The sequence below is a fragment of the Leuresthes tenuis genome, unplaced genomic scaffold (assembly GCF_036924035.1).
Source record: "Leuresthes tenuis unplaced genomic scaffold, fLeuTen1.0.hap1 SCAF_10, whole genome shotgun sequence".
Taxonomy (NCBI): Eukaryota; Metazoa; Chordata; class Actinopteri; order Atheriniformes; family Atherinopsidae; genus Leuresthes; species Leuresthes tenuis.
In genome coordinates this window covers 26,015,844-26,159,343 of record NW_027325364.1, presented here as the reverse complement: position 1 = coordinate 26,159,343, position 143,500 = coordinate 26,015,844, and the positions used below count along the sequence as shown (strand labels likewise).

General features: G+C 42.5%; 29 non-coding genes across 29 annotated transcripts; 16 read left to right on the top strand and 13 right to left on the bottom strand.

Moving 5' to 3' along the window:
- The first annotated feature begins 5,688 nt into the window (after positions 1-5,688).
- LOC140317438 (U5 spliceosomal RNA) lies at positions 5,689-5,803 on the top strand. Its single transcript, XR_011917752.1, has one exon. It is a non-coding gene; the product is annotated as a U5 spliceosomal RNA (small nuclear RNA).
- Positions 5,804-9,068: 3,265 nt separating this feature from the next.
- On the bottom strand, positions 9,069-9,252 carry LOC140317153 (U2 spliceosomal RNA). The gene has a single exon (XR_011917495.1). It is a non-coding gene; the product is annotated as a U2 spliceosomal RNA (small nuclear RNA).
- Positions 9,253-9,560: 308 nt separating this feature from the next.
- Positions 9,561-9,674, bottom strand: LOC140317174 (U5 spliceosomal RNA). The gene has a single exon (XR_011917510.1). It is a non-coding gene; the product is annotated as a U5 spliceosomal RNA (small nuclear RNA).
- A 22,795-nt stretch (positions 9,675-32,469) lies between these two features.
- Positions 32,470-32,583, top strand: LOC140317378 (U5 spliceosomal RNA). The gene has a single exon (XR_011917698.1). It is a non-coding gene; the product is annotated as a U5 spliceosomal RNA (small nuclear RNA).
- Positions 32,584-35,846: 3,263 nt separating this feature from the next.
- LOC140317148 (U2 spliceosomal RNA) lies at positions 35,847-36,030 on the bottom strand. Its single transcript, XR_011917491.1, has one exon. It is a non-coding gene; the product is annotated as a U2 spliceosomal RNA (small nuclear RNA).
- A 308-nt stretch (positions 36,031-36,338) lies between these two features.
- LOC140317196 (U5 spliceosomal RNA) lies at positions 36,339-36,452 on the bottom strand. Its single transcript, XR_011917530.1, has one exon. It is a non-coding gene; the product is annotated as a U5 spliceosomal RNA (small nuclear RNA).
- A 19,459-nt stretch (positions 36,453-55,911) lies between these two features.
- Positions 55,912-56,025, top strand: LOC140317323 (U5 spliceosomal RNA). The gene has a single exon (XR_011917647.1). It is a non-coding gene; the product is annotated as a U5 spliceosomal RNA (small nuclear RNA).
- Positions 56,026-56,333: 308 nt separating this feature from the next.
- LOC140317044 (U2 spliceosomal RNA) lies at positions 56,334-56,517 on the top strand. Its single transcript, XR_011917395.1, has one exon. It is a non-coding gene; the product is annotated as a U2 spliceosomal RNA (small nuclear RNA).
- Positions 56,518-58,716: 2,199 nt separating this feature from the next.
- Positions 58,717-58,831, top strand: LOC140317278 (U5 spliceosomal RNA). The gene has a single exon (XR_011917606.1). It is a non-coding gene; the product is annotated as a U5 spliceosomal RNA (small nuclear RNA).
- Positions 58,832-59,138: 307 nt separating this feature from the next.
- LOC140317043 (U2 spliceosomal RNA) lies at positions 59,139-59,322 on the top strand. The gene has a single exon (XR_011917394.1). It is a non-coding gene; the product is annotated as a U2 spliceosomal RNA (small nuclear RNA).
- A 2,275-nt stretch (positions 59,323-61,597) lies between these two features.
- LOC140317395 (U5 spliceosomal RNA) lies at positions 61,598-61,711 on the top strand. Its single transcript, XR_011917713.1, has one exon. It is a non-coding gene; the product is annotated as a U5 spliceosomal RNA (small nuclear RNA).
- Positions 61,712-62,027: 316 nt separating this feature from the next.
- LOC140317322 (U2 spliceosomal RNA) lies at positions 62,028-62,218 on the top strand. The gene has a single exon (XR_011917646.1). It is a non-coding gene; the product is annotated as a U2 spliceosomal RNA (small nuclear RNA).
- Positions 62,219-62,645: 427 nt separating this feature from the next.
- On the bottom strand, positions 62,646-62,842 carry LOC140317161 (U2 spliceosomal RNA). The gene has a single exon (XR_011917502.1). It is a non-coding gene; the product is annotated as a U2 spliceosomal RNA (small nuclear RNA).
- Positions 62,843-63,158: 316 nt separating this feature from the next.
- On the bottom strand, positions 63,159-63,272 carry LOC140317190 (U5 spliceosomal RNA). Its single transcript, XR_011917525.1, has one exon. It is a non-coding gene; the product is annotated as a U5 spliceosomal RNA (small nuclear RNA).
- Positions 63,273-65,468: 2,196 nt separating this feature from the next.
- LOC140317086 (U2 spliceosomal RNA) lies at positions 65,469-65,652 on the bottom strand. The gene has a single exon (XR_011917433.1). It is a non-coding gene; the product is annotated as a U2 spliceosomal RNA (small nuclear RNA).
- Positions 65,653-65,960: 308 nt separating this feature from the next.
- Positions 65,961-66,074, bottom strand: LOC140317321 (U5 spliceosomal RNA). Its single transcript, XR_011917645.1, has one exon. It is a non-coding gene; the product is annotated as a U5 spliceosomal RNA (small nuclear RNA).
- Positions 66,075-82,299: 16,225 nt separating this feature from the next.
- Positions 82,300-82,413, top strand: LOC140317320 (U5 spliceosomal RNA). The gene has a single exon (XR_011917644.1). It is a non-coding gene; the product is annotated as a U5 spliceosomal RNA (small nuclear RNA).
- A 308-nt stretch (positions 82,414-82,721) lies between these two features.
- On the top strand, positions 82,722-82,905 carry LOC140317041 (U2 spliceosomal RNA). The gene has a single exon (XR_011917392.1). It is a non-coding gene; the product is annotated as a U2 spliceosomal RNA (small nuclear RNA).
- A 2,272-nt stretch (positions 82,906-85,177) lies between these two features.
- On the top strand, positions 85,178-85,291 carry LOC140317394 (U5 spliceosomal RNA). Its single transcript, XR_011917712.1, has one exon. It is a non-coding gene; the product is annotated as a U5 spliceosomal RNA (small nuclear RNA).
- A 316-nt stretch (positions 85,292-85,607) lies between these two features.
- LOC140317022 (U2 spliceosomal RNA) lies at positions 85,608-85,798 on the top strand. The gene has a single exon (XR_011917375.1). It is a non-coding gene; the product is annotated as a U2 spliceosomal RNA (small nuclear RNA).
- Positions 85,799-88,665: 2,867 nt separating this feature from the next.
- LOC140317085 (U2 spliceosomal RNA) lies at positions 88,666-88,849 on the bottom strand. The gene has a single exon (XR_011917432.1). It is a non-coding gene; the product is annotated as a U2 spliceosomal RNA (small nuclear RNA).
- Positions 88,850-89,157: 308 nt separating this feature from the next.
- LOC140317319 (U5 spliceosomal RNA) lies at positions 89,158-89,271 on the bottom strand. The gene has a single exon (XR_011917643.1). It is a non-coding gene; the product is annotated as a U5 spliceosomal RNA (small nuclear RNA).
- An 8,995-nt stretch (positions 89,272-98,266) lies between these two features.
- LOC140317194 (U5 spliceosomal RNA) lies at positions 98,267-98,382 on the top strand. The gene has a single exon (XR_011917528.1). It is a non-coding gene; the product is annotated as a U5 spliceosomal RNA (small nuclear RNA).
- Positions 98,383-98,688: 306 nt separating this feature from the next.
- LOC140317130 (U2 spliceosomal RNA) lies at positions 98,689-98,872 on the top strand. Its single transcript, XR_011917474.1, has one exon. It is a non-coding gene; the product is annotated as a U2 spliceosomal RNA (small nuclear RNA).
- Positions 98,873-109,180: 10,308 nt separating this feature from the next.
- Positions 109,181-109,296, top strand: LOC140317192 (U5 spliceosomal RNA). Its single transcript, XR_011917527.1, has one exon. It is a non-coding gene; the product is annotated as a U5 spliceosomal RNA (small nuclear RNA).
- Positions 109,297-109,602: 306 nt separating this feature from the next.
- Positions 109,603-109,786, top strand: LOC140317129 (U2 spliceosomal RNA). Its single transcript, XR_011917473.1, has one exon. It is a non-coding gene; the product is annotated as a U2 spliceosomal RNA (small nuclear RNA).
- Positions 109,787-113,036: 3,250 nt separating this feature from the next.
- LOC140317287 (U5 spliceosomal RNA) lies at positions 113,037-113,151 on the bottom strand. Its single transcript, XR_011917614.1, has one exon. It is a non-coding gene; the product is annotated as a U5 spliceosomal RNA (small nuclear RNA).
- Positions 113,152-131,631: 18,480 nt separating this feature from the next.
- Positions 131,632-131,815, bottom strand: LOC140317084 (U2 spliceosomal RNA). Its single transcript, XR_011917431.1, has one exon. It is a non-coding gene; the product is annotated as a U2 spliceosomal RNA (small nuclear RNA).
- Positions 131,816-132,123: 308 nt separating this feature from the next.
- LOC140317318 (U5 spliceosomal RNA) lies at positions 132,124-132,237 on the bottom strand. Its single transcript, XR_011917642.1, has one exon. It is a non-coding gene; the product is annotated as a U5 spliceosomal RNA (small nuclear RNA).
- Between the last annotated feature and the right edge of the window lie 11,263 nt (positions 132,238-143,500).

The window sequence follows — 143,500 nt, the reverse complement described above, 5'->3', positions numbered from 1 at the left end:
ACACCTCCGCTTCCGCTTTTGATGGTATATAGTCGGGCATTCGAGCCTTTTCTTACCCGCCTATTACTTACTATGGTTGGACATTCAAACCTTCTTGTAGCTGAACAACTCCACTCCTGCTTTTGATGATTTATGGTTGGACATTCGCATCTTTTCCTACCCATTTTTCAGTAATTATGGGTGGATATTCACATCTTCTTGCAGCTGAACACCTCCTCTCCCGCTAATGATCATGTATGGTTTGATATTCGAAAATTTTCTTTCATGTTTTAAAGCAATTATTAATGGACATTCACACCTACTTGCAGCCGAACACCACCTCTCCCGATTTTGATTATGTATGGACCGGCATTCTTACCTTTTCTAACACATTTTTCAGCAATTATGGTCGGAGATTCACACCTGCTCACAGCCGAACAACTCCGCTCCCGCATTTGATGGTGTATAGTTGGGCATTCTCACCCTTTCTCATCAGCTTTTTGCAAATTATGATCTGACATTCACACCTACTTGCAGTCGAACAGCTCTGCTCCCGCTTTTGATTATGTATGGTTGGATATTCGAACCTTTTCTTAACTGCTTTTTACAAACTTTGGTTGGACGTTCACACCTTCTTGTAGCCGAACACATGCACTCCTGCTTTTGATGATGTATGGTTGGGCATTCGCACCTTTTTTTTACCCATTTTTCAGGTATTATGGGTGGACATTCACACCTTCTTGCAGCTGAACACCTCCTCTCCCACTTATGATGGTGTATAGTCGGGCTTTCGAGCCTTTTCTTCCCCGGTTTTTACAAATTATGGTTGGACATTCAGACCTTCTTGCAGCCGAAAACCTCCACTCCCTCTTTTGATCATACATTGTCGGGCATTCGCACCTTTTCTTACCCGCTTTTTACAAACCATGGTCGGACTTTCACACCTTTTAGTAGCCGAACAACTCCGCTCCCGCTATTGATTGTGTACAGTCGGGTATTTTAACCTTTTCTTACCCGCTTTTTACCAACTATGGTTGGACATTCACACCTTCTTACAGCAGAACACCTCCGCTCCCTGTTTTGATTATGTATGGTTTGACATTCGCACCTTCTCTCACCCGCCTTTTACTATGGTCGGCCATTCACAGCTTCCTCTCCACCATACTTGTATGGTGGGATATTCACACCCACTTGCATCCGAAGACCTCCGCCCCCACTTTTGTTGATATTTAGTCGGTCATTCGCACCTTACCCGCTTTTGGCAAACTATGGCCTTCCTGCAGCCAAACACCTCTGATCTCGCTTTTGATGATGTAAGGTTGGGCATTCAGACCTTGCTTCACCTGCTTTTCACCAAATATAGTCGGACATTCACACCTTCTTGCAGCCGAACACTTCCGCTCCACCTTTTAGTGTTCTATCACACCTTTTTTTCACCGCATTTTATACATTATGGTTGGAAATTTTCAACCACTCTCATCCGAAGACCTCTCCTCCCGCTTTTGTTAATATATTTGAACTTTAGTCGGACATTCAAACCTTCTTGCAGCTGAACCACCTCCGCTCCCTGTTTTGATCATATATGGTCTGGCAATACTACCTTTTCTTACCCGTTTGTGAGTAATTATGGCTGGACATTCACACCTACTTGCAGCCGAACACAACCTCTCTCGCTTTTGATGATGTATGGACCGGCATTCTTACCTTTTCTAACACATTTTTCAGCAATTATGGTCGGAGATTCACACCTACTCACAGCCGAACAACTCCGCTCCCGCATTTGATGGTGTATAGTCGGGCAATTCTCACCCTTTCTCATCAGCTTTTTGCAAATTATGATCTGACATTCACACCTACTTGCAGTCGAACAGCTCTGCTCCAGCTTTTGATTATGTATGGTTGGATATTCTAACCTTTTCTTAACTGCTTTTTACACACTTTGGTTGGACGTTCACACCTTCTTGTAGCCGAACACATGCACTCCTGCTTTTGATGATGTATGGTTGGGCATTCGCACCTTTTTTTTACCCATTTTTCAGGTATTATGGGTGGACATTCACACCTTCTTGCAGCTGAACACCTCCTCTCCCACTTATGATCATGTGTGGTTTGATTTTCGAAAATTTTCTTTCATGTTTTCTAGCAATTATTGATGGACATTTAGACCTTCTTGCAGCTGAACACCACCTCTCCCGATTTTGATTATGTATGGACCGGCATTTTTACCTTTTCTAACACATTTTTCAGCAATTATTGTTGGAGATTCACACCTACTCACAGCCGAACAACTCCGCTACCGCATTTGATGGTGTATAGTCGGGCATTCTCACCCTTTCTCATCAGCTTTTTGCAAATTATGATCTGACATTCACAGCTACTTCCAGTCGAACAGCTCTGCTCCTGCTTTTGATTATGTTTGGTTAGATATTCTAACCTTTTCTTAACTGCTTTTTACAAACTTTGGTCGGACGTTCACAATATCTTGCAGCCGAACACCTCCGCTTCCGCTTTTGATGGTGTATATTCGGGCATACGAACCTTTTCTTACCCGCTTTTTACAAACCAAGGTCGGACTTTCACACCTTCTCTTAGCTGAACAACTCCGCTCCCTCTTTTGATTGTGTACAGTCGGGTAATTTAACCTTTTCTTACCCGCTTTATACCATCTATGGTCGGACATTCACACCGTCTTACAGCGGAACACCTCCGCTCCCTCTTTTGATGATGTATGGTTAGGCATTCGCACCTTTTCTTACCCATTTTTCAGTAATCATGGGTAGACATTCACACCTTCTTGCAGTTGAACACCTCCTCTCCCGCTTTTGATGGTGTATAGTCGGGCTTTCGAGCCTTTTCTTCCCCGGTTTTTACAAATTATGGTTGGACATTCAGACCTTCTTGCAGCCGAAAACCTCCACTCCCTCTTTTGATCATACATTGTCGGGCATTCGCACCTTTTCTTACCCGCTTTTTACAAACCATGGTCGGACTTTCACACCTTTTAGTAGCCGAACAACTCCGCTCCCGCTATTGATTGTGTACAGTCGGGTATTTTAACCTTTTCTTACCCGCTTTTTACCAACTATGGTTGGACATTCACACCTTCTTACAGCAGAACACCTCCGCTCCCTGTTTTGATTATGTATGGTTTGACATTCGCACCTTCTCTCACCCGCCTTTTACTATGGTCGGCCATTCACAGCTTCCTCTCCACCATACTTGTATGGTGGGATATTCACACCCACTTGCATCCGAAGACCTCCGCCCCCACATTTGTTGATATTTAGTCAGTCATTCGCACCTTACCCGCTTTTGGCAAACTATGGCCTTCTTGCAGCCAAACACCTCTGATCTCGCTTTTGATGATGTAAGGTTGGGCATTCAGACCTTGCTTCACCTGCTTTTCACCAAATATAGTCGGACATTCACACCTTCTTGCAGCCGAACACTTCCGCTCCACCTTTTAGTGTTCTATCACACCTTTTTTTCACCGCATTTTATACTTTATGGTCGGAAATTTTCAACCACTCTCATCCGAAGACCTCTCCTCCCGCTTTTGTTAATATATAGTCGTGCATTCGAACCTTTTCTTACCCGCTTTTTACAAATTATGGTCGAACATTCACACCTACTTGCAGCTGAATACTTCCGCTCCACCTTTTAGGTATGTATGGTTGGCATTTGCACCTCTTTTTATACTGATTGCTGAAGATTAAGTTGTTCTTTCTCAAACTACAAATTTTTTTTAATTGTTGAAACTTGATTTGAAGTGGATAAATAAGGAGGACAAACAGTTTTAAGTCAGGCTGATAGAAGGAATTAATTTTATAGCAAAATCTGTATTTCGTCATATGTCGAGAGATGCTTATTGCTGAAGAAGTTCTTTCTCATTCTACAAAGTACAACGTTGTTTATCGTTGAAACTTGATTAGCCATGAATAAATATGAAGGACAAAGCAGTCTTAACTTGGTTTGAGTTAATGAATTCGTTTTATAGGAGAATCCGAATTCGTGCATAACTCATAAAATAGAGCTTATTTTCGGATTCCTGAAGAATGAGTCTGGTTCTTTCTCATAATACAAAGTTTGTTGTTTATTGTTGAAACTTCATCAGAAGTGAAGAAATAAATTAATGCCTATCAACAAATGTGGGATCTAAACTCTAGTGCTTCCTCTAAAATAATTTCCTTTCTCAATTTAGAAATGTGTGTTTGTAAGTCACAACACCCGTGACACCAAAACGGCTTTCTTTTCTCTACACTCTGCACTATGAGCACACACACCAAATCAGAAAGGCTTTTTTCTCTCTTTTCTACATTATGGACTGTGGGGACACAAAACCGCTCTCTCTCTTTTTTTTTTTTTATCGTGTGCCAGGGCGTTGTCTCACGTATTAGATTATGCTTAAGATACGAATGGGTTTATCAGTCACATCAGAATCCATACATACTGATCCTCCCGTAATAAAATGGTCGGATCTTATCAAACACACTTTGTTTCTTGTGACAATCAAGTCAGCGAAACAGCGTACACACGTCAAGACACTGAATCAAGTTTGCCACAAGAACTCATAAGTTTGGCAGTATTGCTCTGCCGTCAGCAATCATACACCCATTTTATTTTCGTGAGACATGTGCAAGCACCTGTTCATCTACTGTTCTATCACTATGAATTAGTGATCTATTATCAATAAGGATACTTCTACAACTACTATCAAAGTATGTCCGGACTTCTTATGTTGTCAGTTGCTATATATGAATAAGTGGGTAGCTACTGACAAGCATTAAGCATGTCACACAGCCAAAACATATAACATTTCAGGACACACCACACAGTTAACAACCACAGTGAAGCGTGTCAAAGCCCAAACATGTAACATTCAACAGGACACTTACACAACACATTCAAATCAAACAGTCAGACAACATACAAGAACATATACCCCAGCCGGCATTGCTCCCTGCCTATTTCCGTACAGCACACTATGTGTGTGCACACCTTTATTCACAAACTCTTCAACTTATACTCTTTTACCGAAGTTGCTACAGCTCGATTGGCCGAATACCCTTTGATTCTATTTCGGTGAATTTGACATCTGCCTTACATATAACAGATTAGCGGTTTAGCAGTTTTAATTTAGTATGAGTGAAGGAATTCATTTTATAGCAAAATCCGAAATCGTGAAGAACTCATGAAAGTAAGCTTATTCTCGGATTCCTGAAACTTTAGATTTGCTCTTTCTTTTACTGCAAAGTACAACGTTGTTTTTTTTGTTTAAATCTTTCTAGACATGGTAAACATTAAGGACAAAGCAGTTTTCACATAGTTTGAGTGAAGGAATTCATTTTATAGATAAAATCCCAAGGGTCTGCTGAGAAAAGAGAGTGAATGCGAAGTAGACTTTAATACGGCTATGGGAGCGAGCCGAGTGTGGGCTAACCGGGAGAATTGCTTGAAAGAAACGCGACACCGAATGAGCGATCAGAACAAAGCCTCAATACGGGATTCTCGTGGTGTTTTTGTTGCTGCCTTGTCTTTTGCACAGAGTAAAAGACAAGGCAGCCATCGAATAGGGCCCGATTGTTCCTAGTTGGTCAGCCGAGGAGCAAGGGGGGGGGGGAGCAAGCGTCTCAACCAAGCAAAGCTCACCATGGGGAAGGTGGCTATGCCAACTAGCCTGATGCCCTGCTCCCGCAGTGACGGATAATCGTACTCTGGTTTCTCTTCATAACGTACAAAGTCTTTCGCCTTTTACTAAAGATTTCTGTGGAGAGCAGCACTAATGAGTTGTTTCTATTTTTGGCAGGCTTTACCTTTGCGGGTGAAGCCCTTTCTGTCTGTGCAAAAGAAATCTTCTTACTGTGCAGAGTGACTTCTCTGAGTAGAGTCGCCTTACTTGTTGCGACTGTGCCGATGTTCGAAGCTGGAGTGCAAAGTTGTTGCTTGAATGGTGCTTGCTGGAGCGTGCGGGAGTGCAAAGTTATACCATTTAAAAGGGCTGAAGAGTGCTCAGTGCAGCGGGTGGGCGACACTCTGGCCACCTTGAAAACCGAGGTTACATCCACTACCAGGGGCAGCCCAAGTTCTGCCGCAAGTGTGGTGAGCATGGGCACCTGGTTGAGGCTTGTACCAAGGTGTTATGTGGGAAGAGCAGAGAAATTTGGCAAACTTTTGGAGAGTGTCCAAATGGCAGGAAATGTAATCTCTGTGGAGAATTAAATCACCTCTTCAGAGATTGCCCTAAATCTTTTGCCAACAAATTAAAGACGGTAAAGCCACAGTCAAGCCAACAAAGAGAAGGACCAAAGGTGGCAGTTGGTGAACAAAGTGAAGAGGTTGACCCAATAAATTCAAACTTCCCGCCAAAAGCTTGGATTGGAAGTGAGGAGCAAAAAGGGGAGGGGCCTGTAGAGGCCTCACCACTCAGTGTTGAAGTCTGTGAGAATTCACAGGCAGAGGGTGGAGCTACGCTAAATGAGGAGGAAGAGCAGACAGGTGAGTCTAGTGAAGATACTCACCTCCCCGAAGGTCAACAGCCGAAGAGGACGGCATCTGAGCCTCTGATTCCCCAGTGGTATCAGAGAAGAGGGGAAGGGTTAGGTCCCTTTCAGACAGTTCTTCAGTGGAAGAACCTAGAGTCTTCCCCTCCGACTCACTAAATGAGGTCTCCTTTTTAACTTCAGCTCTGCAATCAACCCCCAGGGACTCAAAGTTAAATGCAACATTGCGTCAGAGGCCAACCCCCGAGAGTCCGAAAAGGAAATATAGATCACCCTACTCACTTTTCACCTAAAGAAATGAAGGAAGAGCTAGTTTCCCAAGAAATAACCTGTGTGTAATTTGTTTTGATAACTTAGAAAAACGAAAATTACGTACCTACTTTCCTTTATGCTTTTAATGGTTCTCACCTTCTCAACACTAAATGTGAGAAGTGTGAAATCAAAGACAAGAGCCCAGAGTATTTTATCCTTCTTAGACTCCATAAAATCAGATGTGTTTTTAATACAAGAATGTGGACTACCTTTTTTAAAAAACCATAGACAATGGGAGGAAATGTGGCCCCATTTATCGATATGGAGTGGCTCAAATCAAAATAAAAATGATGGTGTGGCCATTCTAATTAAAAATCCGCATGTTCTGGTTAAAGGTAGCACAGTGGTGAGAGACGGACGGGCACTTTTAGCACACTTGAATTTTATGGGGCAAGACTTTAACCTCTTAAATATTTATGGTTTCAATGGAAAAAATGAAAGGTATGACCTTTTAGAAGATATACAGCTTTACATGCTAGGGCAAGTACCTTTAGTTGTAGGAGGGGATTTTAACTGTATCTTGAGCAGGAAAGATAGAAAAAGAGCAGGGGTAGATTTTAAAGTGGATAAGACTTCGATTTTACTTCAGGGCATATGCAGGGATTTTAAGCTTACTGACTGTTTTAAAACCATGCATCCCAGAGAGGAGGGCTTCACCTGGTTTAGTCATGATGGCACCAGAGCCTCTCGCATTGATTATTTCTTTACTAGAGATTGCCCACCCACTGATGTTAGATTAACCCCTGTTTTCTTTTCAGACCACCTTATGCTCTCCTGCACCCTTTCACCCCCTTCTGGTGTGACGGTAGGAAGTGGTCTGTGGAAACTCAACTGTTCCCTGTTGGAGGATGAAATCATAGTCAGTCAGTACAGGGAATGTTATAAAGAGTGGCAGACCCTTCAAGACCTCTACGAAACACATGCACAATGGTGGGAAATGGTGAAGGAAACGACCCAGACTTTTTTTAAACAGCAAGGTAAACGTAAAAAAAGGAAAGAGAATAGATGTATGATGGGCCTACATAAACGCTTACAGCGCTACTTTAAACTAAATCAGTGTGGCATAGACTTTAAAGAAGAAATCAAAGATGTCAAAAAGGAAATGTCAGTTTTATCAGAAATAAAGAGTAAAGGAATTTTTGTAAGAAGCAGGGAGCAGGAAATTGAGGAAGGTGAAAAAGAAAGAAAGTTATAAATAAAAAGGAGTGTATTCAAAATCTAAAAAGAGAAGATGGGTTTTTAACAAAATCCACACAAGAGATGATTGAAACTGTACATACCTTTTATAGTAACATGTACAAAGAGAAACCAGTGCACTTGGAAACATCGGCAGAAATCTTAAAATTCGTTGACAAAACCGTAAAAGAGAATGCACACTTGACACAGAATTTTACTGCTTTAGAGTTAAAAAAATGCCTAACAGGTTTTAAGAGAAGTCGAGCTCCGGGTTTAGACGGGCTTCCTGCAGAATTCTATCTGACCTATTGGGACCTTTTATCATGAGACATTTTAGATGTTTTTAAAGATTTTGAAAAACTCGACCGACTGCCTGACAGTTTTAGAGTGGGAATAGTGACTCTACTTTATAAAAAAAATGATAAGACTGACCTAAAGAATTGGAGGCCCATCACACTTTTAAACTTTGACTGTAAACTTTTTAGCAAGGTTTTAGCGACACGGATGTCCTCTGTTTTAGAGGAGGTAATTCACCCAGACCAAGCTTGTGCCATCTCAGGGAGACAACTCACCGACAGCCTCGTACTGATTCGAGACATCATTGATTACGCTAGAGACAGAAACACCCGGCTTGTCATCTCAAATTTAGACTTTGAAAAAGCATTTGATCGGGTCTCGCATCAATATCTCTTTCAGGTGTTGCAGCCATCGAAAAGGGCCCGATTGTTCCTACTTGGTGAGCTTTGCTTGGTTGAGACGCTTGCCCCCCCCCCCCCCCCCCCCCCCCCCCCCCCTGCTCCTCGGCTGACCAAGTAGAAACAATCTATTCGATGGCTGCCTTGTCTTTTACTCTGTGCAAAAGACAAGGCAGCCACAAACACCACGGGAACACCGTATTGAGGCTTTGTTCTGACCACTCATTCGGTGTCGCGTTTCGTTCAAGCAATTCTCCTGGTTAGCCCGCACTCGGCTCGCTCCCAGAGCCGTGTTAAAGTCCACTTCGCATTCACTCTCTTTTCTCAGCAGATTAAAAGAAAGTTTCATCTTGGGCTCCCTGAAACTTCCATCCTGCACCGCTGTTTGCTTTTTCACAAGAGCAGAGGAGAGCGCACCGTTCCCAGCGGCACTGCAGTACCGGGTCGAGGCTTGGAGTGAAGGGAGCAAGCTTCTTTTTCAACTCCTATTCTTAAAAATCCATTTAATATGTTGTCCTCGTATAGAGGACATATTAAACTGATAAGAACGGATACTACACTTGATCTTAGCCAAAAGGCCGAGAAGCGATAACTGTCCACTGTTTCAGGTCCGAGGGCCCTTGCTGGCACAATGCGCACTTGTAGCAGTGTTCTTTTTATGGCCATAGGTGGCCAGAGTGTCACGTTGCACCTCCGCCCACCCGCTGCACTGAGCACTCTTCAGCCCTTTTAAATGGTATAACTTTGCACTCCCGCATGCTCCAGCAAGCACCATTCAAGCAACAACTTTGCACTCCAGCTTCGAATATCGGCACAGTCGCAACAAGTAAGGCGACTCTACTCAGAGAAGTCACTCTGCAAAGTAGCAAGATTGCTTTTGCACGGACAGAAAGGGCTTCACCCACAAAGGTAAAGCCTGCCAAAAATAGAAACAACTCATTAGTGCTGCTCTCCACGGAAGTCTTTAGTAAAAGGCGAAAGACTTGTATGTTATGAAGAGAAACCAGAGTACGATTATCCGTCACTGCGGGAGCAGGGCATCAGGCTAGTTGGTATAGCCACCTTCCCCATGGTGAGCTTTGCTTGGTTGAGACGCTTGCCCCCCCCCCCTTGCTCCTCGGCTGACCAAGTAGGAACAATCGGGCCCTATTCGATGGCTGCCTTGTCTTTTACTCTATGCAAAAGACAAGGCAGCAACAAAAACCCCACGAGAATCCCGTATTGAGGCTTTGTTCTGACCGCTCATTCGGGGTCGCGTTTCTTTCAAGCAATTCTCCCGGTTAGCCGACACTCGGCTCGCTCCCATAGCCGTGTTAAAGTCTACTTCGCATTCACTCTCTTTTCTCTGCAGACTCTTGGGATTTTATCTATAAAATGAATTCCTTCACTCAAACTATGTTAAAACTGCTTTGTCGTTCATATTTACCATGTCTAGAAAGATTTAAACAAAAAAAACAACGTTGTACTTTGCAGTAAAAGAAAGAGCAAATCTAAAGTTTCAGGAATCCGAGAATAAGCTTACTTTCATGAGTGCTTCACGATTTCGGATTTTGCTATAAAATGAATTCCTTCACTCAAACTAAATTAAAACTGCTAAACCGCTAATCTGTTACATGTAAGGCAGATGTCAAATTCACCGAAATAGGATCTAAGGGTATTCGGCCAATCGAGCTGTAGCAGCTTCGGTAAAAGAGTATAAGTTGAAGAGTTTGTGAATAAAGGTGTGCGCACACATAGTGAGCTGTAGGAAAATAGGCAGGGAGCAATGCCGGCTGGGGTATATGTTCTTGTATGTTTTCTGACTGTTTGATTTGAATGTGTTGTGTAAGTGTCCTGTTGAATGTTTGGGCTTTGACACTTCACTGTGGTTGTTAACTGTGTGGTGTGTCCTGAAATGTTATATGTTTGGGCTGTGTGACATGCTTAATGCTTGTCAGTAGCTACCCACTTATTCATATATAGCAACTGACAACATAAGAAGTCTGGACATACTTTGATAGTAGTTGTAGAAGTATCCTTATTGATAATAGATAAACTAATTCATAGTGATAGAACAGTAGATGAACAGGTGCCTGCACGTCTCACGAAAATAAAATGGGTGTATGATTGCTGACGGCAGAGCAATACTGCCAAACTTATGAGTTCTTGTGGCAAACTTGATTCAGTGTCTTGACGTGTATACGCTGTTTCGCTGACTTGATTGTCACAAGAAACAAAGTCTGTTTGATAAGATCCGACCATTTTATTACGGGAGGATCAATATGTATGGATTCTGATAAACCCATTCGTATCTTAAGCATAATCTAATACGTGAGACAACGCCCTGGCACACAATCAAAAAAAAAAAGAGAGAGCGGTTTTGTGTCCCCACAGTCCATAATGTAGAAAAGAGAGAAAAAAGCCTTTCTGATTTGGTGTGTGTGCTCATAGTGCAGAGTGTAGAGAAAAGAGAGAAAAGAAAGCCGTTTTGGTGTCACGGGTGTTGTGACTTACACACACACATTTCTGAATTGAGAAAAGAAATAATTTTAGAGGAAGCAGTAGAGTTTAGATCCCACATTTGTTGATAGGCATTCATTTATTTCTTCACTTCTGATGAAGTTTCAACAATAAACAACAAACTTTGTATTATGAGAAAGAACCAGACTCATTCTTCAGGAATCCGAAAATAAACACGAATTCGGATTCTCCTATAAAACGAATTAATTAACTCAAACCAAGTTAAGACTGCTTTGTCCTTCATATTTATTCATGTCTAATCAAGTTTCAACGATAAACAACGTTGTACTTTGTAGAATGAGAAAGAACTTCTTCAGCAATAAGCATCTCTCGACATATGACGAAATACAGATTTTGCTATAAAATTAATTTCTTCTATCAGCGTGACTTAAAACTGTTTGTCCTCCTTATTTATCCACTTCAAATCAAGTTTCAACAATTAAAAAAAATTGTAGTTTGAGAAAGAACAACTTAATCTTCAGCAATCAGTATAAAAAGAGGGTAACAAAAGGTGCAAATGCCAACCATACATCACTAAAAGGTGGAGCGGAAGTATTCAGCTGCAAGTAGGTGTGAATATTCGACCATAATTTGTAAAAAGTGGGTAAGAAAAGGTTCGAATGCCCGACTAAATATTAACAAAAGCGGGAGGAGAGGTCTTCGGATGAGAGTGGGTGAGAATTTCCTACCATACAAGTATGGTGGAGAGGAAGCTGTGATTGGCCGACAATAGTAAAAAGCAGGTGAGAAAAGGTGCGAATGTCAAAACATACATGATCAAAACAGGGAGCGGAGGTGTTTGGCTGCGACAAGGTGTGAATGTCCACCCATAATTAATGAAAAACGGGCAACAAGTAGGTTCGAATGCCCAACCATACATCATCAAAAGCAGGAGTGGATGTGTTCGGCTTCAAGAAGGTATGAATGTCCATCAATAATTGCTATAAAACATGAAAGAAAATTTTCGAATATCAAACCGCACATAATCATAAGCGGGAGAGGAGGTGTTCCGCTGCAAGAAGGTGTGAATATCCACCCATAATTACTGAAAAATGGGTAAGAAAAGGTGCGAATGCCCAACCATACATCATCAAAAGCAGGAGTGGATGTGTTCGGCTACAAGAAGGTTTGAATGTCCGACCATAGTTTGTAAAAAGCGGGTAAGAACAGGTTTGTATGCCCGACTGTACACAATCAAAAGAGGGAGCGGAGTTGTTCAGCTACAAGAAGGTGTGAAAGTCCGACCATGGTTTGTAAAAAGCGGGTAAGAACAGGTTCGTATTCCCCAATATACACCATCAAATGCGGGAGCGGAGGTGTTCGGCTGTGAGTAGGTGTGAATCTTGTTGAGGTGAACCTGTACCTCTTTCCGAGTCCGTTGATGCAGTGAAGGAGGAAGACAGAGGAGACGATATAAGAATCAACACAGTTTTATTTGCGCAGTTTGCAAAGTGTGGAGAACAGTTCAGTACACCACATGCGAACAGCACAAAGTACGGAAAAGCTCTGTCTTTGTCTAGGGGTGTGATGTTATATAGACTTGAGTTCAGTCTCCGCCTTATGAGATGTGTGTGCGTCAATATCTTGTCTCTTCCTCTATGTGTGTGCGTGTGTGTACTTGTATAAGGCGTTACTTTCAGAAGACCGTTGTGGGTGCGGTCCTAGTTTCACAACATGTCTTTCTCAGAGATATCTCCTTATAAAGCTGTTTTGCAACCACGGAAATGAGCAAGCCGGTTATACATGATATTTCCTTATAAGGCTATCCCCACTCACAATACCCCCTTTTGATCTCTTTTAAGAGATCACACAAATAGTTGAGTAACAATACATGACTAAAAAGAAATTGAAAAAACCTCACGCCCCCTTTTGATCACTACAAGGTGATCACACAATCTCTGACATTCTGATGATATCGTCTTCATCTATATCAGGATCGGGAGGGTTCAGCAGTGGCATTACCAAAGGGGAGGGAGCCTTCCCCTCTATAGTGGTAGTTATAAGTCTAATGGCAAGTGAACGGATACATGGGATACAGCAGCAACCACAAGTCACCAAAATAGCGACGAATATAGCAAGAGATACAAAAAGTGACATTATCAGAGTCTTCCATTTCCCAAACACCTTGGTCAGCCATTCATCCAGCGGATTGTCAATCCCAGAGTGTTCATGCATTATTTTAGAGAGCGTGCGCAAACCTTGTAGGGCTTTCGATACCGAACCATCTGGAGCCGTATTATTGGGGATAAATGTGCAACACATATCACCAAAAATGGCACAAACACCACCTTTTTCCGCTAACAACATGTCTAAGGCCATCCTATTTTGCACCGCCATGAGCGAGGTGGGAGCTGTCTGTTCTGCCAAACCTGCAACAGCATCCCTGGTCAAATTGGTCAGTCGCAACACGTTATAATGTACATAATTAATCCGATCCACATTTTTATTCGGAGTCACCGGAAAGAAGGCCGCTATAATAGGAATATTCTCGAATCCTGCCGCAACTTGATCAGCCAATTTAAATTCGTTAGGAACTCCACGTGGTACTCCTATAGCATCCATGTAGGTGGGGTTATCAACTGATAAATCAAAATTGTGTGTGCTGCGCCGTGTAAGAATATGGCGACGTCGTCGGCGAGTCAAAGCCGCACTTCTGTCCTTTTCACCATGTAAATGTCTTAACCTATCTCCTAACAGGATAAGAGGAGTACGTAATCTGACCATCGCGCAAACCCCCGTGCTGTGAGGTGGGACCCTGACATGTAATTTAGGTTGACCACAATAGAAATACAATCCTGCTCTCGCCCACCCTCCTAATTCATTACCTGGCCTCATCCCCCGACACCATGAGGGATCTATAGCGCCTAACTGAACATCGGGTGATGGCTTGGTATGATTAACCGTGCAGCGCGGGGATGTAATGTTAAAGCACACATAAGACCCATTACCCTTCTCTGGCGTAAATGGGCCAACTATAGTCTTGTTGCTAATTGGTGGGAAAAGACTGCCCAGAGTCTGGCAGCTTGTATCTCTGCCCCAAGTGAGATTCATCATACATTGATACCCTGATGTGTCATTAGTAATTAGAGGAGCTGGGACGGTAACCAGTTTAGGGCGCGCAGACGCACAGGCCACGCAATCTCCTTTACTATTTTCCTGAGCAGTTTGAGCTACCCAAGATAGCCATAAATTTTCCTCTGAGACGCCAGTGGCCATACGCACTACATCTGCGGGTTTCAGTTGAGAAAAGTCAATTACCTTAAACTTAGAATTGCTGTCTTGGATTACCGATTCGGCCATCTTATCCTGTCCAACTGGTGGGTTTACAGTTGTGTCTGGCGAAGGGGTGCTAGTTAAATTGACTGGTGGTGTGATGAAATTGACTTTTACAAAAGCCTGAGGGTCATTACCTGAGGTCTCCACCCCGAGAATGAAATACACTGTTTTGTCATGATTTTGCCCTTCCGGGTGAAATCCGCCTGTCATTTTATCAATTGATAACATGAGAGGGTTCAGACCTTGCTTATCATTAACCCATCCTTCTCTGGCTAAGGCGACTTTCGCAGCTTTGGTTGCATTCCCATACGTATAAGTGGGCGTCCATGGCCCTGTATAACCCACCGCCTGACCCCACGAGTGGCACAGACGCTTCCACCACGTGGAGCCACCTGGCGTGCGGCTCTTTGCGCAATCCTCACTTACAAAGGAGTCCGCACAGAGATATACATCATATCCTCTCCAAGCCTCCGCATTGCCTCCGCATTTAATGACTTCGCACAAATCGAATTGAAACGCTGTGGTGGAGCCTACTGTGTAATTCAACTCCAAGCCGCCATATTGGTTCAAACAAAAATCTTGTTTTTGAGTTTGTCGTTTGGGTCGTTTGTGTGCAGGACTGGGTTCACATAACCAGAAGATCAGGGGTACAATCACGCACGTGATGGCTGCACAACATGTGAGAATTTTCCAACTCCCAAACAATAACATTCTAATATGTTTCACTGTGTCTCAAGTATGATAAAAATAGCAAGCAAAACTTTCTTGGTAAGTCAGACCTTATCCGTCAGGGTGCTCTAGGCGGGGTTACCCCTAGAGGAGCTTAAAACCTTATAGTTTGTCAACATTACCCAACTCCTTAGCAAATAGCAAACATTATCATGATTATAATTTGGTATGACCTGTAAGAGCAAGTTTAAGCAAAGCCCCAGCAAACACGATTATGAGTATAACAAATCCAAAAATAAAAGAATTCAACTGCGATGACGTCATCTGGTCCCGTTCTTCTGAGAAGCACAACTCCGGGTGCTCTTTAAGGAAAGTCAGTCGCTGGTAATATGAAAAGGGTGAGGGCTGACGTTTCCAGATGAGGGTTGAGTTGGAGCCCGGGTCTAACACCCGTCCTGCTCGTCAATGATGTCGTTGCAAGGAGGCAGAAGTGTACTACTGCTGCCTGCACAATGCCACCAGGGGATTATTCTGCCCCTTGTTGGTTGGTGGTCTTTTCCTCTGTACCATCCGGTACAGTGTGCAAATCTTTCAGCGCCTGGTGAGTCGCTGCTAGGGAGCGTTGAGGTTCCTCGGCTGCCGCACACTGGCTCCAATGGAACCACGTATCACCTTTCCCTTTGACTCGGACTGCGTGGGAGGTCCTCTCGGTCACCTGATAGGGCCCTGTCCACCTTGGCTCCGACCACTTTCTTTTGATGACCCTCAGCAATACCCACTCAGCCTCTGGAGCCGGCGCTGGTTGGCCCTCTCCTCTGCTACTCGCCACCTGCTTTGAAAATTCTGCAACGAGACTTTGGAGTTCATGGAAATACATTTTGTGGGTTAGGTGTTGTTCAATATGTCCTGTTCCTGGCAACTTAGATTGAGGTCCAGGAAAAGCTCTCCCTGTCTGGAGCTCATGTGGTGTAAACCTTGTGGACTGATTAACAGAGCTCCTGATGGACATTAAGGCTAAGGGCAACGCATCTAGCCAATTCATTTTGGTCTGTGCACAGATTTTAGCCAATTTGCTCTTCACTGTCTGATTCATTCTCTCAACCTTACCCTGTGATTGTGGATGGTAGACAGTACCAAACTTGTGTTTTAGCCCTAGCATGGCCTCAACCTGTTGCAACTCTTGGTTTTTGAAGTGAGTGCCGTTGTCTGACCTGATCCTTTCTGGAAATCCATGCCTGGGGATATAATGGTTGATCAGAAATTTTATTACCGACTTACCATCCTCTTTCTTGGTAGGCCATGCTTCAGGCCACCCTGAATATGCGTCCACACACATCAGAATATACCTATACCCTTTCACCGGTGTGATCATGTCTGTGTAATCAATGATGATTTCTTTCCCGGGCTTTACCTCCAATGGATAACGTCCAGGGTGTGGTTTCACTGTCGGTCTGACATTGTACTTTAGACACTCCTCGCATGACCCCACAAAATGTTTGGCCATGTCCTTTAGGAATGGATGCCACCAGTGCTCTAGATTTCTCATCATTTGAGCTACCCCCACATGTCCCACTCCATGTGCCTCCGCCAACGCTGTCTGTCTGATCCCTGGAGGTAGTATAGGTCGTCCATCTGGGCCCCTCCAGAGGCCGTGTACTTCTGTCGCCCCTCTCGCTTTCCATAATGTCTTTTCTTGTGGAGAGGCCGCAGCTTGCTCAGCTATCAGTGCGGTCATGTCTGTGTCTTTCTCTGTCTCAGCGCACATGAGGATCGCCTTCACCACATATCCTGCCGCGGTTTTAGCTGCCATATCTGCTGCGTCGTTTCCCTTTTTTGTAGGTGAGTCATTTTTCTCATGGCCCTTACATTTGATAACAGCTACTTTGCTCGGGAGTAGTAGGGCCTCCGCTAGCTCTTTCATTTCTGCCTCATGTCTGATGGGTTTATTTGTTGCGGTTAGAAATCCAGCCCTCAACCACTGTTTCAGTTCCACATGTACTGCTCCTGCTGCATAGGCTGAATCTGTGTAAATGTTTACTTCCTGCCCTTCCCCTAGCCTCAGTGCTGCTATTACTGCCAGTACTTCTGCTCTTTGTGCTGACTGCTGTCCTTCCAGTCTCTCTGCTTGTCGTGTGATCAGTTCCCCTTGGACGTCCTCTACAACTGCATATGCTGCTTTCAGTCCTTCTCGTTCATCCCTGAAGCAACAGCCGTCTGTGTACAGTTCTCTGGCCCCTGGTATCGGTTCTGTTTGTAGGTCCAGTCGTACTTTCTCCTCTTTCTGCACTCTGTCCGTACACTCATGCGGCTCGCCTGTTCCTAGCTGGTCTGCCATGTTTATGCCTTCATGAGTGAAAGTCAGGTTTGGTGCCTCGAGAATTTTGCTCAGTCGTCTTTGTCTCAGAGCAGTCAGCGTAAAAGTCTGTGAGTTCACATAGGCCACAACGCTATGTGTGGTCAGAATGTGCAGTTGATGTCCCATGACAATGTGTGCAGTTTTTTGAATGAGCTTTGCTATCCCTGCTGCCTGTTGTGTACACATAGGATGGCGCTTTTCCATATTGTCTAGCATCACACTGATATACATTAGTACTACTCTCTCACCCCCTTTTCTCTGTAACAGGACGCCATTAGTGCAAAGTTCTGTTCCAGAGACATCCAAGTAGAATGGTAAGCTATAATCGGGTATAGCTAGGTCTGCTGCTGTGGAGAGGGCCTGTTTTAGTGCAATAAAGGCTTCCTCCGCCTCCTGAGTCCAATTCAGGGTCGCTGACAGGTTGCGCATGCCTTGTTCTTTCACTAGGGCCCGCAGAGGTCTAGTTAAGCCGGTGTAATTGGCTATGTAAGTCCTACTATAGCCCGTCAACCCTAAGAAAGACAACATGTCCTTTACCTTCACTGGCTTAGAGTGATGGAGAATAGTAGACCTGTGCTGAGGGGAGAGCCCTGCTCCTTTTTGGGAAATTTGCCTGCCCAAAAACGCTACCTGCCGCCGTGCAACCTGAAGTTTGGCTTTGCTGACCTTGAACCCTGTTCTTGCAAGATGTAAAAGGACATTTTTAGTTGCTTCCAAACACAGAGCCGCAGTGGGCGCTGCCAACAACAAATCATCTACATACTGAACGAGAGTCACCTGCTCTGGTAGTGGGCAATCACTCAGGATATCTTTTAGAACCTGGTTAAAAATCCCTGGGGACAAAGCGAACCCTTGCGGCAGCCTGGTGTACTGTAGCTGCTTGTGCTGATACGAAAACGAGAAAATGTGCCTGCAGTCTTCCGCCAAGGGAAGACAAAAGAATGCATTAGCCAAGTCAATGCAGGTAAACCACTCATGTTCAGGATCCAAATTGGTTAGAGCCACATATGGATTCGGAACAGGAACTGTAGGAGTGAGGAGAATATCGTTGATTGCCCGTAGGTCATGTGCCATGCGATATTTACCTGTCCCTTTCTTTTCAATAGGTAAAATGGGTGTGTTCCACTCTGAGGACGAGGGTTCTAACACCCCCTTTTGTAACAGGCCATCAATAGTGTCCCTAAGTCCTTCTTCCGCCTGAGGTTTATGAGGATACTGCCTTATCCAAATAGGGGAACCCACACGCACCTGGAATGTAATGGGCTTGTACTTAACTTGTCCAACATCTGTCGGACCCTGTGCCCATAGGTGTTCAGGGAGGCTGGCGAGTAGAGCTGCCGCCTCCACGTGATCTGTACGTTCACGGCCATGATGTTTAGAGATCTGTGCATGCTCTAATGTGACTGTATCTTCCCCTGAAACCTGAATGCGATATGTGCGAGCTTGCGCAGAATACTGAACTTGTGGAAGTTGTGTATTTACCCAATCGGATTGTAGGAGTGCCCGTTTAACAATACTCCCTAGCTCTTTTGCCTGATGCTGTGGGTGTAATGCCAATGATACATGTGGGGCCGCTTCTTCTGCCATCATATACCAGGGAAGTTGTGCAGAGGTCAGGGCAACACCTGCCGCCACGCCTTCAGGCGCCACATAAATATTATGTGTCTTAATTTGCCAATCTCGACCTTCAAGTTGGTCCTGAAAATTTTCCTGATACCAATCTGTCTGTAACCCATCATAAAATAGAGTAACATGGGGGGAATCGGGAGGTGAGACATAGGGTTCGAGTTGGGAAATCCAGGGTTTCCACTGGAGGTAAGCCGAGAGGATACCACGCCGCTCAGATGTTTCAGGCTGTAATAGACCCCAGTATATGTCCGCGTATTGTTCATTCACTGGCTGCACAAGATATTGACTAGTGGTGTTCTCCATCGGTCCAGAGCACGGCAAATGAGTTCCATCAGGCATGACAACAACCAGGCCATCGGCGCTGCAGAGTATCGTGGCCCCCAGTTTTATCAGGAGATCTCTTCCCAGCAAGTTCATCGGTACAGAAGGTGAATGTACAAATGGATGTGTCACAGTCTGTTTTCCCACCTGGGTGAGTAGCGGCTTAGTGAACGGCAGTGTCCTTTTCTCCCCAGAGAAGCCCATAAGCGTGATGGTACGTGATGACAGGGAACCAGATGGTACAGCTTTCAATGTGGAACATGTGGCTCCGGTGTCAACCAAGAAAGGCAGATCTTTTTTCTCAATCTGAACTGACAGCATCGGTTCTGCCGTAGTGATGCTGTCTGAGAGTCTCTGTGGGGTGTGTCAATATTGACCGGACTGGTCAGAGTTCTCCCCATTGTCCCACAATGGGAACTGACCAGCAGCAGCTGCTCCCCAAGGCTGCTGAGGATACATAGGAGCAGTAACAGGAGGTCCAGAGCCGCGACCCCTACCTCTCCCAGGAGGACCACTATCCATACCTTTCTCTGCTCTTGGATTCTGTGGGCAGCTTCTTATCCAATGATTAGGGTCTCCACAGAGATAACAACAACGAGTCTCCCCTGACTGTCCTCTTCCTGTACCGCCCCTTAGTCCCCGACCTCTTCCCCAAAGCCTCCACCCCGCATTGGTCCTCCCCCATGTCTTCTCCCGCCTGATGGGGGCTGCGGTACCCATGGTGGGACCGGAAATAAATCAGGAACCTGTGGTGGCTCGGCAGCTAACATGACCTTCGCAGCTTCCCCTTTTTGTTTTTTATTTTTATCATTACATTTCTGTCTAGCTTCCGTTAACTGTAATTTTAACAGCTGAACCTGCAATTCTTTTAAGTCATCCTGTTCCTTCTGCGTATTATCTTGAGCACGGGTGAGGTGGTGTATTAAGTGTTTCTCCCAGACATGGGATTCACTACCGAGCATGTCCGGTTTATTAACCATGGCTATTTTGACATTCTCCGGCACTCCATCCAGTATAGCCTGTCTAAACCACTCCCTCTGAGCTCCAGCTTTCCCTGGGTGGCATCCTGTGTGTTTCAACCATAAATCCTTGCTCTGATCCACATACTCCCTGGGATTTTGTTTGGGGTCCCATCTCATCTTTGGCATTACGGTGGCGTTAGGTAGTGGATATTTTTCTCTCATAGCTTTCCCTATTTCAGTGCTATGATGCGTGAAAGGTGTGTCATCTGTCACCCTGTCTGTATGAGCGATAGTCTCAATTTCTCTCATGTCCCCACCCGTCATGCATCGTCCTGCAATAGCTCTAAAGTCCCCCAATGCCAATTTCTGTCCTGCCGTCAGAGAATCCAATTTGCTGAGCCACAAATTTCCACCCTCGGCTACAGGTGGTAATTTCTCCACTATGGCCTGTATGTCCCCTATAGTAAATGGTCGGTACTGGTCACCTTGTCCTGGTACTGCTGTTAGTGGGTACATTGTGACCGGAAGGATTGTCCCACCACGTCGGCGCTGGCTAACTCTTCTGCCTATCGTATCTGTCAGTTCCTCTGCCACCTTCATTCCTTTCTCTACACTTCTCACCAGTCCGTCCCTTTTTTGACAGAGCTCTTCTATCTCTCTCCGACATAACTCATCTAGCTCTCTCTCTTTCCTGACGGCTGAATCTTCATCATCCTCCCTCCATGTTCCTGCCAAGCTAAAACTTACTGGTACTTCTTGTCTTTCACCTTCCCACTGTCCCTTTCCTTGAAAAGAAGCTGTCCCTGCTGCTTCTGCTTCCTCCTCACAATCTGAAATCTCACTTCCCCTCCTGACCTGCCTCCGTGGCTGTGGTGTGACTTCTCGTTTTACCGTGGGCTGTGGAGCCTGTTCCCTTGCCCGTCTCTGCGAGAATGGGTCTGGGGGCGCCGAGAGGTTATCACCTGTGAAGGGGTTATAAGAAGATTTGGACGTCGTCCCTGTCCTTACTGAAGTCTCAGAGATTGATGCTGTAGGAGTGGCTGCACCTGCTTCCGTCACACTGTCACTTACAAGTGTCTCTTCTGAGGCTCCAACCTGAAGTGTACCACTAGTCACATATAGTGTGGGATATAACCCTGGTGTCGGTGCAGCAGGCGGTGCATATGGAGGTGGGCATGTAGGAGTGTCAGGTGCAGTTACCATTTGTTTGCCTCCTGGTTTTCCTGCGTTCTCATGGAGATGTCTCACACTTTGCCAGAAGACCGCCAGCTCAGACCAGCCCCGTCGTTGCTCCTCCTGCTCTTTCGCCTCCTTTTTTAATTTCGAACGTTGCAGCACACCTGCCTTTTGTCCCTGCTCTGCCAGCTCTTCTTTCCTCACCTTACATTCTTTCTCCTTTTCCCACAACCAGGCCCCTAACGGACCGGGGTCTGACATTTTCTTGCCCTTATATCTCACCAATTGTTCCACTTGTCCCTTCATGTAGGCTAATTTCCTGTCCCTACCCTTTTTAGGTAACACTGCCCCTGCTGCTTTTAAAGTATTCTCTAACTGCAGCTCGAGGGGCCTCCAGGCACCCATACCTGGGCCCCATCCCCCATCATCTATTTCCCTGTCAAACTCTCCCTCCATTTTACTTCTCTTTTTCTAAATTCTGAGGCCAGCCGGTTTGTATGACGTACGTCCGAGCAACAAGCCTTGTAAGGTGATGGTTTATTAACGGCCAGTCAGTTTGTATGGCATAACACCCGAGCAACTGACCCTTTTGACAAACCAAGCCACTTGTGTTAACACCGCTAGGCTTCAATGGCTCAGACAGATTACGTTATCACCGTTAGGTTTCCTCTGTCTGATTGTCGAGTTTGTCAAGACACCGTTTTATGCACCATTCACCTTTAGACACCTCAGAATTTTGTTCTTCCCACAGCCCACTTCTCCTTCTCTCTCTCAAACAAATACAAAACACACAAAGCACGTTAAAATCTTCACAAACTTTTTCAAAATGCACTTATAGAAAAATACCTCAGGAACCCTGTTCCTGTACTCTAGTATAGGGGACTCTAGCCCCAAACAGACTTCAAGAATTTATGAGGAGTATAACCTCAAGGGACTCTAACCCAACTCCGTAGAGTATACTACTTTAGGGGACTCTAACCCCAGGGACTCAAACCCAGTAGAATTCGGGGTGTCTTCACCTCCCCGGGACTCTAACCCAGCAGCCTCTCAGGCTTCCGGTTCCTCGTCAGGCAACCGGTGGGGTCCGCCACGACCAAAGACAGTCTGTTTTATCCTCTTTTCTATTCACTTTTCTCTTATAATTTCACGCAGTTATCAACATTAACTCTTATCGTCTTTTGCTGATTCAATCACCAGTTTCAGGACAGGACACGTTGTTTTAAGATATTCAATGTGCAGAGTTTGATAAAACAGGTTCTGCTTACCTCTGTGTTAACGTGCCGGCTCGTGTCCCGTCTCTGTCACCGTGAAGGAATCTTTTAACCGAATGAGTTCCGTCCTCTCCTCACCACATCCCGGACGAGCCCCCAAAACTGTTGAGGTGAACCTGTACCTCTTTCCGAGTCCGTTGATGCAGTGAAGGAGGAAGACAGAGGAGACGATATAAGAATCAACACAGTTTTATTTGCGCAGTTTGCAAAGTGCGGAGAACAGTTCAGTACACCACATGCGAACAGCACAAAGTACGGAAAAGCTCTGTCTTTGTCTAGGGGTGTGATGTTATATAGACTTGAGTTCAGTCTCCGCCTTATGAGATGTGTGTGCTTCAATATCTTGTCTCTTCCTCTATGTGTGTGCGTGTGTGTACTTGTATAAGGCGTTACTTTCAGAAGACCGTTGTGGGTGCGGTCCTAGTTTCACAACATGTCTTTCTCAGAGATATCTCCTTATAAAGCTGTTTTGCAACCACGGAAATGAGCAAGCCGGTTATACATGATATTTCCTTATAAGGCTATCCCCACTCACAATCTCCAACCATAATTGCTGAAAAATGTGTTAGAAAAGGTAAGAATGCCGGTCCATACATCATCAAAAGCGGGAGAGGTGGTGTTCGGCTGCAAGTAGGTGTGAATGTCCAGCCATAATTACTCACAAATGGGTAAGAAAAGGTAGTATTGCCAGACCATACATGATCAAAAAAGGGAGCGGAGGTGGTTAAGCTGCAAGAAGGTGTTAATGTCCGACTAAAGTTTGTAAAAAGCGGGTAAGAAAAGGTTTGAATGCCCGACTATATATTAACAAAAGCAGGAGGAGAGGTCTTCGGATAAGAGTGGGTGAGAATTTCCAACCATAATCAATAAAATGCGGTGAAAAAAAAGGTGTGAATACCCCATAGAACACTAAAAGGTGGAGCAGAAGTGTTCGGCTGCAAGAAGGTGTGACTGTTCGACTATATTTGGTGAAAAGCAAGTGAAGCAAGGTCTGAATGCCCAACCTTACATCATCAAAAACGAGATCAGAGGTGTTTGGCTGCAAGAAGGCCATAGTTTTCCAAAAGCGGGTAAGCTGCGAATGACCGACTAAATATCAACAAAAGTGGGGGCGGAGGTCTTCGGATGCAAGTGGGTGTGAATATCCCACCATACAAGTATGGTGGAGAGGAAGCTGTGAATGGCCGACCATAGTAAAAAGCGGGTGAGAAAAGGTGCGAATGTCCAATCATACATGATCAAAACAGGGAGCGGAGGTGTTTGGCTGCGACAAGGTGTGTATGTCCACCCATAATTAATGAAAAGCGGGCAACAAGTAGGTTTGAATACCCATCATCAAAAGCAGGAGTGGATGTGTTCGGCTACAAGAAGGTTTGAATGTCTGACCATAGTTTGTAAAAAGCGGGTAAGAAAAGGTTCGAGTGCCCGAACATACACCATCAAAAGAGGGAGCGGAGGTGTTCCGCTGTAAGACGGTGTGAATGTCCAACAATAGTTGGTAAAAAGCAGTTAAGAAAAGGTTCGAATATCTAACCAAATATAAGAATGAGTCTTTTCCGCTGTAGAATGCCCGACTATAGACCATCAAATGCTGGAGCGGAGGTGTTCGGCTCTGAGTAGGTGTGAATGTCCGACCATAATTGCTGAAGAATGTGTTAGAAAAGGTAAGAATGCTGGACCATACATCATCAAAAGCGGGAGAGGTGGTGTTCGGCTGCAAAAAGGTGTGACTGTTCAACTAAAGTTTGTAAAAAGTGGGTAAGACAAGGTGCGAATGCCTGACAATGTATGATCAAAAGCGGGAGCGGAGGTGTTCAGCTGCAAGAAGGTCTACATGTCCATCAATAATTGCTAGAAAACATGAAAGAAACTTTTCGAAAATCAAACCGCACATGATCATAAGTGGGATAGGAGGTGTTCAGCTGCAAGGTGTGAATGTCCACCCATAATTCCTGAAAAATGGGCAAAAAAAAGGTGTGAATGCCCAACCATACATCATCAAAAGCAGGAGTGGAAGTGTTCGGCTACAAGAAGGTGTGAACGTCCAACCAAAATATGTAAAAAGAAGTTAAGAAAAGGTTCGAATATCCAACCAAACATAATCAAAAGCGGGAGCAGAGCTGTTCGACTGCAAGTAGGTGTGAATGTCAGATCATAATTTGCAAAAAGCTGATGAGAAAGGGTGAGAATGCCCGACTATACATCATCAAATGCGGGAGCGGAGTTGTTCGGCTGTGAGTAGGTGTGAATCTCCGACCATAATTGCTGAAAAATGTGTTAGAAAAGGTAAAAATGCCGGTCCATACATCATCAAAAGCGAGAGAGGTTGTGTTCGGCTGCAAGTAGGTGTGAATGTCCAGCCATAATTACTCACAAACGGTAAAGGTAGTATTGCCAGACCATATATGATCAAAACAGGGAGCGGAGGTGGTTCAGCTGCAAGAAGGTTTGAATGTCAAACTAAAGTTCAAATATATTAACAAAAGCGGGAGGAGAGGTCTTCGGATGAAAGTGGTTGAAAATTTCCAACCATAATGTATAAAATGCGGTGAAAAAAAAGGTGTGATAGAACACTAAAAGGTGGAGCGGAAGTGTTCGGCTGCAAGAAGGTGTGAATGTCCGACTATATTTGGTGAAAAGCAGGTGAAGCAAGGTCTGAATGCCCAACCTTACATCATCAAAAGCAACGACAATGGTTTGTAAAAAGCGGGTAAAAAAAGGTTCGAATGCCCGAATATACATCATCAAAAGCGGGAGCGGAGGTGTTCGGATGCAAGAAGTCCGACCAAAGTTTGTAAAAAGCAGTGAAAAGTGAGAAAAAGCATTTCGTGAGTTCTGCATGATTTGGGATTTTGCTTATAAAATGCATTACTTCACTCAAACTATGTTAAAACTGATTTGTCCTTCCATATTCATCAATGTCTAGATCGACTTCAACAAAGAAAAACATTGGACATTTTATAGTAGAAGAAGTTGAAATCCATCTACACATTGATAAATATGAAGGACAAAGCAGTTCCCACTTGCCCATAAGAAAATAAGCTTATTCTCGGATTCCTGATCCTTCAGTGTTGCTCTTTCTTCTACTGCAAAATACAATGTTGTTCTTTGTTGAAGTCGATCTAGACATTGATGAATATGAAGGAAAAAGCAGTTTTAACTTGGTTTGAGTGAATTAATTCATTTTATACATAAAATCCGAAATCGTGCAGAAATCATGAAAATAAGCTTATTCTCGGATTCCTAAAACTTTTGATTGGCTCTTTCTTTTACTGCAAAGTACAACGTTGTTTTTTTGTTTAAATCTATCGAGACATTGATAAATATGAAGGTAAAAGCAATTTTAACATAGTTTGAGTGAAGGAATTGATTTTATAGATAAAATCCCAAATCACGCAGAACTCCTCAAAAGGGGCGTATGGCTTAATCACAAGTGTGGTTCTTTCTCATTAAGGGTAGTATGAGGAAGTTTATGCTTGAAATATATTTAGAAATGAGTACATATGAAGGACAAAGCAGTGTTAACTTAGTTTGAGTGAAGGAATTCATTTTATACATAAAATCCCAAATCATGCAGAACGTATGAAAAGAAGCTTATTCTCGGATTCCTGATCCTTCAGTTTTGCTCTTTCTTCTACTGCAAAATACAATGTTGTTCTTTGTTGAAGTCGATCTAGACATTGATAAATATGAAGGAAAAAGCAGTTCTAACTTGGTTTGAGTGAATGAATTAGTTTTATACATAAAATCCGAAATCGTGCAGAACTCATGAAAATAAGCTTATTGTCGGATTCCTAAAACTTTTGATTTGCTCTTTCTTTTATTGCAAAGTACAACGTTGTTTTTTTGTTTAAATCTATCGAGACATTGATAAATATGAAGGTAAAAGCCGTTTTAACATAGTTTGAGTGAAGGAATTAATTTTATAGATAAAATCCCAAACCATGCAGAACTCCTCAAAAGGGGCGTATGACTTAATCACAAGTGTGGCTCTTTCTCATTCAGGGTAGTATGAGGAAGTTTATGCTTGAAATATATGTAGAAATGGGTACATATGAAGGACAAAGCAGTGTTAACTTAGTTTGCGTGAAGAAATTAATTTTATACATAAAATCCGAAATCGTGCAGAACTGAAAATAAGCTTATTCTCGGATTCCTAAAACTTTTGATTTGCACTTTCTTTTACTGCAAAGTACAACGTTGTTTTTTGTTGAAATCTATCTAGACATTGATAAATACCAGCCGAAACTCTGCTGCCGCTTTTGATAATTTATGGTTGGGCATTCTTACCTTTTCTTACCCGCTTTTTACAAATTATGATCTTACATTCACACCTACTTGCAGTCGAACACCTTCTCATCCACTTATGATCATGTGCGGTTGGGCTTTCGCACCTTTTCTTACCCATTTTTCAGTAATTATGGGTGGACATTCAGACCTTCTTTCAGCCGAAAACCTCCGCTCCTCTTTTGATCATACATTGTCGGGCATTCACACCTTGTCTTACCCGCTTTTTACAAACTTTAGTCGGACATTCAAACCTTCTTGCAGCTGAACCACCTCCGCTCCCTGTTTTGATCATATATGGTCTGGCAATAGTACCTTTTCTTACCCGTTTGTGAGTAATTATGGCTGGACATTCACACCTTCTTGCAGCCGAACACAACCTATCCCGCTTTTGATGATATATGGTCCAGCATTCTTACCTTTTCTAACACATTTTTCAGCAATTATGGTCGGACATTCACACCTACTCACAGACGAACACCTCCGCTCCCACATTTGATAGTGTATAGTCGGGCATTCTCACCCTTTCTCATCAGCTTTTTGCAAATTATGATCTGATATTCACACCTACTTGCAGTCGAACAGCTCTGCTCCCGCTTTTGATTATGTTTGGTTGGATATTCGAACATTTTCTTAATGCTTTTTACAAACTTTGGTCGGACGTTCACACCGTCTTGCAGCCGAACACCTCCGCTTCCGCTTTTGATGGTGTATAGTCGGGCATTCGAGCCTTTTCTTACCCACCTATTACTTACTATGGTTGGACATTCAAACCTTCTTGTAGCCGAACACATCCGCTCCTGCTTTTGATGATGTATGATTTGGCATTCGCACCTTTTCTTACCCATTTTTCAGTAATTATTGGTCGGACATTCAGACCTTCTTGCACCTGAACACCTCTGCTCCCGCTTTTGATGGTGTATAGTTGGGCTTTCGAGCCTTTTCTTCCCCGATTTTTACAAATTATGGTTGGACATTCAGACCTTGCAGCCGAAAACCTCCGCTCCCTCTTTTGATCATACATTGTCGGGCATTCGCCCCTTGTCTCACACGGTTTTTACAAACTTTAGTCAGACATTCACACCTTGCAGCTGAACCACCTCCATTCCCTGTTTTGATCATGTGTGGTCTGGAAATAGTATCTTTTCTTCCCCCGTTTGTGAGTAATTATGGCTGGACATTCACACCTACTTGCAGCCGAAAAACCACCTCTCCCGCTTTTGATGATGTATTGTCCGGCATTCTAGTCTTTTCTATCAAATTTTTCAGCAATTATGATCTGACATTCACACCTACTTGCAGTCGAACAGCTCTGCTCCCGCTTTTGATTATGTTCGGTTGGATATTCAAACCTTTTCTTAACTGCTTTTTACAAACTTTGGTCGGACGTTCACACCTTCTTGCAGCCGAACACCCCCGCTTCCGCTTTTGATGGTATATATTCGGGTATTCGAACCTTCTCTTACCCGCTTTTTACAAACCATGGTTGGACTTTCATACCTTCTTGTAGCTGAACAACTCCACTCCTGCTTTTGATGATTTATGGTTGGACATTCGCATCTTTTCCTACCCATTTTTCAGTAATTATGGGTGGATATTCACATCTTCTTGCAGCTGAACACCTCCTCTCCCGCTAATGATCATGTAAGGTTTGATATTCGAAAATTTTCTTTCATGTTTTAAAGCAATTATTAATGGACATTCAGACCTACTTGCAGCCGAACACCACCTCTCCCGATTTTGATTATGTATGGACCGGCATTCTTACCTTTTCTAACACATTTTTCAGCAATTATGGTCGGAGATTCACACCTGCTCACAGCCGAACAACTCCGCTCCCGCATTTGATGGTGTATAGTCGGGCATTCTCACCCTTTCTCATCAGCTTTTTGCAAATTATGATCTGACATTCACACCTACTTGCAGTCGAACAGCTCTGCTCCCGCTTTTGATTATGTTTGGTTAGATATTCGAACCTTTTCTTAACTGCTTTTTACAAACTTTGGTCGGACGTTCACAATATCTTGCAGCCGAACACCTCCGCTTCCGCTTTTGATGGTGTATATTCGGGCATACGAACCTTTTCTTACCCGCTTTTTACAAACCAAGGTCGGACTTTCACACCTTCTCTTAGCTGAACAACTCCGCTCCCTCTTTTGATTGTGTACAGTCGGGTAATTTAACCTTTTCTTACTCGCTTTTTACCATCTATGGTCGGACATTCACACCGTCTTACAGCGGAACACCTCCGCTCCCTCTTTTGATGATGTATGGTTAGGCATTCGCACCTTTTCTTACCCATTTTTCAGTAATTATGGGTAGACATTCACACCTTCTTGCAGCTGAACACCTCCTCTCCCGCTTATGATCATGTGCAGTTTGATATTCGAAAATTTTCTTTCATGTTTTCTAGCAATTATTGATGGACATTCAGACCGTCTTGCAGCTGAACACCTCCGCTCCCACTTTTGATGGTGTATAGTCAGGCTTTCGAGCCTTTTCTTCCCCGGTTTTTACAAATTATGGTTGGACATTCAGACCTTCTTGCAGCCGAAAACCTCCACTCCCTCTTTTGATCATACATTGTCGGGCATTCGCACCTTTTCTTACCCGCTTTTTACAAACCATGGTCGGACTTTCACACCTTTTAGTAGCCGAACAACTCCGCTCCCGCTATTGATTGTGTACAGTCGGGTATTTTAACCTTTTCTTACCCGCTTTTTACCAACTATGGTTGGACATTCACACCTTCTTACAGCAGAACACCTCCGCTCCCTGTTTTGATTATGTATGGTTTGACATTCGCACCTTCTCTCACCCGCCTTTTACTATGGTCGGCCATTCACAGCTTCCTCTCCACCATACTTGTATGGTGGGATATTCACACCCACTTGCATCCGAAGACCTCCGCCCCCACTTTTGTTGATATTTAGTCGGTCATTCGCACCTTACCCGCTTTTGGCAAACTATGGCCTTCTTGCAGCCAAACACCTCTGATCTCGCTTTTGATGATGTAAGGTTGGGCATTCAGACCTTGCTTCACCTGCTTTTCACCAAATATAGTCGGACATTCACACCTTCTTGCAGCCGAACACTTCCGCTTTTAGTGTTCTATGAGGCATTCACATATTTTTTTTCACCGTATTTTATAGATTATGGTTGGAAATTCTCACCCACTCTCATCCGAAGACCTCTCCTCCCGCTTTTGTTAATATATAGTCGGGCATTCGAACCTTTTCTTACCCGCTTTTTACAAATTATGGTCGAACATTCACACCTACTTGCAGCTGAATACTTCCGCTCCACCTTTTAGGTATGTATGGTTGGCATTTGCACCTCTTTTTATACTGATTGCTGAAGATTAAGTTGTTCTTTCTCAAACTACAATTTTTTTTTAATTGTTGAAACTTGATTTGAAGTGGATAAATAAGGAGGACAAACAGTTTTAGGTCAGGCTGATAGAAGGAATTAATTTTTTAGCAAAATCTGTATTTCGTCATATGTCGAGAGATGCTTATTGCTGAAGAAGTTCTTTCTCATTCTACAAAGTACAACGTTGTTTATCGTTGAAACTTGATTAGACATGAATAAATATGAAGGACAAGGCAGTCTTAACTTGGTTTGAGTTAATGAATTCGTTTTATAGGAGAATCCGAATTCGTGCATAATTCATAAAATAGAGCTTATTTTCGGATTCCTGAAGAATGAGTCTGGTTCTTTCTCATAATACAAAGTTTGTTGTTTATTGTTGAAACTCCATCAGAAGTGAAGAAATAAATGAATGCCTATCAACAAATGTGGGATCTAAACTCTAGTGCTTCCTCTAAAATAATTTCCTTTCTCAATTTAGAAATGTGTGTGTGTAAGTCACAACACCCGTGACACCAAAACGGCTTTCTTTTCTCTACACTCTGCACTTTGAGCACACACACCAAATCAGAAAGGCTTTTCTCTCTCTTTTCTACACTATGGACTGTGGGGACACAAAACCGCTCTCTCTCTTTTTTTTTTTTTTATCGTGTGCCAGGGCGTTGTCTCACGTATTAGATTATGCTTAAGATACGAATGGGTTTATCAGTCACATCAGAATCCATACATACTGATCCTCCCGTAATAAAATGGTCGGATCTTATCAAACACACTTTGTTTCTTGTGACAATCAAGTCAGCGAAACAGCGTATACACGTCAAGACACTGAATCAAGTTTGCCACAAGAACTCATAAGTTTGGCAGTATTGCTCTGCCGTCAGCAATCATACACCCATTTTATTTTCGTGAGACATGTGCAAGCACCTGTTCATCTACTGTTCTATCACTATGAATTAGTGATCTATTATCAATAAGGATACTTCTACAACTACTATCAAAGTATGTCCGGACTTCTTATGTTGTCAGTTGCTATATATGAATAAGTGGGTAGCTACTAACAAGCATTAAGCATGTCACACAGCCCAAACATATAACATTTCAGGACACACCACACAGTTAACAACCACAGTGAAGCGTGTCAAATCCCAAACATGTAACATTCAACAGGACACTTACACAACACATTCAAATCAAACAGTCAGACAACATACAAGAACATATACCCCAGCCGGCATTGCTCCCTGCCTATTTTCGTACAGCACACTATGTGTGCGCACACCTTTATTCACAAACTCTTCAACTTATACTCTTTTACCGAAGCTGCTACAGCTCGATTGGCCGAATACCCTTTGATCCTATTTCGGTGAATTTGACATCTGCCTTACATATAACAGATTAGCGGTTTAGCAGTTTTAATTTAGTTTGAGTGAAGGAATTCATTTTATAGCAAAATCCGAAATCGTGAAGAACTCATGAAAGTAAGCTTATTCTCGGATTCCTGAAACTTTAGATTTGCTCTTTCTTTTACTGCAAAGTACAACGTTGTTTTTTTTTGTTTAAATCTTTCTAGACATGGTAAATATTAAGGACAAAGCAGTTTTCACATAGTTTGAGTGAAGGAATTCATTTTATAGATAAAATCCCAAGAGTCTGCTGAGAAAAGAGAGTGAATGCGAAGTAGACTTTAACACGGCTATGGGAGCGAGCCGAGTGTGGGCTAACCGGGAGAATTGCTTGAAAGAAACGCGACACCGAATGTACGATCAGAACAAAGCCTCAATACGGGATTCTCGTGGTGTTTTTGTTGCTGCCTTGTCTTTTGCACAGAGTAAAAGACAAGGCAGCCATCGAATAGGGCCCGATTGTTCCTAGTTGGTCAGCCGAGGAGCAAGGGGGGGGGGGGGGCAAGCGTCTCAACCAAGCAAAGCTCACCATGGGGAAGGTGGCTATGCCAACTAGCCTGATGCCCTGCTCCCGCAGTGACGGATAATCGTACTCTGGTTTCTCTTCATAACGTAAAAGTCTTTCGCCTTTTACTAAAGATTTCTGTGGAGAGCAGCACTAATGAGTTGTTTCTATTTTTGGCAGGCTTTACCTTTGCGGGTGAAGCCCTTGCTGTCTGTGCAAAAGAAATCTTCTTACTGTGCAGAGTGACTTCTCTGAGTAGAGTCGCCTTACTTGTTGCGACTGTGCCGATGTTCGAAGCTGGAGTGCAAAGTTGTTGCTTGAATGGTGCTTGCTGGAGCGTGCGGGAGTGCAAAGTTATACCATTTAAAAGGGCTGAAGAGTGCTCAGTGCAGCGGGTGGGCGACACTCTGGCCACCTTGAAAACCGAGGTTACATCCACTACCAGGGGCAGCCCAAGTTCTGCCGCAAGTGTGGTGAGCATGGGCACCTGGTTGAGGCTTGTACCAAGGTGTTATGTGGGAAGAGCAGAGAAATTGGGCAAACTTTTGGAGAGTGTCCAAATGGCAGGAAATGTAATCTCTGTGGAGAATTAAATCACCTCTTCAGAGATTGCCCTAAATCTTTTGCCAACAAATTAAAGACGGTAAAGCCACAGTCAAGCCAACAAAGAGAAGGACCAAAGGTGGCAGTTGGTGAACAAAGTGAAGAGGTTGACCCAATAAATTCAAACTTCCCGCCAAAAGCTTGGATTGGAAGTGAGGAGCAAAAAGGAGAGGGGCCTGTAGAGGCCTCACCACTCAGTGTTGAAGTCTGTGAGAATTCACAGGCAGAGGGTGGAGCTACGCTAAATGAGGAGGAAGAGCAGACAGGTGAGTCTAGTGAAGATACTCACCTCCCCGAAGGTCAACAGCCGAAGAGGACGGCATCTGAGCCTCTGATTCCCCAGTGGTATCAGAGAAGAGGGGAAGGGTTAGGTCCCTTTCAGACAGTTCTTCAGTGGAAGAACCTAGAGTCTTCCCCTCCGACTCACCAAATGAGGTCTCCTTTTTAACTTCAGCTCTGCAATCAACCCCCAGGGACTCAAAGTTAAATGCAACATTGCGTCAGAGGCCAACACCGAGAGTCCGAAAAGGAAATATAGATCACCCTACACACTTTTCACCTAAAGAAATGAAGGAAGAGCTAGTTTCCCAAGAAATAACCTGTGTGTAATTTGTTTTGATAACTTAGAAAAACGAAAATGACGTACCTACTTTCCTTTATGCTTTTAATGGTTCTCACCTTCTCAACACTAAATGTGAGAAGTGTGAAATCAAAGACAAGAGCCCAGAGTATTTTATCCTTCTTAGACTCCATAAAATCAGATGTGTTTTTAATACAAGAATGTGGACTACCTTTTTTAAAAAAACATAGACAATGGGAGGAAATGTGGCCCCATTTATCGATATGGAGTGGCTCAAATCAAAATAAAAATGATGGTGTGGCCATTCTAATTAAAAATCCGCATGTTCTGGTGAAAGGTAGCACAGTGGTGAGAGACGGACGGGCACTTTTAGCACACTTGAATTTTATGGGGCAAGACTTTAACCTCTTAAATATTTATGGTTTCAATGGAAAAAATGAAAGGTATGACCTTTTAGAAGATATACAGCTTTACATGCTAGGGCAAGTACCTTTAGTTGTAGGAGGGGATTTTAACTGTATCTTGAGCAGGAAAGATAGAAAAAGAGCAGGGGTAGATTTTAAAGTGGATAAGACTTCGATTTTACTTCAGGGCATATGCAGGGATTTTAAGCTTACTGACTGTTTTAAAACCATGCATCCCAGAGAGGAGGGCTTCACCTGGTTTAGTCATGATGGCACCAGAGCCTCTCGCATTGATTATTTCTTTACTAGAGATTGCCCACCCACTGATGTTAGATTAACCCCTGTTTTCTTTTCAGACCACCTTATGCTCTCCTGCACCCTTTCACCCCCTTCTGGTGTGACGGTAGGAAGTGGTCTGTGGAAACTCAACTGTTCCCTGTTGGAGGATGAAATCATAGTCAGTCAGTACAGGGAATGTTATAAAGAGTGGCAGACCCTTCAAGACCTCTACGAAACACATGCACAATGGTGGGAAATGGTGAAGGAAACGACCCAGACTTTTTTTAAACAGCAAGGTAAACGTAAAAAAAGGAAAGAGAATAGATGTATGATGGGACTACATAAACGCTTACAGCGCTACTTTAAACTAAATCAGTGTGGCATAGACTTTAAAGAAGAAATCAAAGATGTCAAAAAGGAAATGTCAGTTTTAGCAGAAATAAAGAGTAAAGGAATTTTTGTAAGAAGCAGGGAGCAGGAAATTGAGGAAGGTGAAAAAGAAAGAAAGTTATAAATAAAAAGGAGTGTATTCAAAATCTAAAAAGAGAAGATGGGTTTTTAACAAAATCCACACAAGAGATGATTGAAACTGTACATACCTTTTATAGTAACATGTACAAAGAGAAACCAGTGCACTTGGAAACATCGGCAGAAATCTTAAAATTCGTTGACAAAACCGTAAAAGAGAATTCACACTTGACACAGAATTTTACTGCTTTAGAGTTAAAAAAATGCCTAACAGGTTTTAAGAGAAGTCGAGCTCCGGGTTTAGACGGGCTTCCTGCAGAATTCTATCTGACCTATTGGGACCTTTTATCATCAGACATTTTAGATGTTTTTAAAGATTTTGAAAAACTCGACCGACTGCCTGACAGTTTTAGAGTGGGAATAGTGACTCTACTTTATAAAAAAAATGATAAGACTGACCTAAAGAATTGGAGGCCCATCACACTTTTAAACTTTGACTGTAAACTTTTTAGCAAGGTTTTAGCGACACGGATGTCCTCTGTTTTAGAGGAGGTAATTCACCCAGACCAAGCTTGTGCCATCTCAGGGAGACAACTGACCGACAGCCTCGTACTGATTCGAGACATCATTGATTACGCTAGAGACAGAAACACCCGGCTTGTCATCTTAAATTTAGACTTTGATCGGGTCTCGCATCAATATCTCTTTCAGGTGTTGCAGCCATCGAAAAGGGCCCGATTGTTCCTACTTGGTGAGCTTTGCTTGGTTGAGACGCTTGCCCCCCCCACCCCCCCCCCCCCCCCCCCCCCACCCCCCCCCCTGCTCCTCGGCTGACCAAGTAGAAACAATCTATTCGATGGCTGCCTTGTCTTTTACTCTGTGCAAAAGACAAGTCAGCCACAAACACCACGGGAACACCGTATTGAGGCTTTGTTCTGACCACTCATTCGGTGTCGCGTTTCTTTCAAGCAATTCTCCCGGTTAGCCCGCACTCGGCTCGCTCCCAGAGCCGTGTTAAAGTCCACTTCGCATTCACTCTCTTTTCTCAGCAGATTAAAAGAAAGTTTCATCTTGGGCTCCCTGAAACTTCCATCCTGCACCGCTGTTTGCTTTTTCACAAGAGCAGAGGAGAGCGCACCGTTCCCAGCGGCACTGCAGTACCGGGTCGAGGCTTGGAGTGAACGGAGCAAGCTTCTTTTTCAACTCCTATTCTTAAAAATCCATTTAATATGTTGTCCTCGTATAGAGGACATATTAAACTGATAAGAACGGATACTACACTTGATCTTAGCCAAAAGGCCGAGAAGCGATAACTGTCCACTGTTTCAGGTCCGAGGGCCCTTGCTGGCACAATGCGCACTTGTAGCAGTGTTCTTTTTATGGCCATAGGTGGCCAGAGTGTCACGTTGCACCTCCGCCCACCCGCTGCACTGAGCACTCTTCAGCCCTTTTAAATGGTATAACTTTGCACTCCCGCATGCTCCAGCAAGCACCATTCAAGCAACAACTTTGCACTCCAGCTTCGAATATCGGCACAGTCGCAACAAGTAAGGCGACTCTACTCAGAGAAGTCACTCTGCAAAGTAGCAAGATTGCTTTTGCACGGACAGAAAGGGCTTCATCCGCAAAGGTAAAGCCTGCCAAAAATAGAAACAACTCATTAGTGCTGCTCTCCACGGAAGTCTTTAGTAAAAGGCGAAAGACTTGTATGTTATGAAGAGAAACCAGAGTACGATTATCCGTCACTGCGGGAGCAGGGCATCAGGCTAGTTGGTATAGCCACCTTCCCCATGGTGAGCTTTGCTTGGTTGAGACGCTTGCCCCCCCCCCCCTTGCTCCTCGGCTGACCAAGTAGGAACAATCGGGCCCTATTCGATGGCTGCCTTGTCTTTTACTCTATGCAAAAGACAAGGCAGCAACAAAAACCCCACGAGAATCCCGTATTGAGGCTTTGTTCTGACCGCTCATTCGGGGTCGCGTTTCTTTCAAGCAATTCTCCCGGTTAGCCGACACTCGGCTCGCTCCCATAGCCGTGTTAAAGTCTACTTCGCATTCACTCTCTTTTCTCTGCAGACTCTTGGGATTTTATCTATAAAATGAATTCCTTCACTCAAACTATGTTAAAACTGCTTTGTCGTTCATATTTACCATGTCTAGAAAGATTTAAACAAAAAAAAACAACGTTGTACTTTGCAGTAAAAGAAAGAGCAAATCTAAAGTTTCAGGAATCCGAGAATAAGCTTACTTTCATGAGTGCTTCACGATTTCGGATTTTGCTATAAAATGAATTCCTTCACTCAAACTAAATTAAAACTGCTAAACCGCTAATCTGTTACATGTAAGGCAGATGTCAAATTCACCGATCTAAGGGTATTCGGCCAATCGAGCTGTAGCAGCTTCGGTAAAAGAGTATAAGTTGAAGAGTTTGTGAATAAAGGTGTGCGCACACATAGTGAGCTGTAGGAAAATAGGCAGGGAGCAATGCCGGCTGGGGTATATGTTCTTGTATGTTGTCTGACTGTTTGATTTGAATGTGTTGTGTAAGTGTCCTGTTGAATGTTACATGTTTGGGCTTTGACACTTCACGGTGGTTGTTAACTGTGTGGTGTGTCCTGAAATGTTATATGTTTGGGCTGTGTGACATGCTTAATGCTTGTCAGTAGCTACCCACTTATTCATATATAGCAACTGACAACATAAGAAGTCTGGACATACTTTGATAGTAGTTGTAGAAGTATCCTTATTGATAATAGATAAACTAATTCATAGTGATAGAACAGTAGATGAACAGGTGCCTGCACGTCTCACGAAAATAAAATGGGTGTATGATTGCTGACGGCAGAGCAATACTGCCAAACTTATGAGTTCTTGTGGCAAACTTGATTCAGTGTCTTGACGTGTATACGCTGTTTCGCTGACTTGATTGTCACAAGAAACAAAGTGTGTTTGATAAGATCCGACCATTTTATTACGGGAGGATCAGTATGTATGGATTCTGATGTGACTGATAAACCCATTCGTATCTTAAGCATAATCTAATACGTGAGACAACGCCCTGGCACACAATCAAAAAAAAAAAGAGAGAGCGGTTTTGTGTCCCCACAGTCCATAATGTAGAAAAGAGAGAAAAAAGCCTTTCTGATTTGGTGTGTGTGCTCATAGTGCAGAGTGTAGAGAAAAGAGAGAAAAGAAAGCCGTTTTGGTGTCACGGGTGTTGTGAATTACACACACACATTTCTGAATTGAGAAAAGAAATTATTTTAGAGGAAGCAGTAGAGTTTAGATCCCACATTTGTTGATAGGCATTCATTTATTTCTTCACTTCTGATGAAGTTTCAACAATAAACAACAAACTTTGTATTATGAGAAAGAACCAGACTCATTCTTCAGGAATCCGAAAATAAGCACGAATTCGGATTCTCCTATAAAACGAATTAATTAACTCAAACCAAGTTAAGACTGCCTTGTCCTTCATATTCATTCATGTCTAATCAAGTTTCAACGATAAACAACGTTGTATTTTGTAGAATGAGAAAGAACTTCTTCAGCAATAAGCATCTCTCGACATATGACGAAGTACAGATTTTGCTAGAAAATTAATTCCTTCTATCAGCCTGATTTAAAACTGTTTGTCCTCCTTATTTATCCACTTCAAATCAAGTTTCAACAAATAAAAAGATGTTGTAGTTTGAGAAAGTACAACTTAATCTTCAGCAATCAGTATAAAAAGAGGTGCAAATGCCAACCATACATCCAACCATACATACCTAAAAGGTGGAGCGGAAGTATTCAGCTACAAGTAGGTGTGAATGTTCGACTATAATTTGTAAAAAGCGGGTAAGAAAAGGTTCGAATGCCCGACTATATATTAACAAAAGCGGGAGGAGAGGTCTTCGGATGAGAGTGGGTGAGAATTTCCAACCATAATCTATAAAATACGGTGAAAAAAAATATGTGAATGCCTCATAGAACACTAAAAGCGGAAGTGTTCGGCTGCAAGAAGGTGTGAATGTCCGACTATATTTGGTGAAAAGCAGGTGAAGCAAGGTCTGAATGCCCAACCTTACATCATCAAAAGCGAGATCAGAGGTGTTTGGCTGCAAGAAGGCCATAGTTTTCCAAAAGCGGGTAAGGTGCGAATGTCCGACTAAATATCAACAAAATTTTGGGCGGAGGTCTTCGGATTCAAGTGGGTGTGAATATTCCACCATACAAGTATGGTGGAGAGGAAGCTGTGAATAGCCGACCATAGTTTGGAAAAAGCGGGTAAGAAAAGGTTTGAATGCCCGAACATACACCATCAAAAGAGGGAGCGGAGGTGTTCCGCTGTACGGAGGTGTGAATGTCCGACCATTGTTGGTAAAAAGCGGGTAAGAAAAGGTTAAAATACCCGACTGTACACAATCAATAGCGGGAGCGGATGTGTTCGGCTACAAGAAGATGTGAAAGTCCGACCATGGTTTGTAAAAAGCGGGTAAGAAAAGGTGCGAATGTCCGACAATGTATGATCAAAAGAGAGAGCGGAGGTTTTCGGATACAAGAAGGTTTGAATGTCCCACCATAGTTTGTAAAAAGCGGGTAAGAAAAGGTTCGAATGTCCGACTATACACCATCAAAAGCGGGAGCAGAGGTGTTCCGCTGTAAGACGGTGTGAATGTCCAACCATAGTTGGTAAAAAGCGGGTAAGAAAAGGTTAAAATACCCGACTGTACACAATCAATAGCGGGAGCGGAGTTGTTCGGCTACTAAAAGGAGTGAAAGTCCGACCATGGTTTGTAAAAAGCGGGTAAGAAAAGGTGCGAATGCCCGACAATGTATGATCAAAAGAGGGAGTGGAGGTTTTCGGCTGCAAGAAGGTCTGAATGTCCAACCATAATTTGTAAAAACCGGGGAAGAAAAGGCTCGAAAGCCCGACTATACACCATCAAAAGTGGGAGCGGAGGTGTTCAGCTGCAAGACGGTCTGAATGTCCATCAATAATTGCTAGAAAACATGAAAGAAAATTTTCGAATATCAAACTGCACATGATCATAAGCGGGAGAGGAGGTGTGAATGTCTACCCATAATTACTGAAAAATGGGTAAGAAAAGGTGCGAATGCCTAACCATACATCATCAAAAGAGGGAGCGGAGGTGTTCCGCTGTAAGACGGTGTGAATGTCCGACCATAGATGGTAAAAAGCGGGTAAGAAAAGGTTAAATTACCCGACTGTACACAATCAAAAGAGGGAGCGGAGTTGTTCAGCTAAGAGAAGGTGTGAAAGTCCGACCTTGGTTTGTAAAAAGCGGGTAAGAAAAGGTTCGTATGCCCAAATATACACCATCAAAAGCGGAAGCGGAGGTGTTCGGCTGCAAGATATTGTGAACGTCCGACCAAAGTTTGTAAAAAGCAGTTAAGAAAAGGTTCGAATATCTAACCAAACATAATCAAAAGCGGGAGCAGAGCTGTTCAACTGGAAGTAGGTGTGAATGTCAGATCATAATTTGCAAAAAGCTGATGAGAAAGGGTGAGAATGCCCGACTATACATCATCAAATGCGGGAGCGTAGTTGTTCGGCTGTGAGTAGGTGTGAATCTCCGACCATAATTGCTGAAAAATGTGTTAGAAAAGGTAAAAATGCCGGTCCTTACATCATCAAAATCGGGAGAGGTGGTGTTCAGCTGCAAGAAGGTCTAAATGTCCATCAATAATTGCTAGAAAACATGAAAGAAAATTTTCGAAAATCAAACCACACATGATCATAAGTGGGAGAGGAGGTGTTCAGCTGCAAGAAGGTGTGAATGTCCACCCATAATTCCTGAAAAATGGGTAAAAAAAAGGTGCGAATGCCCAACCATACATCATCAAAAGCAGGAGTGCATGTGTTCGGCTACAAGAAGGTGTGAACGTCCAACCAAAGTTTGTAAAAAGCAGTTAAGAAAAGGTTCGAATATCCAACCAAACATAATCAAAAGCGGGAGCAGAGCTGTTCGACTGCAAGTAGGTGTGAATGTCAGATCATAATTTGCAAAAAGCTGATGAGAAAGGGTGAGAATGCCCGACTATACACCATCAAATGCGGGAGCGGAGTTGTTCGGCTGTGAGTAGGTGTGAATCTCCGACCATAATTGCTGAAAAATGTGTTAGAAAAGGTAAGAATGCCGGTCCATACATCATCAAAAGCGAGAGAGGTTGTGTTCGGCTGCAAGTAGGTGTGACTGTTCGACTAAAGTTTGTAAAAAGTGGGTAAGACAAGGTGCGAATGCCTGACAATGTATGATCAAAAGCGGGAGCGGAGGTGTTCAGCTGCAAGAAGGTCTACATGTCCATCAATAATTGCTAGAAAACATGAAAGAAACTTTTCGAAAATCAAACCGCACATGATCATAAGTGGGATAGGAGGTGTTCAGCTGCAAGGTGTGAATGTCCACCCATAATTACTGAAAAATGGGCAAAAAAAAGGTGTGAATGCCCAACCATACATCATCAAAAGCAGGAGTGGAAGTGTTCGGCTACAAGAAGGTGTGAACGTCCAACCAAAATATGTAAAAAGCAGTTAAGAAAAGGTTCGAATATCCAACCAAACATAATCAAAAGCGGGAGCAGAGCTTTTCGACTGCAAGTAGGTGTGAATGTCAGATCATAATTTGCAAAAAGCTGATGAGAAAGGGTGAGAATGCCCGACTATACATCATCAAATGCGGGAGCGGAGTTGTTCGGCTGTGAGTAGGTGTGAATCTCCGACCATAATTGCTGAAAAATGTGTTAGAAAAGGTAAAAATGCCGGTCCATACATCATCAAAAGCGAGAGAGGTTGTGTTCGGCTGCAAGTAGGTGTGAATGTCCAGCCATAATTACTCACAAACGGGTAAGAAAAGGTAGTATTGCCAGACCATATATGATCAAAACAGGGAGCGGAGGTGGTTCAGCTGCAAGAAGGTTTGAATGTCAAACTAAAGTTCAAATATATTAACAAAAGCGGGAGGAGAGGTCTTCGGATGAGAGTGGTTGAAAATTTCCGACCATAATGTATAAAATGCGGTGAAAAAAAGGTGTGATAGAACACTAAAAGGTGGAGCGGAAGTGTTCGGCTGCAAGAAGGTGTGAATGTCCGACTATATTTGGTGAAAAGCAGGAGAAGCAAGGTCTGAATGCCCAACCTTACATCATCAAAAGCGAGATCAGAGGTGTTTGGCTGCAAGAAGGCAATAGTTTGCCAAAAGCGGGTAAGGTGCGAATGTCCGACTAAATATCAACAAAATTTGGGGCAGAGGTCTTCGGATGCAAGTGGGTGTGAATATCCAACCATACAAGTATGGTGGAGAGGAAGCTGTGAATAGCCGACCATAGTTTGGAAAAAGCGGGTAAGAAAAGGTTTGAATACCCGAACATACACCATCAAAAGAGGGAGCGGAGGTGTTCCGCTGTACGAAGGTGTGAATGTCCGACCATAGTTGGTAAAAAGCGGGTAAGAAAAGGTTAAAATACCCGACTGTACACAATCAATAGCGGGAGCGGATGTGTTCGGCTACAAGAAGGTGTGAAAGTCCGACCATGGTTTGTAAAAAGCGGGTAAGAAAAGGTGCGAATGTCCGACAATGTATGATCAAAAGAGAGAGCGGAGGTTTTCGGATACAAGAAGGTTTGAATGTCCCACCATAGTTTGTAAAAAGCGGGTAAGAAAAGGTTCGAATGCCCGACTATACACAATCAATAGCGGGAGCGGATGTGTTCGGCTACAAGAAGGTGTGAAAGTCCGATCATGGTTTGTAAAAACCGGGAAGAAAAGGCTCGAAAGCCCGACTATACACCATCAAAAAGAAGGTTTGAATGTCCATCAATAATTGCTTTAAAACAAGAAAGTAAATTTTCGAATATCAAACCGTACATGATCATAAGCGGGAGAGGAGGTGTTCCGCTGTAAGACAGTGTGAATGTCCGACCATAGTTGGTAAAAAGCGGGTAAGAAAAGGTTAAAATACCTGACTGTACACAATCAATAGCGGGAGCGGAGGTGTTCGGCTACTAAAAGGTGTGAAAGTCCGACCCTGGTTTGTAAAAAGCGGGTAAGAAAAGGTTCGAATGCCCTAACATACACCATCAAAAGAGGGAGCGGAGGTGTTCCGCTGTAAGACGGTGTGAATGTCCGATCATAGTTGGTAAAAAGCGGGTAAGAAAAGGTTAAAATACCCGACTGTACACAATCAAAAGAGGGAGCGGAGTTGTTCAGCTAAGAGAAGGTGTGAAAGTCCGACCATGGTTTGTAAAAAGCGGGTAAGAAAAGGTTCGTATGCCCGAATATACACTATCAAAACCGGAAGCGTAGGTGTTCGGCTGCAAGAAGGTGTGAACGTCCGACCAAAGTTTGTAAAAAAGCAGTTAAGAAAAGGTTCAAATATCTAACCAAACATAATCAAAAGCGGGAGCAGAGCTGTTCGACTGCAAGTAGGTGTGAATGTCAGATCATAATTTGCAAAAGGCTGATGAAAAAGGGTGAGAAATCCCGACTATACACCATCAAATGCGGTAGCGGAGTTGTTCGGCTGTGAGTAGGTGTGATTCTCCAACCATAATTGCTGAAAAATGTGTTAGAAAAGGTAAGAATGCCGGTCCATACATCATCAAAAGCGGGAGAGGTGGTGTTCGGCTGCAAGTAGGTGTGAATGTCCAGCCATAATTACTCACAAACGGGTAAGAAAAGGTAGTATTGCCAGACCATATATGATCAAAACAGGGAGCGGAGGTGGTTCAGCTGCAAGAAGGTTTGAATGTCAAACTAAAGTTCAAATATATTAACAAAAGCGGGAGGAGAGGTCTTCGGATGAGAGTGGTTGAAAATTTCCGACCATAATGTATAAAATGCGGTGAAAAAAAGGTGTGATAGAACACTAAAAGGTGGAGCGGAAGTGTTCGGCTGCAAGAAGGTGTGAATGTCCGACTATATTTGGTGAAAAGCAGGAGAAGCAAGGTCTGAATGCCCAACCTTACATCATCAAAAGCGAGATCAGAGGTGTTTGGCTGCAAGAAGGCAATAGTTTGCCAACAGCGGGTAAGGTGCGAATGTCCGACTAAATATCAACAAAATTTGGGGCAGAGGTCTTCGGATGCAAGTGGGTGTGAATATCCAACCATACAAGTATGGTGGAGAGGAAGCTGTGAATAGCCGACCATAGTTTGGAAAAAGCGGGTAAGAAAAGGTTTGAATACCCGAACATACACCATCAAAAGAGGGAGCGGAGGTGTTCCGCTGTACGAAGGTGTGAATGTCCGACCATAGTTGGTAAAAAGCGGGTAAGAAAAGGTTAAAATACCCGACTGTACACAATCAATAGCGGGAGCGGATGTGTTCGGCTACAAGAAGGTGTGAAAGTCCGACCATGGTTTGTAAAAAGCGGGTAAGAAAAGGTGCGAATGTCCGACAATGTATGATCAAAAGAGAGAGCGGAGGTTTTCGGATACAAGAAGGTTTGAATGTCCCACCATAGTTTGTAAAAAGCGGGTAAGAAAAGGTTCGAATGCCCGACTATACACAATCAATAGCGGGAGCGGATGTGTTCGGCTACAAGAAGGTGTGAAAGTCCGATCATGGTTTGTAAAAACCGGGAAGAAAAGGCTCGAAAGCCCGACTATACACCATCAAAAAGAAGGTTTGAATGTCCATCAATAATTGCTTTAAAACAAGAAAGTAAATTTTCGAATATCAAACCGTACATGATCATAAGCGGGAGAGGAGGTGTTCCGCTGTAAGACAGTGTGAATGTCCGACCATAGTTGGTAAAAAGCGGGTAAGAAAAGGTTAAAATACCTGACTGTACACAATCAATAGCGGGAGCGGAGGTGTTCGGCTACTAAAAGGTGTGAAAGTCCGACCCTGGTTTGTAAAAAGCGGGTAAGAAAAGGTTCGAATGCCCTAACATACACCATCAAAAGAGGGAGCGGAGGTGTTCCGCTGTAAGACGGTGTGAATGTCCGATCATAGTTGGTAAAAAGCGGGTAAGAAAAGGTTAAAATACCCGACTGTACACAATCAAAAGAGGGAGCGGAGTTGTTCAGCTAAGAGAAGGTGTGAAAGTCCGACCATGGTTTGTAAAAAGCGGGTAAGAAAAGGTTCGTATGCCCGAATATACACTATCAAAACCGGAAGCGTAGGTGTTCGGCTGCAAGAAGGTGTGAACGTCCGACCAAAGTTTGTAAAAAAGCAGTTAAGAAAAGGTTCAAATATCTAACCAAACATAATCAAAAGCGGGAGCAGAGCTGTTCGACTGCAAGTAGGTGTGAATGTCAGAGAATAATTTGCAAAAGGCTGATGAAAAAGGGTGAGAAATCCCGACTATACACCATCAAATGCGGTAGCGGAGTTGTTCGGCTGTGAGTAGGTGTGATTCTCCAACCATAATTGCTGAAAAATGTGTTAGAAAAGGTAAGAATGCCGGTCCATACATCATCAAAAGCGGGAGAGGTGGTGTTTGGCTGCAAGTAGGTCTGAATGTCCATTAATAATTGCTTTAAAACATGATAGAAAATTTTCGAATATCAAACCTTACATGATCATTAGCGGGAGAGGAGGTGTTCAGCTGCAAGAAGATGTGAATATCCACCCATAATTACTGAAAAATGGGTAGGAAAAGATGCGAATGTCCAACTATAAATTATCAAAAGCAGGAGTGGAGTTGTTCAGCTACAAGAAGGTATGAAAGTCCAACCATGGTTTGTAAAAAGCGGGTAAGAGAAGATTCGAATACCCGAATATATACCATCAAAAGCGGAAGCGGGGGTGTTCGGCTGCAAGAAGGTGTGAACGTCCGACCAAAGTTTGTAAAAAGCAGTTAAGAAAAGGTTTGAATATCCAACCGAACATAATCAAAAGCGGGAGCAGAGCTGTTCGACTGCAAGTAGGTGTGAATGTCAGATCATAATTGCTGAAAAATGTGATAGAAAAGACTAGAATGCCGGACAATACATCATCAAAAGCGGGAGAGGTGGTTTTCGGCTGCAAGGTCTGAATATCCAACCATAATTTGTAAAAATCGGGGAAGAAAAGGCTCGAAAGCCCGACTATACACCATCAAAAGCGGGAGCAGAGGTGTTCAGGTGCAAGAAGGTCTGAATGTCCGACCAATAATTACTGAAAAATGGGTAAGAAAAGGTGCGAATGCCAAATCATACATCATTAAAAGCAGGAGCGGATGTGTTCGGCTACAAGAAGGTTTGAATGTCCAACCATAGTAAGTAATAGGTGGGTAAGAAAAGGCTCGAATGCCCGACTATACACCATCAAAAGCGGAAGCAGAGGTGTTCGGCTGCAAGAAGGTCTACATGTCCGACCAAAGTTTGTAAAAAGCATTAAGAAAATGTTCGAATATCCAACCAAACATAATCAAAAGCGGGAGCAGAGCTGTTTGACTGCAAGTAGGTGTGAATATCAGATCATAATTTGCAAAAAGCTGATGAGAAAGGGTGAGAATGCCCGACTATACACTATCAAATGTGGGAGCGGAGGTGTTCGTCTGTGAGTAGGTGTGAATGTCCGACCATAATTGCTGAAAAATGTGTTAGAAAAGGTAAGAATGCCGGACCATATATCATCAAAAGCGGGAGAGGTTGTGTTCGGCTGCAAGAAGGTGTGAATGTCCAGCCATAATTACTCACAAACGGGTAAGAAAAGGTACTATTGCCAGACCATATATGATCAAAACAGGGAGCGGAGGTGGTTCAGCTGCAAGAAGGTTTGAATGTCCAACTAAAGTTTGTAAAAAGCGGGTAAGACAAGGTGTGAATGCCCGACAATGTATGATCAAAAGAGGAGCGGAGGTTTTCGGCTGCAAGAAGGTCTGAATGTCCACCCATAATTACTGAAAAATGGGTAAGAAAAGGTGCGAAAGCCCAACCGCACATGATCATAAGTGGATGAGAAGGTAGTAAGTAGTGCAAGTAGGTGTGAATCTAAGATCATAATTTGTAAAAAGCGGGTAAGAAAAGGTAAGAATGCCCAACCATAAATTATCAAAAGCGGCAGCAGAGTTTCGGCTGGTATTTATCAATGTCTAGATAGATTTCAACAAAAAACAACGTTGTACTTTGCAGTAAAAGAAAGTGCAAATCAAAAGTTTTAGGAATCCGAGAATAAGCTTATTTTCATGAGTTCTGCACGATTTCGGATTTTATGTATAAAATGAATTTCTTCACGCAAACTAAGTTAACACTGCTTTGTCCTTCATATGTACCCATTTCTACATATATTTCAAGCATAAACTTCCTCATACTACCCTGAATGAGAAAGAGCCACACTTGTGATTAAGCCATACCTCCCTTTTGAGGAGTTCTGCATGATTTGGGATTTTATCTATAAAATTAATTCCTTCACTCAAACTATGTTAAAACGGCTTTTACCTTCATATTTATCAATGTCTCGATAGATTTAAACAAAAAAACAACGTTGTACTTTGCAATAAAAGAAAGAGCAAATCAAAAGTTTTAGGAATCCGAGAATAAGCTTATTTTCATGAGTTCTGCACGATTTCGGATTTTATGTATACAATGAATTCATTCACTCAAACCAAGTTAAAACTGCTTTTTCCTTCATATTTATCAATGTCTAGATCGACTTCAACAAAGAACAACATTGTATTTTGCAGTAGAAGAAAGAGCAAAACTGAAGGATCAGGAATCCGAGAATAAGCTTCTTTTCATACGTTCTGCATGATTTGGGATTTTATGTATAAAATGAATTCCTTCTCTCAAACTAAGTTAACACTGCTTTGTCCTTCATATGTACCCATTTCTACATATATTTCAAGCATAAACTTCCTCATACTACCCTGAATGAGAAAGAACCACACTTGTGATTAAGCCATACGCCCCTTTTGAGGAGTTCTGCATGATTTGGGATTTTATCTATAAAATCAATTCCTTCACTCAAACTATGTTAAAACGGCTTTTACCTTCATATTTATCAATGTCTCGATAGATTTAAACAAAAAAACAACGTTGTACTTTGCAGTAAAAGAAAGAGCCAATCAAAACTTTTAGGAATCCGAGAATAAGCTTATTTTCATGAGTTCTGCACGATTTCGGATTTTATGTATAAAATGAATTCATTCACTCAAACCAAGTTAAAACTGCCTTTTCCTTCATATTTATCAATGTCTAGATCGACTTCAACAAAGAACAACACTGTATTTTGCAGTAGAAGAAAGAGCAACACTGAAGGATCAGGAATCCGAGAATAAGCTTATTTTCTTATGGGCAAGTGGGAACTGCTTTGTCCTTCATATTTATCAATGTGTAGATGGATTTCAACTTCTTCTACTGCATCTTCTTCACACCTTCTTGTAGCCGAACACTTCCGCTCCCTCTATTGATTGTGTACAGTCGGGTATTTTAACCTTTTCTTACCCGCTTTTTACCAACTATGGTCGGACATTTACACCGTCTTACAGCGGAACACCTCCGCTCCCGCTTTTTATGGTGTATAGTCGGGCATTCGAACCTTTTCTTACCCGCTATTTACAAACTATGGTAGGACATTCAAACCTTCTTGTATCCGAAAACCTCGGCTCTCTCTTTTGATCATACATTGTCGGACATTCGCACCTTTTCTTACCCGCTTTTTACAAACCATGGTCGGACTGTCACACCTTCTTGTAGCCGAACACATCCGCTCCCGCTATTGATTGTGTACAGTCGGGTATTTTAACCTTTTCTTACCCGCTTTTTACCAAGTATGGTTGGACATTCACACCTTCGTACAGCGGAACACCTCCGCTCCCTCTTTTGATGGTGTATGTTCGGGCATTCAAACCTTTTCTTACCCGCTTTTTCCAAACTATGGTCGGCTATTCACAGCTTCCTCTCCACCATACTTGTATGGTGGGATATTCCCACCCACTTGCATCCGAAAACCTCCGCCCAAAATTTTGTTGATATTTAGTCGGACATTCGCACCTTACCCGCTTTTGGCAAACTATGGCCTTCTTGCAGCCAAACAACTCTGATCTTGCTTTTGATGATGTAAGGTTGGGCATTCAGACCTTGCTTCACCTGCTTTTCACCAAATATAGTCGGACATTCACACCTTCTTGCAGCCGAACACTTCCGCTCCACCTTTTAGTGTTCTATCACACCTTTTCTTTCACCGCATTTTATACATTATGGTTGGAAATTTTCAACCACTTTCATCCGAAGACCTCTCCTCCCGCTTTTGTTAATATATTTGAACTTTAGTTTGACATTCAAACCTTCTTGCAGCTGAACCACCTCCGCTCCCTGTTTTGATCATATATGGTCTGGCAATACTACCTTTTCTTACCCGTTTGTGAGTAATTATGGCTGGACATTCACACCTACTTGCAGCCGAACACAACCTCTCTCGCTTTTGATGATGTATGGACCGGCATTTTTACCTTTTCTAACACATTTTTCAGCAATTATGGTCGGAGATTCACACCTACTCACAGCCGAACAACTCCGCTCCCGCATTTGATGATGTATAGTCGGGCATTCTCACCCTTTCTCATCAGATTTTTGCAAATTATGATCTGACATTCACACCTACTTGCAGTCGAACAGCTCTGCTCCCGCTTTTGATTATGTTTGGTTGGATATTCGAACCTTTTCTTAACTTCTTTTTACATATTTCGGTTGGACGTTCACACCTTCTTGTAGCTGAACACTTCCACTCCTGCTTTTGATGATGTATGGTTGGGCATTCACACCTTTTTTTTGCCCATTTTTCAGGAATTATGGGTGGACATTCACACCTTGCAGCTGAACACCTCCTATCCCACTTATGATCATGTGCGGTTTGATTTTCGAAAAGTTTCTTTCATGTTTTCTAGCAATTATTGATGGACATGTAGACCTTCTTGCAGCTGATCACCTCTGCTCCCGCTTTTGATCATACATTGTCAGGCATTCGCACCTTGTCTTACCCACTTTTTACAAACTTTAGTCGAACAGTCACACCTTTTTGCAGCCGAACACCACCTCTACCGCTTTTGATGATGTATGGTCCAGCATTCTTACCTTTTCTAACACATTCTTCAGCAATTATGGTCGGACATTCACACCTACTCAGAGCCGAACACCTCCGCTCCCGCATTTGATGGTCTATAGTCGGGCATTCTACAGCGGAAAAGACTCATTCTTATGTTTGGTTAGATATTCGAACCTTTTCTTAACTGCTTTTTACAAACTTTGGTCGGACGTTCACAATATCTTGCAGCCGAACACCTCCGCTTCCGCTTTTGATGGTGTATATTCGGGCATACGAACCTTTTCTTACCTGCTTTTTACAAACCAAGGTCGGACTTTCACACCTTCTCTTAGCTGAACAACTCCGCTCCCTCTTTTGATTGTGTACAGTCGGGTAATTTAACCTTTTCTTACCCGCTTTTTACCATCTATGGTCGGACATTCACACCGTCTTACAGCGGAACACCTCCGCTCCCTCTTTTGATGATGTATGGTTAGGCATTCGCACCTGTTCTTACCCATTTTTCAGTAATTATGGGTAGACATTCACACCTTCTTGCAGCTGAACACCTCCTCTCCTGCTTATGATCATGTGCAGTTTGATATTCGAAAATTTTCTTTCATGTTTTCTAGCAATTATTGATGGACATTCAGACCGTCTTGAAGCTGAACACCTCCGCTCCCACTTTTGATGGTGTATAGTCGGGCTTTCGAGCCTTTTCTTCCCCGGTTTTTACAAATTATGGTTGGACATTCAGACCTTCTTGCAGCCGAAAACCTCCACTCCCTCTTTTGATCATACATTGTCGGGCATTCGCACCTTTTCTTACACGCTTTTTACAAACCATGGTCGGACTTTCACACCTTCTTGTAGCCGAACAACTCCGCTCCCGCTATTGATTGTGTACAGTCGGGTATTTTAACCTTTTCTTACCCGCTTTTTACCAACTATGGTCAGACATTCAATCCTTCTTGTAGCCGAACACATCCACTCCTGCTTTTGATGATGGGTATTCAAACCTAATTGTTGCCCGCTTTTCATTAATTATGGGTGGACATACACACCTTGTCGCAGCCAAACACCTCCGCTCCCTGTTTTGATCATGTATGATTGGACATTCGCACCTTTTCTCACCCGCTTTTTACTATGGTCGGCCATTCAGAGCTTCCTCTCCACCATACTTGTATGGTGGGATATTCACACCCACTTGCATCCGAAGACCTCCGCCCCCACTTTTGTTGATATTTAGTCGGTCATTCGCAGCTTACCCGCTTTTGGCAAACTATGGCCTTCTTGCAGCCAAACACCTCTGATCTCGTTTTTGATGATGTAAGGTTGGGCATTCAGACCTTGCTTCACCTGCTTTTCACCAAATATAGTCGAACAGTCACACCTTCTTGCAGCCGAACACTTCTGCTCCACCTTTTAGTGTTCTATGGGGTATTCACACCTTTTTTTTCACCGCATTTTATTGATTATGGTTGGAAATTCTCACCCACTCTTATCCGAAGACCTCTCCTCCTGCTTTTGTTAATATATAGTCGGGCATTCAAACCTTTTCTTACCCGCTTTTTACAAATTATGGTCGAACATTCACACCTACTTGCAGCCGAACACCTCCGCTCCCGCTTTTGATGGTGTATAGTCGGGCTTTCGAGCCTTTTCTTCCCCGGTTTTTACAAATTATGGTTGTACATTCAGACCTTGCAGCCGAAAACCTCCACTCCCTCATTTGATCATACATTGTCAGGCATTCGCACCTTGTCTTACCCGCTTTTTATAAACTTTAGTCAGACATTCACACCTTGCAGCTGAACCACCTCCGCTCCCTGTTTTGATAATGTATGGTCTGGCAATACTACCTTTTCTTACCGGTTTGTGAGTAATTATGGCTGGACATTCACACCTACTTGCAGCCGAACACCACTTTTCCAGCTTTTGATGATGTATGGTCCGGCATTCTAGTCTTTTCTAACACATTTTTCAGCAATTATGGTTTGACATTCACACCTACTCACAGCCGAACACTTCCGCTCCCGCATTTGATGGTGTATAGTCGGGCATTCTCACCCTTTCTCATCAGCTTTTTGCAAATTATGATCTGACATTCACACCTACTTGCAGTCGAACAGCTCTGCTCCCGCTTTTGATTATGTTTGGTTGGATATTCGAAACTTTTCTTCACTGCTTTTTACAAACTTTGGTTGGACGTTCACACCTTCTTGCAGCCGAACACCTCCGCTTCCGCTTTTGATGGTATATATTCGGGCATTCGAACCTTTTCTTACCCGCTTTTTACAAACCATGGTCGGACTTTCACACCTTCTTGTAGCCGAACAACTCCGCTCCCGCTATTGATTGTGTACAGTCGGGTATTTTAACCTTTTCTTACCCGCTTTTTACCAACTATTGTTGGACATTCACACCGTCTTACAGCGGAACACCTCCGCTCCCTCTTTTGATGGTGTATGTTCGGGCATTCGAACCTTTTCTTACCCGCATTTTACGAACTATGGTCGGACATTCAAACCTTCTTTTAGCCGAACACATCCACTCCTGCTTTTGATGATGTATGGTTGAGCATTCGCACCTTTTCTTACCCATTTTTTACAAACTATGGTCGGACATTCACACCTTCTTGCAGCTGAACACCTCCTCTCCCGCTTATGATGATGTGTGGTTTGATATTCGAAAATTCTCTTCCATGTTTTTTAGCAATTATTGATGGACATTCAGACCTTCTTGCAGCTGAACACCTCCGCTCCAGCTGTTGATGGTGTATAGTCGGGCTTTCGAGCCTTTTCTTCCCCGATTTTTACAAATTATGGATGGACATTCAGACCTTCTTTCAGCTGAAAACCTCCGCTACCTCTTTTGATCATACATTGTCGGGCATTCGCACCTTTTCTTACCTGCTTTTTCAATTCATGGTCGGACTTTCACACCTTTTAGTAGCGGAACAACTCTGCTCCCGCTATTGATTGTGTACAATAGGGTATTTTAACCTTTTCTTACCCGCTTTTTGCCAATTACTGTTGGACATTCACACCTTCTTACAGCGGAACACCTCCGCTCCCTCCTTTGATGGTGTATGTTCGGGCATTCGAACCTTTTCTTACCCGCTTTTTACAAACTATGGTCAGACATTCAAACCTTCTTGTAGCCGAACACATCCACTCCTGCTTTTGATGATGGGTATTCAAACCTACTTGTTGCCCGCTTTTCATTAATTATGGGTGGACATACACACCTTGTCGCAGCCAAACACCTCCGCTCCCTGTTAGGATCATGTATGGTTGGGCATTCGTACCTTTTCTTACCCATTTTGCAGTAATTATGGGTGGACATTCACACCTTCTTGCATTTGAACACCTCCTCTCCCGCTTATGATCATGTGCGGTTTGATATTCGAAAATTCTCTTCCATGTTTTCTAGCAATTATTGATGGACATTCAGACCTTCTTGCAGCTGAACACCTCCGCTCCAGCTGTTGATGGTGTATAGTTCGGCTTTCGAGCCTTTTCTTCCCAGATTTTTACAAAATATGGATGGACATTCAGACCTTGTTTCAGCCGAAAACCTCCGCTCCCTCTTTTGATCATACATTGTCGGGCATTCGCACCTTTTCTTACCCGCTTTTTACAAACCATGGTCGGACTTTCACACCTTTTAGTAGCGGAACAACTCTGCTCCCGCTATTGATTGTGTACAATCGGGTATTTTAACCTTTTCTTACCTGCTTTTTGCCAACTATGGTCGGACATTCACACCTTCTTACAGCGGAACACCTCCGCTCCCTCCTTTGATGGTGTATGTTCGGGCATTCGAACCTTTTCTTACCCGCTTTTTACAAACTATGGTCAGACATTCACACCTTCTTGCAGCCGAACACTTTCGCTCTACCTTTTAGTGTTCTATGGGGTATTCACACCTTTTTTTTCACCGCATTTTATAGATTATGGTTGTAAATTCTCACCCACTCTTATCCGAAGACCTCTCCTCCTGCTTTGGTTAATATATAGTCGGGCATTCGAACCTTTTCTTACCCTTTTTTTACAAATTATGGTCGAACATTCACACCTACTTGCAGCCGAACACCTCCGCTCCCGCTTTTGATGGTGTATAGTCGGGCTTTCGAGCCTTTTCTTCCCCGGTTTTTACAAATTATGGTTGGACATTCAGACCTTGCAGCCGAAAACCTCCGCTCCCTCTTTTGATCATACATTGTCAGGCATTCGCACCTACTTGCAGCTGAATACTTCCGCTCCACCTTTTAGTGATGTATGGTTGGCATTTGCACCTTTTCTTACCCTTTCTTACCCTACTGATTGCTTAAGATTAAGTTGTTTTTTCTCAAACTACAACATTTTTTTAATTGTTGAAACTTGATTTGAAGTGGATAAATAAGGAGGACAAACAGTTTTGAGTCAGGCTGATAGAAGGAATTAATTTTATAGCAAAATCTGTATTTCGTCATATGTCGAGAGATGCTTATTGCTGAAGAAGTACAAAGTACAACGTTGTTTATCATTCAAACTTGATTAGACATGAATAAATATGAAGGACAAAGCAGTCTTAACTTGGTTAGAGTTAAGGTTTTATAGGAGAATCCGAATTCGTGCATAACTCGTAAAATAGAGCTTATTTTCGGATTCCTGAAGAATGAGTCTGGTTCTTTCTCATAATACAAAGTTTGTTGTTTATTGTTGAAACTTCATCAGAAGTGAAGAAGTAAATGAATGCCTATCAACAAATGTGGGATCTAAACTCTAGTGCTTCCTCTAAAATAATTTCCTTTCTCAATTCAGAAATGTGTGTGTGTAAGTTACAACACCCGTGACACCAAAACGGCTTTCTTTTCTCTACACTCTGCACTGTGAGCACACACACCAAATCAGAAAGGCTTTTTTCTCTCTTTTCTACATTATGGACTGTGGGGACACAAAACCGCTCTCTCTTTTTTTTTTGATTGTGTGCCAGGGCGTTGTCTCACGTATTAGATTATGCTTAAGATACGAATGGGTTTATCAGTCACATCAGAATCCATACATACTGATCCTCCCGTAATAAAATGGTCGGATCTTATCAAACACACTTTGTTTCTTGTGACAATCAAGTCAGCGAAACAGCGTATACACGTCAAGACACTGAATCAAGTTTGCCACAAGAACTCATAAGTTTGGCAGTATTGCTCTGCCGTCAGCAATCATACACCAATTTTATTTTCGTGAGACATGTGCAGGCACCTGTTCATCTACTGTTCTATCACTATGAATTAGTTTATCTATTATCAATAAGGATACTTCTACAACTACTATTAAAGTATGTCCAGACTTCTTATGTTGTCAGTTGCTATATATGAATAAGTGGGTAGCTACTGACAAGCATTAAGCATGTCACACAGCCCAAACATATAACATTTCAGGACACACCACACAGTTAACAACCACCGTGAAGTGTCAAAGCCCAAACATGTAACATTCAACAGGACACTTACACAACACATTCAAATCAAACAGTCAGACAACATACAAGAACATATACCCCAGCCGGCATTGCTCCCTGCCTATTTTCCTACAGCTCACTATGTGTGCGCACACCTTTATTCACAAATTCTTCAACTTATACTCTTTTACCAAAGCTGCTACAGCTCGATTGGCCGAATACCCTTAGATCCTATTTCGGTGAATTTGACATCTGCCTTACATGTAACAGATTAGCGGTTTAGCAGTTTTAATTTAGTTTGAGTGAAGGAATTCATTTTATAGCAAAATCCGAAATCGTGAAGAACTCATGAAAGTAAGCTTATTCTCGGATTCCTGAAACTTTAGATTTGCTCTTTCTTTTACTGCAAAGTACAACGTTGTTTTTTTTTTGTTTAAATCTTTCTAGACATGGTAAATATGAAGGACAAAGCAGTTTTAACATAGTTTGAGTGAAGGAATTCATTTTATAGATAAAATCCCAAGAGTCTGCTGAGAAAAGAGAGTGAATGCGAAGTAGGCTTTAACACGGCTCTGGGAGCGAGCCGAGTGTGGGCTAACCGGGAGAATTGCTTGAAAGAAACGCGACACCGAATGAGCGGTCAGAACAAAGCCTCAATACGGTGTTCCCGTGGTGTTTTTGTTGCTGCCTTGTCGATTGCACAGGGGCAAGCGTTTCAACCAAGCAACGCTCACCATGGGGAAGGTGGCTATGGCAACTAGCCTGATGCCCTGCTCCCGCAGTGACGGATAATCGTACTCTGGTTTCTCTTCATAACATACAAGTCTTTCGCCTTTTACTAAAGACTTTCGTGGAGAGCAGCACTAATGAGTTGTTTCTATTTTTGGCAGGCTTTACCTTTGCGGGTGAAGCCCTTTCTGTCTGTGCAAAAGAAATCTTGTTACTGTGCAGAGTGACTTCTCTGAGTAGAGTCGCCTTACTTGTTGCGATTGTGCCGATGTTCGAAGCTGGAGTGCAAAGTTGTTGCTTGAATGGTGCTTGCTGGAGCATGCGGGAGTGCAAAGTTATACCATTTAAAAGGGCTGAAGAGTGCTCAGTGCAGCGGGTGGGCGGAGGTGCAATGTGACACTCTGGCCACCTATGGCCATAAAAAGAACACTGCTACAAGTGCGCATTGTGCCAGCAAGGGCCCTCGGACCTGAAACAGTGGACAGTTATCGCTTCTCGGCCTTTTGGCTAAGATCAAGTGTAGTATCTGTTCTTATCAGTTTAATATGTCCTCTATACGAGGACTACATATTAAATGGATTTTTAAGAATAGGAGTTGAAAAAGAAGCTTGCTCCGTTCACTCCAAGCATCGACCCAGTACTGCAGTGCCGCTGGGAACGGTGCGCTCTTCTCTGCTCTTGTGAAAAAGCAAACAGCGGTGCAGGATGGAAGTTTCAGGGAGCCCAAGATGAAACTTTCTTTTAATCTTCTGAGAAAAGAGAGTGAATGCGAAGTAGACTTTAACACAGCTCTGGGAGCGAGCCGAGTGTGGGCTAACCGGGAGAATTGCTTGAAAGAAACGCGACACCGAATGAGTGGTCAGAACAAAGCCTCAATACGGTGTTCCCGTGGTGTTTGTGGCTGCCTTGTCTTTTGCACAGAGTAAAAGACAAGGCAGCCATCGAATAGGTCCCGATTGTTCCTACTTGGTCAGCCGAGGAGCAAGGGGGGGGAGCAAGCGTCTCAACCAAGCAAATCTCACCAAGTAGGAACAATCGGGCCCTATTCGATGGCTGCAACACCTGAAAGAGATATTGATGCGAGACCCGATCAAAAGCTTTTTCAAAGTCTAAATTTAAGATGACAAGCCGGGTGTTTCTGTCTCTAGCGTAATCAATGATGTCTCGAATCAGTACGAGGCTGTCGGTGAGTTGTCTCTCTGAGATGGCACAAGCCTGGTCTGGGTGAATTACCTCCTCTAAAACAGAGGACATCCGTGTCGATAAAACCTTGCTAAAAAGTTTACAGTCAAAGTTTAAAAGTGTGATGGGCCTCCAATTCTTTAGGTCAGTCTTATCATTTTTATCAGAAGTGAAGAAATAAATGAATGCCTATCAACAAATGTGGGATCTAAACTCTAGTGCTTCCTCTAAAATAATTTCCTTTCTCAATTTAGAAATGTGTGTGTGTAAGTCACAACACCCGTGACACCAAAACGGCTTTCTTTTCTCTACACTCTGCACTATGAGCACACACACCAAATCAGAAAGGCTTTTCTCTCTCTTTTCTACATTATGGACTGTGGGGACACAAAACCGCTCTCTCTTTTTTTTTTATCGTGTGCCAGGGCGTTGTCTCACGTATTAGATTGTGCTTAAGATACGAATGGGTTTATCAGTCACATCAGAATCCATACATACTGATCCTCCCGTAATAAAATGGTCGGATCTTATCAAACACACTTTGTTTCTTGTGACAATCAAGTCAGCGAAACAGCGTATACACGTCAAGACACTGAATCAAGTTTGCCACAAGAACTCATAAGTTTGGCAGTATTGCTCTGCCGTCAGCAATCATACATCCATTTTATTTTCGTGAGACATGTGCAGGCACCTGTTCATCTACTGTTCTATCACTATGAATTAGTTTATCTATTATCAATAAGGATACTTCTACAACTACTCTATCAAAGTATGTACGGACTTCTTACGTTGTCAGTTGCTATATATGAATAAGTGGGTAGCTACTGACAAGCATTAAGCATGTCACACAGCCCAAACATATAACATTTCAGGACACACCACACAGTTAACAACCACAGTGAAGCGTGTCAAAGCCCAAACATGTAACATTCAACAGGACACTTACACAACACATTCAAATCAAACAGTCAGACAACATACAAGAACATATACCCCAGCCGGCATTGCTCCCTGCCTATTTTCCTACAGCTCACTATGTGTGCGCACACCTTTATTCACAAATTCTTCAACTTATACTCTTTTACCAAAGCTGCTACAGCTCGATTGGCCGAATACCCTTAGATCCTATTTCGGTGAATTTGACATCTGCCTTACATGTAACAGATTAGCGGTTTAGCAGTTTTAATTTAGTTTGAGTGAAGGAATTCATTTTATAGCAAAATCCGAAATCGTGAAGAACTCATGAAAGTAAGCTTATTCTCGGATTCCTGAAACTTTAGATTTGCTCTTTCTTTTACTGCAAAGTACAACGTTGTTTTTTTTTTGTTTAAATCTTTCTAGACATGGTAAATATGAAGGACAAAGAAGTTTTAACATAGTTTGAGTGAAGGAATTCATTTTATAGATAAAATCCCAAGAGTCTGCTGAGAAAAGAGAGTGAATGCGAAGTAGACTTTAACACGGCTCTGGGAGCGAGCCGAGTGTGGGCTAACCGGGAGAATTGCTTGAAAGAAACGCGACACCGAATGAGCGGTCAGAACAAAGCCTCAATACGGTGTTCCCGTGGTGTTTTTGTTGCTGCCTTGTCGATTGCACAGGGGCAAGCGTTTCAACCAAGCAACGCTCACCATGGGGAAGGTGGCTATGGCAACTAGCCTGATGCCCTGCTCCCGCAGTGACGGATAATCGTACTCTGGTTTCTCTTCATAACATACAAGTCTTTCGCCTTTTACTAAAGACTTTCGTGGAGAGCAGCACTAATGAGTTGTTTCTATTTTTGGCATGCTTTACCTTTGCGGGTGAAGCCCTTTCTGTCTGTGCAAAAGAAATCTTGTTACTGTGCAGAGTGACTTCTCTGAGTAGAGTCGCCTTACTTGTTGCGATTGTGCCGATGTTCGAAGCTGGAGTGCAAAGTTGTTGCTTGAATGGTGCTTGCTGGAGCATGCGGGAGTGCAAAGTTATACCATTTAAAAGGGCTGAAGAGTGCTCAGTGCAGCGGGTGGGCGGAGGTGCAATGTGACACTCTGGCCACCTATGGCCATAAAAAGAACACTGCTACAAGTGCGCATTGTGCCAGCAAGGGCCCTCGGACCTGAAACAGTGGACAGTTATCGCTTCTCGGCCTTTTGGCTAAGATCAAGTGTAGTATCTGTTCTTATCAGTTTAATATGTCCTCTATACGAGGACTACATATTAAATGGATTTTTAAGAATAGGAGTTGAAAAAGAAGCTTGCTCCGTTCACTCCAAGCATCGACCCAGTACTGCAGTGCCGCTGGGAACGGTGCGCTCTTCTCTGCTCTTGTGAAAAAGCAAACAGCGGTGCAGGATGGAAGTTTCAGGGAGCCCAAGATGAAACTTTCTTTTAATCTGCTGAGAAAAGAGAGTGAATGCGAAGTAGACTTTAACACAGCTCTGGGAGCGAGCCGAGTGTGGGCTAACCGGGAGAATTGCTTGAAAGAAACGCGACACCGAATGAGTGGTCAGAACAAAGCCTCAATACGGTGTTCCCGTGGTGTTTGTGGCTGCCTTGTCTTTTGCACAGAGTAAAAGACAAGGCAGCCATCGAATAGGTCCCGATTGTTCCTACTTGGTCAGCCGAGGAGCAAGGGGGGGGAGCAAGCGTCTCAACCAAGCAAATCTCACCAAGTAGGAACAATCGGGCCCTATTCGATGGCTGCAACACCTGAAAGAGATATTGATGCGAGACCCGATCAAAAGCTTTTTCAAAGTCTAAATTTAAGATGACAATCCGGGTGTTTCTGTCTCTAGCGTAATCAATGATGTCTCGAATCAGTACGAGGCTGTCGGTGAGTTGTCTCTCTGAGATGGCACAAGCCTGGTCTGGGTGAATTACCTCCTCTAAAACAGAGGACATCCGTGTCGATAAAACCTTGCTAAAAAGTTTACAGTCAAAGTTTAAAAGTGTGATGGGCCTCCAATTCTTTAGGTCAGTCTTATCATTTTTATCAGAAGTGAAGAAATAAATGAATGCCTATCAACAAATGTGGGATCTAAACTCTAGTGCTTCCTCTAAAATAATTTCCTTTCTCAATTTAGAAATGTGTGTGTGTAAGTCACAACACCCGTGACACCAAAACGGCTTTCTTTTCTCTACACTCTGCACTATGAGCACACACACCAAATCAGAAAGGCTTTTCTCTCTCTTTTCTACATTATGGACTGTGGGGACACAAAACCGCTCTCTCTTTTTTTTTTATCGTGTGCCAGGGCGTTGTCTCACGTATTAGATTGTGCTTAAGATACGAATGGGTTTATCAGTCACATCAGAATCCATACATACTGATCCTCCCGTAATAAAATGGTCGGATCTTATCAAACACACTTTGTTTCTTGTGACAATCAAGTCAGCGAAACAGCGTATACACGTCAAGACACTGAATCAAGTTTGCCACAAGAACTCATAAGTTTGGCAGTATTGCTCTGCCGTCAGCAATCATACATCCATTTTATTTTCGTGAGACATGTGCAGGCACCTGTTCATCTACTGTTCTATCACTATGAATTAGTTTATCTATTATCAATAAGGATACTTCTACAACTACTCTATCAAAGTATGTCCGGACTTCTTACGTTGTCAGTTGCTATATATGAATAAGTGGGTAGCTACTGACAAGCATTAAGCATGTCACACAGCCCAAACATATAACATTTCAGGACACACCACACAGTTAACAACCACAGTGAAGCGTGTCAAAGCCCAAACATGTAACATTCAACAGGACACTTACACAACACATTCAAATCAAACAGTCAGACAACATACAAGAACATATACCCCAGCCGGCATTGCTCCCTGCCTATTTTCCTACAGCTCACTATGTGTGCGCACACCTTTATTCAGAAACTCTTCAACTTATACTCTTTTACCGAAGCTGCTACAGCTCGATTGGCCGAATACCGAATAATCCTAATTCGGTGAATTTGACATCTGCCTTACATGTAACAGATTAGCGGTTTAGCAGTTTTAATTTAGTTTGAGTGAAGGAATTCATTTTATAGCAAAATCCGAAATCGTGAAGAACTCATGAAAGTAAGCTTATTCTCGGATTCCTGAAACTTTAGATTTGCTATTTCTTTTACTGCAAAGTACAACGTTGGTTTTTTTGTTTAAATCTTTCAAGACATGGTAAATATGAAGGACAAAGTAGTTTTAACATAGTTTGAGTGAAGGAATTCATTTTATTGATAAAATCCCAAGAGTCTGCTGAGAAAAGAGAGTGAATGCGAAGAAGACTTTAACACGGCTCTGGGAGCGAGCCGAGTGCGGGCTAACCGGGAGAATTGCTTGAAAGAAACGCGACACCGAATGAGCGGTCAGAACAAAGCCTCAATACGGTTTTCCCGTGGTGTTTTTGTTGCTGCCTTGTCTTTTGCACAGAGTAAAAGACAAGGCAGCCATCGAATAGGGCCCGATTGTTCCTACTTGGTCAGCCGAGGAGCAAGGGGGGGGGGGGGGGAGCAAGCGTTTCAACCAAGCAAAGCTCACCATGGGGAAGGTGGCTATGCCAACTAGCCTGATGCCCTGCTCCCGCAGTGACGGATAATCGTACTCTGGTTTCTCTTCATAACGTACAAGTCTTTCACCTTTTACTAAAGACTTCTGTGGAGAGCAGCACTAATGAGTTGTTTCTATTTTTGGCAGGCTTTACCTTTGCGGGTGAAGCCCTTTCTGTCTGTGCAAAAGAAATCTTGTTACTGTGCAGAGTGACTTCTCTGAGTAGAGTCGCCTTACTTGTTGCGACTGTGCCGATGTTCGAAGCTGGAGTGCAAAGTTGTTGCTTGAATGGTGCTTGCTGGAGCGTGCGGGAGTGCAAAGTTATACCATTTAAAAGGGCTGAAGAGTGCTCAGTGCAGCGGGTGGGCGGAGGTGCAAAGTGACACTCTGGCCACCTATGGCCATAAAAAGAACAGGGGTGTTAGCGGACAAGTGCGCATTGTGCCAGGAAGGGCCCTCGGACGTGAACCAGTGGACAGTTGTCGCTTCTCGGCCTTTTGGCTAAGATCAAGTGTAGTATCTGTTCTTATCAGTTTAATATCTGATATGTCCTCTATACGAGGACTACATATTAAATGGATTTTTAGCAATAGGAGTTGAAAAAGTAGCTTGCTCCGTTCACTCCAAGCATTGACCCCGTACTGCAGTGCCGCTGGGAACGGTGCGCTCTTCTCTACTCTTGTGAAAAAGCAAACAGCGGTGCAGGATGCAAGTTTCAGGGAGCCCAAGATGAAACTTTCTTTTAGTCTGCTGAGAAAAGAGAGTGAATGCGAAGTAGACTTTAACCCGGCTATGGGAGCGAGCCAAGTGTCGGCTAACCGGGAAAATTGCTTGAAAGAAACGCCATACCAAATGAGTGGTCAGAACAAAGCCTCAATACGGTGTTCCCGTTGTGTTTTTGTTGCTGCCGCTGTTTGCTTTTTCACAAGAGCGCACCTGTTGAGGGGGGGCCTGGGGGGGCCTGGGTGATGGTGGGTCTCAGGCCCGGGCTGCTGCGACTGGTGTGACCGGGTGGTTTGTTTGTTTGTTTTTTGTTGTTGTTTGTTTGTTTTTTGTAGAGGTCCTCCGGAGTGGGGTTGGGTTGAGTGGGGTGGGGCGGGATGGGTACCTTCTGGGGGTACAGTAGCTCCCAGAATATGGTCGTTGCAGGCCCCGAGAATAACTTATCAGTTCTTTTTCAACTCCTATTGCTAAAAATCCATTTAATATGTAGTCCTCGTATAGAGGACATATCAGATATTAAACTGATAAGAACAGATACTACACTTGATCTTAGCCAAAAGGCCGAGAAGCGACAACTGTCCACTGGTTCACGTCCGAGGGCCCTTCCTGGCACAATGCGCACTTGTCCGCTAACACCCCTGTTCTTTTTATGGCCATAGGTGGCCAGAGTGTCACTTTGCACCTCCGCCCACCTGCTGCACTGAGCACTCTTCAGCCCTTTTAAATGGTATAACTTTGCACTCCCGCACGCTCCAGCAAGCACCATTCAAGCAACAACTTTGCACTCCAGCTTCGAACATCGGCACAGTCGCAACAAGTAAGGCGACTCTACTCAGAGAAGTCACTCTGCACAGTAACAAGATTTCTTTTGCACAGACAGAAAGGGCTTCACCCGCAAAGGTAAAGCCTGCCAAAAATAGAAACAACTCATTAGTGCTGCTCTCCACAGAAGTCTTTAGTAAAAGGCGAAAGACTTGTACGTTATGAAGAGAAACCAGAGTATGATTATCCGTCACTGCGGGAGCAGGGCATCAGGCTAGTTGCCATAGCCACCTTCCCCATGGTGAGCGTTGCTTGGTTGAAACGCTTGCCCCTGTGCAATCGACAAGGCAGCAACAAAAACACCACGGGAACACCGTATTGAGGCTTTGTTCTGACCGCTCATTCGGTGTCGCGTTTCTTTCAAGCAATTCTCCCGGTTAGCCCACACTCGGCTCGCTCCCAGAGCCGTGTTAGAGTCTACTTCGCATTCACTCTCTTTTCTCAGCAGACTCTTGGGATTTTATCTATAAAATGAATTCCTTCACTCAAACTATGTTAAAACTGCTTTGTCCTTCATATTTACCATGTCTAGAAAGATTTAACAAAAAAAAAACAACGTTGTACTTTGCAGTAAAAGAAAGAGCAAATCTAAAGTTTCAGGAATCCGAGAATAAGCTTACTTTCATGAGTTCTTCACGATTTCGGATTTTGCTATAAAATGAATTCCTTCACTCAAACTAAATTAAAACTGCTAAACCGCTAATCTGTTACATGTAAGGCAGATGTCAAATTCACCGAAATAGGATCTAAGGGTATTCGGCCAATCGAGCTGTAGCAGCTTTGGTAAAAGAGTATAAGTTGAAGAGGTTGTGAATAAAGGTGTGCGCACACATAGTGAGCTGTAGGAAAATAGGCAGGGAGCAATGCCGGCTGGGGTATATGTTCTTGTATGTTGTCTGACTGTTTGATTTGAATGTGTTGTGTAAGTGTCCTGTTGAATGTTACATGTTTGGGCTTTGACACTTCACGGTGGTTGTTAACTGTGTGGTGTGTCCTGAAATGTTATATGTTTGGGCTGTGTGACATGCTTAATGCTTGTCAGTAGCTACCCACTTATTCATATATAGCAACTGACAACATAAGAAGTCTGGACATACTTTGATAGTAGTTGTAGAAGTATCCTTATTGATAATAGATAAACTAATTCATAGTGATAGAACAGTAGATGAACAGGTGCCTGCACATGTCTCACGAAAATAAAATGGGTGTATGATTGCTGACGGCAGAGCAATACTGCCAAACTTATGAGTTCTTGTGGCAAACTTGATTCAGTGTCTTGACGTGTATACGCTTTTTCGCTGACTTGATTGTCACAAGAAACAAAGTGTGTTTGATAAGATCCGACCATTTTATTACGGGAGGATCAGTATGTATGGATTCTGATGTGACTGATAAACCCATTCGTATCGTAAGCATAATCTAATACGTGAGACAACGCCCTGGCACACAATCAAAAAAAAAAAGAGAGAGCGGTTTTGTGTCCCCACAGTCCATAATGTAGAAAAGAGAGAAAAAAGCCTTTCTGATTTGGTGTGTGTGCTCACAGTGCAGAGTGTAGAGAAAAGAAAGCCGTTTTGGTGTCACGGTTGTTGTGACTTACACACACACATTTCTAAATTGAGAAAGGAAATTATTTTAGAGGAAGCACTAGAGTTTAGATCCAACATTTGTTGATAGGCATTCATTTATTTCTTCACTTCTGATAAAAATGATAAGACTGACCTAAAGAATTGGAGGCCCATCACGCTTTTAAACTTTGACTGTAAACTTTTTAGCAAGGTTTTAACGACACGGATGTCCTCTGTTTTAGAGGAGGTAATTCACCCAGACCAGGCTTGTGCCATCTCAGAGAGACAACTCACCGACAGCCTCGTACTGATTCGAGACATCATTGATTACGCTAGAGACAGAAACACCCGGCTTGTAATCTTAAATTTAGACTTTGAAAAAGCTTTTGATCGGGTCTCGCATCAATATCTCTTTCAGGTGTTGCAGCAATCGAATAGGGCCCGATTGTTCCTACTTGGTGAGATTTGCTTGGTTGAGACGCTTAGTCCCCCCCCTTGCTCCTCGGCTGACCAAGTAGGAACAATCGGGCCCTATTCGATGGCTGCCTTGTCTTTTACTCTGTGCAAAAGACAAGGCAGCCACAAACACCACGTGAACACCGTATTGAGGCTTTGTTCTGACCACTCATTCGGTGTTGCGTTTCTTTCAAGCAATTCTCCCGGTTAGCCCACACTCGGCTCGCTTCCAGAGCTGTGTTAAAGTCTACTTCGCATTCACTCTCTTTTCTCAGCAGATTAAAAGAAAGTTTCATCTTGGGCTCCCTGAAACTTCCATCCTGCACCGCTGTTTGCTTTTTCACAAGAGCAGAGAAGAGCGCACCGTTCCCAGCGGCACTGCAGTACTGGGTCGATGCTTGGAGTGAACGGAGCAAGCTTCTTTTTCAACTCCTATTCTTAAAAATCCATTTAATATGTAGTCCTCGTATAGAGGACACATTAAACTGATAAGAACAGATACTACACTTGATCTTAGCCAAAAGGCCGAGAAGCGATAACTGTCCACTGTTTCAGGTCCGAGGGCCCTTGCTGGCACAATGCGCACTTGTAGCAGTGTTCTTTTTATGGCCATAGGTGGCCAGAGTGTCACGTTGCACCTCCGCCCACCCGCTGCACTGAGCACTCTTCAGCCCTTTTAAATGGTATAACTTTGCACTCCCGCATGCTCCAGCAAGCACCATTCAAGCAACAACTTTGCACTCCAGCTTCGAACATCGGCACAATCGCAACAAGTAAGGCGACTCTACTCAGAGAAGTCACTCTGCACAGTAACAAGATTTCTTTTGCACAGACAGAAAGGGCTTCACCCGCAAAGGTAAAGCCTGCCAAAAATAGAAACAACTCATTAGTGCTGCTCTCCACGAAAGTCTTTAGTAAAAGGCGAAAGACTTGTATGTTATGAAGAGAAACCAGAGTACGATTATCCGTCACTGCGGGAGGAGGGCATCAGGCTAGTTGCCATAGCCACCTTCCCCATGGTGAGCGTTGCTTGGTTGAAACGCTTGCCCCTGTGCAATCGACAAGGCAGCAACAAAAACACCACGGGAACACCGTATTGAGGCTTTGTTCTGACCGCTCATTCGGTGTCGCGTTTCTTTCAAGCAATTCTCCCGGTTAGCCCACACTCGGCTCGCTCCCAGAGCCGTGTTAGAGTCTACTTCGCATTCACTCTCTTTTCTCAGCAGACTCTTGGGATTTTATCTATAAAATGAATTCCTTCACTCAAACTATGTTAAAACTGCTTTGTCCTTCATATTTACCATGTCTAGAAAGATTTAAACAAAAAAAAAACAACGTTGTACTTTGCAGTAAAAGAAAGAGCAAATCTAAAGTTTCAGGAATCCGAGAATAAGCTTACTTTCATGAGTTCTTCACGATTTCGGATTTTGCTATAAAATGAATTCCTTCACTCAAACTAAATTAAAACTGCTAAACCGCTAATCTGTTACATGTAAGGCAGATGTCAAATTCACCGAAATAGGATCTAAGGGTATTCGGCCAATCGAGCTGTAGCAGCTTTGGTAAAAGAGTATAAGTTGAAGAGTTTGTGAATAAAGGTGTGCGCACACATAGTGAGCTGTAGGAAAATAGGCAGGGAGCAATGCCGGCTGGGGTATATGTTCTTGTATGTTGTCTGACTGTTTGATTTGAATGTGTTGTGTAAGTGTCCTGTTGAATGTTACATGTTTGGGCTTTGACACTTCACGGTGGTTGTTAACTGTGTGGTGTGTCCTGAAATGTTATATGTTTGGGCTGTGTGACATGCTTAATGCTTGTCAGTAGCTACCCACTTATTCATATATAGCAACTGACAACATAAGAAGTCTGGACATACTTTGATAGTAGTTGTAGAAGTATCCTTATTGATAATAGATAAACTAATTCATAGTGATAGAACAGTAGATGAACAGGAGCCTGCACATGTCTCACGAAAATAAAATGGGTGTATGATTGCTGACGGCAGAGCAATACTGCCAAACTTATGAGTTCTTGTGGCAAACTTGATTCAGTGTCTTGACGTGTATACGCTGTTTCGCTGACTTGATTGTCACAAGAAACAAAGTGTGTTTGATAAGATCCGACCATTTTATTACGGGAGGATCAGTATGTATGGATTCTGATGTGACTGATAAACCCATTCGTATCGTAAGCATAATCTAATACGTGAGACAACGCCCTGGCACACAATCAAAAAAAAAAAGAGAGAGCGGTTTTGTGTCCCCACAGTCCATAATGTAGAAAAGAGAGAAAAAAGCCTTTCTGATTTGGTGTGTGTGCTCACAGTGCAGAGTGTAGAGAAAAGAGAGAAAAGAAAGCCGTTTTGGTGTCACGGGTGTTGTGACTTACACACACACATTTCTGAATTGAGAAAGGAAATTATTTTAGAGGAAGCACTAGAGTTTAGATCCCACATTTGTTGATAGGCATTCATTTATTTCTTCACTTCTGATGAAGTTTCAACAATAAACAACAAACTTTGTATTATGAGAAAGAACCAGACTCATTCTTCAGGAATCCGAAAATAAGCTCTATTTTACGAGTTATGCACGAATTCGGATTCTCCTATAAAACGAATTCCTTAACTCTAACCAAGTTAAGACTGCTTTGTCCTTCATATTTATTCATGTCTAATCAAGTTTCAACGATAAACAACGTTGTACTTTGTAGAATGAGAAAGAACTTCTTCAGCAATAAGCATCTCTCGACATATGACGAAATACAGATTTTGCTATAAAATTAATTCCTTCTATCAGCCTGACTTAAAACTGTTTGTCCTCCTTATTTATCCACTTCAAATCAAGTTTCAACAATTAAAAAAATGTTGTAGTTTGAGAAAAAACAACTTAATCTTAAGCAATCAGTAGGGTAAGAAAGGGTAAGAAAAGGTGCAAATGCCAACCATACATCACTAAAAGGTGGAGCGGAAGTATTCGGCTGCAAGTAGGTGCGAATGCCTGACAATGTATGATCAAAAGAGGGAGCGGAGGTTTTCGGCTGCAAGGTCTGAATGTCCAACCATAATTTGTAAAACCCGGGGAAGAAAAGGCTCGAAAGCCCGACTATACACCATCAAAAGCGGGAGCGGAGGTGTTCGGCTGCAAGTAGGTGTGAATGTTCGACCATAATTTGTAAAAAGCAGTTAAGAAAAGGTTCGAATGCCCAACTATATATTAACCAAAGCAAGAGAAGAGGTCTTCGGATAAGAGTGGGTGAGAATTTACAACCATAATCTATAAAATGCGGTGAAAAAAAAGGTGTGAATACCCCATAGAACACTAAAAGGTAGAGAGAGGTAAGAAAAATGTATGTTCCGCTGTAAGAAGGTGTGAATGTCCAACCATAATTGGCAAAAAGCAGGTAAGAAAAGGTTAAAATACCCTATTGTACACAATCAATAGCGGGAGCAGAGTTGTTCCGCTACTAAAAGGTGTGAAAGTCCGACCATGAATTGTAAAAAGCGGGTAAGAAAAGATGCGAATGCCCGACAATGTATGATCAAAAGAGGGAGCGGAGGTTTTCGGCTGAAAGAAGGTCTGAATGTCCATCCATAATTTGTAAAAATCGGGGAAGAAAAGGCTCGAAAGCCCGACTATACACCATCAACAGCTGGAGCGGAGGTGTTCAGCTGCAAGAAGGTCTGAATGTCCATCAATAATTGCTAGAAAACATGGAAGAGAATTTTCGAATATCAAACCGCACATTATCATAAGCGGGAGAGGAGGTGTTAAAATGCAAAAAGGTGTGAATGTCCACCAATAATTACTGCAAAATGGGTAAGAAAAGGTACGAATGCCCAACCATACATCATCAAAAGCAGGAGTGGATGTGTTCGGCTACAAGAAGGTTTTAATGTCCGACCATAGTTTGTAAAAAGCGGGTAAGAAAAGGTTCGAATGCCCGAACATACACCATCAAAACAGGGAGCGGAGGTGTTCCACTGTAAGAAGGTGTGAATGTCTGACCATAGTTGGTAAAAAGCGGGTAAGAAAAGGTGAAAATACCCGACTGTACACAATCAATAGCGGGAGCGGAGTTGTTCGGCTACTAAAAGGTGTGAAAGTCCGACCCTGGTTTATAAAAAGCGGGTAAGAGAAGGTGCGAATGCCCGACAATGTATGATCAAAAGAGGGAGCGGAGGTTTTCGGCTGCAAGAAGGTCTGAATGTCCAACAATAATTTTATAAAAACCGGGGAAGAAAAGGCTCGAAAGCCCGACTATACATCATCAAAAGCGGGAGCGGAGGTGTTTGGCTGCAAGAAGGCCATAGTTTGCCAAAAGCGGGTAAGCTGCGAATGACCGACTAAATATCAACAAAAGTGGGGGCGGAGGTCTTCGGATGCAAGTGGGTGTGAATATCCCACCATACAAGTATGGTGGAGAGGAAGCTGTGAATGGCCGACCATAGTAAAAGGCGGGTGAGAGAAGGTGCGAATGTCAAACCATACATAATCAAAACAGGGAGCGGAGGTGTTCTGCTGTAAGAAGGTGTGAATGTCCAACCATAGTTGGTAAAAAGCGGGTAAGAAAAGGTTAAAATACCCGACTGTACACAATCAATAGCGGGAGCGGAGTTGTTCGGCTACTAAAAGGTGTGAAAGTCCGACCATGGTTTGTAAAAACCGGGGAAGAAAAGGCTCGAAAGCCCGACTATACACCATCAAAAGTGGGAGCGGAGGTGTTCAGCTGCAAGACGGTCTGAATGTCCATCAATAATTGCTAGAAAACATGAAAGAAAATTTTCGAATATCAAACTGCACATGATCATAAGCGGGAGAGGAGGTGTTCAGCTGCAAGAAGGTGTGAATGTCTACCCATAATTACTGAAAAATGGGTAAGAAAAGGTGCGAATGCCTAACCATACATCATCAAAAGAGGGAGCGGAGGTGTTCCGCTGTAAGACGGTGTGAATGTCCGACCATAGTTGGTAAAAAGCGGGTAAGAAAAGGTTAAAATACCCGACTGTACACAATCAATAGCGGGAGCGGAGTTGTTCGGCTACTAAAAGGTGTGAAAGTCCGACCATGGTTTGTAAAAAGCGGGTAAGAAAAGGTGCGAATGCCCGACAATGTATGATCAAAAGAGGGAGTGGAGGTTTTCGGCTGCAAGAAGGTCTGAATGTCCAACCATAATTTGTAAAAACCGGGGAAGAAAAGGCTCGAAAGCCCGACTATACACCATCAAAAGTGGGAGCGGAGGTGTTCAGCTGCAAGACGGTCTAAATGTCCATCAATAATTGCTAGAAAACATGAAAGAAAATTTTCGAAAATCAAACCAAACATGATCATAAGTGGGAGAGGAGGTGTTCAGCTGCAAGAAGATGTGAATATCCACCCATAATTACTGAAAAATGGGTAGGAAAAGATGCGAATGTCCAACCATAAATCATCAAAAGCAGGAGTGGAGTTGTTCAGCTACAAGAAGGTATGAAAGTCCAACCATGGTTTGTAAAAAGCGGGTAAGAGAAGGTTTGAATACCCGAATATATACCATCAAAAGCGGAAGCGGGGGTGTTCGGCTGCAAGAAGGTGTGAACGTCCGACCAAAGTTTGTAAAAAGCAGTTAAGAAAAGGTTTGAATATCCAACCGAACATAATCAAAAGCGGGAGCAGAGCTGTTCGACTGCAAGTAGGTGTGAATGTCAGATCATAATTGCTGAAAAATGTGATAGAAAAGACTAGAATGCCGGACAATACATCATCAAAAGCGGGAGAGGTGGTTTTTCGGCTGCAAGTAGGTGTGAATGTCCAGCCATAATTACTCACAAACGGGGGAAGAAAAGGTACTATTTCCAGACCACACATGATCAAAACAGGGAATGGAGGTGGTTCAGCTGCAAGGTGTGAATGTCTGACTAAAGTTTGTAAAAACCGTGTAAGACAAGGGGCGAATGCCCGACAATGTATGATCAAAAGAGGGAGCGGAGGTTTTCGGCTGCAAGGTCTGAATGTCCAACCATAATTTGTAAAAATCGGGGAAGAAAAGGCTCGAAAGCCCTATACACCATCAAAAGCGGGAGCAGAGGTGTTCAGGTGCAAGAAGGTCTGAATGTCCGACCAATAATTACTGAAAAATGGGTAAGAAAAGGTGCGAATGCCAAATCATACATCATCAAAAGCAGGAGCGGATGTGTTCGGCTACAAGAAGGTTTGAATGTCCAACCATAGTAAGTAATAGGTGGGTAAGAAAAGGCTCGAATGCCAGACTATACACCATCAAAAGCGGAAGCGGAGGTGTTCGGCTGCAAGACGGTGTGAACGTCCAACCAAAGTTTGTAAAAAGCATTAAGAAAATGTTCGAATATCCAACCAAACATAATCAAAAGCGGGAATAGAGCTGTTCGACTTCAAGTAGGTGTGAATATCAGATCATAATTTGCAAAAAGCTGATGAGAAAGGGTGAGAATGCCCGACTATACACTATCAAATGTGGGAGCGGAGGTGTTCGTCTGTGAGTAGGTGTGAATGTCCGACCATAATTGCTGAAAAATGTGTTAGAAAAGGTAAGAATGCCGGACCATATATCATCAAAAGCGGGAGAGGTTGTGTTCGGCTGCAAGAAGGTGTGAATGTCCAGCCATAATTACTCACAAACGGGTAAGAAAAGGTACTATTGCCAGACCATATATGATCAAAACAGGGAGCGGAGGTGGTTCAGCTGCAAGAAGGTTTGAATGTCCGACTAAAGTTTGTAAAAAGCGGGTAAGACAAGGTGTGAATGCCCGACAATGTATGATCAAAAGAGGAGCGGAGGTTTTCGGCTGCAAGAAGGTCTGAATGTCCACCCATAATTACTGAAAAATGGGTAAGAAAAGGTGCGAAAGCCCAACCGCACATGATCATAAGTGGATGAGAAGGTGTTCGACTGCAAGTAGGTGTGAATGTAAGATCATAATTTGTAAAAATCGGGTAAGAAAAGGTAAGAATGCCCAACCATAAATTATCAAAAGCGGCAGCAGAGTTTCGGCTGGTATTTATCAATGTCTAGATAGATTTCAACAAAAAACAACGTTGTACTTTGCAGTAAAAGAAAGTGCAAATCAAAAGTTTTAGGAATCCGAGAATAAGCTTATTTTCATGAGTTCTGCACGATTTCGGATTTTATGTATAAAATGAATTCCTTCACGCAAACTAAGTTAACACTGCTTTGTCCTTCATATGTACCCATTTCTACATATATTTCAAGCATAAACTTCCTCATATTACCCTGAATGAGAAAGAGCCACACTTGTGATTAAGCCATACCTCCCTTTTGAGGAGTTCTGCATGATTTGGGATTTTATCTATAAAATTAATTCCTTCACTCAAACTATGTTAAAACGGCTTTTACCTTCATATATATCAATGTCTCGATAGATTTAAACAAAAAAACAACGTTGTACTTTACAATAAAAGAAAGAGCAAATCAAAAGTTTTAGGAATCCGAGAATAAGCTTATTTTCATGAGTTCTGCACGATTTCGGATTTTATGTATAAAATGAATTCATTCACTCAAACCAAGTTAAAACTGCTTTTTCCTTCATATTCATCAATGTCTAGATCGACTTCAACAAAGAACAACATTGTATTTTGCAGTAGAAGAAAGAGCAAAACTGAAGGATCAGGAATCCGAGAATAAGCTTCTTTTCATACGTTCTGCATGATTTGGGATTTTATGTATAAAATTAATTCCTTCACGCAAACTAAGTTAACACTGCTTTGTCCTTCATATGTACCCATTTCTACATATATTTCAAGCATAAACTTCCTCGTACTTCCCTGAATGAGAAAGAACCACACTTGTGATTAAGCCATACGCCCCTTTTGAGGAGTTCTGCATGATTTGGGATTTTATCTATAAAATCAATTCCTTCACTCAAACTATGTTAAAACGGCTTTTACCTTCATATTTATCAATGTCTAGATCGACTTAAACAAAGAACAACATTGTATTTTGCAGTAGAAGAAAGAGCAACACTGAAGGATCAGGAATCCGAGAATAAGCTTATTTTCTTATGGGCAAGAGGGAACTGCTTTGTCCTTCATATTTATCAATGTGTAGATGGATTTCAACTTCTTCTACTGCAAAGTCCAATGTTTTTCTTTGTTGAAGTCGATCTAGACATTGATGAATATGGAAGGACAAAGCAGTTTTAACTTGGTTTGAGCAAAGCAATTCATTTTATAGCAAAATCCGAAATCGTGCAGAACTCATGAAAGCAGGCTTATACTCGGATTCCTGAAACTTTAGATTTGCTCTTTCTTTTACTGCAAAGTACAACGTTGTTTTTTTGTTTAAATATTTCTAGACATGGTAAATATGAAGGACAAATGAGTTTTAACATAGTTTGAGTGAAGTAATGCATTTTATAAGCAAAATCCCAAATCATGCAGAACTCACGAAATGCTTTTTCTCGCTTTTCACTGCTTTTTACAAACTTTGGTCGGACGTTCACACCTTCTTGCATCCGAACACCTCCGCTTCCGCTTTTGATGATGTATATTCGGTCATTGGAACCTTTTTTTACCCGCTTTTTACAAACCATTGTCGGACTTTCACACCTTCTTGCAGCCGAACACCACCTCTCCCGCTTTTGATGATGTATGGTCCAGTATTCTTACCTTTTCTAACACATTTTTCAGCAATTATGGTCGGACATTCACACCTACTCACAGCTGGACACCTCCGCTCCCGCTTTTGATCATACAATGTCGGGACATTGCTCCTTGTCTTACCAGCTTTTTACAAACTTTAGTCGAACATTCACACCTTCTTGCAGCTGAACACCTCCACTCCCGCTTTTGATGATGTATAGTCGGGCTTTTGAGCCTTTTCTTACCCGGTTTTTACAAACTATAGTCAGACATTCAGACCTTGCAGCCGAACACCTCCGCTCCCTGTTTTGATCATGTATGGTCTGGCAATACGACCTTTTCTTCCCCCGTTTGTGAGTAATTATGGCTGGACATTCACACCTACTTGCAGTCGAACAGCTCTGCTCCCGCTTTTGATTATGTTTGGTTGGATATTCGAACCTTTTCTTAACTGCTTTTTACAAACCATGGTCGGACTTTCACACCTTCTTGTAGCCGAACAACTCCGCTCCCGCTATTGATTGTGTACAGTCGGGTATTTTAACCTTTTCTTACCCGCTTTTTACCAACTATGGTCGGACATTCACACCGTCTTACAGCGGAACACCTCCGCTCCCGCTTTTTATGGTGTATAGTCAGGCATTCGAACCTTTTCTTATCCGCTATTTACAAACTATGGTAGGACATTCAAAGCTTCGTGTATCCGAAAACCTCCGCTCTCTCTTTTGATCATACATTGTCGGACATTCGCACCTTTTCGTACCCGCTTTTTACAAACCATGGTCGGACTGTCACACCTTCTTGTAGCCGAACAAATCCGCTCCCGCTATTGATTGTGTACAGTCGGGTATTTTAACCTTTTCTTACCCGCTTTATACCAACTATTGTTGGACATTCACACCGTCTTACAGCGGAACACCTCCACTCCCTCTTTTGATGGTGTATGTTCGGGCATTCGAACCTTTTCTTACCCGAATTTTACGAACTATGGTCGGACATTCAAACCTTCTTTTAGCCGAACACATCCACTCCTGCTTTTGATGATGTATGGTTGAGCATTCGCACCTTTTCTAACACATTTTTCAGCAATTATGGTCGGAGATTCACACCTACTCACAGCCGAACAACTCCGCTCCCGCATTTGATGATGTATAGTCGGGCATTCTCACCCTTTCTCATCAGCTTTTTGCAAATTATGATCTGACATTCACACCTACTTGCAGTCGAACAGCTCTGCTCCCGCTTTTGATTATGTTTGGTTGGATATTCGAACCTTTTCTTAACTTCTTTTTACATATTTTGGTTGGACGTTCACACCTTCTTGTAGCCGAACACTTCCACTCCTGCTTTTGATGATGTATGGTTGGGCATTCACACCTTTTTTTTGCCCATTTTTCAGGAATTATGGGTGGACATTCACACCTTGCAGCTGAACACCTCCTATCCCACTTATGATCATGTGCGGTTTGATTTTCGAAAAGTTTCTTTCATGTTTTCTAGCAATTATTGATGGACATGTAGACCTTCTTGCAGCTGAACACCTCCGCTCCCGCTTTTGATCATACATTGTCAGGCATTCGCACCTTGTCTTACCCACTTTTTACAAACTTTAGTCGAACAGTCACACCTACTTGCAGCCGAACACAACCTCTCTCGCTTTTGATGATGTATGGACCGGCATTCTTACCTTTTCTAACACATTTTTCAGCAATTATGGTCGGAGATTCACACCTACTCACAGCCGAACAACTCCGCTCCCGCATTTGATGGTGTATAGTCGGGCATTCTCACCCTTTCTCATCAGCTTTTTGCAAATTATGATCTGACATTCACACCTACTTGCAGTCGAACAGCTCTGCTCCCGCTTTTGATTATGTTTGGTTGGATATTCGAACCTTTTCTTAACTGCTTTTTACAAACTTTGGTTGGACGTTCACACCTTCTTGTAGCCGAACACATGCACTCCTGCTTTTGATGATGTATGGTTGGGCATTCGCACCTTTTTTTTACCCATTTTTCAGGTATTATGGGTGGACATTCACACCTTCTTGCAGCTGAACACCTCCTCTCCCACTTATGATCATGTGTGATTTGATTTTCAAAAATTTTCTTTCATGTTTTCTAGCAATTATTGATGGACATTTAGACCTTCTTGCAGCTGAACACCACCTCTCCCGATTTTGATGATGTATGGACCGGCATTTTTACCTTTTCTAACACATTTTTCAGCAATTATGGTCGGAGATTCACACCTACTCACAGCCGAACAACTACGCTCCCGCATTTGATGATGTATAGTCGGGCATTCTCACCCTTTCTCATCAGCTTTTTGCAAATTATGATCTGACATTCACACCTACTTCCAGTTGAACAGCTCTGCTCCCGCTTTTGATTATGTTTGGTTAGATATTCGAACCTTTTCTTAACTGCTTTTTACAAACTTTGGTCGGACGTTCACAATATCTTGCAGCCGAACACCTCCGCTTCCGCTTTTGATGGTGTATATTCGGGCATACGAACCTTTTCTTACCCGCTTTTTACAAACCAAGGTCGGACTTTCACACCTTCTCTTAGCTGAACAACTCCGCTCCCTCTTTTGATTGTGTACAGTCGGGTAATTTAACCTTTTCTTACCCGCTTTTTACCATCTATGGTCGGACATTCACACCGTCTTACAGCGGAACACCTCCGCTCCCTCTTTTGATGATGTATGGTTAGGCATTCGCACCTTTTCTTACCCATTTTTCAGTAATTATGGGTAGACATTCACACCTTCTTGCAGCTGAACACCTCCTCTCCTGCTTATGATCATGTGCAGTTTGATATTCGAAAATTTTCTTTCATGTTTTCTAGCAATTATTGATGGACATTCAGACCGTCTTGAAGCTGAACACCTCCGCTCCCACTTTTGATGGTGTATAGTCGGGCTTTCGAGCCTTTTCTTCCCCGGTTTTTACAAATTATGGTTGGACATTCAGACCTTCTTGCAGCCGAAAACCTCCACTCCCTCTTTTGATCATACATTGTCGGGCATTCGCACCTTTTCTTACCCGCTTTTTACAAACCATGGTCGGACTTTCACACCTTCTTGTAGCCGAACAACTCCGCTCCCGCTATTGATTGTGTACAGTCGGGTATTTTAACCTTTTCTTACCCGCTTTTTACCAACTATGGTTGGACATTCACACCGTCTTACAGCGGAACACCTCCGCTCCCTCTTTTGATGGTGTATGTTCGGGCACTCGAACCTTTTCTTACCCGCTTTTTACAAACTATGGTCAGACATTCAAACCTTCTTGTAGCCGAACACATCCACGCCTGCTTTTGATGATGGGTATTCAAACCTACTTGTTGCCCGCTTTTCATTAATTATGGGTGGACATACACACCTTGTCGCAGCCAAACACCTCCGCTCCCTGTTTTGATCATGTATGATTGGACATTCGCACCTTTTCTCACCCGCTTTTTACTATGGTCGGCCATTCCCAGCTTCCTCTCCACCATACTTGTATGGTGGGATATTCACACCCACTTGCATCCGAAGACCTCCGCCCCCACTTTTGTTGATATTTAGTCGGTCATTCGCAGCTTACCCGCTTTTGGCAAACTATGGCCTTCTTGCAGCCAAACACCTCTGATCTCGTTTTTGATGATGTAAGGTTGGGCATTCAGACCTTGCTTCACCTGCTTTTCACCAAATATAGTCGAACAGTCACACCTTCTTGCAGCCGAACACTTCTGCTCCACCTTTTAGTGTTCTATGGGGTATTCAAAGCTTTTTTTCACCGCATTTTATTGATTATGGTTGGAAATTCTCACCCACTCTTATCCGAAGACCTCTCCTCCTGCTTTTGTTAATATATAGTCGGGCATTCAAACCTTTTCTTACCCGCTTTTTACAAATTATGGTCGAACATTCACACCTACTTGCAGCCGAACACCTCCGCTCCCGCTTTTGATGGTGTATAGTCGGGCTTTCGAGCCTTTTCTTCCCCGGTTTTTACAAATTATGGTTGTACATTCAGACCTTGCAGCCGAAAACCTCCGCTCCCTCATTTGATCATACATTGTCATGCATTCGCACCTTGTCTTACCCGCTTTTTATAAACTTTAGTCAGACATTCACACCTTGCAGCTGAACCACCTCCGCTTCCTGTTTTGATAATGTATGGTCTGGCAATACTACCTTTTCTTACCGGTTTGTGAGTAATTATGGCTGGACATTCACACCTACTTGCAGCCGAACACCACTTTTCCAGCTTTTGATGATGTATGGTCCGGCATTCTAGTCTTTTCTAACACATTTTTCAGCAATTATGGTTTGACATTCACACCTACTCACAGCCGAACACTTCCGCTCCCGCATTTGATGGTGTATAGTCGGGCATTCTCACCCTTTCTCATCAGCTTTTTGCAAATTATGATCTGACATTCACACCTACTTGCAGTCGAACAGCTCTGCTCCCGCTTTTGATTATGTTTGGTTGGATATTCGAAACTTTTCTTCACTGCTTTTTACAAACTTTGGTTGGACGTTCACACCTTCTTGCAGCCGAACACCTCCGCTTCCGCTTTTGATGGTATATATTCGGGCATTCGAACCTTTTCTTACCCGCTTTTTACAAACCATGGTCGGACTTTCACACCTTCTTGTAGCCGAACAACTCCGCTCCCGCTATTGATTGTGTACAGTCGGGTATTTTAACCTTTTCTTACCCGCTTTTTACCAACTATTGTTGGACATTCACACCGTCTTACAGCGGAACACCTCCGCTCCCTCTTTTGATGGTGTATGTTCGGGCATTCGAACCTTTTCTTACCCGCATTTTACGAACTATGGTCGGACATTCAAACCTTCTTTTAGCCGAACACATCCACTCCTGCTTTTGATGATGTATGGTTGAGCATTCGCACCTTTTCTTACCCATTTTTTACAAACTATGGTCGGACATTCACACCTTCTTGCAGCTGAACACCTCCTCTCCCGCTTATGATGATGTGTGGTTTGATATTCGAAAATTCTCTTCCATGTTTTCTAGCAATTATTGATGGACATTCAGACCTTCTTGCAGCTGAACACCTCCGCTCCAGCTGTTGATGGTGTATAGTCGGGCTTTCGAGCCTTTTCTTCCCCGATTTTTACAAATTATGGATGGACATTCAGACCTTCTTTCAGCTGAAAACCTCCGCTACCTCTTTTGATCATACATTGTCGGGCATTCGCACCTTTTCTTACCTGCTTTTTCAATTCATGGTCGGACTTTCACACCTTTTAGTAGCGGAACAACTCTGCTCCCGCTATTGATTGTGTACAATAGGGTATTTTAACCTTTTCTTACCCGCTTTTTGCCAATTACTGTTGGACATTCACACCTTCTTACAGCGGAACACCTCCGCTCCCTCCTTTGATGGTGTATGTTCGGGCATTCGAACCTTTTCTTACCCGCTTTTTACAAACTATGGTCAGACATTCAAACCTTCTTGTAGCCGAACACATCCACTCCTGCTTTTGATGATGGGTATTCAAACCTACTTGTTGCCCGCTTTTCATTAATTATGGGTGGACATACACACCTTGTCGCAGCCAAACACCTCCGCTCCCTGTTAGGATCATGTATGGTTGGGCATTCGTACCTTTTCTTACCCATTTTGCAGTAATTATGGGTGGACATTCACACCTTCTTGCATTTGAACACCTCCTCTCCCGCTTATGATCATGTGCGGTTTGATATTCGAAAATTCTCTTCCATGTTTTCTAGCAATTATTGATGGACATTCAGACCTTCTTGCAGCTGAACACCTCCGCTCCAGCTGTTGATGGTGTATAGTCGGGCTTTCGAGCCTTTTCTTCCCAGATTTTTACAAAATATGGATGGACATTCAGACCTTGTTTCAGCCGAAAACCTCCGCTCCCTCTTTTGATCATACATTGTCGGGCATTCGCACCTTTTCTTACCCGCTTTTTACAAACCATGGTCGGACTTTCACACCTTTTAGTAGCGGAACAACTCTGCTCCCGCTATTGATTGTGTACAATCGGGTATTTTAACCTTTTCTTACCTGCTTTTTGCCAACTATGGTCGGACATTCACACCTTCTTACAGCGGAACACCTCCGCTCCCTCCTTTGATGGTGTATGTTCGGGCATTCGAACCTTTTCTTACCCGCTTTTTACAAACTATGGTCAGACATTCACACCTTCTTGCAGCCGAACACTTCCGCTCTACCTTTTAGTGTTCTATGGGGTATTCACACCTTTTTTTTCACCGCATTTTATAGATTATGGTTGTAAATTCTCACCCACTCTTATCCGAAGACCTCTCCTCCTGCTTTGGTTAATATATAGTCGGGCATTCGAACCTTTTCTTACCCGCTTTTTACAAATTATGGTCAAACATTCACACCTACTTGCAGCCGAACACCTCCGCTCCCGCTTTTGATGGTGTATAGTCGGGCTTTCGAGCCTTTTCTTCCCCGGTTTTTACAAATTATGGTTGGACATTCAGACCTTGCAGCCGAAAACCTCCGCTCCCTCTTTTGATCATACATTGTCAGGCATTCGCACCTACTTGCAGCTGAATACTTCCGCTCCACCTTTTAGTGATGTATGGTTGGCATTTGCACCTTTTCTTACCCTTTCTTACCCTACTGATTGCTTAAGATTAAGTTGTTTTTTCTCAAACTACAACATTTTTTTAATTGTTGAAACTTGATTTGAAGTGGATAAATAAGGAGGACAAACAGTTTTGAGTCAGTCTGATAGAAGGAATTAATTTTATAGCAAAATCTGTATTTCGTCATATGTCGAGAGATGCTTATTGCTGAAGAAGTACAAAGTACAACGTTGTTTATCGTTGAAACTTGATTAGACATGAATAAATATGAAGGACAAAGCAGTCTTAACTTGGTTAGAGTAAAGGTTTTATAGGAGAATCCGAATTCGTGCATAACTCGTAAAATAGAGCTTATTTTCGGATTCCTGAAGAATGAGTCTAGTTCTTTCTCATAATACAAAGTTTGTTGTTTATTGTTGAAACTTCATCAGAAGTGAAGAAGTAAATGAATGCCTATCAACAAATGTGGGATCTAAACTCTAGTGCTTCCTCTAAAATAATTTCCTTTCTCAATTCAGAAATGTGTGTGTGTAAGTTACAACACCCGTGACACCAAAACAGCTTTCTTTTCTCTCTTTTCTCTACACTCTGCACTGTGAGAACACACACCAAATCAGAAAGGCTTTTTTCTCTCTTTTCTACATTATGGACTGTGGGGACAAAAAACCGCTCTCTCTTTTTTTTTTGATTGTGTGCCAGGGCGTTGTCTCACGTATTAGATTATGCTTACGATACGAATGGGTTTATCAGTCACATCAGAATCCATACATACTGATCCTCCCGTAATAAAATGGTCGGATCTTATCAAACACACTTTGTTTCTTGTGACAATCAAGTCAGCGAAACAGCGTATACACGTCAAGACACTGAATCAAGTTTGCCACAAGAACTCATAAGTTTGGCAGTATTGCTCTGCCGTCAGCAATCATACACCCATTTTATTTTCGTGAGACATGTGCAGGCACCTGTTCATCTACTGTTCTATCACTATGAATTAGTTTATCTATTATCAATAAGGATACTTCTACAACTACTATCAAAGTATGTCCAGACTTCTTATGTTGTCAGTTGCTATATATGAATAAGTGGGTAGCTACTGACAAGCATTAAGCATGTCACACAGCCCAAACATATAACATTTCAGGACACACCACACAGTTAACAACCACCGTGAAGTGTCAAAGCCCAAACATGTAACATTCAACAGGACACTTACACAACACATTCAAATCAAACAGTCAGACAACATACAAGAACATATACCCCAGCCGGCATTGCTCCCTGCCTATTTTCCTACAGCTCACTATGTGTGCGCACACCTTTATTCACAAATTCTTCAACTTATACTCTTTTACCAAAGCTGCTACAGCTCGATTGGCCGAATACCCTTAGATCCTATTTCGGTGAATTTGACATCTGCCTTACATGTAACAGATTAGCGGTTTAGCAGTTTTAATTTAGTTTGAGTGAAGGAATTCATTTTATAGCAAAATCCGAAATCGTGAAGAACTCATGAAAGTAAGCTTATTCTCGGATTCCTGAAACTTTAGATTTGCTCTTTCTTTTACTGCAAAGTACAACGTTGTTTTTTTTTTGTTTAAATCTTTCTAGACATGGTAAATATGAAGGACAAAGCAGTTTTAACATAGTTTGAGTGAAGGAATTCATTTTATAGATAAAATCCCAAGAGTCTGCTGAGAAAAGAGAGTGAATGCGAAGTAGACTTTAACACGGCTCTGGGAGCGAGCCGAGTGTGGGCTAACCAGGAGAATTGCTTGAAAGAAACGCGACACCGAATGAGCGGTCAGAACAAAGCCTCAATACGGTGTTCCCGTGGTGTTTTTGTTGCTGCCTTGTCGATTGCACAGGGGCAAGCGTTTCAACCAAGCAACGCTCACCATGGGGAAGGTGGCTATGGCAACTAGCCTGATGCCCTGCTCCCGCAGTGACGGATAATCGTACTCTGGTTTCTCTTCATAACATACAAGTCTTTCGCCTTTTACTAAAGACTTTCGTGGAGAGCAGCACTAATGAGTTGTTTCTATTTTTGGCAGGCTTTACCTTTGCGGGTGAAGCCCTTTCTGTCTGTGCAAAAGAAATCTTGTTACTGTGCAGAGTGACTTCTCTGAGTAGAGTCGCCTTACTTGTTGCGATTGTGCCGATGTTCGAAGCTGGAGTGCAAAGTTGTTGCTTGAATGGTGCTTGCTGGAGCATGCGGGAGTGCAAAGTTATACCATTTAAAAGGGCTGAAGAGTGCTCAGTGCAGCGGGTGGGCGGAGGTGCAACGTGACACTCTGGCCACCTATGGCCATAAAAAGAACACTGCTACAAGTGCGCATTGTGCCAGCAAGGGCCCTCGGACCTGAAACAGTGGACAGTTATCGCTTCTCGGCCTTTTGGCTAAGATCAAGTGTAGTATCTGTTCTTATCAGTTTAATATGTCCTCTATACGAGGACTACATATTAAATGGATTTTTAAGAATAGGAGTTGAAAAAGAAGCTTGCTCCGTTCACTCCAAGCATCGACCCAGTACTGCAGTGCCGCTGGGAACGGTGCGCTCTTCTCTGCTCTTGTGAAAAAGCAAACAGCGGTGCAGGATGGAAGTTTCAGGGAGCCCAAGATGAAACTTTCTTTTAATCTGCTGAGAAAAGAGAGTGAATGCGAAGTAGACTTTAACACAGCTCTGGGAGCGAGCCGAGTGTGGGCTAACCGGGAGAATTGCTTGAAAGAAACGCGACACCGAATGAGTGGTCAGAACAAAGCCTCAATACGGTGTTCCCGTGGTGTTTGTGGCTGCCTTGTCTTTTGCACAGAGTAAAAGACAAGGCAGCCATCGAATAGGGCCCGATTGTTCCTACTTGGTCAGCCGAGGAGCAAGGGGGGGGAGCAAGCGTCTCAACCAAGCAAATCTCACCAAGTAGGAACAATCGGGCCCTATTCGATGGCTGCAACACCTGAAAGAGATATTGATGCGAGACCCGATCAAAAGCTTTTTCAAAGTCTAAATTTAAGATGACAAGCCGGGTGTTTCTGTCTCTAGCGTAATCAATGATGTCTCGAATCAGTACGAGGCTGTCGGTGAGTTGTCTCTCTGAGATGGCACAAGCCTGGTCTGGGTGAATTACCTCCTCTAAAACAGAGGACATCCGTGTCGATAAAACCTTGCTAAAAAGTTTACAGTCAAAGTTTAAAAGTGTGATGGGCCTCCAATTCTTTAGGTCAGTCTTATCATTTTTATCAGAAGTGAAGAAATAAATGAATGCCTATCAACAAATGTGGGATCCAAACTCTAGTGCTTCCTCTAAAATAATTTCCTTTCTCAATTTAGAAATGTGTGCGTGTAAGTCACAACACCCGTGACACCAAAACGGCTTTCTTTTCTCAACACTCTGCACTATGAGCACACACACCAAATCAGAAAGGCTTTTCTCTCTCTTTTCTACATTATGGACTGTGGGGACACAAAACCGCTCTCTCTTTTTTTTTTATCATGTGCCAGGGCGTTGTCTCACGTATTAGATTGTGCTTAAGATACGAATGGGTTTATCAGTCACATCAGAATCCATACATACTGATCCTCCCGTAATAAAATGGTCGAATCTTATCAAACACACTTTGTTTCTTGTGACAATCAAGTCAGCGAAACAGCGTATACACGTCAAGACACTGAATCAAGTTTGCCACAAGAACTCATAAGTTTGGCAGTATTGCTCTGCCGTCAGCAATCATACATCCATTTTATTTTCGTGAGACATGTGCAGGCACCTGTTCATCTACTGTTCTATCACTATGAATTAGTTTATCTATTATCAATAAGGATACTTCTACAACTACTCTATCAAAGTATGTCCGGACTTCTTACGTTGTCAGTTGCTATATATGAATAAGTGGGTAGCTACTGAGAAGCATTAAGCATGTCACACAGCCCAAACATATAACATTTCAGGACACACCACACAGTTAACAACCACAGTGAAGCGTGTCAAAGCCCAAACATGTAACATTCAACAGGACACTTACACAACACATTCAAATCAAACAGTCAGACAACATACAAGAACATATACCCCAGCCGGCATTGCTCCCTGCCTATTTTCCTACAGCTCACTATGTGTGCGCACACCTTTATTCAGAAACTCTTCAACTTATACTGTTTTACCGAAGCTGCTACAGCTCGATTGGCCGAATACCGAATAATCCTAATTCGGTGAATTTGACATCTGCCTTACATGTAACAGATTAGCGGTTTAGCAGTTTTAATTTAGTTTGAGCGAAGGAATTCATTTTATAGCAAAATCCGAAATCGTGAAGAACTCATGAAAGTAAGCTTATTCTCGGATTCCTGAAACTTTAGATTTGCTATTTCTTTTACTGCAAAGTACAACGTTGGTTTTTTTGTTTAAATCGTTCAAGACATGGTAAATATGAAGGACAAAGCAGTTTTAACATAGTTTGAGTGAAGGAATTCATTTTATTGATAAAATCCCAAGAGTCTGCTGAGAAAAGAGAGTGAATGCGAAGTAGACTTTAACACGGCTCTGGGAGCGAGCCGAGTGCGGGCTAACCGGGAGAATTGCTTGAAAGAAACGCGACACCGAATGAGCGGTCAGAACAAAGCCTCAATACGGTTTTCCCGTGGTGTTTTTGTTGCTGCCTTGTCTTTTGCACAGAGTAAAAGACAAGGCAGCCATCGAATAGGGCCCGATTGTTCCTACTTGGTCAGCCGAGGAGCAAGGAGGGGGGGGGAGCAAGCGTTTCAACCAAGCAAAGCTCACCATGGGGAAGGTGGCTATGCCAACTAGCCTGATGCCCTGCTCCCGCAGTGACGGATAATCGTACTCTGGTTTCTCTTCATAACGTACAAGTCTTTCACCTTTTACTAAAGACTTCTGTGGAGAGCAGCACTAATGAGTTGTTTCTATTTTTGGCAGGCTTTACCTTTGCGGGTGAAGCCCTTTCTGTCTGTGCAAAAGAAATCTTGTTACTGTGCAGAGTGACTTCTCTGAGTAGAGTCGCCTTACTTGTTGCGACTGTGCCGATGTTCGAAGCTGGAGTGCAAAGTTGTTGCTTGAATGGTGCTTGCTGGAGCGTGCGGGAGTGCAAAGTTATACCATTTAAAAGGGCTGAAGAGTGCTCAGTGCAGTGGGTGGGCGGAGGTGCAAAGTGACACTCTGGCCACCTATGGCCATAAAAAGAACAGGGGTGTTAGCGGACAAGTGCGCATTGTGCCAGGAAGGGCCCTCGGACGTGAACCAGTGGACAGTTGTCGCTTCTCGGCCTTTTGGCTAAGATCAAGTGTAGTATCTGTTCTTATCAGTTTAATATCTGATATGTCCTCTATACGAGGACTACATATTAAATGGATTTTTAGCAATAGGAGTTGAAAAAGTAGCTTGCTCCGTTCACTCCAAGCATTGAACCCGTACTGCAGTGCCGCTGGGAACGGTGCGCTCTTCTCTACTCTTGTGAAAAAGCAAAGCCCAAGACGAAACTTTCTTTTAGTCTGCTGAGAAAAGAGAGTGAATGCGAAGTAGACTTTAACCCGGCTATGGGAGCGAGCCGAGTGTCGGCTAACCGGGAGAATTGCTTGAAAGAAACGCCATACCAAATGAGCGGTCAGAACAAAGCCTCAATACGGTGTTCCCGTTGTGTTTTTGTTGCTGCCGCTGTTTGCTTTTTCACAAGAGCGCACCTGTTGAGGGGGGGCCTGGGGGGGCCTGGGTGATGGTGGGTCTCAGGCCCGGGCTGCTGCGACTGGTGTGACCGGGTGGTTTGTTTGTTTGTTTTTTGTTGTTGTTTGTTTGTTTTTTGTAGAGGTCCTCCGGAGTGGGGTTGGGTTGAGTGGGGTGGGGTGGGGCGGGATGGGTACCTTCTGGGGGTACAGTAGCTCCCAGAATATGGTCGCTGCAGAACCCAGACCAGCCTTGTGCCATCTCAGAGAGACAACTCACCGACAGCCTCGTACTGATTCGAGACATCATTGATTACGCTAGAGACAGAAACACCCGGCTTGTCATCTTAAATTTAGACTTTGAAAAAGCTTTTGATCGGGTCTCGCATCAATATCTCTTTCAGGTGTTGCAGCCATCGAATAGGGCCCGATTGTTCCTACTTGGTGAGATTTGCTTGGTTGAGACGCTTGCTCCCCCCCCTTGCTCCTCGGCTGACCAAGTAGGAACAATCGGGCCCTATTCGATGGCTGCCTTGTCTTTTACTCTGTGCAAAAGACAAGGCAGCAACAAAAACCCCACGGGAAAACCGTATTGAGGCTTTGTTCTGATCGCTCATTCGGTGTCGCGTTTCTTTCAAGCAATTCTCCCGGTTAGGCCGCACTCGGCTCGCTCCCAGAGCCGTGTTAAAGTCTACTTCGCATTCACTCTCTTTTCTCAGCAGACTCTTGGGATTTTATCAATAAAATGAATTCCTTCACTCAAACTATGTTAAAACTGCTTTGTCCTTCATATTTACCATGTCTTGAAAGATTTAAACAAAAAAACCAACGTTGTACTTTGCAGTAAAAGAAATAGCAATTCTAAAGTTTCAGGAATCCGAGAATAAGCTTACTTTCATGAGTTCTTCACGATTTCGGATTTTGCTATAAAATTAATTCCTTCACTCAAACTAAATTAAAACTGCTAAACCGCTAATCTGTTACATGTAAGGCAGATGTCAAATCACCGAATTAGGATTATTCGGTATTCGGCCAATCGAGCTGTAGCAGCTTCGGTAAAAGAGTATAAGTTGAAGAGTTTGTGAATAAAGGTGTGCGCACACATAGTGAGCTGTAGGAAAATAGGCAGGGAGCAATGCCGGCTGGGGTATATGTTCTTGTATGTTGTCTGACTGTTTGATTTGAATGTGTTGTGTAAGTGTCCTGTTGAATGTTACATGTTTGGGCTTTGACACGCTTCACTGTGGTTGTTAACTGTGTGGTGTGTCCTGAAATGTTATATGTTTGGGCTGTGTGACATGCTTAATGCTTCTCAGTAGCTACCCACTTATTCATATATAGCAACTGACAACGTAAGAAGTCCGGACATACTTTGATAGAGTAGTTGTAGAAGTATCCTTATTGATAATAGATAAACTAATTCATAGTGATAGAACAGTAGATGAACAGGTGCCTGCACATGTCTCACGAAAATAAAATGGATGTATGATTGCTGACGGCAGAGCAATACTGCCAAACTTATGAGTTCTTGTGGCAAACTTGATTCAGTGTCTTGACGTGTATACGCTGTTTCGCTGACTTGATTGTCACAAGAAACAAAGTGTGTTTGATAAGATCCGACCATTTTATTACGGGAGGATCAGTATGTATGGATTCTGATGTGACTGATAAAACCCATTCGTATCTTAAGCACAATCTAATACGTGAGACAACGCCCTGGCACACGATAAAAAAAAAAGAGAGAGCGGTTTTGTGTCCCCACAGTCCATAATGTAGAAAAGAGAGAAAAAAGCCTTTCTGATTTGGTGTGTGTGCTCACAGTGCAGAGTGTAGAGAAAAGAAAGCCGTTTTGGTGTCACGGGTGTTGTGACTTACACACACACATTTCTAAATTGAGAAAGGAAATTATTTTAGAGGAAGCACTAGAGTTTAGATCCAACATTTGTTGATAGGCATTCATTTATTTCTTCACTTCTGATAAAAATGATAAGACTGACCTAAAGAATTGGAGGCCCATCACTCTTTTAAACTTTGACTGTAAACTTTTTAGCAAGGTTTTAACGACACGGATGTCCTCTGTTTTAGAGGAGGTAATTCACCCAGACCAGGCTTGTGCCATCTCAGAGAGACAACTCACCGACAGCCTCGTACTGATTCGAGACATCATTGATTACGCTAGAGACAGAAACACCCGGCTTGTCATCTTAAATTTAGACTTTGAAAAAGCTTTTGATCGGGTCTCGCATCAATATCTCTTTCAGGTGTTGCAGCAATCGAATAGGGCCCGATTGTTCCTACATGGTGAGATTTGCTTGGTTGAAACGCTTAGTCCCCCCCCTTGCTCCTCGGCTGACCAAGTAGGAACAATCGGGCCCTATTCGATGGCTGCCTTGTCTTTTACTCTGTGCAAAAGACAAGGCAGCCACAAACACCACGGGAACACCGTATTGAGGCTTTGGTCTGACCACTCATTCGGTGTGGCGTTTCTTTCAAGCAATTCTCCCGGTTAGCCCACACTCGGCTCGCTTCCAGAGCTGTGTTAAAGTCTACTTCGCATTCACTCTCTTTTCTCAGCAGATTAAAAGAAAGTTTCATCTTGGGCTCCCTGAAACTTCCATCCTGCACCGCTGTTTGCTTTTTCACAAGAGCAGGGAAGAGCGCACCGTTCCCAGCGGCACTGCAGTACTGGGTCGATGCTTGGAGTGAACGGAGCAAGCTTCTTTTTCAACTCCTATTCTTAAAAATCCATTTAATATGTAGTCCTCGTATAGAGGACACATTAAACTGATAAGAACAGATACTACACTTGATCTTAGCCAAAAGGCCGAGAAGCGATAACTGTCCACTGTTTCAGGTCCGAGGGCCCTTGCTGGCACAATGCGCACTTGTAGCAGTGTTCTTTTTATGGCCATAGGTGGCCAGAGTGTCACGTTGCACCTCCGCCCACCCGCTGCACTGAGCACTCTTCAGCCCTTTTAAATGGTATAACTTTGCACTCCCGCATGCTCCAGCAAGCACCATTCAAGCAACAACTTTGCACTCCAGCTTCGAACATCGGCACAATCGCAACAAGTAAGGCGACTCTACTCAGAGAAGTCACTCTGCACAGTAACAAGATTTCTTTTGCACAGACAGAAAGGGCTTCACCCGCAAAGGTAAAGCCTGCCAAAAATAGAAACAACTCATTAGTGCTGCTCTCCACGAAAGTCTTTAGTAAAAGGCGAAAGACTTGTATGTTATGAAGAGAAACCAGAGTACGATTATCCGTCACTGCGGGAGCAGGGCATCAGGCTAGTTGCCATAGCCACCTTCCCCATGGTGAGCGTTGCTTGGTTGAAACGCTTGCCCCTGTGCAATCGACAAGGCAGCAACAAAAACACCACGGGAACACCGTATTGAGGCTTTGTTCTGACCGCTCATTCGGTGTCGCGTTTCTTTCAAGCAATTCTCCCGGTTAGCCCACACTCGGCTCGCTCCCAGAGCCGTGTTAGAGTCTACTTCGCATTCACTCTCTTTCCTCAGCAGACTCTTGGGATTTTATCTATAAAATGAATTCCTTCACTCAAACTATGTTAAAACTGCTTTGTCCTTCATATTTACCATGTCTAGAAAGATTTAAACAAAAAAAAAACAACGTTGTACTTTGCAGTAAAAGAAAGAGCAAATCTAAAGTTTCAGGAATCCGAGAATAAGCTTACTTTCATGAGTTCTTCACGATTTCGGATTTTGCTATAAAATGAATTCCTTCACTCAAACTAAATTAAAACTGCTAAACCGCTAATCTGTTACATGTAAGGCAGATGTCAAATTCACCGAAATAGGATCTAAGGGTATTCGGCCAATCGAGCTGTAGCAGCTTTGGTAAAAGAGTATAAGTTGAAGAGTTTGTGAATAAAGGTGTGCGCACACATAGTGAGCTGTAGGAAAATAGGCAGGGAGCAATGCCGGCTGGGGTATATGTTCTTGTATGTTGTCTGACTGTTTGATTTGAATGTGTTGTGTAAGTGTCCTGTTGAATGTTACATGTTTGGGCTTTGACACTTCACGGTGGTTGTTAACTGTGTGGTGTGTCCTGAAATGTTATATGTTTGGGCTGTGTGACATGCTTAATGCTTGTCAGTAGCTACCCACTTATTCATATATAGCAACTGACAACATAAGAAGTCTGGACATACTTTGATAGTAGTTGTAGAAGTATCCTTATTGATAATAGATAAACTAATTCATAGTGATAGAACAGTAGATGAACAGGTGCCTGCACATGTCTCACGAAAATAAAATGGGTGTATGATTGCTGACGGCAGAGCAATACTGCCAAACTTATGAGTTCTTGTGGCAAACTTGATTCAGTGTCTTGACGTGTATACGCTGTTTCGCTGACTTGATTGTCACAAGAAACAAAGTGTGTTTGATAAGATCCGACCATTTTATTACGGGAGGATCAGTATGTATGGATTCTGATGTGACTGATAAACCCATTCGTATCGTAAGCATAATCTAATACGTGAGACAACGCCCTGGCACACAATCAAAAAAAAAAAGAGAGAGCGGTTTTGTGTCCCCACAGTCCATAATGTAGAAAAGAGAGAAAAAAGCCTTTCTGATTTGGTGTGTGTGCTCACAGTGCAGAGTGTAGAGAAAAGAGAGAAAAGAAAGCCGTTTTGGTGTCACGGGTGTTGTGACTTACACACACACATTTCTGAATTGAGAAAGGAAATTATTTTAGAGGAAGCACTAGAGTTTAGATCCCACATTTGTTGATAGGCATTCATTTATTTCTTCACTTCTGATGAAGTTTCAACAATAAACAACAAACTTTGTATTATGAGAAAGAACCAGACTCATTCTTCAGGAATCCGAAAATAAGCTCTATTTTACGAGTTATGCACGAATTCGGATTCTCCTATAAAACGAATTCCTTAACTCTAACCAAGTTAAGACTGCTTTGTCCTTCATATTTATTCATGTCTAATCAAGTTTCAACGATAAACAACATTGTACTTTGTAGAATGAGAAAGAACTTCTTCAGCAATAAGCATCTCTCGACATATGACGAAATACAGATTTTGCTATAAAATTAATTCCTTCTATCAGCCTGACTTAAAACTGTTTGTCCTCCTTATTTATCCACTTCAAATCAAGTTTCAACAATTAAAAAAATGTTGTAGTTTGAGAAAGTACAACTTAATCTTCAGCAATCAGTATAAAAAGAGGTGCAAATGCCAACCATACATACCTAAAAGGTGGAGCGGAAGTATTCAGCTACAAGTAGGTGTGAATGTTCGACTATAATTTGTAAAAAGCGGGTAAGAAAAGGTTCGAATGCCCGACTATATATTAACAAAAGCGGGAGGAGAGGTCTTCGGATGAGAGTGGGTGAGAATTTCCAACCATAATCTATAAAATACGGTGAAAAAAAATATGTGAATGCCTCATAGAACACTAAAAGCGGAAGTGTTCGGCTGCAAGAAGGTGTGAATGTCCGACTATATTTGGTGAAAAGCAGGTGAAGCAAGGTCTGAATGCCCAACCTTACATCATCAAAAGCGAGATCAGAGGTGTTTGGCTGCAAGAAGGCCATAGTTTTCCAAAAGCGGGTAAGGTGCGAATGTCCGACTAAATATCAACAAAATTTTGGGCGGAGGTCTTCGGATGCAAGTGGGTGTGAATATTCCACCATACAAGTATGGTGGAGAGGAAGCTGTGAATAGCCGACCATAGTTTGGAAAAAGCGGGTAAGAAAAGGTTTGAATGCCCGAACATACACCATCAAAAGAGGGAGGGGAGGTGTTCCGCTGTACGAAGGTGTGAATGTCCGACCATAGTTGGTAAAAAGCGGGTAAGAAAAGGTTAAAATACCCGACTGTACACAATCAATAGCGGGAGCGGATGTGTTCGGCTACAAGAAGATGTGAAAGTCCGACCATGGTTTGTAAAAAGCGGGTAAGAAAAGGTGCGAATGTCCGACAATGTATGATCAAAAGAAAGAGCGGAGGTTTTCGGATACAAGAAGGTTTGAATGTCCCACCATAGTTTGTAAAAAGCGGGTAAGAAAAGGTTCGAATGCCCGACTATACACCATCAAAAGCGGGAGCAGAGGTGTTCCGCTGTAAGACGGTGTGAATGTCCGACCATAGTTGGTAAAAAGCGGGTAAGAAAAGGTTAAAATACCCGACTGTACACAATCAATAGCGGGAGCGGAGTTGTTCGGCTACAAGAAGGTGTGAAAGTCCGACCATGGTTTGTAAAAAGCGGGTAAGAAAAGGTGCGAATGTCCGACAATGTATGATCAAAAGAGAGAGCGGAGGTTTTCGGATACAAGAAGGTTTGAATGTCCCACCATAGTTTGTAAAACGCGGGTAAGAAAAGGTTCGAATGCCCGACTATACACAATCAATAGCGGGAGCGGATGTGTTCGGCTACAAGAAGGTGTGAAAGTCCGATCATGGTTTGTAAAAACCGGGAAGAAAAGGCTCGGACTTTCACACCTTTTAGTAGCCGAACAACTCCGCTCCCGCTATTGATTGTGTACAGTCGGGTATTTTAACATTTTCTTACCCGCTTTTTACCAACTATGGTCGGATATTCACACCGTCTTACAGCGGAACACCTCCTCTCCCGCTTATGATCATGTACGGTTTGATATTCGAAAATTTACTTTCTTATTTTAAAGCAATTATTGATGGACATTCAAACCTTCTTTTTGATGGTGTATAGTCGGGCTTTCGAGCCTTTTCTTCCCGATTTTTACAAACCATGGTGTGACTTTCACACCTTCTTGTAGCCGAACAACTGCGCTCCCGCTATTGATTGTGTACAGTCGGGTATTTTAACCTTTTCTTACCCGCTTTTTACCAACTATGGTCGGACATTCACACCGTCTTACAGCGGAACACCTCTGCTCCCGCTTTTGATCATGTAAGGTTTGATATTCGAAAATTTTCTTTCATGTTTTAAAGCAATTATTAATGGACATTCACACCTACTTGGAGCCGAACACCACCTCTCCCGCTTTTGATGATGTATGGACCGGCATTCTTACCTTTTCTAACACATTTTTCAGCAATTATGGTTGGAGAATCACACCTACTCACAGCCGAACAACTCCGCTACCGCATTTGATGGTGTATAGTCGGGATTTCTCACCCTTTTTCATCAGCTTTTTTCAAATTATTCTCTGACATTCACACCTACTTGCAGTCGAACAGCTCTGCTCCCGCTTTTGATTATGTTTGGTTAGATATTCGAACCTTTTCTTAACTGCTTTTTTACAAACCTTGGTCGGACGTTCACACCTTCTTGCAGCCGAACACCTACGCTTCCGGTTTTGATAGTGTATATTCGGGCATACGAACCTTTTCTTACCCGCTTTTTACAAACCATGGTCGAACTTTCACACCTTCTCTTAGCTGAACAACTCCGCTCCCTCTTTTGATTGTGTACAGTCGGGTATTTTAACCTTTTCTTACCCGCTTTTTACCAACTATGATCGGACATTCACACCGTCTTACAGCGGAACACCTCCGCTCCCTCTTTTGATGGTGTATGTTCGGGCATTCGAACCTTTTCTTACCCGCTTTTTACAAACCAGGGTCGGACTTTCACACCTTTTAGTAGCCGAACAACTCCGCTCCCGCTATTGATTGTGTACAGTCGGGTATTTTAACCTTTTCTTACCCGCTTTTTACCAACTATGGTCGGACATTCACACTGTCTTACAGCGGAACACCTCCTCTCCCGCTTATGATCATGTAAGGTTTGATATTCGAAAATTTACTTTCTTGTTTTAAAGCAATTATTGATGGACATTCAAACCTTCTTTTTGATGGTGTATGGTCGGGCTTTCGAGCCTTTTCTTCCCGGTTTTTACAAACCATGATCGGACTTTCACACCTTCTTGTAGCCGAACACATCCGCTCCCGCTATTGATTGTGTATAGTCGGGCATTCGAACCTTTTCTTACCCGCGTTTTACAAACTATGGTGGGACATTCAAACCTTCTTGTATCCGAAAACCTCCGCTCTCTCTTTTGATCATACATTGTCGGACATTCGCACCTTTTCTTACCCGCTTTTTACAAACCATGGTCGGACTTTCACACCTTCTTGTAGCCGAACACATCCGCTCCCGCTATTGATTGTGTACAGTCGGGTATTTTAACCTTTTCTTACCCGCTTTTTACAAACTATGGTTGTACTTTCATACCTTCTTGTAGCTGAACAACTCCACTCCTGCTTTTGATGATTTATGGTTGGACATTCGCATCTTTTCCTACCCATTTTTCAGTAATTATGGGTGGATATTCACACCTTCTTGCAGCTGAACACCTCCTCTCCCGCTAATGATCATGTAAGGTTTGATATTCGAAAATTTTCTTTCATGTTTTAAAGCAATTATTAATGGACATTCACACCTACTTGCAGCCGAACACCACCTCTCCCGCTTTTGATGATGTATGGACCGGCATTCTTACCTTTAACATATTTTTCAGCAATTATGGTTGGAGAATCACACCTACTCACAGCCGAACAACTCCGCTACCGCATTTGATGGTGTATAGTCGGGATTTCTCACCCTTTCTCATCAGCTTTTTGCAAATTATTCTCTGACATTCACACCTACTTAAAGTCGAACAGCTCTGCTCCCGCTTTTGATTATGTTTGGTTAGATATTCGAACCCTTTCTTAACTGCTTTTTCACAAACTTTGGTCGGACGTTCACACCTTCTTGCAGCCGAACACCTACGCTTCCGGTTTTGATAGTGTATATTCGGGCATACGAACCTTTTCTTACCCGCTTTTTACAAACCATGGTCGGACTTTCACACCTTCTCTTAGCTGAACAACTCCGCTCCCTCTTTTGATTGTGTACAGTCGGGTATTTTAACCTTTTCTTACCCGCTTTTTACCAACTATGATCGGACATTCACACCGTCTTACAGCGGAAAACCTCCGCTACCTCTTTTGATGGTGTATGTTCGGGCATTCGAACCTTTTCTTACCCGCTTTTTAAAACCAGGGTCGGACTTTCACACCTTTTAGTAGCCGAACAACTCCGCTCCCGCTATTGATTGTGTACAGTCGGGTATTTTAACCTTTTCTTACCCGCTTTTTACCAACTATGGTCGGACATTCACACCTTCTTACAGCGGAACACCTCCGCTCCCTCTTTTGATGGTGCATGTTTGGGCATTCGAACCTTTTCTTACCCGCTTTTTACAAACTATGGTCGGACATTCAAACCTTCTTGTAGCCGAACACATCCACTCGTGCATTTGATGATGTATGGTTGGGAATTCGCACCTATTCTTACCCATTTTTCAGTAATTATGGGTGGACATTCACACCTTCTTGCAGCTGAACACCTCCTCTCCCGCTTATTATCATGTGCGGTTTGATATTCGAAAATTCTCTTTCATGTTTTCTAGCAATTATTGATGGACATTCAGACCTTCTTGCAGCTGAACACCTCCGCTTCAGCTTTTGATGGTGTATAGTCGGGCTTTCGAGCCTTTTCTTCCCCGGATTTTACAAATTATGGTTGGATATTCAGACCTTCTTTCAGCTGAAAACCTCCGCTCCCTCTTTTGATCATACATTGTCGGGCATTCGCACCTTTTCTTACCCGCTTTTTACAAACTTTAGTCGGACATTAACACCTTCTTGCAGCTTAACCACCTCCACTCCCTGTTTTGATCATGTATGGTCTGGCAATACTACCTTTTCTTACCCATTTGTGAGTAATTATGGCTGGACATTCACACCTACTTGCAGCCGAACACCACCTCTCCCGCTTTTGATGATGTATGGACCGGCATTCTTACCTTTTCTAACACATTTTTCAGCAATTATGGTTGGAGATTCACACCTACTCACAGCCGAACACCTCCGCTCCAGCATTTGATGGTGTATATTCGGGCATACGAACCTGTTCTTACCCGCTTTTTACAAACCATGGTCAGACTTTCACACCTTCTTGTAGCTGAACAACTCCGCTCCCTCTTTTGATTGTGTACAGTCGGGCATACAAACCTGTTCTTACCCGCTTTTTAAAAACTATGGTTGGACATTCAAACCTTCTTGTAGCCGAACACATCCACTCCTGCTTTTGATGATGTATGGTTGGGCATTCGCACCTTTTCTTACCCATTTTTCAGTAATTATGGGTGGATATTCACACCTTCTTGCAGCCAAACACCTCCGCTCCCTGTTTTGATCATGTATGTTTTGACATTCGCACCTTTTCTCACCTGCTTTTTACTATTGTCGTTCAATCACAGCTTCCTCTCCACCATACTTGTATGGTAGGAAATTCTCACCCACTCTCATCCGAAGACCTCTCCTCCCGCTTTTGTTAATATTTAGTCGGGCATTCGAACCTTTTCTTACCCACTTTTTACAAATTATGGTCGAACATTCACACCTACTTGCAGCTGAATACTTCCGCCCCACCTTTTAGTGATGTATGGTTGGCATTTGCACCTTTTGTTACCCTCTTTTTATACTGATTGCTGAAGATTAAGTTGTTCTTTCTCAAACTACAATTTTTTTTTAATTGTTGAAACTTGATTTGAAGTGGATAAATAAGGAGGACAAACAGTTTTAAGTCACGCTGATAGAAGAAATTTATTTTATAGCAAAATCTGTATTTCGTCATATGTCGAGAGATGCTTATTGCTGAAGAAGTTCTTTCTCATTCTACAAAGTACAACGTTGTTTATCGTTGAAACTTGATTAGACATGAATAAATATGAAGGACAAAGCAGTCTTAACTTGGTTTGAGTTAATTAATTCGTTTTATAGGAGAATCCGAATTCGTGCTTATTTTCGGATTCCTGAAGAATGAGTCTGGTTCTTTCTCATAATACAAAGTTTGTTGTTTATTGTTGAAACTTCATCAGAAGTGAAGAAATAAATGAATGCCTATCAACAAATGTGGGATCTAAACTCTACTGCTTCCTCTAAAATAATTTCTTTTCTCAATTCAGAAATGTGTGTGTACATACTGATCCTCCCGTAATAAAATGGTCGGATCTTATCAAACACACTTTGTTTCTTGTGACAATCAAGTCAGCGAAACAGCGTATACACGTCAAGACACTGAATCAAGTTTGCCACAAGAACTCATAAGTTTGGCAGTATTGCTCTGCCGTCAGCAATCATACACCCATTTTATTTTCGTGAGACATGTGCAGGCACCTGTTCATCTACTGTTCTATCACTATGAATTAGTTTATCTATTATCAATAAGGATACTTCTACAACTACTATCAAAGTATGTCCAGACTTCTTATGTTGTCAGTTGCTATATATGAATAAGTGGGTAGCTACTGACAAGCATTAAGCATGTCACACAGCCCAAACATATAACATTTCAGGACACACCACACAGTTAACAACCACAGTGAAGTGTCAAAGCCCAAACATTCAACAGGACACTTACACAACACATTAAAATCAAACAGTCAGACAACATACAAGAACATATACCCCAGCCGGCATTGCTCCCTGCCTATTTTCCTACAGCTCACTATGTGTGCGCACACCTTTATTCACAAATTCTTCAACTTATACTCTTTTACCGAAGCTGCTACAGCTCGATTGGCCGAATACCCTTAGATCCTATTTCGGTGAATTTGACATCTGCCTTACATGTAACAGATTAGCGGTTTAGCAGTTTTAATTTAATTTGAGTGAAGGAATTCATTTTATAGCATAATCCGAAATCGTGAAGCACTCATGAAAGTAAGCTTATTCTCGGATTCCTGAAACTTTAGATTTGCTCTTTCTTTTACTGCAAAGTACAACGTTGTTTTTTTTGTTTAAATCTTTCTAGACATGGTAAATATGAACGACAAGCAGTTTTAACATAGTTTGAGTGAAGGAATTCATTTTATAGATAAAATCCCAAGAGTCTGCATAGAAAAGAGAGTGAATGCGAAGTAGACTTTAACACGGCTATGGGAGCGAGCCGAGTGTCGGCTAACCGGGAGAATTGCTTGAAAGAAACGCGACACCGAATGAGCGGTCAGAACAAAGCCTCAATACGGGATTCTCGTGGTGTTTTTGTTGCTGCCTTGTCTTTTGCATAGAGTAAAAGACAAGGCAGCCATCGAATAGGGCCCGATTGTTCCTACTTGGTCAGCCGAGGAGCAGGGGGGGGGGGGCAAGCGTCTCAACCAAGCAAAGCTCACCATGGGGAAGGTGGCTATACCAACTAGCCTGATGCCCTGCTCCCGCAGTGACGGATAATCGTACTCTGGTTTCTCTTCATAACGTACAAGTCTTTCGCCTTTTACTAAAGACTTCCGTGGAGAGCAGCACTAATGAGTTGTTTCTATTATTGGTAGGCTTTACCTTTGCGGGTGAAGCCCTTTCTGTCTGTGCAAAAGAAATCTTGCTACTTTGCAGAGTGACTTCTCTGAGTAGAGTCGCCTTACTTGTTGCGACTGTGCCGATGTTCGAAGCTGGAGTGCAAAGTTGTTGCTTGAATGGTGCTTGCTGGAGCATGCGGGAGTGCAAAGTTATACCATTTAAAAGGGCTGAAGAGTGCTCAGTGCAGCGGGTGGGCGGAGGTGCAACGTGACACTCTGGCCACCTATGGCCATAAAAAGAACACTGCTACAAGTGCGCATTGTGCCAGCAAGGGCCCTCGGACCTGAAACAGTGGACAGTTATCGCTTCTCGGCCTTTTGGCTAAGATCAAGTGTAGTATCTGTTCTTATCAGTTTAATATGTCCTCTATACGAGGACAACATATTAAATGGATTTTTAAGAATAGGAGTTGAAAAAGTAGCTTGCTCCGTTCACTCCAAGCCTCGACCCGGTACTGCAGTGCCGCTGGGAACGGTGCGCTCTCCTCTGCTCTTGTGAAAAAGCAAACAGCGGTGCAGGATGGAAGTTTCAGGGAGCCCAAGATGAAACTTTCTTTTAATCTGCTGAGAAAAGAGAGTGAATGCGAAGTGGACTTTAACACGGCTCTGGGAGCGAGCCGAGTGCGGGCTAACCGGGAGAATTGCTTGAAAGAAACGCGACACCGAATGAGTGGTCAGAACAAAGCCTCAATACGGTGTTCCCGTGGTGTTTGTGGCTGACTTGTCTTTTGCACAGAGTAAAAGACAAGGCAGCCATCGAATAGATTGTTTCTACTTGGTCAGCCGAGGAGCAGGGGGGGGGTGGGGGGGGGGGGGGGGGGGGTGGGGCAAGCGTCTCAACCAAGCAAAGCTCACCAAGTAGGAACAATCGGGCCCTTTTCGATGGCTGCAACACCTGAAAGAGATATTGATGCGAGACCCGATCAAAGTCTAAATTTAAGATGACAAGCCGGGTGTTTCTGTCTCTAGCGTAATCAATGATGTCTCGAATCAGTACGAGGCTGTCGGTGAGTTGTCTCCCTGAGATGGCACAAGCTTGGTCTGGGTGAATTACCTCCTCTAAAACAGAGGACATCCGTGTCACTAAAACCTTGCTAAAAAGTTTACAGTCAAAGTTTAAAAGTGTGATGGGCCTCCAATTCTTTAGGTCAGTCTTATAATTTTTTTTATAAAGTAGAGTCACTATTCCCACTCTAAAACTGTCAGGCAGTCGGTCGAGTTTTTCAAAATCTTTAAAAACATCTAAAATGTCTGATGATAAAAGGTCCCAATAGGTCAGATAGAATTCTGCAGGAAGCCCGTCTAAACCCGGAGCTCGACTTCTCTTAAAACCTGTTAGGCATTTTTTTTAACTCTAAAGCAGTAAAATTCTGTGTCAAGTGTGCATTCTCTTTTACGGTTTTGTCAACGAATTTTAAGATTTCTGCCGATGTTTCCAAGTGCACTGGTTTCTCTTTGTACATGTTACTATAAAAGGTATGTACAGTTTCAATCATCTCTTGTGTGGATTTTGTTAAAAACCCATCTTCTCTTTTTAGATTTTGAATACACTCCTTTTTATTTATAACTTTCTTTCTTTTTCACCTTCCTCAATTTCCTGCTCCCTGCTTCTTACAAAAATTCCTTTACTCTTTATTTCTGCTAAAACTGACATTTCCTTTTTGACATCTTTGATTTCTTCTTTAAAGTCTATGCCACACTGATTTAGTTTAAAGTAGCGCTGTAAGCGTTTATGTAGTCCCATCATACATCTATTCTCTTTCCTTTTTTTACGTTTACCTTGCTGTTTAAAAAAAGTCTGGGTCGTTTCCTTCACCATTTCCCACCATTGTTCATGTGTTTCGTAGAGGTCTTGAAGGGTCTGCCACTCTTTATAACATTCCCTGTACTGACTGACTATGATTTCATCCTCCAACAGGGAACAGTTGAGTTTCCACAGACCACTTCCTACCGTCACACCAGAAGGGGGTGAAAGGGTGCAGGAGAGCATAAGGTGGTCTGAAAAGAAAACAGGGGTTAATCTAACATCAGTGGGTGGGCAATCTCTAGTAAAGAAATAATCAATGCGAGAGGCTCTGGTGCCATCATGACTAAACCAGGTGAAGCCCTCCTCTCTGGGATGCATGGTTTTAAAACAGTCAGTAAGCTTAAAATCCCTGCATATGCCCTGAAGTAAAATCGAAGTCTTATCCACTTTAAAATCTACCCCTGCTCTTTTTCTATCTTTCCTGCTCAAGATACAGTTAAAATCCCCTCCTACAACTAAAGGTACTTGCCCTAGCATGTAAAGCTGTATATCTTCTAAAAGGTCAAACCTTTCATTTTTTCCATTGAAACCATAAATATTTAAGAGGTTAAAGTCTTGACCCATAAAATTCAAGTGTGCTAAAAGTGCCCGTCCGTCTCTCACCATTGTGCTACCTTTCACCAGAACATGCGGATTTTTAATTAGAATGGCCACACCATCATTTTTATTTTGATTTGAGCCACTCCATATCGATAAATGGGGCCACATTTCCTCCCATTGTCTATGGTTTTTTAAAAAAGGTAGTCCACATTCTTGTATTAAAAACACATCTGATTTTATGGAGTCTAAAAAGGATAAAATACTCTGGGCTCTTGTCTTTGATTTCACACTTCTCACATTTAGTGTTGAGAAGGTGAGAACCATTAAAAGCATAAAGGAAAGTAGGTATGTCATTTTCGTTTTTCTAAGTTATCAAAACAAATTACACACAGGTTATTTCTTGGGAAACTAGCTCTTCCTTCATTTCTTTAGGTCTGGACATACTTTGATAGTAGTTGTAGAAGTATCCTTATTGATAATAGATAAACTAATTCATAGTGATAGAACAGTAGATGAACAGGTGCCTGCACATGTCTCACGAAAATAAAATGGGTGTATGATTGCTGACGGCAGAGCAATACTGCCAAACTTATGAGTTCTTGTGGCAAACTTGATTCAGTGTCTTGACGTGTATACGCTGTTTCGCTGACTTGATTGTCACAAGAAACAAAGTGTGTTTGATAAGATCCGACCATTTTATTACGGGAGGATCAGTATGTATGGATTCTGATGTGACTGATAAACCCATTCGTATCGTAAGCATAATCTAATACAAGAGACAACGCCCTGGCACACAATCAAAAAAAAAAAGAGAGAGCGGTTTTGTGTCCCCACAGTCCATAATGTAGAAAAGAGAGAAAAAAGCCTTTCTGATTTGGTGTGTGTGCTCACAGTGCAGAGTGTAGAGAAAAGAGAGAAAAGAAAGCCGTTTTGGTGTCACGGGTGTTGTGACTTACACACACACATTTCTGAATTGAGAAAGGAAATTATTTTAGAGGAAGCACTAGAGTTTAGATCCCACATTTGTTGATAGGCATTCATTTATTTCTTCACTTCTGATGAAGTTTCAACAATAAACAACAAACTTTGTATTATGAGAAAGAACCAGACTCATTCTTCAGGAATCCGAAAATAAGCTCTATTTTACGAGTTATGCACGAATTCGGATTCTCCTATAAAACGAATTCCTTAACTCTAACCAAGTTAAGACTGCTTTGTCCTTCATATTTATTCATGTCTAATCAAGTTTCAACGATAAACAACATTGTACTTTGTAGAATGAGAAAGAACTTCTTCAGCAATAAGCATCTCTCGACATATGACGAAATACAGATTTTGCTATAAAATTAATTCCTTCTATCAGCCTGACTTAAAACTGTTTGTCCTCCTTATTTATCCACTTCAAATCAAGTTTCAACAATTAAAAAAATGTTGTAGTTTGAGAAAGTACAACTTAATCTTCAGCAATCAGTATAAAAAGAGGTGCAAATGCCAACCATACATACCTAAAAGGTGGAGCGGAAGTATTCAGCTACAAGTAGGTGTGAATGTTCGACTATAATTTGTAAAAAGCGGGTAAGAAAAGGTTCGAATGCCCGACTATATATTAACAAAAGCGGGAGGAGAGGTCTTCGGATGAGAGTGGGTGAGAATTTCCAACCATAATCTATAAAATACGGTGAAAAAAAATATGTGAATGCCTCATAGAACACTAAAAGCGGAAGTGTTCGGCTGCAAGAAGGTGTGAATGTCCGACTATATTTGGTGAAAAGCAGGTGAAGCAAGGTCTGAATGCCCAACCTTACATCATCAAAAGCGAGATCAGAGGTGTTTGGCTGCAAGAAGGCCATAGTTTTCCAAAAGCGGGTAAGGTGCGAATGTCCGACTAAATATCAACAAAATTTTGGGCGGAGGTCTTCGGATGCAAGTGGGTGTGAATATTCCACCATACAAGTATGGTGGAGAGGAAGCTGTGAATAGCCGACCATAGTTTGGAAAAAGCGGGTAAGAAAAGGTTTGAATGCCCGACTGTACACAATCAATAGCGGGAGCGGATGTGTTCGGCTACAAGAAGATGTGAAAGTCCGACCATGGTTTGTAAAAAGCGGGTAAGAAAAGGTGCGAATGTCCGACAATGTATGATCAAAAGAAAGAGCGGAGGTTTTCGGATACAAGAAGGTTTGAATGTCCCACCATAGTTTGTAAAAAGCGGGTAAGAAAAGGTTCGAATGCCCGACTATACACCATCAAAAGCGGGAGCAGAGGTGTTCCGCTGTAAGACGGTGTGAATGTCCGACCATAGTTGGTAAAAAGCGGGTAAGAAAAGGTTAAAATACCCGACTGTACACAATCAATAGCGGGAGCGGAGTTGTTCGGCTACAAGAAGGTGTGAAAGTCCGACCATGGTTTGTAAAAAGCGGGTAAGAAAAGGTGCGAATGTCCGACAATGTATGATCAAAAGAGAGAGCGGAGGTTTTCGGATACAAGAAGGTTTGAATGTCCCACCATAGTTTGTAAAACGCGGGTAAGAAAAGGTTCGAATGCCCGACTATACACAATCAATAGCGGGAGCGGATGTGTTCGGCTACAAGAAGGTGTGAAAGTCCGATCATGGTTTGTAAAAACCGGGAAGAAAAGGCTCGGACTTTCACACCTTTTAGTAGCCGAACAACTCCGCTCCCGCTATTGATTGTGTACAGTCGGGTATTTTAACATTTTCTTACCCGCTTTTTACCAACTATGGTCGGATATTCACACCGTCTTACAGCGGAAAACCTCCTCTCCCGCTTATGATCATGTACGGTTTGATATTCGAAAATTTACTTTCTTATTTTAAAGCAATTATTGATGGACATTCAAACCTTCTTTTTGATGGTGTATAGTCGGGCTTTCGAGCCTTTTCTTCCCGATTTTTACAAACCATGGTGTGACTTTCACACCTTCTTGTAGCCGAACAACTGCGCTCCCGCTATTGATTGTGTACAGTCGGGTATTTTAACCTTTTCTTACCCGCTTTTTACCAACTATGGTCGGACATTCACACCGTCTTACAGCGGAACACCTCTGCTCCCGCTTTTGATCATGTAAGGTTTGATATTCGAAAATTTTCTTTCATGTTTTAAAGCAATTATTAATGGACATTCACACCTACTTGGAGCCGAACACCACCTCTCCCGCTTTTGATGATGTATGGACCGGCATTCTTACCTTTTCTAACACATTTTTCAGCAATTATGGTTGGAGAATCACACCTACTCACAGCCAAACAACTCCGCTACCGCATTTGATGGTGTATAGTCGGGATTTCTCACCCTTTTTCATCAGCTTTTTTCAAATTATTCTCTGACATTCACACCTACTTGCAGTCGAACAGCTCTGCTCCCGCTTTTGATTATGTTTGGTTAGATATTCGAACCTTTTCTTAACTGCTTTTTTACAAACCTTGGTCGGACGTTCACACCTTCTTGCAGCCGAACACCTACGCTTCCGGTTTTGATAGTGTATATTCGGGCATACGAACCTTTTCTTACCCGCTTTTTACAAACCATGGTCGAACTTTCACACCTTCTCTTAGCTGAACAACTCCGCTCCCTCTTTTGATTGTGTACAGTCGGGTATTTTAACCTTTTCTTACCCGCTTTTTACCAACTATGATCGGACATTCACACCGTCTTACAGCGGAACACCTCCGCTCCCTCTTTTGATGGTGTATGTTCGGGCATTCGAACCTTTTCTTACCCGCTTTTTACAAACCAGGGTCGGACTTTCACACCTTTTAGTAGCCGAACAACTCCGCTCCCGCTATTGATTGTGTACAGTCGGGTATTTTAACCTTTTCTTACCCGCTTTTTACCAACTATGGTCGGACATTCACACTGTCTTACAGCGGAACACCTCCTCTCCCGCTTATGATCATGTAAGGTTTGATATTCGAAAATTTACTTTCTTGTTTTAAAGCAATTATTGATGGACATTCAAACCTTCTTTTTGATGGTGTATGGTCGGGCTTTCGAGCCTTTTCTTCCCGGTTTTTACAAACCATGATCGGACTTTCACACCTTCTTGTAGCCGAACACATCCGCTCCCGCTATTGATTGTGTATAGTCGGGCATTCGAACCTTTTCTTACCCGCGTTTTACAAACTATGGTGGGACATTCAAACCTTCTTGTATCCGAAAACCTCCGCTCTCTCTTTTGATCATACATTGTCGGACATTCGCACCTTTTCTTACCCGCTTTTTACAAACCATGGTCGGACTTTCACACCTTCTTGTAGCCGAACACATCCGCTCCCGCTATTGATTGTGTACAGTCGGGTATTTTAACCTTTTCTTACCCGCTTTTTACAAACTATGGTTGTACTTTCATACCTTCTTGTAGCTGAACAACTCCACTCCTGCTTTTGATGATTTATGGTTGGACATTCGCATCTTTTCCTACCCATTTTTCAGTAATTATGGGTGGATATTCACACCTTCTTGCAGCTGAACACCTCCTCTCCCGCTAATGATCATGTAAGGTTTGATATTCGAAAATTTTCTTTCATGTTTTAAAGCAATTATTAATGGACATTCACACCTACTTGCAGCCGAACACCACCTCTCCCGCTTTTGATGATGTATGGACCGGCATTCTTACCTTTTCTAACATATTTTTCAGCAATTATGGTTGGAGAATCACACCTACTCACAGCCGAACAACTCCGCTACCGCATTTGATGGTGTATAGTCGGGATTTCTCACCCTTTCTCATCAGCTTTTTGCAAATTATTCTCTGACATTCACACCTACTTAAAGTCGAACAGCTCTGCTCCCGCTTTTGATTATGTTTGGTTAGATATTCGAACCCTTTCTTAACTGCTTTTTCACAAACTTTGGTCGGACGTTCACACCTTCTTGCAGCCGAACACCTACGCTTCCGGTTTTGATAGTGTATATTCGGGCATACGAACCTTTTCTTACCCGCTTTTTACAAACCATGGTCGGACTTTCACACCTTCTCTTAGCTGAACAACTCCGCTCCCTCTTTTGATTGTGTACAGTCGGGTATTTTAACCTTTTCTTACCCGCTTTTTACCAACTATGATCGGACATTCACACCGTCTTACAGCGGAAAACCTCCGCTACCTCTTTTGATGGTGTATGTTCGGGCATTCGAACCTTTTCTTACCCGCTTTTTAAAACCAGGGTCGGACTTTCACACCTTTTAGTAGCCGAACAACTCCGCTCCCGCTATTGATTGTGTACAGTCGGGTATTTTAACCTTTTCTTACCCGCTTTTTACCAACTATGGTCGGACATTCACACCTTCTTACAGCGGAACACCTCCGCTCCCTCTTTTGATGGTGCATGTTTGGGCATTCGAACCTTTTCTTACCCGCTTTTTACAAACTATGGTCGGACATTCAAACCTTCTTGTAGCCGAACACATCCACTCGTGCATTTGATGATGTATGGTTGGGAATTCGCACCTATTCTTACCCATTTTTCAGTAATTATGGGTGGACATTCACACCTTCTTGCAGCTGAACACCTCCTCTCCCGCTTATTATCATGTGCGGTTTGATATTCGAAAATTCTCTTTCATGTTTTCTAGCAATTATTGATGGACATTCAGACCTTCTTGCAGCTGAACACCTCCGCTTCAGCTTTTGATGGTGTATAGTCGGGCTTTCGAGCCTTTTCTTCCCCGGATTTTACAAATTATGGTTGGATATTCAGACCTTCTTTCAGCTGAAAACCTCCGCTCCCTCTTTTGATCATACATTGTCGGGCATTCGCACCTTTTCTTACCCGCTTTTTACAAACTTTAGTCGGACATTAACACCTTCTTGCAGCTTAACCACCTCCACTCCCTGTTTTGATCATGTATGGTCTGGCAATACTACCTTTTCTTACCCATTTGTGAGTAATTATGGCTGGACATTCACACCTACTTGCAGCCGAACACCACCTCTCCCGCTTTTGATGATGTATGGACCGGCATTCTTACCTTTTCTAACACATTTTTCAGCAATTATGGTTGGAGATTCACACCTACTCACAGCCCGAACACCTCCGCTCCAGCATTTGATGGTGTATATTCGGGCATACGAACCTGTTCTTACCCGCTTTTTACAAACCATGGTCAGACTTTCACACCTTCTTGTAGCTGAACAACTCCGCTCCCTCTTTTGATTGTGTACAGTCGGGCATACAAACCTGTTCTTACCCGCTTTTTAAAAACTATGGTTGGACATTCAAACCTTCTTGTAGCCGAACACATCCACTCCTGCTTTTGATGATGTATGGTTGGGCATTCGCACCTTTTCTTACCCATTTTTCAGTAATTATGGGTGGATATTCACACCTTCTTGCAGCCAAACACCTCCGCTCCCTGTTTTGATCATGTATGTTTTGACATTCGCACCTTTTCTCACCTGCTTTTTACTATTGTCGTTCAATCACAGCTTCCTCTCCACCATACTTGTATGGTAGGAAATTCTCACCCACTCTCATCCGAAGACCTCTCCTCCCGCTTTTGTTAATATTTAGTCGGGCATTCGAACCTTTTCTTACCCACTTTTTACAAATTATGGTCGAACATTCACACCTACTTGCAGCTGAATACTTCCGCCCCACCTTTTAGTGATGTATGGTTGGCATTTGCACCTTTTGTTACCCTCTTTTTATACTGATTGCTGAAGATTAAGTTGTTCTTTCTCAAACTACAATTTTTTTTTAATTGTTGAAACTTGATTTGAAGTGGATAAATAAGGAGGACAAACAGTTTTAAGTCCGCTGATAGAAGAAATTTATTTTATAGCAAAATCTGTATTTCGTCATATGTCGAGAGATGCTTATTGCTGAAGAAGTTCTTTCTCATTCTACAAAGTACAACGTTGTTTATCGTTGAAACTTGATTAGACATGAATAAATATGAAGGACAAAGCAGTCTTAACTTGGTTTGAGTTAATTAATTCGTTTTATAGGAGAATCCGAATTCGTGCTTATTTTCGGATTCCTGAAGAATGAGTCTGGTTCTTTCTCATAATACAAAGTTTGTTGTTTATTGTTGAAACTTCATCAGAAGTGAAGAAATAAATGAATGCCTATCAACAAATGTGGGATCTAAACTCTACTGCTTCCTCTAAAATAATTTCTTTTCTCAATTCAGAAATGTGTGTGTACATACTGATCCTCCCGTAATAAAATGGTCGGATCTTATCAAACACACTTTGTTTCTTGTGACAATCAAGTCAGCGAAACAGCGTATACACGTCAAGACACTGAATCAAGTTTGCCACAAGAACTCATAAGTTTGGCAGTATTGCTCTGCCGTCAGCAATCATACACCCATTTTATTTTCGTGAGACATGTGCAGGCACCTGTTCATCTACTGTTCTATCACTATGAATTAGTTTATCTATTATCAATAAGGATACTTCTACAACTACTATCAAAGTATGTCCAGACTTCTTATGTTGTCAGTTGCTATATATGAATAAGTGGGTAGCTACTGACAAGCATTAAGCATGTCACACAGCCCAAACATATAACATTTCAGGACACACCACACAGTTAACAACCACAGTGAAGTGTCAAAGCCCAAACATTCAACAGGACACTTACACAACACATTAAAATCAAACAGTCAGACAACATACAAGAACATATACCCCAGCCGGCATTGCTCCCTGCCTATTTTCCTACAGCTCACTATGTGTGCGCACACCTTTATTCACAAATTCTTCAACTTATACTCTTTTACCGAAGCTGCTACAGCTCGATTGGCCGAATACCCTTAGATCCTATTTCGGTGAATTTGACATCTGCCTTACATGTAACAGATTAGCGGTTTAGCAGTTTTAATTTAATTTGAGTGAAGGAATTCATTTTATAGCAAAATCCGAAATCGTGAAGCACTCATGAAAGTAAGCTTATTCTCGGATTCCTGAAACTTTAGATTTGCTCTTTCTTTTACTGCAAAGTACAACGTTGTTTTTTTTGTTTAAATCTTTCTAGACATGGTAAATATGAACGACAAGCAGTTTTAACATAGTTTGAGTGAAGGAATTCATTTTATAGATAAAATCCCAAGAGTCTGCATAGAAAAGAGAGTGAATGCGAAGTAGACTTTAACACGGCTATGGGAGCGAGCCGAGTGTCGGCTAACCGGGAGAATTGCTTGAAAGAAACGCGACACCGAATGAGCGGTCAGAACAAAGCCTCAATACGGGATTCTCGTGGTGTTTTTGTTGCTGCCTTGTCTTTTGCATAGAGTAAAAGACAAGGCAGCCATCGAATAGGGCCCGATTGTTCCTACTTGGTCAGCCGAGGAGCAGGGGGGGGGGGGGGGGGGGGGGGGGGGGGGGGGGGGGGCAAGCGTCTCAACCAAGCAAAGCTCACCATGGGGAAGGTGGCTATACCAACTAGCCTGATGCCCTGCTCCCGCAGTGACGGATAATCGTACTCTGGTTTCTCTTCATAACGTACAAGTCTTTCGCCTTTTACTAAAGACTTCCGTGGAGAGCAGCACTAATGAGTTGTTTCTATTATTGGTAGGCTTTACCTTTGCGGGTGAAGCCCTTTCTGTCTGTGCAAAAGAAATCTTGCTACTTTGCAGAGTGACTTCTCTGAGTAGAGTCGCCTTACTTGTTGCGACTGTGCCGATGTTCGAAGCTGGAGTGCAAAGTTGTTGCTTGAATGGTGCTTGCTGGAGCATGCGGGAGTGCAAAGTTATACCATTTAAAAGGGCTGAAGAGTGCTCAGTGCAGCGGGTGGGCGGAGGTGCAACGTGACACTCTGGCCACCTATGGCCATAAAAAGAACACTGCTACAAGTGCGCATTGTGCCAGCAAGGGCCCTCGGACCTGAAACAGTGGACAGTTATCGCTTCTCGGCCTTTTGGCTAAGATCAAGTGTAGTATCTGTTCTTATCAGTTTAATATGTCCTCTATACGAGGACAACATATTAAATGGATTTTTAAGAATAGGAGTTGAAAAAGTAGCTTGCTCCGTTCACTCCAAGCCTCGACCCGGTACTGCAGTGCCGCTGGGAACGGTGCGCTCTCCTCTGCTCTTGTGAAAAAGCAAACAGCGGTGCAGGATGGAAGTTTCAGGGAGCCCAAGATGAAACTTTCTTTTAATCTGCTGAGAAAAGAGAGTGAATGCGAAGTGGACTTTAACACGGCTCTGGGAGCGAGCCGAGTGCGGGCTAACCGGGAGAATTGCTTGAAAGAAACGCGACACCGAATGAGTGGTCAGAACAAAGCCTCAATACGGTGTTCCCGTGGTGTTTGTGGCTGACTTGTCTTTTGCACAGAGTAAAAGACAAGGCAGCCATCGAATAGATTGTTTCTACTTGGTCAGCCGAGGAGCAGGGGGGGGGTGGGGGGTGGGGGGGTGGGGCAAGCGTCTCAACCAAGCAAAGCTCACCAAGTAGGAACAATCGGGCCCTTTTCGATGGCTGCAACACCTGAAAGAGATATTGATGCGAGACCCGATCAAAGTCTAAATTTAAGATGACAAGCCGGGTGTTTCTGTCTCTAGCGTAATCAATGATGTCTCGAATCAGTACGAGGCTGTCGGTGAGTTGTCTCCCTGAGATGGCACAAGCTTGGTCTGGGTGAATTACCTCCTCTAAAACAGAGGACATCCGTGTCGCTAAAACCTTGCTAAAAAGTTTACAGTCAAAGTTTAAAAGTGTGATGGGCCTCCAATTCTTTAGGTCAGTCTTATAATTTTTTTTATAAAGTAGAGTCACTATTCCCACTCTAAAACTGTCAGGCAGTCGGTCGAGTTTTTCAAAATCTTTAAAAACATCTAAAATGTCTGATGATAAAAGGTCCCAATAGGTCAGATAGAATTCTGCAGGAAGCCCGTCTAAACCCGGAGCTCGACTTCTCTTAAAACCTGTTAGGCATTTTTTTTAACTCTAAAGCAGTAAAATTCTGTGTCAAGTGTGCATTCTCTTTTACGGTTTTGTCAACGAATTTTAAGATTTCTGCCGATGTTTCCAAGTGCACTGGTTTCTCTTTGTACATGTTACTATAAAAGGTATGTACAGTTTCAATCATCTCTTGTGTGGATTTTGTTAAAAACCCATCTTCTCTTTTTAGATTTTGAATACACTCCTTTTTATTTATAACTTTCTTTCTTTTTCACCTTCCTCAATTTCCTGCTCCCTGCTTCTTACAAAAATTCCTTTAATCTTTATTTCTGCTAAAACTGACATTTCCTTTTTGACATCTTTGATTTCTTCTTTAAAGTCTATGCCACACTGATTTAGTTTAAAGTAGCGCTGTAAGCGTTTATGTAGTCCCATCATACATCTATTCTCTTTCCTTTTTTTACGTTTACCTTGCTGTTTAAAAAAAGTCTGGGTCGTTTCCTTCACCATTTCCCACCATTGTTCATGTGTTTCGTAGAGGTCTTGAAGGGTCTGCCACTCTTTATAACATTCCCTGTACTGACTGACTATGATTTCATCCTCCAACAGGGAACAGTTGAGTTTCCACAGACCACTTCCTACCGTCACACCAGAAGGGGGTGAAAGGGTGCAGGAGAGCATAAGGTGGTCTGAAAAGAAAACAGGGGTTAATCTAACATCAGTGGGTGGGCAATCTCTAGTAAAGAAATAATCAATGCGAGAGGCTCTGGTGCCATCATGACTAAACCAGGTGAAGCCCTCCTCTCTGGGATGCATGGTTTTAAAACAGTCAGTAAGCTTAAAATCCCTGCATATGCCCTGAAGTAAAATCGAAGTCTTATCCACTTTAAAATCTACCCCTGCTCTTTTTCTATCTTTCCTGCTCAAGATACAGTTAAAATCCCCTCCTACAACTAAAGGTACTTGCCCTAGCATGTAAAGCTGTATATCTTCTAAAAGGTCAAACCTTTCATTTTTTCCATTGAAACCATAAATATTTAAGAGGTTAAAGTCTTGACCCATAAAATTCAAGTGTGCTAAAAGTGCCCGTCCGTCTCTCACCATTGTGCTACCTTTCACCAGAACATGCGGATTTTTAATTAGAATGGCCACACCATCATTTTTATTTTGATTTGAGCCACGCCATATCGATAAATGGGGCCACATTTCCTCCCATTGTCTATGGTTTTTTAAAAAAGGTAGTCCACATTCTTGTATTAAAAACACATCTGATTTTATGGAGTCTAAAAAGGATAAAATACTCTGGGCTCTTGTCTTTGATTTCACACTTCTCACATTTAGTGTTGAGAAGGTGAGAACCATTAAAAGCATAAAGGAAAGTAGGTATGTCATTTTCGTTTTTCTAAGTTATCAAAACAAATTACACACAGGTTATTTCTTGGGAAACTAGCTCTTCCTTCATTTCTTTAGGTGAAAAGTGAGTAGGGTGATCTATATTTCCATTTCGGACTCTCGGTGTTGGCCTCTGACGCAATGTTGCATTTAACTTTGAGTCCCTGGGGGTTGATTGCAGAGCTGAAGTTAAAAAGGAGACCTCATTTGGTGAGTCGGAGGGGAAGACTCTAGGTTCTTCCACTGAAGAACTGTCTGAAAGGGACCTAACTCTTCCCCTCTTCTCTGATACCACTGGGGAATCAGAGGCTCAGATGCCGTCCTCTTCGGCTGTTGACCTTCGGGGAGGTGAGTATCTTCACTAGACTCACCTGTCTGCTCTTCCTCCTCATTTAGCGTAGCTCCACCCTCTGCCTGTGAATTCTCACAGACTTCAACACTGAGTGGTGAGGCCTCTACAGGCCCCTCCCCTTTTTGCTCCTCACTTCCAATCCAAGCTTTTGGCGGGAAGTTTGAATTTATTGGGTCAACCTCTTCACTTTGTTCACCAACTGCCACCTTTGGTCCTTCTCTTTGTTGGCTTGACTGTGGCTTTACCGTCTTTAATTTGTTGGCAAAAGATTTAGGGCAATCTCTGAAGAGGTGATTTAATTCTCCACAGAGATTACATTTCCTGCCATTTGGACACTCTCCAAAAGTTTGCCCAATTTCTCTGCTCTTCCCACATAACACCTTGGTACAAGCCTCAACCAGGTGCCCATGCTCACCACACTTGCGGCAGAACTTGGGCTGCCCCTGGTAGTGGATGTAACCTCGGTTTTCAAGGTGGCCAGAGTGTCGCCCACCCGCTGCACTGAGCACTCTTCAGCCCTTTTAAATGGTATAACTTTGCACTCCCGCACGCTCCAGCAAGCACCATTCAAGCAACAACTTTGCACTCCAGCTTCGAACATCGGCACAGTCGCAACAAGTAAGGCGACTCTACTCAGAGAAGTCACTCTGCACAGTAAGAAGATTTCTTTTGCACAGACAGAAAGGGCTTTACCCGCAAAGGTAAAGCCTGCCAAAAATAGAAACAACTCATTAGTGCTGCTCTCCACAGAAATCTTTAGTAAAAGGCGAAAGACTTGTACGTTATGAAGAGAAACCAGAGTACGATTATCCGTCACTGCGGGAGCAGGGCAACAGGCTAGTTGGCATAGCCACCTTCCCCATGGTGAGCTTTGCTTGGTTGAGACGCTTGCTCCCCCCCCCCCCCTTGCTCCTCGGCTGACCAACTAGGAACAATCGGGCCCTATTCGATGGCTGCCTTGTCTTTTACTCTGTGCAAAAGACAAGGCAGCAACAAAAACACCACGAGAATCCCGTATTGAGGCTTTGTTCTGATCGCTCATTCGGTGTCGCGTTTTTTTCAAGCAATTCTCCCGGTTAGCCCACACTCGGCTCGCTCCCATAGCCGTGTTAAAGTCTACTTCGCATTCACTCTCTTTTCTCAGCAGACTCTTGGGATTTTATCTATAAAATGAATTCCTTCACTCAAACTATGTGAAAACTGCTTTGTCCTTAATATTTACCATGTCTAGAAAGATTTGAACAAAAAAAACAACGTTGTACTTTGCAGTAAAAGAAAGAGCAAATCTAAAGTTTCAGGAATCCGAGAATAAGCTTACTTTCATGAGTTCTTCACGATTTCGGATTTTGCTATAAAATGAATTCCTTCACTCAAACTAAATTAAAACTGCTAAACCGCTAATCTGTTATATGTAAGGCAGATGTCAAATTCACCGAAAAAGGATCAAAGGGTATTCGGCCAATCGAGCTGTAGCAGCTTCGGTAAAAGAGGTTAACTCAACTTATAGTTGAAGAGTTTGTGAATAAAGGTGTGCGCACACATAGTGTGCTGTACGAAAATAGGCAGGGAGCAATGCCGGCTGGGGTATATGTTCTTGTATGTTGTCTGACTGTTTGATTTGAATGTGTTGTGTAAGTGTCCTGTTGAATGTTACATGTTTGGGCTTTGACACGCTTCACTGTGGTTGTTAACTGTGTGGTGTGTCTTGAAATGTTATATGTTTGGGCGGTGTGACATGCTTAATGCTTGTCAGTAGCTACCCACTTATTCATATATAGCAACTGACAACATAAGAAGTCCGGACATACTTTGATAGTAGTTGTAGAAGTATCCTTATTGATAATAGATCACTAATTCATAGTGATAGAACAGTAGATGAACAGGTGCTTGCACATGTCTCATGAAAATAAAATGGGTGTATGATTGCTGACGGCAGAGCAATACTGCCAAACTTATGAGTTCTTGTGGCAAACTTGATTCAGTGTCTTGACATGTATACGCTGTTTCGCTGACTTGATTGTCACAAGAAACAAAGTGTGTTTGATAAGATCCGACCATTTTATTACGGGAGGATCAGTATGTATGGATTCTGATGTGACTGATAAACCCATTCATATCTTAAGCATAATCTAATACGTGAGACAACGCCCTGGCACACGATAAAAAAAAAAAAAGAGAGAGAGCGGTTTTGTGTCCCCACAGTCCATAATGTAGAAAAGAGAGAAAAAACCCTTTCTGATTTGGTGTGTGTGCTCATAGTGCAGAGTGTAGAGAAAAGAAAGCCGTTTTGGTGTCACGGGTGTTGTGACTTACACACACACATTTCTAAATTGAGAAAGGAAATTATTTTAGAGGAAGCACTAGAGATTAGATCCCACATTTGTTGATAGGCATTCATTTATTTCTTCACTTCTGATGAAGTTTCAACAATAAACAACAAACTTTGTATTATGAGAAAGAACCAGACTCATTCTTCAGGAATCCGAAAATAAGCTCTATTTTATGAGTTATGCACGAATTCGGATTCTCCTATAAAACGAATTCATTAACTCAAACCAAGTTAAGACTGCTTTGTCCTTCATATTTATTCATGTCTAATCAAGTTTCAACGATAAACAACGTTGTACTTTGTAGAATGAGAAAGAACTTCTTCAGCAATAAGCATCTCTCGACATATGACGAAATACAGATTTTGCTATAAAATTAATTCCTTCTATCAGCCTGACTTAAAACTGTTTGTCCTCCTTATTTATCCACTTCAAATCAAGTTTCAACAATTAAAAAAAATTTGTAGTTTGAGAAAGAACAACTTAATCTTCAGCAATCAGTATAAAAAGAGGTGCAAATGCCAACCATACATACCTAAAAGGTGGAGCGGAAGTATTCAGCTGCAAGTAGGTGTGAATGTTCGACCATAATTTGTAAAAAGCGGGTAAGAAAAGGTTCGAATGCCCGACTATATATTAACAAAAGCGGGAGGAGAGGTCTTCGGATGAGAGTGGGTGAGAATTTCCAACCATAATCTATAAAATACGGTGAAAAAAAAATATGTGAATGCCTCATAGAACACTAAAAGCGGAAGTGTTCGGCTGCAAGAAGGTGTGAATGTCCGACTATATTTGGTGAAAAGCAGGTGAAGCAAGGTCTGAATGCCCAACCTTACATCATCAAAAGCGAGATCAGAGGTGTTTGGCTGCAAGAAGGCCATAGTTTGCCAAAAGCGGGTAAGCTGCGAATGACCGACTAAATATCAACAAAAGTGGGGGCGGAGGTCTTCGGATGCAAGTGGGTGTGAATATCCCACCATACAAGTATGGTGGAGAGGAAGCTGTGAATGGCCGACCATAGTAAAAGGCGGGTGAGAGAAGGTGCGAATGTCAAACCATACATAATCAAAAAAGGGAGCGGAGGTGTTCTGCTGTAAGAAGGTGTGAATGTCCAACCATAGTTGGTAAAAAGCGGGTAAGAAAAGGTTAAAATACCCGACTGTACACAATCAATAGCGGGAGCGGAGTTGTTCGGCTACTAAAAGGTGTGAAAGTCCGACCATGGTTTGTAAAAAGCGGGTAAGAAAAGGTGCGAATGCCCGACAATGTATGATCAAAAGAGGGAGTGGAGGTTTTCGGCTGCAAGAAGGTCTGAATGTCCAACCATAATTTGTAAAAACCGGGGAAGAAAAGGCTCGAAATTCCGACTATACACCATCAAAAGTGGGAGCGGAGGTGTTCAGCTGCAAGACGGTCTGAATGTCCATCAATAATTGCTAGAAAACATGAAAGAAAATTTTCGAATATCAAACTGCACATGATCATAAGCGGGAGAGGAGGTGTTCAGCTGCAAGAAGGTGTGAATGTCTACCCATAATTACTGAAAAATGGGTAAGAAAAGGTGCGAATGCCTAACCATACATCATCAAAAGAGGGAGCGGAGGTGTTCCGCTGTAAGACGGTGTGAATGTCCGACCATAGATGGTAAAAAGCGGGTAAGAAAAGGTTAAATTACCCGACTGTACACAATCAAAAGAGGGAGCGGAGTTGTTCAGCTAAGAGAAGGTGTGAAAGTCCGACCTTGGTTTGTAAAAAGCGGGTAAGAAAAGGTTCGTATGCCCGAATATACACTATCAAAACCGGAAGCGTAGGTGTTCGGCTGCAAGAAGGTGTGAACGTCCGACCAAAGTTTGTAAAAAGCAGTTAAGAAAAGGTTCGAATATCTAACCAAACATAATCAAAAGCGGGAGCAGAGCTGTTCAACTGGAAGTAGGTGTGAATGTCAGATCATAATTTGCAAAAAGCTGATGAGAAAGGGTGAGAATGCCCGACTATACATCATCAAATGCGGGAGCGGAGTTGTTCGGCTGTGAGTAGGTGTGAATCTCCGACCATAATTGCTGAAAAATGTGTTAGAAAAGGTAAAAATGCCGGTCCATACATCATCAAAATCGGGAGAGGTGGTGTTCAGCTGCAAGAAGGTCTAAATGTCCATCAATAATTGCTAGAAAACATGAAAGAAAATTTTCGAAAATCAAACCACACATGATCATAAGTGGGAGAGGAGGTGTTCAGCTGCAAGAAGGTGTGAATGTCCACCCATAATACCTGAAAAATGGGTAAAAAAAAGGTGCGAATGCCCAACCATACATCATCAAAAGCAGGAGTGCATGTGTTCGGCTACAAGAAGGTGTGAACGTCCAACCAAAGTTTGTAAAAAGCAGTTAAGAAAAGGTTCGAATATCCAACCAAACATAATCAAAAGCGGGAGCAGAGCTGTTCGACTGCAAGTAGGTGTGAATGTCAGATCATAATTTGCAAAAAGCTGATGAGAAAGGGTGAGAATGCCCGACTATACACCATCAAATGCGGGAGCGGAGTTGTTCGGCTGTGAGTAGGTGTGAATCTCCGACCATAATTGCTGAAAAATGTGTTAGAAAAGGTAAGAATGCCGGTCCATACATCATCAAAAGCGAGAGAGGTTGTGTTCGGCTGCAAGTAGGTGTGACTGTTCGACTAAAGTTTGTAAAAAAGTGGGTAAGACAAGGTGCGAATGCCTGACAATGTATGATCAAAAGCGGGAGCGGAGGTGTTCAGCTGCAAGAAGGTCTACATGTCCATCAATAATTGCTAGAAAACATGAAAGAAACTTTTCGAAAATCAAACCGCACATGATCATAAGTGGGATAGGAGGTGTTCAGCTGCAAGGTGTGAATGTCCACCCATAATTCCTGAAAAATGGGCAAAAAAAAGGTGTGAATGCCCAACCATACATCATCAAAAGCAGGAGTGGAAGTGTTCGGCTACAAGAAGGTGTGAACGTCCAACCAAAATATGTAAAAAGCAGTTAAGAAAAGGTTCGAATATCCAACCAAACATAATCAAAAGCGGGAGCAGAGCTTTCCGACTGCAAGTAGGTGTGAATGTCAGATCATAATTTGCAAAAAGCTGATGAGAAAGGGTGAGAATGCCCGACTATACATCATCAAATGCGGGAGCGGAGTTGTTCGGCTGTGAGTAGGTGTGAATCTCCGACCATAATTGCTGAAAAATGTGTTAGAAAAGGTAAAAATGCCGGTCCATACATCATCAAAAGCGAGAGAGGTTGTGTTCGGCTGCAAGTAGGTGTGAATGTCCAGCCATAATTACTCACAAACGGGTAAGAAAAGGTAGTATTGCCAGACCATATATGATCAAAACAGGGAGCGGAGGTGGTTCAGCTGCAAGAAGGTTTGAATGTCTCCGACTAAAGTTCAAATATATTAAAGAAAGCGGGAGGAGAGGTCTTCGGATGAGAGTGGTTGAAAATTTCCGACCATAATGTATAAAATGCGGTGAAAAAAAGGTGTGATAGAACACTAAAAGGTGGAGCGGAAGTGTTCGGCTGCAAGAAGGTGTGAATGTCCGACTATATTTGGTGAAAAGCAGGTGAAGCAAGGTCTGAATGCCCAACCTTACATCATCAAAAGCGAGATCAGAGGTGTTTGGCTGCAAGAAGGCAATAGTTTGCCAAAAGCGGGTAAGGTGCGAATGTCCGACTAAATATCAACAAAATTTGGGGCAGAGGTCTTCGGATGCAAGTGGGTGTGAATATCCAACCATACAAGTATGGTGGAGAGGAAGCTGTGAATAGCCGACCATAGTTTGGAAAAAGCGGGTAAGAAAAGGTTTGAATACCCGAACATACACCATCAAAAGAGGGAGCGGAGGTGTTCCGCTGTACGAAGGTGTGAATGTCCGACCATAGTTGGTAAAAAGCGGGTAAGAAAAGGTTAAAATACCCGACTGTACACAATCAATAGCGGGAGCGGATGTGTTCGGCTACAAGAAGGTGTGAAAGTCCGACCATGGTTTGTAAAAAGCGGGTAAGAAAAGGTGCGAATGTCCGACAATGTATGATCAAAAGAGAGAGCGGAGGTTTTCGGATACAAGAAGGTTTGAATGTCCCACCATAGTTTGTAAAAAGCGGGTAAGAAAAGGTTCGAATGCCCGACTATACACAATCAATAGCGGGAGCGGATGTGTTCGGCTACAAGAAGGTGTGAAAGTCCGATCATGGTTTGTAAAAACCGGGAAGAAAAGGCTCGAAAGCCCGACTATACACCATCAAAAAGAAGGTTTGAATGTCCATCAATAATTGCTTTGAAACAAGAAAGTAAATTTTCGAATATCAAACCGTACATGATCATAAGCGGGAGAGGAGGTGTTCCGCTGTAAGACAGTGTGAATGTCCGACCATAGTTGGTAAAAAGCGGGTAAGAAAAGGTTAAAATACCCGACTGTACACAATCAAAAGAGGGAGCGGAGTTGTTCAGCTAAGAGAAGGTGTGAAAGTCCGACCATGGTTTCTAAAAAGCGGGTAAGAAAAGGTTCGTATGCCCGAATATACACTATCAAAACCGGAAGCGTAGGTGTTCGGCTGCAAGAAGGTGTGAACGTCCGACCAAAGTTTGTAAAAAAGCAGTTAAGAAAAGGTTCGAATATCTAACCAAACATAATCAAAAGCGGGAGCAGAGCTGTTCGACTGCAAGTAGGTGTGAATGTCAGAGAATAATTTGCAAAAAGCTGATGAAAAAGGGTGAGAAATCCCGACTATACACCATCAAATGCGGTAGCGGAGTTGTTCGGCTGTGAGTAGGTGTGATTCTCCAATCATAATTGCTGAAAAATGTGTTAGAAAAGGTAAGAATGCCGGTCCATACATCATCAAAAGCGGGAGAGGTGGTGTTCGGCTGCAAGTAGGTGTGAATGTCCATTAATAATTGCTTTAAAACATGAAAGAAAATTTTCGAATATCAAACCTTACATGATCATTAGCGGGAGAGGAGGTGTTCAGCTGCAAGAAGATGTGAATATCCACCCATAATTACTGAAAAATTGGTAGGAAAAGATGCGAATGTCCAACCATAAATTATCAAAAGCAGGAGTGGAGTTGTTCAGCTACAAGAAGGTATGAAAGTCCAACCATGATTTGTAAAAAGCGGGTAAGAGAAGGTTCGAATACCCGAATATATACCATCAAAAGCGGAAGCGGGGGTGTTCGGCTGCAAGAAGGTGTGAAAGTCCGACCAAAGTTTGTAAAAAGCAGTTAAGAAAAGGTTTGAATACCCAACCGAACATAATCAAAAGCGGGAGCAGAGCTGTTCGACTGCAAGTAGGTGTGAATGTCAGATCATAATTGCTGAAAAATGTGATAGAAAAGACTAGAATGCCGGACAACACATCATCAAAAGCGGGAGAGATTGTTTTTCGGCTGCAAGTAGATGTGAATGTCCAGCCATAATTACTCACAAACGGGGGAAGAAAAGGTAGTATTTCCAGACCACACATGATCAAAACAGGGAGTGGAGGTGGTTCAGCTGCAAGGTGTGAATGTCTGACTAAAGTTTGTAAAAACCGTGTAAGACAAGGGGCGAATGCCCGACAATGTATGATCAAAAGAGGGAGCGGAGGTTTTCGGCTGCAAGGTCTGAATGTCCAACCGTAATTTGTAAAAATCGGGGAAGAAAAGGCTCGAAAGCCCAACTATACACCATCAAAAGCGGGAGCAGAGGTGTTCAGGTGCAAGAAGGTCTGAATGTCCGACCAATAATTACTGAAAAATGGGTAAGAAAAGGTGCGAATGCCAAATCATACATCATCAAAAGCGGGAGAGGTGGTGTTCGGCTGCAAGTAGGTGTGAATGTCCATTAATAATTGCTTTAAAACATGAAAGAAAATTTTCGAATATCAAACCTTACATGATCATTAGCGGGAGAGGAGGTGTTCAGCTGCAAGAAGATGTGAATATCCACCCATAATTACTGAAAAATTGGTAGGAAAATATGCGAATGTCCAACCATAAATTATCAAAAGCAGGAGTGGAGTTGTTCAGCTACAAGAAGGTATGAAAGTCCAACCATGGTTTGTAAAAAGCGGGTAAGAGAAGGTTCGAATACCCGAATATATACCATCAAAAGCGGAAGCGGGGGTGTTCGACTGCAAGTAGGTGTGAATGTCAGATCATAATTGCTGAAAAATGTGATAGAAAAGACTAGAATGCCGGACAACACATCATCAAAAGCGGGAGAGATTGTTTTTCGGCTGCAAGTAGATGTGAATGTCCAGCCATAATTACTCACAAACGGGGGAAGAAAAGGTAGTATTTCCAGACCACACATGATCAAAACAGGGAGTGGAGGTGGTTCAGCTGCAAGGTGTGAATGTCTGACTAAAGTTTGTAAAAACCGTGTAAGACAAGGGGCGAATGCCCGACAATGTATGATCAAAAGAGGGAGCGGAGGTTTTCGGCTGCAAGGTCTGAATGTCCAACCGTAATTTGTAAAAATCGGGGAAGAAAAGGCTCGAAAGCCCAACTATACACCATCAAAAGCGGGAGCAGAGGTGTTCAGGTGCAAGAAGGTCTGAATGTCCGACCAATAATTACTGAAAAATGGGTAAGAAAAGGTGCGAATGCCAAATCATACATCATCAAAAGCAGGAGCGGATGTGTTCGGCTACAAGAAGGTTTGAATGTCCAACCATAGTAAGTAATAGGTGGGTAAGAAAAGGCTCGAATGCCCGACTATACACCATCAAAAGCGGAAGCGGAGGTGTTCGGCTGCAAGACGGTGTGAACGTCCAACCAAAGTTTGTAAAAAGCATTAAGAAAATGTTCGAATATCCAACCAAACATAATCAAAAGCGGGAGCAGAGCTGTTCGACTGCAAGTAGGTGTGAATATCAGATCATAATTTGCAAAAAGCTGATGAGAAAGGGTGAGAATGCCCGACTATACACTATCAAATGTGGGAGCGGAGGTGTTCGTCTGTGAGTAGGTGTGAATGTCCGACCATAATTGCTGAAAAATGGGTAAGAAAAGGTACTATTGCCAGACCATATATGATCAAAACAGGGAGCGGAGGTGGTTCAGCTGCAAGAAGGTTTGAATGTCCGACTAAAGTTTGTAAAAAGCGGGTAAGACAAGGTGTGAATGCCCGACAATGTATGATCAAAAGAGGAGCGGAGGTTTTCGGCTGCAAGAAGGTCTGAATGTCCACCCATAATTACTGAAAAATGGGTAAGAAAAGGTGCGAAAGCCCAACCGCACATGATCATAAGTGGATGAGAAGGTAGTAAGTAGTGCAAGTAGGTGTGAATCTAAGATCATAATTTGTAAAAAGCGGGTAAGAAAAGGTAAGAATGCCCAACCATAAATTATCAAAAGCGGCAGCAGAGTTTCGGCTGGTATTTATCAATGTCTAGATAGATTTCAACAAAAAACAACGTTGTACTTTGCAGTAAAAGAAAGTGCAAATCAAAAGTTTTAGGAATCCGAGAATAAGCTTATTTTCATGAGTTCTGCACGATTTCGGATTTTATGTATAAAATGAATTTCTTCACGCAAACTAAGTTAACACTGCTTTGTCCTTCATATGTACCCATTTCTACATATATTTCAAGCATAAACTTCATCATACTTCCCTGAATGAGAAAGAGCCACACTTGTGATTAAGCCATACCTCCCTTTTGAGGAGTTCTGCATGATTTGGGATTTTATCTATAAAATTAATTCCTTCACTCAAACTATGTTAAAACGGCTTTTACCTTCATATTTATCAATGTCTCAATAGATTTAAACAAAAAAACAACGTTGTACTTTGCAATAAAAGAAAGAGCAAATCAAAAGTTTTAGGAATCCGAGAATAAGCTTATTTTCATGAGTTCTGCACGATTTCGGATTTTATGTATAAAATGAATTCATTCACTCAAACCAAGTTAAAACTGCTTTTTCCTTCATATTTATCAATGTCTAGATCGACTTCAACAAAGAACAACATTGTATTTTGCAGTAGAAGAAAGAGCAAAACTGAAGGATCAGGAATCCGAGAATAAGCTTCTTTTCATACGTTCTGCATGATTTGGGATTTTATGTATAAAATGAATTCCTTCTCTCAAACTAAGTTAACACTGCTTTGTCCTTCATATGTACCCATTTCTACATATATTTCAAGCATAAACTTCCTCATACTACCCTGAATGAGAAAGAGCCACACTTGTGATTAAGCCATACCTCCCTTTTGAGGAGTTCTGCATGATTTGGGATTTTATCTATAAAATTAATTCCTTCACTCAAACTATGTTAAAACGGCTTTTACCTTCATATTTATCAATGTCTCAATAGATTTAAGCAAAAAAACAACGTTGTACTTTGCAATAAAAGAAAGAGCAAATCAAAAGATTTAGGAATCCGAGAATAAGCTTATTTTCATGAGTTCTGCACGATTTCGGATTTTATGTATAAAATGAATTCATTCACTCAAACCAAGTTAAAACTGCTTTTTCCTTCATATTTATCAATGTCTAGATCGACTTCAACAAAGAACAACATTGTATTTTGCAGTAGAAGAAAGAGCAAAACTGAAGGATCAGGAATCCGAGAATAAGCTTCTTTTCATACGTTCTGCATGATTTGGGATTTTATGTATAAAATGAATTCCTTCTCTCAAACTAAGTTAACACTGCTTTGTCCTTCATATGTACCCATTTCTACATATATTTCAAGCATAAACTTCCTCATACTACCCTGAATGAGAAAGAACCACACTTGTGATTAAGCCATACGCCCCTTTTGAGGGGTTCTGCATGATTTGGGATTTTTTCTATAAAATCAATTCCTTCACTCAAACTATGTGAAAACGGCTTTTACCTTCATATTTATCAATGTCTCGATAGATTTAAACAAAAAAACAACGTTGTACTTTGCAGTAAAAGAAAGAGCCAATCAAAAGTTTTAGGAATCCGAGAATAAGCTTATTTTCATGAGTTCTGTACGATTTCGGATTTTATGTATAAAATGAATTCATTCACTCAAACCAAGTTAAAACTGCTTTTTCCTTCATATTTATCAATGTCTAGATCGACTTCAACAAAGAACAACACTGTATTTTGCAGTAGAAGAAAGAGCAACACTGAAGGATCAGGAATCCGAGAATAAGCTTATTTTCTTATGGGCAAGTGGGAACTGCTTTGTCCTTCATATTTATCAATGTGTAGATGGATTTTAACTTCTTCTACTGCATCTTCTTCACACCTTCTTGTAGCCGAACACTTCCGCTCCCGCTATTGATTGTGTACAGTCGGTTATTTTAACCTTTTCTTACCCGCTTTTTACCAACTATGGTCGCACATTCACACCGTCTTACAGCGGAACACCTCCGCTCCCGCTTTTTATGGTGTATAGTCGGGCATTCGAACCTTTTCTTACCCGCTATTTACAAACTATGGTAGGACATTCAAACCTTCATGTATCCGAAAACCTCCGCTCTCTCTTTTGATCATACATTTTCGGACATTCGCACCTTTTCTTACCCGCTTTTTACAAACCATGGTCGGACTGTCACACCTTCTTGTAGCCGAACACATCCGCTCCCGCTATTGATTGTGTACAGTCGGGTATTTTAACCTTTTCTTACCCGCTTTTTACCAAGTATGGTCGGACATTCACACCTTCGTACAGCGGAACACCTCCGCTCCCTCTTTTGATGGTGTATGTTCGGGCATTCAAACCTTTTCTTACCCGCTTTTTCCAAACTATGGTCGGCTATTCACAGCTTCCTCTCCACCATACTTGTATGGTGGGATATTCCCACCCACTTGCATCCGAAAACCTCCGCCCCAAATTTTGTTGATATTTAGTCGGACATTCGCACCTTACCCACTTTTGGCAAACTATGGCCTTCTTGCAGCCAAACAACTCTGATCTTGCTTTTGATGATGTAAGGTTGGGCATTCAGACCTTGCTTCACCTGCTTTTCACCAAATATAGTCGGACATTCACACCTTCTTGCAGCCGAACACTTCCGCTCCACCTTTTAGTGTTCTATCACACCTTTTTTTTCACCGCATTTTATACATTATGGTTGGAAATTTTCAACCAATTTCATCCGAAGACCTCTCCTCCCGCTTTTGTTAATATATTTGAACTTTAGTTTGACATTCAAACCTTCTTGCAGCTGAACCACCTCCGCTCCCTGTTTTGATCATATATGGTCTGGCAATACTACCTTTTCTTACCCGTTTGTGAGTAATTATGGCTGGACATTCACACCTACTTGCAGCCGAACACAACCTCTCTCGCTTTTGATGATGTATGGACCGGCATTTTTACCTTTTCTAACACATTTTTCAGCAATTATGGTCGGAGATTCACACCTACTCACAGCCAAACAACTCCGCTCCCGCATTTGATGATGTATAGTCGGGCATTCTCACCCTTTCTCATCAGCTTTTTGCAAATTATGATCTGACATTCACACCTACTTGCAGTCGAACAGCTCTGCTCCCGCTTTTGATTATGTTTGGTTGGATATTCGAACCTTTTCTTAACTTCTTTTTACATATTTTGGTTGGACGTTCACACCTTCTTGTAGCTGAAAACTTCCACTCCTGCTTTTGATGATGTATGGTTGGGCATTCACACCTTTTTTTTGCCCATTTTTCAGGAATTATGGGTGGACATTCACACCTTGCAGCTGAACACCTCCTATCCCACTTATGATCATGTGCGGTTTGATTTTCGAAAAGTTTCTTTCATGTTTTCTAGCAATTATTGATGGACATGTAGACCTTCTTGCAGCTGAACACCTCCGCTCCCGCTTTTGATCATACATTGTCAGGCATTCGCACTTTGTCTTACCCACTTTTTACAAACTTTAGTCGAACAGTCACACCTTTTTGCAGCCGAACACCATCTCTACCGCTTTTGATGATGTATGGTCCAGCATTCTTACCTTTTCTAACACATTCTTCAGCAATTATGGTCGGACATTCACACCTACTCAGAGCCGAACACCTCCGCTCCCGCATTTGATGGTCTATAGTCGGGCATTCTACAGCGGAAAAGACTCATTCTTATGTTTGGTTAGATAGTCGAACCTTTTCTTAACTGCTTTTTAAAAACTTTGGTCGGACGTTCACAATATCTTGCAGCCGAACACCTCCGCTTCCGCTTTTGATGGTGTATATTCGGGCATACGAACCTTTTCTTACCCGCTTTTTACAAACCAAGGTCGGACTTTCACACCTTCTCTTAGCTGAACAACTCCGCTCCCTCTTTTGATTGTGTACAGTCGGGTAATTTAACCTTTTCTTACCCGCTTTTTACCATCTATGGTCGGACATTCACACCGTCTTACAGCGGAACACCTCCGCTCCCTCTTTTGATGATGTATGGTTAGGCATTCGCACCTTTTCTTACCCATTTTTCAGTAATTATGGGTAGACATTCACACCTTCTTGCAGCTGAACACCTCCTCTCCTGCTTATGATCATGTGCAGTTTGATATTCGAAAATTTTCTTTCATGTTTTCTAGCAATTATTGATGGACATTCAGACCGTCTTGAAGCTGAACACCTCCGCTCCCACTTTTGATGTTGTATAGTCGGGCTTTCAAGCCTTTTCTTCCCCGGTTTTTACAAATTATGGTTGGACATTCAGACCTTCTTGCAGCCGAAAACCTCCACTCCCTCTTTTGATCATACATTGTCGGGCATTCGCACCTTTTCTTACCCGCTTTTTACAAACCATGGTCGGACTTTCACACCTTCTTGTAGCCGAACAACTCCGCTCCCGCTATTGATTGTGTACAGTCGGGTATTTTAACCTTTTCTTACCCGCTTTTTACCAACTATGGTTGGACATTCACACCGTCTTACAGCGGAACACCTCCGCTCCCTCTTTTGATGGTGTATGTTCGGGCACTCGAACCTTTTCTTACCCGCTTTTTACAAACTATGGTCAGACATTCAAACCTTCTTGTAGCGGAACACATCCACTCCTGCTTTTGATGATGGGTATTCAAACCTACTTGTTGCCCGCTTTTCATTAATTATGGGTGGACATACACACCTTGTCGCAGCCAAACACCTCCGCTCCCTGTTTTGATCATGTATGATTGGACATTCGCACCTTTTCTCACCCGCTTTTTACTATGGTCGGCCATTCACAGCTTCCTCTCCACCATACTTGTATGGTGGGATATTCACACCCACTTGCATCCGAAGACCTCCGCCCCCACTTTTGTTGATATTTAGTCGGTCATTCGCAGCTTACCCGCTTTTGGCAAACTATGGCCTTCTTGCAGCCAAACACCTCTGATCTCGTTTTTCATGATGTAAGGTTGGGCATTCAGACCTTGCTTCACCTGCTTTTCACCAAATATAGTCGAACAGTCACACCTTCTTGCAGCCGAACACTTCTGCTCCACCTTTTAGTGTTCTATTGGGTATTCACACCTTTTTTTTCACCGCATTTTATTGATTATGGTTGGAAATTCTCACCCACTCTTATCCGAAGACCTCTCCTCCTGCTTTTGTTAATATATAGTCGGGCATTCAAACCTTTTCTTACCCGCTTTTTACAAATTATGGTCGAACATTCACACCTACTTGCAGCCGAACACCTCCGCTCCCGCTTTTGATGGTGTATAGTCGGGCTTTCGAGCCTTTTCTTCCCCGGTTTTTACAAATTATGGTTGTACATTCAGACCTTGCAGCCGAAAACCTCCGCTCCCTCATTTGATCATACATTGTCAAGCATTCGCACCTTGTCTTACCCGCTTTTTATAAACTTTAGTCAGACATTCACACCTTGCAGCTGAACCACCTCCGCTCCCTGTTTTGATAATGTATGGTCTGGCAATACTACCTTTTCTTACCGGTTTGTGAGTAATTATGGCTGGACATTCACACCTACTTGCAGCCGAACACCACTTTTCCAGCTTTTTATGATGTATGGTCCGGCATTCTAGTCTTTTCTAACACATTTTTCAGCAATTATGGTTTGATATTCACACCTACTCACAGCCGAACACTTCCGCTCCCGCATTTGATGGTGTATAGTCGGGCATTCTCACCCTTTCTCATCAGCTTTTTGCAAATTATGATCTGACATTCAAACCTACTTGCAGTCGAACAGCTCTGCTCCCGCTTTTGATTATGTTTGGTTGGATATTCGAAACTTTTCTTCACTGCTTTTTACAAACTTTGGTTGGACGTTCACACCTTCTTGCAGCCGAACACCTCCGCTTCCGCTTTTGATGGTATATATTCGGGCATTCGAACCTTTTCTTACCCGCTTTTTACAAACCATGGTCGGACTTTCACACCTTCTTGTAGCCGAACAACTCCGCTCCCGCTATTGATTGTGTACAGTCGGGTATTTTAACCTTTTCTTACCCGCTTTTTACCAACTATTGTTGGACATTCACACCGTCTTACAGCGGAACACCTCCGCTCCCTCTTTTGATGGTGTATGTTCGGGCATTCGAACCTTTTCTTACCCGCATTTTACGAACTATGGTCGGACATTCAAAACTTCTTTTAGCCGAACACATCCACTCCTGCTTTTGATGATGTATGGTTGAGCATTCGCACCTTTTCTTACCCATTTTTTACAAACTATGGTCGGACATTCACACCTTCTTGCAGCTGAACACCTCCTCTCCCGCTTATGATGATGTGTGGTTTGATATTCGAAAATTTTCTTTCATGTTTTCTAGCAATTATTGATGGACATTCAGACCTTCTTGCAGCTGAACACCTCCGCTCCCGCTTTTGATGATGTATAGTCGGGCTTTCGAGCCTTTTCTTCCCCGGTTTTTACAAAATTATTGTTGGACATTCAGACCTTCTTGCAGCCGAAAACCTCCGCTCCCTCTTTTGATCATACATTGTCGGGCATTCGCACCTTCTCTTACCCGCTTTTTACAAACCAGGGTCGGACTTTCACACCTTTTAGTAGCCGAACAACTCCGCTCCCGCTATTGATTGTGTACAGTCGGGTATTTTCACCTTTTCTTACCCGCTTTTTACCAACTATGGTCAGACATTCATACCTTCTTACAGTGGAACACCTCCGCTCCCTCTTTTGATGGTGTATGTTCGGGCATTCGAACCTTTTCTTACCCGCTTTTTACAAACTATGGTCGGACATTAAAACCTTCTTGTAGCCGAACACATCCACTCCTGCTTTTGATGATGTATGGTTGGGCATTCGTACCTTTTCTTACCCATTTTGCAGTAATTATGGGTGGACATTCACACCTTTTTGCATTTTAACACCTCCTCTCCCGCTTATGATCATGTGCGGTTTGATATTCGAAAATTCTCTTCCATGTTTTCTAGCAATTATTGATGGACATTCAGACCTTCTTGCAGCTGAACACCTCCGCTCCAGCTGTTGATGGTGTATAGTCGGGCTTTCGAGCCTTTTCTTCCCCGATTTTTACAAATTATGGATGGACATTCAGACCTTCTTTCAGCTGAAAACCTCCGTTCCCTCTTTTGATCATACATTGTCGGGCATTCGCACCTTTTCTTACCTGCTTTTTCAATTCATGGTCGGACTTTGACACCTTTTAGTAGCGGAACAACTCTGCTCCCGCTATTGATTGTGTACAATAGGGTATTTTAACCTTTTCTTACCCGCTTTTTGCCAATTACTGTTGGACATTCCCACCTTCTTACAGTGGAACACCTCCGCTCCCTCCTTTGATGGTGTATGTTCGGGCATTCGAACCTTTTCTTACCCGCATTTTACGAACTATGGTCGGACATTCAAAACTTCTTTTAGCCGAACACATCCACTCCTGCTTTTGATGATGTATGGTTGAGCATTCGCACCTTTTCTTACCCATTTTTTACAAACTATGGTCGGACATTCACACCTTCTTGCAGCTGAACACCTCCTCTCCCGCTTATGATGATGTGTGGTTTGATATTCGAAAATTTTCTTTCATGTTTTCTAGCAATTATTGATGGACATTCAGACCTTCTTGCAGCTCAACACCTCCGCTCCCGCTTTTGATGATGTATAGTCGGGCTTTCGAGCCTTTTCTTCCCCGGTTTTTACAAAATTATTGTTGGACATTCAGACCTTCTTGCAGCCGAAAACCTCCGCTCCCTCTTTTGATCATACATTGTCGGGCATTCGCACCTTCTCTTACCCGCTTTTTACAAACCAGGGTCGGACTTTCACACCTTTTAATAAGCTTACTTTCATGAGTTCTTCACGATTTCGGATTTTGCTATAAAATGAATTCCTTCACTCAAACTAAATTAAAACTGCTAAACCGCTAATCTGTTACATGTAAGGCAGATGTCAAATTCACCGAATTAGGATTATTCGGTATTCGGCCAATCGAGCTGTAGCAGCTTTGGTAAAAGAGTATAAGTTGAAGAGTTTGTGAATAAAGGTGTGCGCACACATGGTGAGCTGTAGGAAAATAGGCAGGGAGCAATGCCGGCTGGGGTATATGTTCTTGTATGTTGTCTGACTGTTTGATTTGAATGTGTTGTGTAAGTGTCCTGTTGAATGTTACATGTTTGGGCTTTGACACGCTTCACTGTGGTTGTTAACTGTGTGGTGTGTCCTGAAATGTTATATGTTTGGGCTGTGTGACATGCTTAATGCTTCTCAGTAGCTACCCACTTATTCATATATAGCAACTGACAACGTAAGAAGTCCGGACATACTTTGATAGAGTAGTTGTAGAAGTATCCTTATTGATAATAGATAAACTAATTCATAGTGATAGAACAGTAGATGAACAGGTGCCTGCACATGTCTCACGAAAATAAAATGGATGTATGATTGCTGACGGCAGAGCAATACTGCCAAACTTATGAGTTCTTGTGGCAAACTTGATTCAGTGTCTTGACGTGTATACGCTGTTTCGCTGACTTGATTGTCACAAGAAACAAAGTGTGTTTGATAAGATCCGACCATTTTATTACGGGAGGATCAGTATGTATGGATTCTGATGTGACTGATAAAACCCATTCGTATCTTAAGCACAATCTAATACGTGAGACAACGCCCTGGCACACGATAAAAAAAAAAAGAGAGAGCGGTTTTGTGTCCCCACAGTCCATAATGTAGAAAAGAGAGAAAAAAGCCTTTCTGATTTGGTGTGTGTTCTCACAGTGCAGAGTGTAGAGAAAAGAAAGCCGTTTTGGTGTCACGGGTGTTGTGACTTACACACACACATTTCTAAATTGAGAAAGGAAATTATTTTAGAGGAAGCACTAGAGTTTAGATCCAACATTTGTTGATAGGCATTCATTTATTTCTTCACTTCTGATAAAAATGATAAGACTGACCTAAAGAATTGGAGGCCCATCACACTTTTAAACTTTGACTGTAAACTTTTTAGCAAGGTTTTAACGACACGGATGTCCTCTGTTTTAGAGGAGGTAATTCACCCAGACCAGGCTTGTGCCATCTCAGAGAGACAACTCACCGACAGCCTCGTACTGATTCGAGACATCATTGATTACGCTAGAGACAGAAACACCCGGCTTGTCATCTTAAATTTAGACTTTGAAAAAGCTTTTGATCGGGTCTCGCATCAATATCTCTTTCAGGTGTTGCAGCAATCGAATAGGGCCCGAATGTTCCTACTTGGTGAGATTTGCTTGGTTGAGACGCTTGCTCCCCCCCCTTGCTCCTCGGCTGACCAAGTAGGAACAATCGGGCCCTATTCGATGGCTGCCTTGTCTTTTACTCTGTGCAAAAGACAAGGCAGCCACAAACACCACGGGAACACCGTATTGAGGCTTTGATCTGACCACTCATTCGGTGTCGCGTTTCTTTCAAGCAATTCTCCCGGTTAGCCCACACTCGGCTCGCTTCCAGAGCTGTGTTAAAGTCTACTTCGCATTCACTCTCTTTTCTCAGCAGATTAAAAGAAAGTTTCATCTTGGGCTCCCTGAAACTTCCATCCTGCACCGCTGTTTGCTTTTTCACAAGAGCAGAGAAGAGCGCACCGTTCCCAGCGGCACTGCAGTACTGGGTCGATGCTTGGAGTGAACGGAGCAAGCTTCTTTTTCAACTCCTATTCTTAAAAATCCATTTAATATGTAGTCCTCGTATAGAGGACACATTAAACTGATAAGAACAGATACTACACTTGATCTTAGCCAAAAGGCCGAGAAGCGATAACTGTCCACTGTTTCAGGTCCGAGGGCCCTTGCTGGCACAATGCGCACTTGTAGCAGTGTTCTTTTTATGGCCATAGGTGGCCAGAGTGTCACGTTGCACCTCCACCCACCCGCTGCACTGAGCACTCTTCAGCCCTTTTAAATGGTATAACTTTGCACTCCCGCATGCTCCAGCAAGCACCATTCAAGCAACAACTTTGCACTCCAGCTTCGAACATCGGCACAATCGCAACAAGTAAGGCGACTCTACTCAGAGAAGTCACTCTGCACAGTAACAAGATTTCTTTTGCACAGACAGAAAGGGCTTCACCCGCAAAGGTAAAGCCTGCCAAAAATAGAAACAACTCATTAGTGCTGCTCTCCACGAAAGTCTTTAGTAAAAGGCGAAAGACTTGTATGTTATGAAGAGAAACCAGAGTACGATTATCCGTCACTGCGGGAGCAGGGCATCAGGCTAGTTGCCATAGCCACCTTCCCCATGGTGAGCGTTGCTTGGTTGAAACGCTTGCCCCTGTGCAATCGACAAGGCAGCAACAAAAACACCACGGGAACACCGTATTGAGGCTTTGTTCTGACAGCTCATTCGGTGTCGCGTTTCTTTCAAGCAATTCTCCCGGTTAGCCCACACTCGGCTCGCTCCCAGAGCCGTGTTAAAGTCTACTTCGCATTCACTCTCTTTTCTCAGCAGACTCTTGGGATTTTATCTATAAAATGAATTCCTTCACTCAAACTATGTTAAAACTGCTTTGTCCTTCATATTTACCATGTCTAGAAAGATTTAAACAAAAAAAAAACAACGTTGTACTTTGCAGTAAAAGAAAGAGCAAATCTAAAGTTTCAGGAATCCGAGAATAAGCTTACTTTCATGAGTTCTTCACGATTTCGGATTTTGCTATAAAATGAATTCCTTCACTCAAACTAAATTAAAACTGCTAAACCGCTAATCTGTTACATGTAAGGCAGATGTCAAATTCACCGAAATAGGATCTAAGGGTATTCGGCCAATCGAGCTGTAGCAGCTTTGGTAAAAGAGTATAAGTTGAAGAGTTTGTGAATAAAGGTGTGCGCACACATAGTGAGCTGTAGGAAAATAGGCAGGGAGCAATGCCGGCTGGGGTATATGTTCTTGTATGTTGTCTGACTGTTTGATTTGAATGTGTTGTGTAAGTGTCCTGTTGAATGTTACATGTTTGGGCTTTGACACTTCACGGTGGTTGTTAACTGTGTGGTGTGTCCTGAAATGTTATATGTTTGGGCTGTGTGACATGCTTAATGCTTGTCAGTAGCTACCCACTTATTCATATATAGCAACTGACAACATAAGAAGTCTGGACATACTTTGATAGTAGTTGTAGAAGTATCCTTATTGATAATAGATAAACTAATTCATAGTGATAGAACAGTAGATGAACAGGTGCCTGCACATGTCTCACGAAAATAAAATGGGTGTATGATTGCTGACGGCAGAGCAATACTGCCAAACTTATGAGTTCTTGTGGCAAACTTGATTCAGTGTCTTGACGTGTATACGCTGTTTCGCTGACTTGATTGTCACAAGAAACAAAGTGTGTTTGATAAGATCCGACCATTTTATTACGGGAGGATCAGTATGTATGGATTCTGATGTGACTGATAAACCCATTCGTATCGTAAGCATAATCTAATACGTGAGACAACGCCCTGGCACACAATCAAAAAAAAAAAGAGAGAGCGGTTTTGTGTCCCCACAGTCCATAATGTAGAAAAGAGAGAAAAAAGCCTTTCTGATTTGGTGTGTGTTCTCACAGTGCAGAGTGTAGAGAAAAGATAGAAAAGAAAGCCGTTTTGGTGTCACGGGTGTTGTAACTTACACACACACATTTCTGAATTGAGAAAGGAAATTATTTTAGAGGAAGCACTAGAGTTTAGATCCCACATTTGTTGATAGGCATTCATTTATTTCTTCACTTCTGATGAAGTTTCAACAATAAACAACAAACTTTGTATTATGAGAAAGAACCAGACTCATTCTTCAGGAATCCGAAAATAAGCTCTATTTTACGAGTTATGCACGAATTCGGATTCTCCTATAAAACCTTAACTCTAACCAAGTTAAGACTGCTTTGTCCTTCATATTTATTCATGTCTAATCAAGTTTCAACGATAAACAACGTTGTACTTTGTACTTCTTCAGCAATAAGCATCTCTCGACATATGACGAAATACAGATTTTGCTATAAAATTAATTCCTTCTATCAGCCTGACTCAAAACTGTTTGTCCTCCTTATTTATCCACTTCAAATCAAGTTTCAACAATTAAAAAAATGTTGTAGTTTGAGAAAAAACAACTTAATCTTAAGCAATCAGTAGGGTAAGAAAGGGTAAGAAAAGGTGCAAATGCCAACCATACATCACTAAAAGGTGGAGCGGAAGTATTCGGCTGCAAGTAGGTGCGAATGCCTGACAATGTATGATCAAAAGAGGGAGCGGAGGTTTTCGGCTGCAAGGTCTGAATGTCCAACCATAATTTGTAAAAACCGGGGAAGAAAAGGCTCGAAAGCCCGACTATACACCATCAAAAGCGGGAGCGGAGGTGTTCGGCTGCAAGTAGGTGTGAATGTTCGACCATAATTTGTAAAAAGCGGGTAAGAAAAGGTTCGAATGCCCGACTATATATTAACCAAAGCAGGAGGAGAGGTCTTCGGATAAGAGTGGGTGAGAATTTACAACCATAATCTATAAAATGCGGTGAAAAAAAAGGTGTGAATACCCCATAGAACACTAAAAGGTAGAGCGGAAGTGTTCGGCTGCAAGAAGGTGTGAATGTCTGACCATAGTTTGTAAAAAGCGGGTAAGAAAAGGTTCGAATGCCCGAACATACACCATCAAAGGAGGGAGCGGAGGTGTTCCGCTGTAAGAAGGTGTGAATGTCCGACCATAGTTGGCAAAAAGCAGGTAAGAAAAGGTTAAAATACCCGATTGTACACAATCAATAGCGGGAGCAGAGTTGTTCCGCTACTAAAAGGTGTGAAAGTCCGACCATGGTTTGTAAAAAGCGGGTAAGAAAAGGTGCGAATGCCCGACAATGTATGATCAAAAGAGGGAGCGGAGGTTTTCGGCTGAAACAAGGTCTGAATGTCCATCCATAGTTTGTGAAAAGCGGGTAAGAAAAGGTTCGTATGCCCGAATATACACCATCAAAAGCGGAAGCGGAGGTGTTCGGCTGCAAGATATTGTGAACGTCCGACCAAAGTTTGTAAAAAGCAGTTAAGAAAAGGTTCGAATATCTAACCAAACATAAGAATGAGTCTTTTCCGCTGTAGAATGCCCGACTATAGACCATCAAATGCGGGAGCGGAGGTGTTCGGCTCTGAGTAGGTGTGAATGTCCGACCATAATTGCTGAAGAATGTGTTAGAAATGGTAAGAATGCTGGACCATACATCATCAAAAGCGGTAGAGATGGTGTTCGGCTGCAAAAAGGTGTGACTGTTCGACTAAAGTTTGTAAAAAGTGGGTAAGACAAAGTGCGAATGCCTGACAATGTATGATCAAAAGCGGGAGCGGAGGTGTTCAGCTGCAAGAAGGTCTACATGTCCATCAATAATTGCTAGAAAACATGAAAGAAACTTTTCGAAAATCAAACCGCACATGATCATAAGTGGGATAGGAGGTGTTCAGCTGCAAGGTGTGAATGTCCACCCATAATTCCTGAAAAATGGGCAAAAAAAAGGTGTGAATGCCCAACCATACATCATCAAAAGCAGGAGTGGAAGTGTTCAGCTACAAGAAGGTGTGAACGTCCAACCAAAATATGTAAAAAGAAGTTAAGAAAAGGTTCGAATATCCAACCAAACATAATCAAAAGCGGGAGCAGAGCTGTTCGACTGCAAGTAGGTGTGAATGTCAGATCATAATTTGCAAAAAGCTGATGAGAAAGGGTGAGAATGCCCGACTATACATCATCAAATGCGGGAGCGGAGTTGTTCGGCTGTGAGTAGGTGTGAATCTCCGACCATAATTGCTGAAAAATGTGTTAGAAAAGGTAAAAATGCCGGTCCATACATCATCAAAAGCGAGAGAGGTTGTGTTCGGCTGCAAGTAAGTGTGAATGTCCAGCCATAATTACTCACAAACGGGTAAGAAAAGGTAGTATTGCCAGACCATATATGATCAAAACAGGGAGCGGAGGTGGTTCAGCTGCAAGAAGGTTTGAATGTCAAACTAAAGTTCAAATATATTAACAAAAGCGGGAGGAGAGGTCTTCGGATGAAATTGGTTGAAAATTTCCAACCATAATGTATAAAATGCGGTGAAAAAAAAGGTGTGATAGAACACTAAAAGGTGGAGCGGAAGTGTTCGGCTGCAAGAAGGTGTGAATGTCCGACTATATTTGGTGAAAAGCAGGTGAAGCAAGGTCTGAATGCCCAACCTTACATCATCAAAAGCAAGATCAGAGTTGTTTGGCTGCAAGAAGGCCATAGTTTGCCAAAAGCGGGTAAGGTGCGAATGTCCGACTAAATATCAACAAAATTTGGGGCGGAGGTTTTCGGATGCAAGTGGGTGGGAATATCCCACCATACAAGTATGGTGGAGAGGAAGCTGTGAATAGCCGACCATAGTTTGGAAAAAGCGGGTAAGAAAAGGTTTGAATGCCCGAACATACACCATCAAAAGAGGGAGCGGAGGTGTTCCGCTGTACGAAGGTGTGAATGTCCGACCATACTTGGTAAAAAGCGGGTAAGAAAAGGTTAAAATACCCGACTGTACACAATCAATAGTGGGAGCGGATGTGTTCGGCTACAAGAAGGTGTGACAGTCCGACCATGGTTTGTAAAAAGCGGGTAAGAAAAGGTGCGAATGTCCGAAAATGTATGATCAAAAGAGAGAGCGGAGGTTTTCGGATACACGAAGGTTTGAATGTCCTACCATAGTTTGTAAATAGCGGGTAAGAAAAGGTTCGAATGCCCGACTATACACCATAAAAAGCGGGAGCGGAGGTGTTCCGCTGTAAGACGGTGTGAATGTCCGACCATAGTTGGTAAAAAGCGGGTAAGAAAAGGTTAAAATACCCGACTGTACACAATCAATAGCGGGAGCGGAAGTGTTCGGCTACAAGAAGGTGTGAAGAAGATGCAGTAGAAGAAGTTGAAATCCATCTACACATTGATAAATATGAAGGACAAAGCAGTTCCCACTTGCCCATAAGAAAATAAGCTTATTCTCGGATTCCTGATCCTTCAGTGTTGCTCTTTCTTCTACTGCAAAATACAGTGTTGTTCTTTGTTGAAGTCGATCTAGACATTGATAAATATGAAGGAAAAAGCAGTTTTAACTTGGTTTGAGTGAATGAATTCATTTTATACATAAAATCCGAAATCGTGCAGAACTCATGAAAATAAGCTTATTCTCGGATTCCTAAAACTTTTGATTGGCTCTTTCTTTTACTGCAAAGTACAACGTTGTTTTTTTGTTTAAATCTATCGAGACATTGATAAATATGAAGGTAAAAGCCGTTTTAACATAGTTTGAGTGAAGGAATTGATTTTATAGAAAAAAATCCCAAATCATGCAGAACTCCTCAAAAGGGGCGTATGGCTTAATCACAAGTGTGGTTCTTTCTCATTCAGGGTAGTATGAGGAAGTTTATGCTTGAAATATATGTAGAAATGGGTACATATGAAGGACAAAGCAGTGTTAACTTAGTTTGAGAGAAGGAATTCATTTTATACATAAAATCCCAAATCATGCAGAACGTATGAAAATAAGCTTATTCTCGGATTCCTGATCCTTCAGTTTTGCTCTTTCTTCTACTGCAAAATACAATGTTGTTCTTTGTTGAAGTCGATCTAGACATTGATAAATATGAAGGAAAAAGCAGTTTTAACTTGGTTTAAGTGAATGAATTAATTTTATACATAAAATCCGAAATCGTGCAGAACTCATGAAAATAAGCTTATTCTCGGATTCCTAAAACTTTTGATTTGCTCTTTCTTTTATTGCAAAGTACAACGTTGTTTTTTTGCTTAAATCTATTGAGACATTGATAAATATGAAGGTAAAAGCCGTTTTAACATAGTTTGAGTGAAGGAATTAATTTTATAGATAAAATCCCAAATCATGCAGAACTCCTCAAGAGGGAGGTATGGCTTAATCACAAGTGTGGCTCTTTCTCATTCAGGGTAGTATGAGGAAGTTTATGCTTGAAATATATGTAGAAATGGGTACATATGAAGGACAAAGCAGTGTTAACTTAGTTTGCGTGAAGAAATTCATTTTATACATAAAATCCGAAATCGTGCAGAACTCATGAAAATAAGCTTATTCTCGGATTCCTAAAACTTTTGATTTGCACTTTCTTTTACTGCAAAGTACAACGTTGTTTTTTGTTGAAATCTATCTAGACATTGATAAATACCAGCCAAAACTCTGCTGCCGCTTTTGATAATTTATGGTTGGGCATTCTTACCTTTTCTTACCCGCTTTTTACAAATTATGATCTTAGATTCACAACTACTTGCACTACTTACTACCTTCTCATCCACTTATGATCATGTGCGGTTGGGCTTTCGCACCTTTTCTTACCCATTTTTCAGTAATTATGGGTGGACATTCAGACCTTCTTGCAGCCGAAAACCTCCGCTCCTCTTTTGATCATACATTGTCGGGCATTCACACCTTGTCTTACCCGCTTTTTACAAACTTTAGTCGGACATTCAAACCTTCTTGCAGCTGAACCACCTCCGCTCCCTGTTTTGATCATATATGGTCTGGCAATAGTACCTTTTCTTACCCATTTGTGAGTAATTATGGCTGGACATTCACACCTTTTAGTAGCCGAACAACTCCGCTCCCGCTATTGATTGTGTACAGTCGGGTATTTTAACCTTTTCTTACCCGCTTTTTACCAACTATGGTCGGACATTCACACTGTCTTACAGCGGAACACCTCCTCTCCCGCTTATGATCATGTACGGTTTGATATTCGAAAATTTACTTTCTTGTTTCAAAGCAATTATTGATGGACATTCAAACCTTCTTTTTGATGGTGTATAGTCGGGCTTTCGAGCCTTTTCTTCCCGGTTTTTACAAACCATGATCGGACTTTCACACCTTCTTGTAGCCGAACACATCCGCTCCCGCTATTGATTGTGTATAGTCGGGCATTCGAACCTTTTCTTACCTTCTTTTTACAAACTATGGTGGGACATTCAAACCTTCTTGTATCCGAAAACCTCCGCTCTCTCTTTTGATCATACATTGTTGGACATTCGCACCTTTTCTTACCCGCTTTTTACAAACCATGGTCGGACTTTCACACCTTCTTGTAGCCGAACACATCCGCTCCCGCTATTGATTGTGTACAGTCGGGTATTTTAACCTTTTCTTACCCGCTTTTTACCAACTATGGTCGGACATTCACACCTTCGTACAGCGGAACACCTCCGCATTATTATACATTATGGTCGGAAATTTTCAACCACTCTCATCCGAAGACCTCTCCTCCCGCTTTCTTTAATATATTTGAACTTTAGTCGGAGACATTCAAACCTTCTTGCAGCTGAACCACCTCCGCTCCCTGTTTTGATCATATATGGTCTGGCAATACTACCTTTTCTTACCCGTTTGTGAGTATTTATGGCTGGACATTCACACCTACTTGCAGCCGAACACAACCTCTCTCGCTTTTGATGATGTATGGACCGGCATTCTTACCTTTTCTAACACATTTTTCAGCAATTATGGTCGGAGATTCACACCTACTCACAGCCGAACAACTCCGCTCCCGCATTTGATGATGTATAGTCGGGCATTCTCACCCTTTCTCATCAGCTTTTTGCAAATTATGATCTGACATTCACACCTACTTGCAGTCGAAAAGCTCTGCTCCCGCTTTTGATTATGTTTGGTTGGATATTCGAACCTTTTCTTAACTGCTTTTTACATATTTTGGTTGGACGTTCACACCTTCTTGTAGCCGAACACTTCCACTCCCGCTTTTGATGATGTATGGTTGGGCATTCACACCTTTTTTTTGCCCATTTTTCAGGAATTATGGGTGGACATTCACACCTTGCAGCTGAACACCTCCTATCCCACTTATGATCATGTGCGGTTTGATTTTGGAAAAGTTTCTTTCATGTTTTCTAGCAATTATTGATGGACATGTAGACCTTCTTGCAGCTGAACACCTCCGCTTCCGCTTTTGATCATACATTGTCAGGCATTCGCACCTTGTCTTACCCACTTTTTACAAACTTTAGTCGAACAGTCACACCTACTTGCAGCCGAACACAACCTCTCTCGCTTTTGATGATGTATGGACCGGCATTCTTACCTTTTCTAACACATTTTTCAGCAATTATGGTCGGAGATTCACACCTACTCACAGCCGAACAACTCCGCTCCCGCATTTGATGGTGTATAGTCGGGCATTCTCACCCTTTCTCATCAGCTTTTTGCAAATTATGATCTGACATTCACACCTACTTGCAGTCGAACAGCTCTGCTCCCGCTTTTGATTATGTTTGGTTGGATATTCGAACCTTTTCTTAACTGCTTTTTACAAACTTTGGTTGGACGTTCACACCTTCTTGTAGCCGAACACATGCACTCCTGCTTTTGATGATGTATGGTTGGGCATTCGCACCTTTTTTTTACCCATTTTTCAGGTATTATGGGTGGACATTCACACCTTCTTGCAGCTGAACACCTCCTCTCCCACTTATGATCATGTGTGGTTTGATTTTCGAAAATTTTCTTTCATGTTTTCTAGCAATTATTGATGGACATTTAGACCTTCTTGCAGCTGAACACCACCTCTCCCGATTTTGATGATGTATGGACCGGCATTTTTACCTTTTCTAACACATTTTTCAGCAATTATGGTCGGAGATTCACACCTACTCACAGCCGAACAACTCCGCTCCCGCATTTGATGATGTATAGTCGGGCATTCTCACCCTTTCTCATCAGCTTTTTGCAAATTATGATCTGACATTCACACCTACTTCCAGTTGAACAGCTCTGCTCCCGCTTTTGATTATGTTTGGTTAGATATTTGAACCTTTTCTTAACTGCTTTTTACAAACTTTGGTCGGACGTTCACACCTTCTTGCAGCCGAACACCTACGCTTCCGGTTTTGATAGTGTATATTCGGGCATACGAACCTTTTCTTACCCGCTTTTTACAAACCAAGGTCGGACTTTCACACCTTCTCTTAGCTGAACAACTCCGCTCCCTCTTTTGATTGTGTACAGTCGGGTAATTTAACCTTTTCTTACCCGCTTTTTACCATCTATGGTCGGACATTCACACCGTCTTACAGCGGAACACCTCCGCTCCCTCTTTTGATGATGTATGGTTAGGCATTCGCACCTTTTCTTACCCATTTTTCAGTAATTATGGGTAGACATTCACACCTTCTTGCAGCTGAACACCTCCTCTCCCGCTTATGATCATGTGCAGTTTGATATTCGAAAATTTTCTTTCATGTTTTCTAGCAATTATTGATAGACATTCAGACCGTCTTGCAGCTGAACACCTCCGCTCCCACTTTTGATGGTGTATAGTCGGGCTTTCGAGCCTTTTCTTCCCCGGTTTTTACAAATTATGGTTGGACATTCAGACCTTCTTGCAGCCGAAAACCTCCACTCCCTCTTTTGATCATACATTGTCGGGCATTCGCACCTTTTCTTACCCGCTTTTTACAAACCATGGTCGGACTTTCACACCTTTTAGTAGCCGAACAACTCCGCTCCCGCTATTGATTGTGTACAGTCGGGAATTTTAACCTGTTCTTACCCGCTTTTTACCAACTATGGTTGGACATTCACACCTTCTTACAGCAGAACACCTCCGCTCCCTGTTTTGATTATGTATGGTTTGACATTCGCACCTTCTCTCACCCGCCTTTTACTATGGTCGGCCATTCACAGCTTCCTCTCCACCATACTTGTATGGTGGGATATTCACACCCACTTGCATCCGAAGACCTCCGCCCCCACTTTTGTTGATATTTAGTCGGTCATTCGCACCTTACCCGCTTTTGGCAAACTATGGCCTTCTTGCAGCCAAACACCTCTGATCTCGCTTTTGATGATGTAAGGTTGGGCATTCAGACCTTGCTTCACCTGCTTTTCACCAAATATAGTCGGACATTCACACCCACTTGCATCCGAAGACCTCCGCCCCAAATTTTGTTGATATTTAGTCGGACATTCGCACCTTACCCGCTTTTGGCAAACTATGGCCTTCTTGCAGCCAAACACCTCTGATCTCGCTTTTGATGATGTAAGGTTGGGCATTCAGACCTTGCTTCACCTGCTTTTCACCAAATATAGTCGAACATTCACACCTTCTTGCAGCCGAACACTTCCGCTCCACCTTTTAGTGTTCTATCACACCTTTTTTTCACCGCATTTTATACATTATGGTTGGAAATTTTCAACCACTCTCATCCGAAGACCTCTCCTCCCGCTTTTGTTAATATATTTGAACTTTAGTCGGACATTCAAACCTTCTTGCAGCTGAACCACCTCCGCTCCCTGTTTTGATCATATATGGTCTGGCAATACTACCTTTTCTTACCCGTTTGTGAGTAATTATGGCTGGACATTCACACCTACTTGCAGCCGAACACAACCTCTCTCGCTTTTGATGATGTATGGACCGGCATTCTTACCTTTTCTAACACATTTTTCAGCAATTATGGTCGGAGATTCACACCTACTCACAGCCGAACAACTCCGCTCCCGCATTTGATGGTGTATAGTCGGGCATTCTCACCCTTTCTCATCAGCTTTTTGCAAATTATGATCTGACATTCACACCTACTTGCAGTCGAACAGCTCTGCTCCCGCTTTTGATTATGTATGGTTGGATATTCGAAACTTTTCTTAACTGCTTTTTACAAACTTTGGTTGGACGTTCACACCTTCTTGTAGCCGAACACATGCACTCCTGCTTTTGATGATGTATGGTTGGGCATTCGCACCTTTTTTTTACCCATTTTTCAGGTATTATGGGTGGACATTCACACCTTCTTGCAGCTGAACACCTCCTCTCCCACTTATGATCATGTGTGGTTTGATTTTCGAAAATTTTCTTTCATGTTTTCTAGCAATTATTGATGGACATTTAGACCTTCTTGCAGCTGAACACCACCTCTCCCAATTTTGATTATGTATGGACCGGCATTTTTACCTTTTCTAACACATTTTTCAGCAATTATGGTTGGAGATTCACATCTACTCACAGCGGAACAACTCCGCTACCGCATTTGATGGTGTATAGTCGGGCATTCTCACCCTTTCTCATCAGCTTTTTGCAAATTATGATCTGACATTCACACCTACTTCCAGTCGAACAGCTCTGCTCCCGCTTTTGATTATGTTTGGTTAGATATTCGAACCTTTTCTTAACTGCTTTTTACAAACTTTGGTCGGACGTTCACAATATCTTGCAGCCGAACACCTCCGCTTCCGCTTTTGATGGTGTATATTCGGGCATACGAACCTTTTCTTACCCGCTTTTTACAAACCAAGGTCGGACTTTCACACCTTCTCTTAGCTGAACAACTCCGCTCCCTCTTTTGATTGTGTACAGTCGGGTAATTTAACCTTTTCTTACCCGCTTTTTACCATCTATGGTCGGACATTCACACCGTCTTACAGCGGAACACCTCCGCTCCCTCTTTTGATGAT